This window comes from Zootoca vivipara, chromosome 15 (genome assembly GCF_963506605.1).
Source record: "Zootoca vivipara chromosome 15, rZooViv1.1, whole genome shotgun sequence".
Taxonomy (NCBI): Eukaryota; Metazoa; Chordata; class Lepidosauria; order Squamata; family Lacertidae; genus Zootoca; species Zootoca vivipara.
In genome coordinates, this window is record NC_083290.1 from 5031927 (window position 1) to 5156729 (window position 124803).

Sequence of the window (124803 nt, forward strand, 5' to 3'; positions counted from 1 at the left end):
GTTTATAGGTTCAATGCCAGGAAGGGGAGTTTAGGGCAGAGGAAAGGAGTAAAGTATTCACATATAATGCTGGTCGCTCAGAAAAGGAGGCTTTAAGCAATCACTGATCACTCTCATAGGCCCCATTTTGCAGTAGGGTGGGTGGGTGTGTTTATGTTGCCACCTGTTGTATTATTTCTTTATGGCTGCATCTTTCAGTATGGTTCCTTTAAATATGTATATGCTGCTCTTGAGTAGCTGAACTGATCTGCAGCCATAGAAGTTCTGCAGGATGATACATATATGTGAGATGCTATTTTAGATGCCAGAATTGGTTGCAATGTCTGTACAGTCATACCTCAGGATATGTCCACTTCATGTTGCATCTTTTCAGGTTACGGACGCGCCGAACCCGGAAGTCCCGGAATGGGTTACTTCCAGGTTCGGAGAGTCCGTGACCTGCGCGCATGCGCAGAAGTGCTAAATTGTGCTTTGCACATGCGCAGAAGTGCCGCATTGCATCACGCGCGTGCGCAGATGCAGCAAGCATTTCATGTTGCAGCCTTTTCATGTTGTGAACAGGCCGCCGGAACGGATCCCGTTCGCGACATGAGGTACCACTGTAATCCTACAGGTACATCTGTTCATAGAATACAATAAAATAGGATTTGTTGTGTGCTGAAAAGGCATTTTAGATGTGAAGAACTGAAGCACAGTTGACATTTTTGCACAGCCACATCCCCTCCAAGGTTATACAATAATCTAATTCTTCTTGTTGTTGTTGGCATCTGTCTGTTTCAAGAGACAATGGAGTGTGCCTCTGGGGGTGAAGTCAAACTGCTCCATTAGCAGCACAAAACAGTAATAATAATTAGGGGTGCTTTCTGTGAATTCCCATTCTACGTAACAGAACTTGCATTATTCTCTTGAAAGTGAAGCAACTTGTGTTTTTTCAGTCTTCCTAAATGGTAAGCTTTGGAGCATACAGTAGCTTAAAAGCTTCCCTTTCGTGGTGATTGGACAGCTCTAGGACACGGGGGACAGAGACCCTGCTGCAGAAATAGTATCAGGTCTTAGACCAGGCACCCCCAACTTGCGGCCCTCCAGATGTTTTGGCCTACAACTCCCAGGATCCCTAGCTAACAGGACCAGTGGTCAGGGATGATGGGAATTGTAATCCAAAACATCTGGAGGGCTGAAGGTTGGAGATGCCTGTCTTAGACCCTCTGCAATGCTGAACCACTACACAAATGGACTACAACTCCCATCAGATGCAGCCATGCTGACTGCACAAGATCAACATCGGATAAAATGGCGAAACACAGGAAACCAGAACTCAGGTGAACCATGATTACCTAGAGTGATGAAGCCTATGGTCCTTCAGATATTTGTTGGGCTTCCACTCCCATCATCCTTGGCCAACCAGTGGTGAGAGTTGTAGTAATACAACAACATCTGGAAGGCCACAAGTTCTCCATCCTAGGTGAATATTGCCCCCCCTTTCAACCTTTTAATAAATCATTTAAAATTATGCATTTAGGAACAGGTTGCTACCATCCTGGCCATGATTATCGGGGAGCAAATCCCATTGGACACACTAGGACTTACTTCCAGGTAAACTTGCCTAGGCTCATGCTGTCAAGCAAGTAGAAGGGGGATGCCGTTACATTTTAACTGAAGCAGATTTCATGCTAAACATCGCTCGTTAAGGCTTCCAGTGTGGGGTTTTGATCCACTTCTACCGCACAACCTCCTGACCTGTTTTCAGGGCAAATCTGGATGTTTAATTTGGATTTATTAAATGTAAACTGTAGAATGTTTACATTGTACTCCTTTGATTTCATGCCCCCCCCCCCTTTATCACTGCTGTATGCAAACTCACTTGACCAAACAGCAGCCGCTTAAACTGTTGACAGTTGTTGGCCTGTTGGAGGATTTCTCCCCCACAACCCCCTGATATAAATCTCGGTCCTACCATCTTGAGAGCCTCAGCTGGCAACCTTTTCTGTTTGTTTTAAAGCACAGGGATAAAATAAGAGTATTTTCTGCAATGCTGAAAGATGAGTGAGGGGTTGGGAAGAGTTCATTCAAAGCCTTGTGAATATTTGTTCCGAATTTTGCAAGTCATTTCAGATAATGTGTCTTTTGACTTGGAAAACAAAAGGGGATCAAAAAAACAATGTGCCTGAAGAGTAGAAAAGGTTTATTCTAGACAATCAGCCAATGTGCTCTCCAACCTCATTTTAGTTTTTATAGGAATAAGCTCTTGATCAAAGACTGAGAAAGGAGGGAAGGTGGTTATATAGATGTTTGATCCTTTTGAAGGAAATCTAATTCTCCACAACTTTCAAAACCTTGTTGAAATGGCCAAGAATTTCAGCTAGGAGAAGTGTAGCCTTGCTGGGATTCTCTTTACTAAAGCTGTCTGTGATTCCAATGAGTCAATACTCCTTTAAAACAAATCTCTGTTTTACTCTCCATGTGAGCTAACTAGGGGCCATCAGACAGAAAGATGAGTGTACAACTAGATGGTAGAAAGGGGACCATAGTTCAATGGTACATGGTTCTATCCATGCAGAAGGTCCCAAAGTTCAATCCCAGACATCTCCAGATAAAAAGGGAAACGAGTAGCAGCTGGTGAGAGAGATTGCTGCCTGAGACCCTATAGAGCAGGCATGTCAAACCTGCAGCCCTCCAGATGTTTTGGACTACAATTCCCATCTTCCCCAACCGCTGGTCCTGCTAGCTAGGGATCATGGGAGTTGTAGGCCAAAACATCTGGAGGGCCGCAGGTTTGACATGCCTGCTATAGAGCACTGCGAGCCAGAGTAGCTAGAACTGGGCTAAATGGATAAATAGTCTCACCTGGTACATGGCAGCCTGTTGCCTTCCCCTCCCTTTCCATGAAGGCTACAGTACATGAAGAGAAGAGGATGAACCCCTTTCTCCTCTTCTATGGTCCCACCCACCAGAACTTTGCAGCTGCTGTTAGCCCCAGAAGGCGGCTTCCATTTGCAAGCTTCTCTCCCAGGGCAAACGATGCTGTTGTGGGATAGGGATTCTGGAGAATTCCAATGAAAATAGAAATAGGAATTGCTGGTGTTTTTAATCGTCCCACATCCTGAATGGAACTCTTATCAAGCAAATACAGTTGGCATGCACTTTTGCTGTTGCTTTCAGCCTGCAAATGGCACATAATTGATTTCATTTCTGTCACCTCCCTTTCACATTTGCATTGTGTTTCCTTTGCACTGGAAGGAACAGGGTGGAATAACACGAAGGCAAAGTGATGAATTACAGTATGTGAATTACATAAGTTATGTCATTTTGCCACAGCAGACAGCAAGGTGAATAATGTAGATTTTGGAGGAAGGCAAACTAAACAGTACATGCTGCAATCTCAAATATTGTTGGGGTTGGGGGCTGCACCTGCTTCTAAAAATCTGATGTGGTTACTAAAGACTTATTTAGCTTCCTATTCAGTTTGGCCGTCATCCACAGCCTGAGTGTCTAGTAATATTGAAATATTGAAACAGTAGCACCCAGTGCTACTAACAGTGGGGTGAGCAGTTCAGTGTTAGATCAGAAGTGCCCAAATGGAATGCAGCGGAGCTCATTTTCTTTTCGCTGACAAGCTCATCTTGTCAGTAAGCACAACAAATCAAACAATGGCAGGATTTTTTTACGCAACTGTAGGTGGCAGCAAAGCACTAATTTTTCTCCGTCTGATGGCTTTCCTTGAATATTGGCTGGCAGCTCTTGGGCTGAAAAGGGTTCCCTGCCCCTTCTTTACAGGGATACGGTGAGGCTGGAACACCTGCCTAAGCTCTTCAGAGGGAGGGTGGGATCCAAATGGGATAAACAAATAAGCTTCATCTCCAAGGTTGGCAGAAGGAAGCTTAGAGCTGTCAGACTCCAAATCTGTTTTTCTGTGCTTAACAGAGTTCCTGGCTTTGTTCTTCCATCCTAACACTGAATTTACTGGGGGGTGGGGGTGGGCAGGGCAGTGATAACCAGTAGTTTCCAGATCAACAATCCCCTGGAACACTGAAAAAATTCAAATGTGTTTCCCCCTGGTTTTTTCAAATATATATATATATATATATATCAGTGGCTCAGTGGGGGAGAGTGTTTGTTTTGTGTAGGAAAAGTTCCAGATCCAATCCATGGCATCTCTAGGAAGGGCTGGGAATGAACTCTGTCTGAAAGCCTGGGGAGCTGGTTCCAGTCAATATAGATAAAATCAAGCTGAATTGACAATTGGTCTAAGAACCTCAAAAGAGCCCTGGTGGATTGGACTGAAGGATCTGTTCCAGTATCCTGTTCTTCTATTGGCAAACCAGCTGCCTCTGAGAGGCCCGCAAGCAGAACCTGAGGACAACACTCTGCTCTCCTGCAATTTCTAGCAACAAGTAGTCAGAAGCATACCGGTACTTCCTCTAACAATGGAGGCAGCCAATTTGGTGACTATCACTTCCCCTAGTAGGGACAAATAGTTGAACTATGTGCTATGTGAAAAAGTCCTTCCTTTAGTCTGTGCTGAATCTTCCAACACTAAGCTTCATAGGACGACCCCTTGGCTTCTAGTATCATGTGGGAAGGAGAAAAACTACTTGCACACACTTTCTCCATAATCTTATGCACCTCTGTTGTCATGGCCACAGTTCATTTTGCCTTTTCCCCCTTCTAAACTCAAAAGCCCCAAATGCTATAACCATTCATCATAGCAGAGTTCTCCTGCCCTTCGATCATTTTGGTAGATGAGACCTCCGTTCAGAGCACTAGTTCAAAACTGGAACCGCAGTGAGCTTCCTGGATTACTTGCTAGGCTGGTACCAATCGTGAAAGATGACTGCAGGTGGCAACATTAGAAAATGGGTTTTCGGTGCCGCCTTTTAGACACAGATCCCAATGTGTTTTATATCTGCTTTTCTGTTAATGAAAAAGGGGAACACTGAAGTAGGAAAGAACTCTAAACCCAACATTTTACCCCCTTAAGTCCACTGTGTGCTCTCTTTCTCTCCCATTGCTTCCGCTCAGTGTCCTTCAGAACTTTGTTGCTGTTCTGTTGCCTCCTGGAGTTTTAACGGAATGTGTTTTTATCATTGTGTTGGAGCAGACTGACAGGGAACCCAGGTGTTGTTACGGCTGTTGTTAAAAACACTGCATCTACCCCTTTGAAGACATTTTTAAGAGAATGAGCAACTATTGTGTTTTAATGGTGATGGATAAACCTTTTGTGCCTCCCTCCCCTCAAAAAGGCAGTTCATTCCTCCGAGCCAAGGATGTTTTTTGAAGTAGCAAATACATTAGTGTTATGCATCCGGGTTAGTACTTTAGTTTTCTTTTTTGACACATGTTAAGATTGAAAAATCAGCAGCAAGAGAGATGCATGGCATGGAATGATACCCATCTGACACTGTATTTTAGCCATGGTGACTTTACCTTGCTCTAAGACAGGGGTGGCCAACTTCCAAGAGACTGCGATCTACTCACAGAGTTAACAATTGGCAGTGATCTACCCCCTTTTTGGGGGTTCAGGTCAAAGTTGTTGAGCTTTTTCTAGGAAGGAAAGCCCTGTTTTGGGGGCTTCACATCGAAGTTATTGAACTTCTTTAGGGAAGAGGAAAGCGGCGTTGAGCTTTTTCTTAGGAAGGAAAACCCTGTTTTTGGTGGTTCAGGTCATTTTAGGGGTGCAGGGCAAAGATGTTGAGCTTTTTTTAGGGGAGCCAAAGATTTTTAGCTTCTTAGGGGGGAGCCACTGATCTACCGGTGATCTACCACAGAAGTCCACTGATCTACCGGTAGATCACGATCTACCTGTTGGACATGCCTGCTCTAAGAGTAAGATCTGGGTTATCTTTAGGAAAAGCCGTGACCGTGAGAAAAGCAGCCATGGTTGTTTTCTTAATTTGTCTTTCCTGTTTGCCAGGAGGCTGAATGTGACCCGTTCTGCCTGGTCCCTGGGACTTATCCCAGGTTGAGATGGGTAAATATGTCAATTTTGGTTTCTCTCAGTTTATATTTTTCCAACCTTAAATTCTGCTTTTCACATTTCCACATTAGTTTGCATTTTAAAAAACACATAATCGGGAAAATTAATTATTTGAGCATAATTTTTTCCTGTTATACACATTTTTGCAAAGCAATTTTTGTTTTTGTTTTTGCATGTTATCTTCACAAATACGTTCATTTATGTGTACGTTTTACCCTGGTATATGCATTTTTGTGCACATTGTTTGGTTGACAAACTGCATTACAAAATTTGGATAAGTGCAAATTTTGAAGAATAGCCTGTGTTTAGGTTTACCTGCTGTTTTGAAAAATGTGGATTATGTAAATTTGACTTTCAATGCAAACTGAATTTCCCTCCCATTCCTACTCCAAGCCATGCCTTGCCCTCGAGGCCTCACCACAGCTCCATTCCCTTCTCTGAGTGCTTTTGCCTTGCTGCAATTTGCCTTTGAACTGTTATAATGCCTCATTCTCACCTGGATGTAGAGATGAGGGCGGTTATGTTGAACCCTCTGTGTTGCTGGAACGTAGAATACAGTACAAAGGAATTGTAAAGTTGGAAGGGACCCTGAGGATCATCTGGTCCAACCCCCTGCAGCTGTCCCATATGGGAACCGAACCTGCAACCTTGGCATTATCAGCACCATGCTCTAACTAATTGAGCTATCCAAGGCCCAAGTTGCCTCTGTGGCTCCACCTGCTCTTTGTCTCTGGCCCTGCCCATCACTGCCATGCATGCCCTCCCGAAAGGCTGCCCATGAGGAGCCTTAAAAAAACATTGTGTGCACCACTGCAATAAGGATGGAAGGCATTATGCATGGTAGAGAGAGAGCACGTAAGGGAGTACTAGCGTATGTGCACTCTCTCATATTTATAATACTGAGACTCAAATTTCTGCAATGAAACTGACTGGCAGGCAAAAGGAAAGCCTTTCTTCACAACACAGAGTATAATTAACTGATGGCATTTGTTGTCATGCTTTCTAGTGATGTCCACTACTTTAATGGTGGTGAGGGAAAAGGATTAGACAAATTCACAGAGGAAGAAGAGGAGAAGTGGCTACCATCACACAAGCTTATAACAGATTCTTGGCCCATCTCTAACTCTATTGTCAACTCTGACTTGATGATCGCTCAGGCAAAGGCCTCCCGATCCATGTTGCTTGTAACTGCAGATGCCAGAGACTGAACTTGAGTCCAGGGCTGCTACCTGGAAAGCTTAGATCACATGCATAAATAACCCAATGCAGCAGTTTCTCTTGCTTGTTCTCCTCTCCTACCCAACCTTGTAGGGAAGGGCCACAGATCAGTGGTAGAACATCTGTTTTGCATGCTGAAGGTCCCTGGTTCAATCCTTGGGATCTCCATGTTAGGAATGGGGGAGGGGAGAACCTTGTCTGAAATCTTCGGAGAGCTGCTGCCAGGCAGTGTAGACAGTATTGAGCTGGATGGGCCAATGGAGCTGACTTGGTGTCAGGTAGTTCCCTATGTTCTTATTGTAAAATTTCAGACCTGCATGTATGCCTCACAGTGGGGAGGGGTTGACAGAGCCATGGGCAGAATAGGTCAGAGGAGCTGCATTGCCTGATCACCTGCCGCATTAGGATGGGGAGAACCTGTGTCTCTAGAAATATTTGGGTGCCAACTCCCATGGCCAATGGTGAGGGAAGGTGTGAGTGGTAATCCAACAACATCTAGGGCAGATATAGGCAAACTCGGCCCTCCAGATGTTTTGGGAGTACAACTCCCATCATCCCTGGCTAACAGGACCAGTGGTCAGGGATGATGGGAATTATAGTCCCAAAGCATCTGGAGGGCCGAGTTTTCCTATGCCTGATCTAGAGGGACACAGGTTTTTTTTACCACCACTGGAATGTTAGGACAGATAAAATAAAGTACTTCATGTTGTGTAAACTATGGGATTCAGTTCCACAGGAGCCAGTGCACCAACCTGGCTGGCTTTAAAAGAATTGTAGACAAATTTGTGAATGACGAGGCTGTCAGTGGCTGCTAGCCACAATGGCTATGTTCTGCTTCCACTATCGGAAGCAGTATTCCTCGGAACTACTAGCTGCTGGGAATCACAGGTGATCGGAGTGGGTATTACACTCATGTTCAGTTTACAGGCTTCTCATTGTGGCATCTGGTCAGCCAATGTGAGAACAGGATGCTGGACTGCATAGGCCATTGGCCTGACCCAACAGGCTCCGAATATGTCCTTGCATTCAATGCCAACCACCATTTGCTTTCCCTCTGGTCCCTGCGTTACACACCACCCACATTTGTAGCAAGAGGAAGTTCAAAGCCAACCGAGGCGACGTCTTTCAAATGCTCCCGAATGATTCACCACAATCGCAGCGCACTTGGCACTGCACACTTAATGTTGTTCTTCCATTGTCATCACTTCTGCTGAGCAACAAAAGCTTGATCCTCTCTTGGTAAATACCTTGCACATGAAAGAGGCTGCCTAATTTTCCTCCATGCACAGTATAAAAGCTCCGTCCGGTGTTAGCTCAGGCTTTAATGTGGGGAAGTCATAATGCATAAGAGAGTATTCAGCAGCTCGATCTTTGGGGCAACGCCCTTCAGCTGACACAAAAGTTGTAATGTTTTGGGAGCCACTTTCATTCAGTCACCTGCTACGCTGAACTTTTCACAGGTTTTCGAGAACAGTGAATTGCGAATAATAGACTTCATATGTGCCCCTCCAAAGAGGAGACATAAGCAAGATGTTCAAAAGCTACTAATGGTGCTGGTGGGAGGACAAAGGTACCTTTGTACGCTGTTTCCTATAATGTGAAAGCAAAGCAAAGAATCAAATATAAACACTCATAGAAAATATGTTTTGGCAGGTGTGCTAACATTGCTATTGAATATGGAGACCTCTCACCAGTATACAGAGAGCTTCATCTTTCTAAAGGGGAAAGCTTTGTTCCCTACATTTCTGGTGGAGAAAGCATTTTCCTAGAGTGCCAACTCCCATGGCCTTTCTCTCTGGCTGGAGGCCAGAGAGATCTGGGGTTGCCAACATGCTGTCCCCTACATATTGTAGGACTCCCAACTTCTGTCAACCGTAGCTGGCATGGCCAATGTCAGGGTTCATGGAAGTTGCAGTCTGACAGCACGTGGATGCCAACACGGTGCCCTTACCTTAGAAAGATAAGCTTCTGCTGCTGATCTGTGGCCTTCAGAAAATGTGCGTTTACTTTCTATTTGCCATTTTGCTTTTTTCACAAGTGCATTCTGCTTCCACGAAGCGTTAATATTTTGCAGAGTGTAAGGTGTAGAGGTAACCAGGGTGGCTTGGATTCCCAGCCTCCAACAGCCAGTCCCCTGAGACATGAAAAGTCTGGCCTTTCAACAAACCAGGGTGTTTAGGCTCTCTGGATTATGGGCACACTCTAGGCCAGAGGTTACTATACTGTGTCCTTCCAGGTTTGTTTGTTTTTTAATTCCACCACCAACCATCCCTGACCATTGACTGGGGCTGATGGGAATCCAGCAATATTTGTAGAGCCACCAGCTCTCCACCCCTGCTCCACATTGCAGCTCCAGCCTGAATGCTGCCAGCTGACCCCACAAGTTGGTTAGGCTGCACCAGGTCCTATAAAACTGTAAGATTCAAGGTGGCTCTTCACTCTAAACAGCTTGTCATCAGGAGAAGCTGCTAAAGCAGGAGTAGGTATATCATGTTGGTGAACTCCAGCTACCGTCAGCCTCAGCCAGTCAGGTCCAGTGGTCAGGAATGATACCTGTTGCAGTCATCATCAGGAGGGCCACAGGTTCAAGTAGAGCATGCTCATCTTAGAGCTGGGTAGCTTCAAATCCTGACTCAGGCCAAGAATTGATAGGTATGTGACCTCATTCATTTTTTTAAATGCACCTTTAGCAGCCAGTCCTTGCAAAGCACCAGTGTATATAGTCCACAGAGTTATGCCATCTGCCTTCACAGTGGATACAGGGAATCGTAGTCAGGAAACTAGCCGTTCAGACCATGAAGGGAACTGGTAACATGTCCACAGTACAGGGCAGAGAGCTACCTTGCCCAAACAAGGCAGTGAATTCATGGCAGGGCACTCTAGGAAAATGCTTTTGCACTCATGGCCTGCTTGTGGGATTCCCATAGGCATCTTGTTAGCCATTGTGAGAATAGGATGTTGGACTCGATGAGACTTTTGTGAGATCCTGCAGGGCTCTTGTGTGTTATGGTAAGGACAAGTGTTCCCAAACTGTGGTCCACAGGCTTCATTCAAGTGTCTGTAAAGAACACTTGCACTTTGAATTCTAATGAGTTATATGGAATTCAAATGATAATACAATATATAAGAAATAAAGGAAGCAGTAAAAATATAATACAGCACATTACAATTGCTACAACAGGCAGAAAGAACAATCATTAAATGCTCCACCAAGATGCTCAGCAATTTTCAATTTCAGAAACAGACTGGTAAGAGAAGTTGCTGAATTGGAACTCATTACCAAGCTTAAAACCATGGAGCCACCTGGGATGAACAAAGACATAGGATTCTTATCTCATTATACATGATCAAGCTTTCTTTAGCGCCTCAGCCCTTGCTTTTCCCCCCGCAGGACCAATTGCAGTCATCATCAGTCGTTAACAGCCATCAACACCTTTACCACTCCTATCAGCCCACCACCCATTCCCACCCCCCACCCTCTGTATATATATATATATATATATATATATATATAAGGGTCTGGCTCTTCTGTTTCAAGTGTATCTGAAGAAGTGTGCATGCACACGAAAGCTCATACCAAAATAAAAACTTAGTTGGTCTTTAAGGTGCTACTGAAGGAATTTTTTAATTTTGCTTTGACTCAGACCAACACGGCTACCTACCTGTAACTAGCAATTTTCAAGTTATCCATGGTGGGGTGGGGTGGGGGTGCTAGGAACCACTAAGGCAGGACAATTGTCACAGAAAGAGCCTGAGTGTCTGGGCTGAGCCAGAGGCAGCAATCTGATATGATGTAGTTGTCAGGAACCAGAAGCCAGGACTCGGAGATGAGGAATAAGCAAAAACTGGAACTAAGGAGGGAAATTGTCATGGTTGATGGTCAAGCAGAGCCAAGGTGTGCAAGCCAAAAGTCAGCCAGGGAACGAAGATGAGTTGGGACCAAAGGGGCATGCTTAAGCACATCAGAGCCAGGAAGACCCTCTTGCTTAGCAAGGTCACACCCAAACAGGAAACCTTTTCTAGCCATCCCTGTGCAGGAGGCATCAAGCTTCCATCTTGACCATCAGCTGCAAAACTCAAGACTTCCATCTCCTTCACTGGCAACATTCCCACTGTTTCGTTCCATCCTACCCCCCAGCTCCATAGCAGTAGTTTATAGCCACCTGCCATCTAGATCCAAATGGAAGGACCTTAGCTAGAATGGGAGTGGGGGACCTTTGGCCCTCCAGATGTTGCTGAACTACAATTCCCATCATCCTTGGTCATTTGCCAGTGCTTGCTGGGACTGATGTTGTTCAGCAACTTCTGGAGGATCAAAGGTCCCCCACACTTGCTATAAAAGACACTCATCTTCCCCCTTGATGGTTGCTACATGTCTGTATAAAAATGTTTCCCTTAAATTTTATACTCGGAGCACCACATACTAAATGTACACGTTCAAAGTTTTCAAATGCCAATCATTGTGTTCATACTGTATGGACACAGCCTGATAATGGCTTCTGCATATCAAATTAGCCTTTTGGTTGGGGGGGAGGACGAGGGATTGGAGATTTCCTTCCTTCTACTGTTATTGCGAGCTTCAGATTCAGTGTAGCGGTAGCTGCTTCCTGAGGGGCTAGATCAGGAACCCCCAAACCAGCTGCATTTGTAGGGGCTTGGGCTTGAGTTCTTAAAATGGAATTTAAAGTGTGTTCCTAGGAGATCTGTGAAAGTAATTCTGAGCAGCCAGAGTATAAAAGCTAAGGAAGGGAGGGATAATGACCCGCTTTGTGAAGCTCTCTCCACCCTACCAAAGTGCTTTTGGCAATACACGAAAGAACAAATACTTAAATAATACAATGAAAACAACGGCTGCTTGAAAACACAACACTGTAACAGCTTTAGAGGAATCCCCCCCCCCTTTTTATCCGCATGTCTTTAAGCTTGTAAACTGTTGTGCTGTTCCACAGGTTCCCCCTTTGTTTAAAGGTAGCATGACCTACGAGGCACCCAGGAAATGAAGAGTTCTCCATGCCACCCAGAACAAAAAAAACCCACCCAGTCAAAACCTTGGGCACAATCCAGCTGAAGTTTGCACTTTTTAAGCCTCATTGATTTTAGCAGAAGGGATCTAGGCGTGTGCTTAACTTTCCCACTGAAATCAATGAAACTTTAAAGTGCTTTGTTCTGAGTGTTTTGCTCCTCTCACCCCAAATCAGGTGGCACTCAGGCCATAGAGGCAGATCAGGTAGACAAGGAAAGGATAACATAATCTGTGATGCTTCTAGAGCAACTCTCATCATCATAGCTGCCAAGTTCTCCCTTTTTTTAAGGGAAATTTCCTCACGAGAAAAGGGAAAACTTGGCAGCTATGCTCATCATCCCTACCATTGGCCATGCTAGCTGCAGCTGATGGGAGCTGGAGTCCCCACCCGCTGTTCTAGACGGGTGGCAGGAACAAGGGCAAGTGACATGGTCATTGGTCACGTGCCCAAGCGGACATACAAGGATCCAAAAGAGCGGAGGCAGATGCCATGGTATAATACAGACTTGGTGGTCAAGTTTTAGAGCAGACCTTTCAAGGATGAGTTGCTTGGACTGATGAACCAAACCTGGAGAAGTGGGTTTATAGAGCTAGCCTGACCTGATTTGGGTCTTCCAAGTCACCTTGTCCAGCTGAACTGATGAGGCGAAGAGCGATTTCTGGGGTGATTGTCACACTCCACCTGGGCCTGCACCCTGGTAAGGAACTGGTTTTGCCAACCCCTAGGTACCACTCTGTTCCGACCTGTGTTCATCCCGTACAGCACTGTTCCCTTCTGCTGCCGTGCTGACGTTTGATGAGGACACTGTGACTTGGGTGAGGACACTACCCAAGCCCCTGCTGCCTAGAATCTTGGTGCCTGCCTGGTTTTGACTATTTACCTTTTTCCAGCCCAACGGCATTTACAGCCAGTACATGCTCTCTCCCTCTCACTGAGATCCGATGGCATCCACATAAAAAGAACACATTGCAGTTGTGTTCTAGTTCAGTCTTTTGGCGGCTCTTCCTTTCTGTTTGGCTGGGTATGCAATGAATACAGCATACATGCAAGATACTGTCCTTGATTTAATGTCGTTCCTCACTCTCTGCTACTTGAGGCCAGCTTGGGCCTGGGAACACTCTGCCACAAAACTACCCAGACCATGTGGGGGAAGATGGAGTGCTTTGCAAAGCGCTCCTTTGACTGATAAAGAAAAGGTGCCGACAGCTTCTAAAATGAATTGTCCGCAGGTCATTTTGAGTAGATGCTTGGCTGTCGGAGGAGAGCAGAAAGAAAAAGGAGGAGCACAGGTCATGCCTTCGGAATTCTTCAGGGTGTGCCTTATTTGAGCCTCTAAGGCCATTTACTACTGCGTCACCGTAACAATTTCAGTGGAACAGCTTTGGAGTTGGCGGATTGTGGGGTATAATCAAGGAATGATGTGGGATGTTGAGGGAGAAGTGTTGAATGTCTTTGATACTGAAGGCCAACCCGGCACACGAAGTAATTAAATGTTAGCAGGGATTATTTTTCACCTTGTGGTGTCTCCACAGAACTGGGCTATATGAAGGCAGGGTGGCTTGTCAACCCCGAGGCTCTTTGGGGCCCAAGTTTTTAAAATACAGTTTGAGTACTTTCAGTTTAAGTACTCCGCGGACCCGTCTGGAACGGATTATTCCACTTTCCATTACTTTCAATGGGAAAGTTCGCTTCAAGTTAAGTACGCTTCAGGTTAAGTATGGACTTCCGGAACCAATTGTGTACTTAAACCGGGGTACCACTGTACAGCAAAGCAGGCCGGGCCTTTCTCTATAGCCATTGCAGCCATGAGGGTTGCTCAAGTTGTAAAATAGAAAGATGCCACAGAAGCCATGCCTGCAACAAAGCTTTATTGAAAATGGAGACTTGGAGCTGTTCACATGAAAACAGCTCTCCCCCCCGGGGGGGGCAAGCTCTCCTTAACTTCTGTTCCATTAATCATGTTGCAAGAGTTACTGCTGAAAACACATTGCTGTGAAAAAAGAACAAGGCTTGTTTGTGTGATGAAGGACAAGTTCCCACCATGTGTCATATGGTGTGATGCAAGATGTGTGAATCCAAAGTCAGATAAATGGCACAAGCATAGGATGACTGGTCGTGTTGATGACCAGTGTTGTCCATTTTGTTTCCCCAAGTATTTGGGAACATGTATTTTTTTTCCCTTTACATTTTTATGTATATACTGTAGAAAACATTCGTCAACCTGATGCCATATTAAATGTGAAACCATTCTTGAGTCTTCACATATTACTTTGCTAAATTCTCTGTTAAAATCATCATTATTATTTCTGATCACAAAATAGGCATAACAGCACCCTCAGTAAAACAAAAATGAGAGCAAATGTGTTATGCTCAGAGAAGAGTGGAGTTCTCTAAATTAAAGAGCAGGAAACTACAAAGTTTGTCTATCCAATGCACCATAAATATTTTTAAAGGAAATAATTATAGAAGTAAATTATTGTATCATAGTAGGCCTGTTGAAATTAATGGACCTACGTTAGTCATGCCCATCCATTTAAATGGGTCTACTGTAGGTATATCTTGCTAACAATTCAATTGTAGTGATGTATATACTTGAAGCGGGTGGCGCTGTGGTCGAATCCCCGTGATAGGATGAGCTCCCATTGCTCAGTCCCTGCTCCTGCCCACCTAGCAGTTTGAAAGCACGTCAAAGTGCAAGTAGATAAATAGGTACCGCTCCAGTGGGAAGGTAAACAGCATTTCCGTGCGCTGCTCTGGTTTGCCAGAAGCGGCTTATTCATGCTGACCACATGACTCGGAAGCAGGGTCGGCCCTACAGCCAGGCTGGGTGCGGCAGGGCGCCACGGCGCCAGCCCACCAGGGGGGTGCATTGCAGCTGCGCCCGGCCGCTCTTCCGCGCAGCAGCACCCTCAGCAGTAGCGGTGCGCGCTGAACCCGCCCGTCCATCACGCTGGGAAATGGGACGGGGGGCGCCGGAGGGATCCGTCGCACCAGGGCGCCAAAGGTGCTGCTTGGAAGCTGTCTGCGGACAAACGCCGGCTCCCTCTGCCTATAGAGTGAGATGAGCGTGCAACCCCAGAGCCGTCCGCAACTGGTCAGGGGTTCCTTTACCTTTATATACTTGATAGTATTAAATTTCAATCTCTCTTTAACTTATTTGCTCAGGGGTGTTTTTGTGTTCTTGCCATCCATTTAAGATATCTCTGAAGCGTTGTTGTATATGTAGTCAGGCATATTCTTTTTTACAGAAATTGATAAAGTGTATTCAATGAGCCATAAATTTACAGTGGTACCTCAGTTTACAAACACAATTGGTTCCGGAAGTCTGTACTTAACCTGAAGCGAACTTTCCCATTGAAAGTAATGGAAAGTGGATTAATCCGTTCCAGACAGGTCCGCGGAGTACTTAAACTGAAAATACTCAAACCGAGGCGTACTTAAACCGAGGTATGACTGTATTCCAACTTTTCTTTCTTCCCTTCATTCTGACATGATGTGTTAAGCTTGCTATTGAGGCCAAGTCCCAGTTTGTATAACAACCTTTAGTTGTGGGTGTTCTTCATAATTATTCCTGGGTTTTCTCCTGCCCTTGTAATTGCTACTGTTTTGTCTACAAGATTCTGGCTGTAGTAATCATATATGCTGTTAATTACCTACACTGTTGATGGACTCCATCTTTTCATGTGTGTATGTGCATATGTCTAAAATAGTTTTTTAAGGGAACATCTAAGAATGCAATGCAGCAGGCATATGTTTTGGAAGTATAGGCATCACAGGTATAGGGATGGGCAAATATGTCAGTTTTGGTTTCTAATCCTAACTTCAGTTCTGCACATTTCCACATCATAGAATTGTAGAGCCAGTCTTGCAATGAAAAAAAGCCAAGCCCTCGGGAAAATTCATCAGCATTTTGGTGAGAGTTTCTCATAATATACACATTTTTGCAAGGCAATTTACTGTAATATAATGTGTTTTTATGTGTTATTTCCATCAATTATGCCTTTATATGTCCCCATGGCTGGAGAACTGCATTGCAAAATTCAGAGGAATGCAGATCTCAAAGGACAACTTTGTTGCTGTTGCTGTTCTGTTTTGGAAAGTGTGAATTAGGTAGCTTCACCTTTAAATAAAAACTGAATCCAATTTCTCCCCCATCCTTATATATAGGTACACCTGTTAAGTACCTGCCGTTGGATGCAGCTCCCTGCTGAGTGTCCACTGGCAGCAAACCAGCTCTTGAGCTATGTAATATATGACCGGGCCCTTAGACTGGCAGTCTCAATAGAAGATACCTTTGCTCATTGTCAGGTCTCCTGTTTGACACCTAAAATGCACAACTGGTAACTATCTTCCATTTGTCACCCAAGCAGATAAGATTTCTCCCTGACTTGCTAAGTCACACCCACTAGGTACTTTGTCCGGGTCCCAGTTTAGATTAAGTACAAGGTCAGTCAGTGAGCTGTACATGTTTGAAGCACTCCCATCTCCCACAGCAAAGACATTGGCTTGAACTTTGAGACACCACCGTCTTAATATTCCTAATTAAAATATCTGATCTTGACTTTTTCACTCCTCATAAAAATGTTGTCTAATTTATGCCATTTTGGGGGAGAGGTGTGTGTGAAAAAATAATAGTCCTTATCTGGCTCCCCTGAAAAGGGGTTTATTTCCACCTCTCCCTTTGCTTGGTTCCCAGGCGATTGCTTACACTCTTCCTGTGTTAGAAAAGCTCCATAAACCTTTTTTATAATTTAATGAATGTCTCGCAATGGGCTCTGATTTTTTCGTTAAATGAATCCAAGGTTCGTGAGACGAGATCTTTTCTCGTGATTTAAGATTACCCAAATCAGATTGAGGCTTTCCAGACTCCAGAGCGGTCACATTTCTGTTAGCTTAACTGTAAATCATCTTTCACTTAGAAGATTTAGAGACAGACTTGAGGAACTAAATCTTTGTGTTTGCCTTCCTAATGGGCTGCAAGTAAGGAGATGAGCCTTATTATGGTGTTTCCTAAAGGATTAGACAAACAGTTTGGTAACATTTAAAGTAGGGCACAAATGTCATTACAAGTGTAAAAGCTGTATCTTTGCTTGTGCTTTAAATGCAACAGGGTGTGTGGTTAAACACACATGCTTGTTTCTGGTTTACTTGCAATTGATTTCCCCCACACACACCCCTTCTCTTTAAGGCTTCGGCTGTGTAATACATAGGATCACTCCTAGTTGCTTAAGGAACTTGTTGGAGGCAAGGTGAATTCTTGCATTATACATCAGGTTGAGTAACCGTAGAAGGTTAAATGCATCCTTTTACTCTAAGATCCTGGGTTCCATTCAGAATTCCCACCCAGCTATTTTGAAACTTCCACAAGCAAGCGTTTTCAGCTATATTTTTACATAAATTTTGGATAAAAGGTGTTGACAGCATTGTAACAGAATAGTTGAGGCAAAACGCCATGTTACAAAGGAAGGACAATCTGCCGAAACTCGTATTTGCCTTATAATTCTAATGGAACATAGAGAGCTCACTTATGCTGAGTGAGACTGTTGGTCCATCTAGCTTTGTATTGTCTACACTCTACAGGGACTGGCAGTGGATCTCCAGGGTTTTAGCCAAGGTTCTTGCTGAGCCCTACCTGGAGATGCCAGTGATTGAACCAGGGACCTTTCATATGCAAAGCAGATGCTCTCACCCTGAGCCTTTCCCTCATACATAGTCCAGAGGGACTGCCGCTGCTCAGGTTTCCAGTCACCTAACTCTGTCCTCCTCCAGGATACTCCATTCCACCACAACCCCAGTTTTCCACTATTCTTTTCCAACTGACACCATCCTGTCCTTTATCCGTAGATCTCAGAGCAGTTCACAACTTAAAATACAAAATGTGAGCTCAAAATATATAATAAACCAAAACCAAAACAATATCCCCCTCTCACAAACACATTTAAAAGCCATAGATGTTAATTAGCCAAAAACCTGCTTGAAGAGAAACGTTTTCACCTAGTGCCTAAAAGTGTATAATGAAGGTGCCACGTAAGCCTCCGTGGGGAGAGCATTCCACAAACAGGGAGCCACTGCAGAAAAGGCCCATTCTCATGTTGCCACCCTCCAGACCTATCGTGGAGGAAGCACATGAAGAAGGGCCTCAGAAGATGATCTCAGGGTCTGGGTAGGTTCACATGGAGGGGGTGTTCCTTGAGGCATTGCAGTCTCGAGCTGTTTATTAATACCCCCCTCTAATTCCTCAGTGCCTCCTTTTTGTCTGGCATCTTACTGGCCCTCGCCACCTGAATTTACCACTGGAGGGATCCTATTTCATGGTTATTTCAATCAAGTTTATCAAACTTCCATTTTTCAAATTAAAACACACATGCAACAAGACTGATGCAGGAGAAAAGAAAAATGAACTTTACAAAAAAAAATTAACTCATGGCGCTCTCTCTCTCTCTCTCTCTCTCTCTCTCTCTCTCTCTCTCTCTCTCTTGGGACTGCAACGGCCCTTATGAAAATAAATAATCCTTCCCTTTGTTATAAGAAGCAGAAAGAAAAATGGAGTTGGATGAACCTCCGAGACGTTCCTTAAAAATAATGCTTCCTATATTAAATTTATAATGCGGGGAAATAAAGAGGACCCATTGGTCACGTTGCATTAGAATCACATTATGGGAGTGCGGAGCGGAGGCAGAGATAAAGTAACTAGCCTATACCCCTGGTGCTATCTTAATGTAGTTAAGGGGCATTAGCAATTTAGCTCTGACAGGCTCATGTCTTTAGAAAGAGGCATTAGGCCTGTTTCCATACTATGTGCTGGCTTAGACGGAGACATTTGAGCCAGTGACTTCTTTCTGTGCAGTGCGTAAGGAGAGCTGGCACAGTGTACATACATGACGGCTATGCTCTGCCTCCTCTCCTGAATACCAGTTTCTGGAAACTCCAGGAGGAGAGAGTACTCTTGCGCTCGAATCCTGCTTGTGGGTTTCCTACAGGCATTTGGTTGGCCCTTGTGAGAACAGGATGCTGGACTAGATGGGCCATTGGCCTGATCCAGCAGGCTCCTCTTAGGCTCATTCTTACTGTTAAAAAATAATATCATGTCTTTCCACACAACATTGGCCAAACTATCATTGAACAATACAAAGTACTGTACTGTTGCCGTCTGATCAAAACAAGGCCAGGCGTTTTACATAATGTCCTGTAAGCTCAAGTAAAGGTGGTCCTCATCTCTGATCAAGCCCATTCACAGAACAAGCCTGCAGATTCACATTGGCCTTACTGTCCTTTGTTCTCTAGTGCTCATCCCTGAACCCTGAGGACTCAAGGATGAAGTTGGAGAAAGAAGCATATACAGTGGTACTTCGCTTTTCGAATGTCTCCGTTGTTGAACATTTCGGTTTTTGAACGCCGTAAACCTGGAAGTAAACACGCCTTGGAAGTCGAACAGGAAACAGGACTTCCCCTGAGCGCAAGATCCAATAGCCTAGCTGTTGGCTACTGAGTGTTTGGTTTTCAAACATTTTGGAACTCGAATGGTCTTCCGGAACGGATTATGTTCAAAAACCGAGGTACCACTATAATCGTACAAACCTCTTTTGTGGTGGGATCTTTAATGTGTGTTTTTTTAAAGCAGAAATAAGCAATTATTTGGGTCAAGTCTTCAAGTAGCTCACACAGTAAACGTCCACATCAATTTTAACAAGGCCACAACAAAAATTAGACAATATTATCAAATAATACCTCCAAAAATGTACTAGGAAGTTGGGGGGGGGGTGCGTTTCTTTATGACAGTATGCGTGGGACAAAAGAAACAACAAGATTTATCCTGCTATATTTCTCCCTTTCCAATTTTTTCAAGCTGCATGTCAGCTTCCCATCTAATGCTGTTTCATACAGCTCACTTTCATACAAACACATGGAAATGCCTTATACCAAGCCAGAATACCGTCCATCCAGCTCAGTATTGTCTCCTCTGACTGGCTGTGGTTCTCCGGGGCTTCAGGTAAGACAGGAGTCTCCCCTGATCTCCCTGAAGATGCCAGGTCCTGAACATGGGACCTTCTGCTGGTCACTCTGCCACAGAGCTACAGCCCTCTCCCTCAAGTTTGAGATTATTGTAGCCTGGTGGGCCTTGCTAATGCCCAGACAGCAGGCTTCAAAATGGTAGCAATGGCAGTGGATGACAAGCTGCAGCAACTCCAAATCCCTTAATATCAGAATATTATCATTACTACTTGCACATATATCCCACCTTTCTTCCAAGGAGCTTAAGGCAGTATACATGGCTCCCACCCACCTCTATTTTATCCTCACAAGAATCCTGTGAGGTAGGTTAGCCTGAGAGAGTAACTGCCTCTATATCACCCAATGAGCTTCATGACTGAGTGGTGATTTGAACCTGGTTCCTCCCCCAATCTTAGGCCAACATCCTAACCCCAGAGGGAGGAGCTGTTGGCCAGTAACCATGGCCAAATGGCCAGGGATGATAGGAATTGTAGTTCAGCAACATCTGGTGGGCCAAAGTTTCCATTACCAGCTCTAACCACTACCCCTGCACTGTTCCAATATCAACCCGAGCCCCTGCTTATAGCATTCAGAATGTAATTACCTCTTGGCAGAATTGCTGCCAAAAGGTAATTTAGCGGTGAACTTCCCCTCTCCCCCCCTAGCAAAATGGCAGCATAATTTATTTAAAAGCGGCTTTTGTTTTATTTTCGATAACACAGAGAAGCTCTTAGCATTATGAGCTTTGTTCTGATTAAGTGCACAAACTGACAAACAAGGTTGTCCTTGGGGCCTCATCTTCTTCCTCCTTTAGGCAGATAATCACCTTTCGGAGCCTGGATCCTATTGAGCTAACTCTGTCAGCCAGCGAGGCCGGGGATCCCGGTAAGCTGCATTTATCAAACATAAACGCTTGATCAGTATCGGCATATCAGCTGGCTGCGAGGCCTCTAAGACGTGAGATGAAAGTTGCAATTAGGATTTAGGGCGTTTTATCATCTGAGATTTGAAATGGGTTTTCTCGGCTAATCCAAACATCTTTTCCACTCTGATATGTCGACGCAGCTCTTCTGTATGTGAGCTTACTGCAGCTTAAGTGGGAAGAAGAAGGGAGGCTGCCAAGTCCTAATGCCTCCAAATGAACTCCAAGGCCTGGTCAAGGACAGGGTCCCTGAAACGGGGTTAGCGCCGAACTTAGACGGGCAAATGTCGCCACAAATGATCTGGGTGAAGACAGAGCGGGATAAGAACTCCCTGCCCACCGTTCCAACACATTTCCCAGCAGGGTGTTCTTGGGAGGATGTTTTCTCTAGGAGTGGTGGGGAAACTCATGTCACATTTAAAAATTCACGCTTTCCAGAGCAATACGTGAAGCAAAACACATCTCTTGAAATTCACATTTCTGCGAATTCTGAAACAGGAACATCAAAAAAGCCCTTGCTGGATGAGGCCAGTGGCCCATCTAGTCCAGCATCCTGTTCTCACAGTGACCAGCCAGATACCTATGGCAAGCCCACAGGCTGAACCTAAGATCACTACTTGATATTGCCAGCAACTGGGCATACTGCCTCCGACAGTGGAGGGGGAGCATAGCCATCATGACCAGTAGCCATTAATAGCCACATCCTTCATGAATCTGTCCAGTCCTCTTTTAAAGCCAGCCAAGTTGGTGGCCGTCACTGCCTCCTGTGGGAGGGAGTTCCATAGTTTAACTATGCGCTGCGTGAAGAAGGACTTTCATCCCTATTTCTAAACATTGTAGGTATCCATCCAAGAAACATGGGCAAAGATGCATATGCTGGCGTAAAAAAAATGCAGGAAAAATACGTTGTATTATGGAAAGCCACTTTGCAAAACATGTATTCGGTGACTTTTCATACAAAAATGTGTATATTAAGGAAAAATCTGCTCTCAAATGCTTATGAATTTTCACGAGAACCTCATTTTTTATTTTTTAAAAAACCCCACAAAATGCTGTGGAAATATGAAGGATTGAATTTAAGATTGGAAAAACAAGACACTGAAATGAAAAGACCCATCCCTCTTGTTCTCTCTTCTGGCTAGAATTACTCTCACTGTAGCTGTTTTATTTTTTATTTTTGTTATCCTTTCCTTCTTTTAAATTGTGGCAATGAAATGCCTGAAAGGGTCGCTTTCTGGGGAAAGGAAAGTAGGATATAAATATTTCATTGTTTACCCACGTATATACAGCTTAGTGGAAAAAATAGCCTTAATGCTATCTGAAGGACTATCTCTCTATAATGTGAGCCTGCCTGAACTTGTGAGGTCTTCTGGGAAGGCCTTTATCTCAGTCCTGCTACCATCACAGGCACATTGGTGGGGGACGCAGGAAAGGGCCTTCTCAGTGGCTGCTCTCAGATTGCAGAACTCCCTTCCATGGGAGTTTAGCTGGCCCCGCATCAATTTTTCTTTCACCAGCATGAAAATCCTTCTCTACTACCTGTCAGTAAAATATACTGTTGCTAACCTTACTATGCTGTCTCAGACCCTCCAAGTGTCCCTATTTTCCAGGGACATCCCTGGTTTAGAAGATTTCTTATTTGATCCCGGAATGTCCCGCTTTTGCTTAGGTTGTCCCTATTTTCATCGGAGAAATGTTGGAGGGTATGTGTCTGACGTGTTTTCTCCTACAAGCCATGTCCTGGGTTCAGTTACACAATCCACTGTTGAGCTAGCTGCACTCTACACATGCCATAACAAAATAGGCTTCTAAACTTTAGTTTTATAAATAAAGGCTCTCCCAGTCATGCAATTCCTCCCCACTTTGCAGTGGACACCTTAAGAAGTGTGTGCCAGAAAACTGCTTTGGAAGTGCAGCAACACTTATGAGATTTGAGCTTTAGGCTGAAACGTGGAGGGTGTGCTTGCTTTATGATGCAAGGCTGAATATACACCATACACTTAAAGCACACACCCCTTGCCCCCAAGAATCTGGGACACTGGTTTTTTTTTCATCGGAATGCTGGGAAGTGTAGCTCCATGAGGGGTAAACTATTGTTCCCATGATTCTTGCAGGGGTGTGTGTGTGCGTTAAATGTATTGGGCATTGTTGTTGTTTAGTCGTTTAGTCGTGTCCGACTCTTCGTGACCCCATGGACCATAGCATGCCAGGCACTCCTGTCTTCCACTGCCTCCCGCAGTTTGGTCAAACTCATGTTCGTAGCTTCGAGAACACTGTTCTGCTGTGTATTGGGCATACACAGCAGAAATCCTACAATCTCTCTTATCCCCCCCCCCCCCGGTGCTGGTTTATTCTGGCTGTGAAATTAGGGCGATAATGCTTTCGTCCCCAGCACAGAGGGTTACAAAGAGCTATATGTCAATATCCGTTGAGCGCTTAGAGTCCTATATGGTGATGATGGGGGGACGACGACTATTTTCGTACCTAGATTAGCGTTAATGCTTCAGTGGCAACCTTCCTGGAGTCAGTCCATTCCTTGCCCTCCTTCCAGAAGCAAGAGTGTCTTAAGCCTTCGGTCGTGGCAGGAAAGGGCGTGGCCATGTGGTGTCTTTCCACGCGGGTTGTCAGATGGTTAGAGAATCATGTGTAGTCATCTTTTGTTTGGTTTTTAATTGTAGCTAGTCCTCCCTTTACACATCCCCTTCCGGAAACGGCTACAGCTGAACCTGCGGTTGCTCCCATCCTAATCCTAGGCATGTTGTAGCACTTCCACCTATGTTGTCTGTCCTGAAGCTGAGCTGGTCAATACATGCAGCAGAAGGAGCTGCTACAGAAACTGTACCATAGCTGAAGGCAGAATACACCTTTTAAATGGTCCGTGTGTGTGTGTGTGTGTGTGTGTGTGTGTGTGTGTGTTTATTTATTTATGTTTATAAAGATATAAACTCCGTGCACTTAAAACAAATAGCTTATCAGAGAGAAGATTCTGCTCCCTTCTACACTAGGTTTCTATGAGCAGTGAGGCTTAGTTTGAATGTATTTACAGAAACTGTGCCTGTTCATAAGTGCAATGCCCTCTGCATCATCAAAAGCAGAGTTCACCAACCTTCTTAGGCCCCGTGGGCACATTTCCAAACCTGACAAAATTTGTGGGCATTTTTTTTTTTAGTTAACAAATAATATTCAGATTACTTGGCACAAAAAGCTCTTTGCATATGCAAAGAACAATTATCGTGTTTGCTACAACCCTATATTTGTATTAGGAACTGATACATTAAATAAATCATAATAGAATATATTAGGAGATGGGCACTCTAAAATGCTGATTAATTTTCATGAGAACTTTTCTTTTTTTTTAAAAAAAAAAAAAGGCAGACAGATGCAGGAAAAGGGGGAAACGGAAGACTGGGAAAATGTGAAACTGAAAGGAACCTGGAATTGACATCCCCATCCACCCATCCCTTTCTGCGTACCACACAAGAGGCAAACTAAGTGAACTACTCAGGCAAACTGGTGTCAGAGCAGCCACAAAGACAGTGGCACCTGTGCCAGTAAAAATGCCACAGTATACCCAAGGCTGCAATCCAAAGCAAACTTAGCATACTACCAAGTAAATAGGGTTAGGACTGCATAGCAACTATCGCTGGAAGGGGTGGGGATTGATTTGGGCTGAGACAGCCAGATGACTGAGTCAGTCATTGAAACAACCCAGCCCTATCACTTCTCCTGTACAAACACCATTGGAACAAGCAAGATCTTCTTAGGAACAGGATTTGAGAATTATTTATTGCATTTATATGCCACTTTTTCACCAGGGAGCTCAACACAGTGTACATGGTTCTCCCCACAACAACCCTGTGAGGTAGGTTAGTATGAGTGGCAGTGAGTTGCCCAAGGTCACCAGGTGAGTGGAGATTCGATCAATGGTCTTCCGGGGCCTAGGCTGACATGCTAACCACAACACCACACTGACAAACCCTGGAGAGCAGCTGCCTGTCAGTGTAGACAGTACCGAGCTAGATGAACCAAAAGTCTGACTCGGTACCTGGCAGCTTCCCGTGTTACTATGTTGACCACAGAGCGCACTCTGATACAACTCTCAATGCACTGTGTGAAACTCCCTCGCATTAAGACCAAACTCAAGGCACTCATCAGAGCCGTATTGTTGTAAACAACAAAATCAATTGCCTCTTCAAGATAAATAATTTGAGTCTGGGTGATAAAAAGAATTCTTGAGCAGCATCCCTGGCGTTGTTCTGGCCAGTGTGGTTTGTGGACGATGAGCGCGAAATGAATGTGCCTGATGACTTTGGAAGGCAGAGGAGGAAAGATGTTAGCGTGGCGTAGGCTTGGTACAGTACATTATCTGAACAGTAGAGGTCGTCAAGGCATTAACTCTCCAACAAAGATCCCAGCAGAACTTGTGTCGCTGGCTTGCAGGTCCGCCTCCCCCACAAACACACAAACACAGCTACTGCAGCATGTGCCTGTATGAGCAGCATTTTATGGAGGGATAATGCAGAGATGAGTTTGCTTGAAATGGAACAATCTTATCTACACTTTTAACAAAGATCTGGAGTGCTTCCCTTATGAACAGACTTTTTTCTCCCAAGATAAATGCAGGAACCTAAGAGAAATGTTACACCTGGTACCTGAGAAGAGCCCTGCCGGATCACACCAAAGGCCTGTGTTGTCCAGCATCCTATTCTCCCAGCTCTTTCTCTGCTTCCCCGCCATGTTGCTTACAGAAGAGCAAAAGGATGGGCACAGCCGGGTCTCTGAGGCCTCAGCCCAGCTTTCTCCAAACTGGTGCCTTGCAGATGTTGTTTGACTCCAGCTCTCATCAGCCCCAGCCAGAATGGCCAATGGTCAGGGAGCTGTAGTCTCACGAAGCTCTGGAGGGCACCAAGTTGGGGAAGGGTCCCAGAACTCTTTGGTCTGCCACCAAAGGCCTTTTCACCGTCATGCTAACGGTGCTGGTTCCTGCAGGGCAGAAAGCCCTGAAGGATGTTGTGTCTCTGACCACAGCACTCACTGCTGATGTCTCCCAGGATCACAACATCCCTGACTGGTCCCACCCATTAAACAGCACTGAACTGTGAATCTGAAACCAAGGCTTTACTTACAGGGGTGTTCTGTGGGGGTGGGGGTGAGGGCTGGGGGTGTGTGATTCCTCACTCTTTACGTGCTATACCCCAGAACTCCTGCCCCCTCTGCTCTTTTAAAAAAAACTTTTAATTATTTAACTTTGGTTATAAGGCAACTGGGCATGCTACAAAGCATGAGACCCCAGCCCACCCATCTTCATTTGCCCAGAGGCACTTGTTCAGCTTTCATATGTACATATGCAGCAGTTCTTGCTAACAGATTGTGGGTGAGGCAGAGGGCCCAATCCACACAGTGTACTGGGCCCAGAAAATCCTGTTGGCACCCTCTATAGCTCAGAGTTAAGTCCTAACAGCCAGAGTTTGTTTTTCTCCTCTCTGAAAGTCAGCCTAAATTTGTATGAATGAATGTAAATTAGCATATGCAAACATGTGTCATATGGGACAGTGTGCCAAGTCTTCTAAGTAGCCAGTAACGCACCAAGTGGAGACCCATCCTATTTGGGGAAGAGAGAATACCAGTAGCTCAGTTCCCTAAGAAATCCTTACTGACATCAGTGCAGGCATCTGTGATCTTACAGATCCCAGATAATATCGTGTAAAATTCAGATGTAATCAGGATTTTCATTCTGTACAGCAGCACCTTGTTTTGCGACCGGGATCCGTTCCAGAGCCCTGGTCGCTAGCCAGAAAGGACGCAGGGCAAAATGACGCATCTGTGCACGCGCACGGAGCGGTTTGCGCTTCTGCACATGCACAAAGCGTGATTTAGCGCTTCTGCGCATGCGCAAGCGGCAAACCTGGAAGTAACCCCTTCTGGTACTTCTGGGTTTGCCGCAGATGTTTGCCGGAACGGATGCTAGACGAGGCGGACATTTGAGGAGGTATTACTGTATAGGTGGCACCAGGGGAGGAGGCAAACGTTCTCCCTCCTCCTGGTGTTGGAAGCCTGTGGTTATTTGAAAGAAAACTAGTTTTCAGATATGAATTATAACTGGATCATATTCAAAAATCCTCCCTGCTTATGGAAATCTAGCATCTCAGAGAGAATAATTTTGCCATCTCCCTGGGTTATCTTTTATATGTGCAGGGGGAGATTTATTTCATAAAGAGAGCATACACACACGCCAGTTCATGCGGACACACACTGATCATGCGGACTGGCACTAAGTGCTCCAGACACACTGGACCATGCATAAACTCTTCAGAAATCAATTCACTGACTGTAACCATTGCTTATTTTGCATTGAACACCACCATTTTTATATATATATAAACACTTGCAGGAGTGTCTTTCCCTAGGTTTTTATTCTTTGGATTTCATTTCTTTTCTACATTGGCTGGAATTTTAGTTAACTGAAGACAACTTCTTTTTAAAGAAATGCAGGGTTTTTTGGAAAAAACCTCTTGGTCGTCCCAATATATATTAAGGGAGGTGGGGGTAGAAGAGTTTCTGAAGGGCAGATTAAAGTCTGCCCTGGGTTTTACGTGGATTAAGTTCCCAAATTAACATAAAAGAATAACAAAGCAAATCAATTTGATCAAAGAAAGAGTGTCACTAATTATTTAAACAGGACACTTACTAGAGAGGTTTAAAGGCAGAGGAGCGGATTTCCCTTGCATGTGGATCAAATCAGAAGTATCCCATAATTGACTCTTTACAAGACCTTGCTCCAGTGTAATGGACTAGATATTAAAGCCGTGACCGTTTAAAGCCAGTTTCCGTCTTACTCTAAATGGAGGTCTACCGCTAAGAGCTATTTTACAAGTTCTGACACATTAGCCGCATCATTGTGAAATGCACCAGCTCTGGCTTCTAAGACCCAGAATCTCAAGAGCTTTCGGCAGTTAAATCGTGTGAAATGGGGAACGTTGAAAACTATGTAGAAGTGAGGATTAACTCCCTCCCTCCCCCTCCAAAAGAAAAAAAAATTAAATCCAGATTTTGGGGGGTATCTTTCTTTCCTTATCTTTTAAGTAGGCATTCTTTGTAGGAGTGGGGGCTCTGGCTTTTGACAGTAACGTTCCCTTGGGCAAAACGAATGGCCTCCACCATTGCTTCTGTAAGGTTCTCCTTCTGGTTTCTCCTCCTGGCGCTGCTATTATTCAGTGTTTATTTGTCACTGACAGGGTGTCAGGCACTGTACAGAGTAGCAGGGCCAGCTCAATATATTTTGCTGCCTAAGGCAGTGAAGATGGTGCCTCTGTTGCCTGGAACGTGCAGGTTCCAGCGGGACTGGCTGGTGAAACTTACTTTAACTATGGTGACGGGGCAGGATGCTAGCTTAAGGGGTGTAGTGCAGGCTCACTTAGGGGTCTTGGGGGAAATAGACTCATAGCAGCTGAGAGGGACTCTGGGTCATCACCAGGGCATAAGAAGAGCCTGGCTGCGGGATCCAGCCGTGGCCCACCTAGTCCATCCATTCTCACAGCGGCCACCAGATGCCTCTGGGAAGCCCCCAGTTTCCAGCAGTTGGTATTCAGAAGCACACTTCCTCCAACAGTGGAAGCAGAACATCAACATTGTGGCTGGTAGCCATTCTTATCCTCCAAGAGTTTATGTAACCCTGTTTTAAATCCATCCAAGTCAGTGGCCATCATCACTGCCTCCAGCAGGGCCGAATTCATTGCTTTATCTATGCGCTGTGTGAAGAAGTGCTTTCTTTTTTGTCTGTCCAACAGTCAGCCTTATCGGTATCCACATGTTCTAGTGTTACATGAGAGAGCAAAGAACATTTCTCCATCCGCTTTCATCCAACACAACACCCTGATAGTGTAGGAAAGCCATTGGTGTTACATCCCTTATGAGTAGCCATCCAGCCTCTGGATGCTCATTTTACCTAACAATAGGGCCAGCACTACAGAATACTAGAGCATTTTCTGGGGGCAAAGATGGACTCTGTGCATGAGATAGTCAAGGCATGGTATGAGATTGTGTTTAGAGATCAGGGCAATCATGATTCCTTTCACAATTGAGTCAAGCTGATGGCCTAGTTTGGATTGAAGATGGCTTCTATTATGCTAACGTCCTACATGATACTTAATTTGTCACCCAGCTTTATGGGGTGAATTCTCGGGTAACAGAGGCACCCGGGCAAAGACAGTACATGCTAAAGAGAGGATCTGATAGACTGGGTTGACAATCCAGTAGGCTCTTAGTTAATGTATAGCATTATACCCTATCAAGGTTCTGGAGCTTGAACCAAGAAACATTCTGAGAGAAGGTTATGATTTCAGAAGTGAAGGTCAACCTATATCTGATCTACATCACTTCCGGTGGAGGCTCACAGGTTTAATGCTCCTCTGTAGAAAGAACAAAAATCCTTGCCCATAGAAAGCTAACATATCAGGGAAGTGGCTTGGATACAGCCCAACATGTTCATTTTCTGTATGGGTGGAATATGAAGGGACTATACCTGAGGAGAGTGCGTGGCTGGCATGCAGAAAGGCTTCATATTCATTCTCTGGTGTCTCCCATTAGAAGGATCAAGTAGCAGCAGGTGATGGGAAAGACTGAGAGGAAACAGTACTGAGCTAGATGGGCAAAGAGACTGACCTGCTATAAGGCAGCTTCTTGTCATACTGTCAGGGGACAGACAGAAGCAGGTCTATGGCTGGGCTTCATGAAGAAATAGTCTGGTCTAATTCAAGGCAGCTCTCTGTGTTCCCTTGACTACATGGAGAAAGGCCAATGTACGTTGGGTTGTATGCACCTGCCATAAATGGACTGTAGCTGTAGTGCCTCAGGTGGCTCAGGTGAACCCAGCAGAAAACAAAGAAACAAAACCTGCCCACTCCTGATTAATCTGTTGGGTCAGTAAAGGTAAAGGGACCCCTGACCATTAGGTCCAGTCATGACCGACTGGGGTGTGGCGCTCATCTCGTGTTATTGGCCGAGGGAGCCAGCGTACAGCTTCCAGGTCATGTGGCCAGCATGACAAAGCCACTTCTAGCGAACCAGAGCAGCACACGGAAATGCCATTTACCTTCCCGCCTGAGCGGTACCTATTTATCTCCTTGCACTTTGACGTGCTTTCGAACTGCTAGGTTGGCAGGAGGTGGGACCGAGCAATGGGAGCTCACCCCATCGCGGGGATTCGAACCGCCGACCTTCTGATCGGCAAGCCCTAGGTTCTGTGATTTAACCCACAGTGCCACCCGCATCCCATATAGTGCCACCCGTGTTGAGTTAGTACAGGGTACTTTATTTAATTGCCTCCCCCTTTCAGTGTGAAACAGTGGAGCACAAATCTTCCATTATTTCTTACCAATCTTTGAGAGGGGGAAAGGCCTCTCCTCGTGCATTGGTCAGTCAAGTTGAGCTTACAAGGTGCTAACATGACTCTTTTAGTCAGTTCACACTACAGTCCTGTTCCAGTGTTCAGTGAGTTTGGGGTTTTCTCTCCATCCAGCCACAGCTGGCAATGAGTAAAGCTGTCATTATTGTGATGCTTGGCATTTGCCAACCCAGGAGGGTTACCGCAGAAGACTGTTGCCTTCGACGAAGCAACAGCTACCCACATCCCTTTTAGTGTTGACCACTGTGGGAGAGAAGCTTTCATTTATTAGTCTAGACAGGGCTGAAGGTCCCCACTTATCTGTGTCTGCCTGACTCTAAGAACTTGGCTTTTTCTTCCAAGCAGAGTCAATATATCACACCAGCGTTTGGCCGCTAAACCCCCTCCTCATACGCAGCCTGGAGTGGAAACAAAAGTGGCAAGGAATCTTCCCTAGAAGGTGACCTTGCTGCAGTGGCTGAACTGGAATAGCACCTTTGCAGCTGCCCAGATTACCTTTAAAAAAAAAAAAACTAAACAGCAGCATACTTGAGCCTTTCAAAATGCCACAGCCAGCCATCCTCAATAAAGACTGTTTAGGGTTGCCTGCTACCAGCCCAGAGGTCCTGTCTGTCCCTTTAAAAATGCCAGCAAAGCGAGAGATGATGCAGCCCAGAGGAAATCATCCCCGCCCCCACAAGAAAAGGAAGATGGTGGGCACAGAAGCCTATGGAGGGAGATATGACCTGAGTCTACCCTAAAACATCTTCTGAAGCCCTTGCCTGGGTTCCACCTCTGAGAGATGCTTGGGCAGCATTATTCCATGGTGCATTATTCTATTTTATTCTCACAACAACCCAGTGAGGTAGGTTTGACTGAGAGTGGGTGGTTGCCCAAGGCTAACTAGTGAGTTTCATAGCCAAGCAGAGACTTGAGCTCTGTTCCCCACACTCCAAGTCCTTATCTACTGCCCCACTCCTCAGCCCTGCACCCACACTGCTATTAAAGGGCACAACCCCTAACTCCTGCTGCCCCTTCTCCAAGCTCTCCCCCAGGAGAGCCACCCAAAAAAGGCTTAAATCTATAGTGACCACTTGGCTAAAGGCTGCATACTTGCTGCACACAGAAACAGACTATGTAGCACCATTGATATAAGAGACTGGCTCAGCCTGTCAAAGAAAAAAAGAAAAAGAAAAGCACTGCTTATTCCCGCTATTAATATCAAGAATGTGTCAGAATTTCCATTCTCAACCACTAATTTTGTGGGTTTATGACTTTGCCATAAAAACACACCTCTTGGCTGAATTTTGGCATGCTAGCCTGTAGCTGGTCTTTAAAGCCATGTTAACGCAAAACATCCATCCAGACACTGGTGAAATTCCTGCATTTCGAATACACTCGTTCCTTTTCTTTTTCATTTCTTTTTTAAAGTTCTTAAATCTGTAAGCGGCATCAGGGCCCAACAGCCACCATGGGACTGTGGAAACGATTTTGCTCAGAATGCACCACTGTGCTCCTAACGGTTGTTCTCTTAAACACAAGCGCGCGCGCACACACACACACACACACACACACACACACACGTCTTTCCATTCCCCCCCCCCCAATCGGTTTGAAACTACCTTAATTATTATGTCATCCCCCCAAGGATCATGCAAATGATACTTTTGTACTGTAGACATTTCCACATTTAAACCAGATTGAAATCATTTTCTTTGTCATGGCTCCCTCCTCATAGGAACTGTCGTTTTGTGAAGGTGCTGATAAGGAATTATGAATTGTCTTGCTCAGTGTAACTCCAGTTCCCAGGTTTTGATCCCTGATGATTATGCCAGCTTGAAACTGGTTTAGGTCTGTAGTCTGGGCGTGATTATAGATGGCGGTCTTCTCCCTTGGAATTGCAGGTTTTTAAAGCTTTGTCCGTTCTGCACTAAGAGATTACAATGTTGCTTTGATTTATGTCTTAATGGAGTTCCCCAGGAACACATGGCACATTGTCACCAAAACTTAGAAAGTCAATGTGCTACATTCTTATATTGACAAAAAGTAACGCTGCTTTGTCACTTGATTGAGCCTCCTTGCTTATTTTAAAATTTTAATGCCGCTTTTCCGTATAAAGATACTCAAAGTGGCTTACCACAAAACAACAAAAATGCAAATCAAGACATCATCACAATAGCAATTAAATAGGAGATCGTTTCAAAACACAACACGACAGTCCAGTCTAAGCATATATTGTAATGAGACTTGACCTTAGTCCCGCTCGAGGTGAAGGGTGGCCTCATCCTTGACCATTAGCCACGCTGACTGGGGCCGAGCTGGAGTCCAGCAACATCCAAAGAGCACCAGGTTGTCAAAGGCCGGCGTAGAACTGTTTCAGTGGTGGCACCCTTGTTAGGGAACTCTTTTCCCCATATAGTTTGGAGAACCCTTTTCTGTGTTGTTGGGTTTTTAGGAAATCAGGAAGACCCTTTTATAACAGTGTATATTGGAATTTTGGAATCACTCTAATTTTTCTAAGATGGAGGTATTTTGGAATCGCTCTAATTTTTCTAAGATGCGATGAAGATGGCTTAGTTATTTTGTAACTTTAGTTGCTGTTGGTCTTGGCATTGCTACAATGTTTTGCTGGCTTTATTGATGGGCTTTATTTGATGTTTTATTGATGGGATTATTTCTTTTATGTTATTGGTTGTATTAAGTGTTGTTGGCCGCAGTTTCTATTCTTGGGAATGATACAGATCTCAAATAAATAAACACGACTACTGCTTCTTCTAATTATTAGTATGTTGAAGAAGAGTCAGTTTCTGTTTTCACTGATAGTCCACAGACATCTTAATACAAACCCTTTCGAGTAATAGTTTCATGGAATCCAGTGCTATTTTTCTAGAAAAAGAGGTGCCGGAACTCACCATGAACGCCTCCCTTCTCTTATAATGGCAATGGCACGCACCTGAGAGGGGCAAGAACTGACTTCTGGCAAGTTCCAGTGAAATAAAGCCCTGATAGCAACACAGTATAAATTTTCTTATCATCAGGGGGCAGCAAACTTTTTCAGCAGGGGGCCAGTCCACTGTCCCTCAGACCTTGTGGGGGGCCGGACTATATTTTGAAAAAAATAATAAAAATAAAAACAAATAACCCAGAGATGCATTTTAAATAAAAGGACATTCTACTCATGTAAAAACACCCTGATTCCCAGAATGCCCACGAGCCGGATTTAGAAGGTGATTGGGCCAGATCGGGGCCCCAGGCCTTAGTTTGCCTACCCATGAATTAAATTCATAGAATCATAGAATCATAGAGTTGGAGGAGACCACAAGGGCCATCCAGTCCAACCCCCTGCCAAGCAGGAAACACCATCAAAGCATTCCCGACAGATGGCTGTCAAGCCTCTGCTTAAAGACCTCCAAAGAAGGAGACTCCACCACACTCCTTGGTAGCAAATTCCACTGCCGAACAGCTCTTACTGTCAGGAAGTTCTTCCTAAAGTTTAGGTGGAATCTTCTTTCTTGTAGTTTGAATCCATTGCTCCGTGTACGCTTCTCTGGAGCAGCAGAAAACAACCTTTCACCCTCCTCTATATGACATCCTTTTATATATTTGAACATGCCTATCATATCACCCCTTAACCTTCTCTTCTCCAGGCTAAACATACCCAGCTCCCTAAGCTGTTCCTCATAAGGCATCGTTTCCAGGCCTTTGACCATTTTGGTTGCCCTCTTCTGGACACGTTCCAGCTGGACACGTTCCAAATTAATAGATCTAATTTTCAGTATTACTTACTTACCACCCCCCAGCCTCCAACAACATTTCTTTACGGTAAAACATTGTTCCAAGGCATCAGGTGTGAGTTCAGTGGGTGCCATTGTGAATGGTGGTCCATTGAATGTGTAATAATTGTGTCACCATAAATTTATCATCTCCTTTTCCTTGACTTCCTCAGTTATTTTTTCGGAGAGCACCAGTGTCCATACTTTCTGTTTCCACTGTGACAATTCCAAATGTTCTGGGGACTTCCAATTTTGAGCAATCAGTTGCCTAGTGGCTACTAAATGGATCTTGAGATAATTTCTTAATTCATAGCAACAAGATAGATAAATGGGTAAATGATGGATGCTTTATCCTTTTTGTGGTATCCCAGGTAGATTTTTTTTTCCTTTTCATTTTGGGAAGGGACTGTATCCACAACAAGTAGAAAGGTCAGGACTTTTTTTTTTTTAAAGGTTGTCAAAATCAGTTATTGGACTTTTAAATGCCAGAATCGCAAGGTTTACATTTCAGCTATTTTTACTTATCAGCTTAATATCCTTTTAAAAGATTATGGTATTTGCACTTCAGCATTTTCTTCAGTTGCATTCGCTGTATTTAATGCAATACTACTTATGTCCAAGGTACTGCAAGGACATATTTTAAAACTAGCAGGTCCTTCAGACTTTCTACTTATTAAATTAGTTTAAGTATGTGAAATTTTGAAAAGAGATTCAGAGACAAGGGGAAATCTCTTTTTCAGCTAGCCTGAAACGTAAAATTCTGCAGCCCCAAGTTCAGACCTGGGCAGAAAGAGCAAAACAGACATACTGCTGTAAAAAAGCCATTTAATAATGTATTAAAATGCCATTGACTCAAACACTCTTTTTAAAAAAATGCACACTGTGAAAACAAATGGCTTTCAAATAATTAGGATCTTATGCCCAAGTTCAGAGCTGATCTCTGTGCAGAGATTTTCCTGCTACAATCAGGCCAAGTCCAAATCTGATCGTCTCGGGGGAATTAGCAGCACATAAATCAACGGGTGATGAATTTTTCTTCTCCTCTTTTGGCCATGTCAATGTACATCTTGGGATTTCCAAAATGCTGCCAACAGTCTTTGACATACTTTTGCATCACTCGTAGATGCACTTGTTAGGATCCTCCTTTTCCTTTAAAGCAAAAAAGTAAGTTTCCAGCCCTCATTGATGCAGAGAGCAAAGGTATCAAAAACAAGGAGGCAAGTACAAATCTGACTTTGTTCTACATCTTCTGTGTTTTCTGAGGACTGCTGCCAGCATTCCTTTAAATCTGTTTGGATCTTAATATACTGCTTACCTCCTTTATTAATATAATGTTCACTTGATTGGGCTCAGAAGTAACAGCCTGTCTTAGCCAGACAATAAGTATTGTGGCAAAAACGCAGAAGTTCATGTTTACCCAGCTGTTTGCCCTGGCTATGGCTGTTGCTATTCGTTATTTAGTACTTGCACTTCATTTTTTAAAAAGGTGGAGTTTTTAAAAAGAATAAATAAACAAGTTGGTATGTAAATTCATGAGCATGGCCAAGTGTTGTTGTTCTTAACCAAACATACGGTACCCTTAATGCATTCTTGTAACAGTGATTCCAAATCTCAGTTTGTCATCAAAAGTGATGTTTGTGTGTTCCAGAATTTTGCACATCCTTTGGAAATCCCAAGGCTGCTGGTCAGTGTATAGATCATAATAATGAGCCAATGCTGTGAAGTGCTTCCCTCAGACATTCCTTTTGCCACCCACCAAGGCCCTTTTTTATTTATTTTTAACTGTTCTCAGTTAAAATTGTTGTCAGTGTTTTGGAGGGTGTTGCATTCAGAGGGGGTCCTGTGTTTTTCCTCATTTTGATGTGGGTAGAGGGCTTTTGCCGGGGCAAGGTGTTGGGATATCTAGTTTTTCTTATGTCAAATGAGTATTTTGTGCTGCCTGCAGCAACTTATTAGATTTTCATATGTGCCCCCAGGCCCAGTACAGTTGGGGACACCTAGTGTCCTGTATTCCAAATTTGAAGTTATTTTCAGTCAACCAAACTCTAAAATGACCACACTAAACTACATTGCAGAGGAATGTTGGCAGTGACAACTCTATTCTCTTGGCTGACAGTTCTGTTCCTTCCACCCATTGTGGCCAGTCCATCGACATCCGTTCAGTCAGCTGAGTTCCACCAAGTCAGCCGATTCTGTGCTAGTCAGGAACAGTATAGGAATCTGCCTTATACCAAGTCAGTTGGTTGGTCCTTCCAGCTCAGTACTGTCTGCACTGACTGGCAGCAGCTTTCCAGGCAGGAATACCTAAAAATGCCAGGGCTTGAACCTGGAACCATCTGCAGGCAAAGCAGATGCTCTGCAACTGGGCTACAGCCCTCATCCCGTCCCATCTCCACCCAGTTCTGAACAGGTTTGCAAAATATTGCTGCCAGCTAGCACTGGTGGTTAGATTAATCGAATTGTAGAGTTAGGAGGGTTGCACCAACTGATGCCACAGCGCCATTGTAGACACTGCCACAGATGAGGTTTCCTCCCCTAAATTGCTGTTGCTTTCATAGTGGCTCATTTGTTTGGTCCACAAGGTAGATTTTTTTAAAGTGATCCAGCATCTCAGCTCTTAAAAACTGCCTAGCAGTTCATCCAAATTAGTACCTTTTCTGGCCAAATTGGTAACAATATGTGGAATGATTTCTTTTCTTTTTTTTCACTTCGCCTGCCACAAACGATTAGTGCAAAGGCGCAGCATAAAAAGTGGGCCCTTGTTTGCCTTCAGGAACTGGGTGGAGGAAATTAAAGGATCAACATCTTAAGAGGGGCACTGAGGATGGATTGTTCCATGTGACGGCCACAGGCCTCCAGGAAATTGACTTCATGAAAAGGCTTGAGGATGCCGGGATGAAGATGAGGAAGGCAGGTGATGATCCTAAAACACATTACAGGCACTCTGAGGTTTGGAACTTTCTTTGCTGTTGTTGTTGTTGTTGTTGTTGTTGATCAAGGGGAGAAATAGCAGATTTACTCTAGAATGGAGTCCCGTCCTTGTGCAATTAACCATCAGTGCAGCTGCCAGCACTCAAATTTTCAAATAATAAAAAGAGACTTTTGTTACAAATGCTGCAAGAAAAAGTCAGTGTGTCCAGCATATTCCCAGTCTCTTGAATGTTAGGGTTTGTAGTGTACAGTAGTTTGAATTTCTGTAAGGGAGGGCGGAGACGTATTTTTTTTATAAAAAAAAAAAAATCAACACCCTCAATGAATTGTAAGTCCTAGCTTTGTAAGTCCTAGAACGTTCTTTCCTACTTTCTGATGCTCAAATGCTCTGACCAAAGTGGACACTGATGCCAGCAGAGAACCAGAAAACTTCATTTGTTTCTCCCATCCAGGCACTGAGCAGACCCAGTCCTGCTTAGCTTGGTACAAAATGAACACAAACATGGATAACGTGGGGTATTGCAAGTATCAGAACTGAGTGACAAAGATGAGTCAGGTACCAAGAACCCAGGAGCTGTGCCAAGGGGTCAGAACCAAGCAACAAGGCCAGCAGTCAGTTTTGCATCATCATCCATTTGCCAAATTTGTCTGTGTGTAACTTCTTCACACAGCACATAGCTAAGGTGGGAATTTGCTCCTGAAAGAGGCAGTGATGGCCATGAACTTAAATGGTTTAGACAAACTGAGAAGGCGGCTATTCACGGCTGCAAGCCACCATGTTTGACCTCCATTATTGGAGGCAGTCTGCTGGGAATCACAAGTGGGGAGAGTGCTGATGCACTGAGGTCTTGCTTATGGGCTTCCCATTGGGGCATCTGGTTGGTCCCTGTGAGAACTGGGTGGGCCCCCCTTGGCCTGATCCAGCTGCAGGCTTCTTCCAACATTCTTAGGCTCACCCTTCCCTTGCATCTCCAGCAGCCTGCTTCCGCCTTCCTAGTTATACCATAAGAATCTGGCTGCATTTGCAGCCTTTTGTTCCCATGAGGGGCCTAACAGGAGAGTCCCCAGAGACTAAATGGACTCCATCAGAAATTATCTCTCTCTCCCCTCCTCACAGAAGATTAAAGGTGCCTCCACTGATTCAACTGTTTATGGATTCCATTTTGCTCTGCTTACGCAGCTGATCCTTTAAGGAGCCTCAGATTACCCATAAGCGCTATGACTTCTGGGGGGGAGAGCAGTTGCAGGATAACAGAACCCTTTTTATGATAATCCTAGCAAGCATCAGAGGCTAATTTATAGAGATCTGGTTGCCAATGTGGAATCCGTCTAGAATTTCATTAGTGAAACCTCAGTACGTTCATTGAGTTCTTCCGCTGAGACAGATATCAAAAGGGCGATTGCATTTTTTTCTTTATATGCAGCCACGTACTGGAATTATCTAGTTAAAGAGAGTTTAAAAGCCTGAGAAGGGGGATCTAGGAAGCATTTTAAAATGCAATAATCTCCATATGAGGAACTGTAGAGCCATATTGCATAAAACTTTTTTTAAAAAAAATCATTGATTTTGATCAACTAATATTATGGATTCCCAATTAAAGAGCAGAGGATGGTGTACAGTTGCACAGAGGGAACCCAGAGGTTTTGTTCAAAGACACCACCAATCATTGTGCAGTATAACAGGTTTGTCCTTTGGGTTTGGAGGAAGTATCAGTTGATTAATCATTGGGTCCAATGATTTAATATTAGGGGCTTGATTAAGGGCACATTTTAAAATATAATACCAATATACAGAAAATGAGATTCCACAAGGATTCCAGAGCAATTGCCTGCAGTTTGAAACTGAGTGCCCTTTAGAACGTTGCATCATTCTTTAAAGAGCATAGTCTTTTTAAAGCTATTTTTGGTTTTAGTGTTTTTCTACAGTAGGAGGTTAGTATTGTCAGTTTTCATTAAATGGATAAATATAAATCTGACCACATTTGCGGGAAGGAGCTTCACCATAAGAGAATGAGAGGAGAAATTCCACATAGGGATGACCTTTATGTGCTGTAATGACTGTATGAACTTGACATTAAAATGCTTGGGAATAAAGCTCTGGCCAGGATGCAGTGCTGCTTGCCCTTTCCTGCAAGTGAGTCACAGCTCAAAACGGGGCTGTTCCTCTGCACCCGTAAATTGAGCATTGGGAAGCGTGTCCAGACGAGCATTCCAACTGCACACAGTCAAGGTGGACCGGAATACTTGCATGGAAAGTTTCCATACCTCTTCCCCACCCTGTGGAAAGGAAGGAATGTAGGGAAGCAGCTGTCTTCCCCTCACCCACCCACATTTTTTTCTTTGGGGAGGAGAGTAAGGTTCATGTGTGTGCAGTTGTAAAATCTTGTCTGAATGATACTGTACAGAATTCCCCATCAAGGTTTTCTTCCAGCTTCCAAGCTGTCTTCTCCCCTTCATAATGATAAATGCCTAGGAAAGAAAGCTATCTAATCTTCAAATTGGCTGCTTTTCTTTAAAGGACAGGAAGAGAGGCTGTGCATTGCATTCTGAGCTGAGATCCCTGCTAAACGTGCGGCTTCCTTGACTCCTTAACTTTCTCTCTTTCTGCCTGACCTTTGATGCCTCATCTTGGAGAATGATGTTTTAATCGCCGAAGACAAGGGGCCTACGGTGCCTTCAGTCACCTGTTCAAATTGAATAGATTACCTGTCCCATTGTCTATTTTGTCCTGCCTGCCATCTCTTGGTAACTCTCACCTTTGCTTTCTCTCTGGCTGAGCTAGCCCATTGCTGGTTCCCATTATTTCCTGATGCACACAGCGAGTTCATCACCTTCCCAAGATACCTCTTGATTGATTCCTTATGGCTTGCGGAGAACCACTTAAGTATTTCCTAGCTGAAATGAAGCAACGTTCGGGAGCTTGGTCTTTCTTTAAAAAAAAGAAAAGAAAAGCCTGAGATTTGTGGTTGTCGTTGTTTGTGTAAACATTACTTGAGGCAAGTTGTTAGAGCAGTGGGCTCTATGTGTTTCTTTTTATATGTGTTCAAACAATTCCTCTATAAAAGAACTTGGGATGTTGTAAAACACTTCTGCCGTGTGTGTACAAACCCCTTCAGCAACAAGTCGGATGCAATGAAAATGAGCTAATTGGATATTAGTACAGTCCTTTGCTTTTCATCAAAGACAGTGTGACCTTCCCTTCCACACAGGTCGTGAGTCCAAACCACTGCTAACCACTTGATTTCTTAAAATAATGCCTTTTATCTGTTTTACAACTTTGGCTCCTCCCCAGTAAGTGTCAGCATGCTTCTGAGCAAAATTCAAGGCACTGAATATGGATTTTCAAAGCTCTAAGCCTGGTGCCAGCATGTGGCATCCTAGGGTAGGTGCCAGGGAACCCTTTTGACCAGTGCTGGGTCTGGAGTCACCATTTACATTTCCCACAATGCACCCCATGTAGCCTCACTCCAGTGCATTGTGGGAAACGTGAGTTATGGTTCAGTTGGGGAGCTGGTACTGGTGCTATCAAATGTGCCTCTGGTGCCCATTTCTGCCCCCTCAAAAAAAAACCAACCTGAAGCTGGCTCGTGGTTAGATGCTACACTCAAACCATTGTTAAGGGCTGACCACAAACCACATAGTTAAGGGGCAGTTTCTCCATCCCTCCAGCCTTTTTGTTTGAGAGAGGACAAGCAGATTTTAGGGCTTAGCTCAGGACTGAGTCACCATCCATACCACATTCTTATTTGAATGTGTTTTGGCTCTTTTTAAAAAGTGTGCTCCACTGAGTGGGTTCCACCTCAGGGCTTAGACTGACTTGGGGAGTGTCATAAATATGACCCATCCCAACCATCTGCTGCTGCAATCCATAGAACTACTCTGAGCCCTAAAGGAGCAACGCGGTCTCTTACCTTTGGCTTTTGCTGAACTTCATAATTCAGTTCCTGAATGTGATTGTGTGTTTTTAGACCAAAGCATGTCCTTTATTGCATAGTTCCCTTTGTATTTTTGTAGGGATGGCTGAATCTGTCGATTTTGGTTTCTCATTTTTTCCAATCTTAAGAACAGTTCACCCCGTTTCCACATTCATTTGCAAATACAGTGGAACCTTGGTTTACGAACACCTTGGTTTACGAATTTTCAGGTTATGAACGCCGCGGACCCATCTGGAACGGATTAATTCACTTTCCATTACTTTCAATGGGAAAGTTCGCTTCAGTTTATGAATGCTTCAGTTTATGAACAGACTTCCGGAACCAATTACACCCATGCTTCGGGTTAAGTACGCTTCAGGTTGAGTACTCCGCGGACCCGTCTGGAACGGATTAATCCACTTTCCATTACTTTCAATGGGAAAGTTCGCTTCTGTTTATGAACAGACTTCCGGAACCAATTGTGTTCATAAACCGAGGTACCACTGTATAAAGTCCACATGAACAGTTGCACACATTTTCACGTGGCTCTCCTCCTAATATACACATGTATATGTGTGTATATCTTGTGTATATATGTATATGCAGATTTGCCTAGTGCACACATTTTTGCAGGCAATTTTGCATTGTTGGGAAAGTGCAAATTTGGAAGGAGAGACTTATTTCAGCTGGCTAGTAGAAGTTGTAGTCCAAAACATCTGGAAGCCACCAGGTTGTGAAAAGGTTCTTCTTTTCAAAGAGGGCAACGTACTTGCTTGTGTTACCACATAATGTAGCCTTTACCTTGATGGTCACCCATACTTAAAATGGTGCTGGCCATAATTCAGTTTGGACATTTGGCTGTAATTGTTATTTGGCAGGTATTGGGTATTTTTCACATAGGTACTTTACAGCTGTGTACAATGGTTATTCTCAGCAATCCTAGGCAATTAGCAGGTCCTTTCATAATTTGTAATAATCCTGGATGGTTGCAATTTTGTATCAGTTTTTTCTCACGCTGTTGTTTCACCTTTTGCACTGTGCAAACAATTACTATAAATGCCCCCTACTAACAATTTCTGTGGCTTTGTGGCAAGGCTTAGAATTCGGCTACCTCCCAGTCTACTCATCTGGCCCAGGCAATGCTGGGGAACCCTGACTGCCCAATAGAAGTGATAGCTTCTTCTCAGCCTTACAGAGTGTTCCACCCTCCTCCTCTCCTTGGGGAGTTTCTCCTCTTCAAAAGAAACATTCTTTTTCTACAAGCTGCAATAAGAATTATTTAATGACATACTAAAAGTAATGTGGAGCAGCCCATATTTTCCAGAATGTGGAGAGGACCCCCGCCTCCTTCATAAGAAAATAGCCTTGCCAAAAAGCGCCCTTTTTATTCCAGATGTTGGCTTTTCTCAAACGCATGAAATGGCCAATGCTAGCAAATTTATTCTTTAACCCATGGATTTAGTTTCTTTAATTTCTGGCATATTTGAGCATGACGTATAGGCCCTCAGCAATCTGCTATAATATTTGTCCTACACAGAGTGAGGGCCAAATCCAATATTGGTAGAAGTGCTGTTAAGGCCAAGGAATATGGGGGAAACAGACCAATAAGGAAAAGTTCGCTGCTGGAAATATAAATCCATATAAGACCTGAGAAGAAAAAGCCTGGGGCTTTAAAAAATTAATATTGCTTTTACTCACTCTGAGTCTTTCAATGAAGCAAGGTTACTGATAAATAAATGTGTATATGTATAATTAAGATATACTCAAAGGAGCCCCTTCATAATGGTGGCAGCAACTTGCAGATAGGGTGTGAGGTAAGGGACACTGAACACATAACCTTCTGGGTTGCAGAGCTGTTCCTGCATGGTACTAACTTATGCAAGGTGGGATAAGGGGGGTTGACTATTGTAACGAAATATCCATCCCCTTTAAAAAAAATGCTGTCAAGGACAAGAAGAGCATACCCTTCTCCTTTTCGATGCAAGAGAATTTTATTCTCCATGGCAGTATTGTGGACCAAGAACAGTTTTACCTTATAGGCTGGGGCTGATGGCAGCTGCTATATAAAACATCTGGAGGACAGCAGGTTGTCCAAAGGGCTATTATAAATGATGGACAAGCAACATACCCAGGAATGTGGATGCTAGTTATTGAAAGCCACCCAGAGACAGTTTATAGTAGTAAAATGTTTTTTATGTTCTGATATGTAAAATAAAATGTCCATACTATTGTAACAAAGCTTTAAAGAAACAAACAACAATGCCACACTGCTTTTTATCTAAAGTGGATTCTAATAGAGATTTATCTGTAGCATATATGTTTCATCTAACCAAAACTTAGTTTTTACATCACAAACGGGTGTAAAAAAATTTTTTAACTTAAATAGCTGTCTTTTTTTCCTTAAAAAATGTCCCTTGCAACATTCATTATTTTATTACGTATTTCATTGTTTAAAAAAAAAAAGCAAAGCTGAATGGAACATGTGGGCCTGCATTTGTGAGATATATATATTTATATTTTATATATATAGATATATATATAGATATAAATAATTATTCAGCATGCAACACTTGTAGTGATTTCCCAGTTCTGATTATAGAATCCCACACCAGCCGCACACAGGCTAACTGAATCACCATACAGGATGTTCTGAGTGAAAAATAACCTTCTTCTTAGTGGCCCTGCCATCATGAAAACCATCTCTTCCTTTTCATTATCCCAATTTGTTGGTGTAGAAGCCCAGCAGACTGGAGATGTCACCGTGTTGTGGAGAGAACAAGTTTGGGTGAATAGGAATTGGTCAGCAGTGTATGCCCCTGTTGAAGTGTGTGTTTGCATGTGAATTCTTAAGAGCTGCAGGAATTAATTGGGTTTGGTTTTCTGGGTTTTCCTTCTGCTCCTTACTTTCCCTTTAAGGACCAGGAATAGGCATTGGCTCTGTGCTCGTTCCAGTAAGGAAAACCTGTCTTCTTTTGCCTATGATATTGTTGCCACTGATGTTTTAGCAGATGTGTAGCCAACATGGTGCCCTCTGGAGGTTTCTGGCCTCCAATCCCAGAAACCCTAGCTAGTTTCAGATAGTACATGGGTAGACGAGATCAGGAGGCTTAGTTTGGGCCGAATTAAGTATACACTTCCAGAGTTAACACTAAATAAACTACATTAATAGCAACCACCATAGCTGCTAGAGGGCCGTGAAAATTTGTGTCCTGGGCTTTTTAGACTTGTCCACCCATGTATACTATCTGAAACAAATGGAGTGCATTGGTTGCCTGATGTGAAATATATTGGCATTGTTTTCAGCTCTCCTACCCCGCTATGGGGCAAACAGGACAAGTACTGTATAAAGCACATTTTAACTTGTAAAAAAGCAGAGCACGGCTGAGGGCAGAACTGCACATTATCAGTTTCATAGAAAGGACAATTCTGTGCCAAGCCTACCTCAAGTGGTGCAGTCAGGTCCTGCTTGCAGGCTTCTGGTTGGCTGCTATGAGAACAAGATGAAGGCTAAGATAGACCTTTGGCCTGAGCCAGCAGGGCCCTTTTTATATTCTTATGTTACATGGTTACTTCAACTGCATATTCTGTAGGGGCAGATTCTGGTGCAAGACTGCCAATTTCAGTGAGTTTTATGACCATCTGTCATTTTTGCACTGAAGCTAAGTGGAAATAATACTTTTTTGGTTGTGAATTACTAAATCCATTATGTTTAAATTTACCTTTGATTATTCTGTGGTATGGGTCTCTGAGCAGGGTCAACCCAGCCAGATCCCACCCACCCACCTCCAAGCAGGATTTCCACTGGAATTATGGGAGTTATGTGAGAGAGCACAACTCCTGTTCATTGCAGTGGTATTCCTGCCAGAGAAACTCAGAGGGTTGCATTCCTGGTTTGTATTCTTAACTCAGAAGCTGACTTGTCTGGGTCTTTCCTGTATCTGATTTACTAACTGCAAACTATTTTTGGGACTACCCTGAACCATTACAGAGTTGTGGTGGATGGGCTATCATTTAATGCCTTCCTTCTTTTCCCGCAGAGTTTAAAAAGTGCTGTCTCCCCCTAGCTGTACTTGGAGGGCAACAGTATGAATCTTGGGTTGGCCAGTGGCCACCCATCATAAATTTCCTCCCAGAAGGCACTGCTGGGACAGCACCATGTCTTAGCACAGGATGTAAAGGTAAAGGGACCCCCGACCATCAGGTCCAGTCGTGACCGACTCTGGGGTTGCGGTGCTCATCTCGCGTTATTGGCCAAGGGAGCCAGCGTACACACACAGGATGTAGTGTGATACAAACCTACCTAATTCACACATTTTGAAACAAATGTGCGAACCAAAACACAGCCCATCCTTCTAAAGCTGCAGTTCTCCTAATTTTGCAATGCGGTGCCCCAGCAAAGTGCAATGTAGCATGCATATATTAGTAGGAATTGCTTTGCAAATATGTGTATATGATAAAAAAGTTGCATACAAAATGTGTATAAATTTTGGTTAGAATGTTGAAGAATTTTCATAAGGTCCTTTTTTAAAAAAATGTGAAATTGATGTGGAAATATGGAGAACTGAATTTAAGATTGGAAAACAGACAATGAAGAAACCAAAATAAGCAGATCCCCCAGTGCCTTTGGGAGGAAAATGATGTTCTTTAGAAGCGCTTTCTCTGCAAAAAAATAAAATTCCCCTGATCAGTGCTGATTTCAGCTTCCAAGACTGCACCAGCTTGGCCAAGCCCTACTGCAGCTGAATACAGTGGCATACACATTTAATCTGCTTAAGTGGCTTTCTGGGTCACACACTCAATTTTCTTTGTGCTTGCTCTCTGCACTGGTTTTTGTAAAGTATCCAAAATGCCTGGAAATGGAGGAGGCATTCAGTGAACAATCTGGTGTATATTTTGTGTGAGTGCATGTGCTTGAAAAGGGAGAATAAGTGTTTCATGATTTCATGGAGGGAACCACATCTCTCTTTGAGGCAAATACTCTCAGTGGGCAATACGACTGGTGGTCCAGGCCACTGAGCCGAGTGCTTTTTTTTTGGTATAGAACTGGATTTTTACCCCCTCCCCCACCCCCAAGACTGAGCTGCTTTTGTGTCTAACAGAAAACAAGCTCTTCAGCTACACAAACACCGATGTTTTTTTGTCGGTGTCATGGAAGTGCAAGTTACCCACAGGTATTAACACTGAATTAACATTGTCCTGGAGCACTGACTCTTAACCGTAATGTTTAGGTTCATTGCCCAGCTGCTGGAATCATCCATCAGGCCAGTTGTCCACAGTCCCCATTCCTGAATGATACGGTAAAGATGATTCCCTGGACAGTGAGAAGGTCTGAGAGTAGAGGAATTCATTGGCTGCGCCTAAGTGGGGAGAGGGGGGCTTCCTCTCGCACACGGAGGGGTGCACCCGCTCCCTTGGGAAGGAGGGTGCAGGGACTCTCTCCCGGGCCTGAGATTGTGAAAGCTGATTGTAGACCGTGAAGGGGCTGTTGCCCGGCGGCTGGGAACTCTGGTTCGTGATGGTGGGTAGACGCGGCATCATGGTTGTAGCTGTGAAGTGAGCAGGGAACGGCTGGTAGGGGACAGTTTCCATTGTCTGAACACTGTAGCTGGTGTAAGGTGCAACTGAGGTCCACATATTGCAGCTCAAAGGTGGAGGAGGAGGCGGAGGAGGCAAGTCTTCTACCGATGAGACACCTGCAATTTCAGCACCGGAGCTGGAGTACATGCACGCCTCCCGCGGTGTCACGTCGCTGCAGTAGGAGGGGCTCAGCATTTGCTGGTCATACGGAGGTGGTGACCGAAAATAGTGCTCTTCTCCGACAGACGAGGAGGCATCCAGATAAGAGCGCTTGCAGGGTAAATCCAAATGCCGGGCACCCTCTGCATGCATAGCAAGGAACAAGCAAAGCAAGAATTGCTTAGTTAAAAGGTTTTGGGCACAGACTACTGCATTGCTAGTTTCCTCTACATGCAGTTCTTATAATCACTTCCAGCCCTGGTACAGAAAGTGCCCTATTGCTGACCATACCGCTGGATCGTTGGATATATGGTCACTATCTGTGTTTCATAGGGTGACAGGAATCCCCTCAAAGGTTTGGCAACTGAGTGGATTCACATTCTGCAATATGCAGTAAAAATCAATTAGGAAAAGGGCACGTTAAAGGTAGAAAGTTTGAAAGCCAAAGCTCCAGGTGAAACTCACCGCTTTGCCTTTTCTCCACAGCAGGTGTGGCAGGTGCCCCCTGTCATCTTCCTTGTGATCATTTGAACTATTCTAAATACTGTAGGAATAGCCCCTTGTTCCTCTGCCCAGTTAACCTTATCCTGGTTCTTCAGTCTGCCTTCATACAACCTGCTTTTTAATCCCTCGCATTATGCACTTTACAGCCTGATCCTATGCAGAGGTAAGCATGCCTAAGGTGAACCTATCTCTGAGCAGAAACAGGCCGTTGATCTGGGAAGCTACACCGTTGCCTTCGTAATAATCCAATAGCCCTGTTTATTCTTCGAAAGACATTCCTCATTCTCGAAAAGGCAGGGCGTTGCCAATGTTCATCTATTCCAATCAATCTTAATTTAAGGGGCTTTCTCTATCAGTTGAAAGTTTAAATGACTTTGGCTACTGCTTTCTTACACCCAGCAATTACTTTTCATTCATCTCAATAACAGGCTGGCCACAATGCTTTTGTAGTGTTGCTTTTGACAAGTTCAAGGAGCCCTCTAATGCCTTATCAAGAGCGCTGTCCAAAAAAAGAGAAGTGGTCTACATTTGCCAGGACTTCACGTCAAAATGCTGCAAAAAACTTGCCAGATAAATGCTAAGGGCTGGTAAATGTTTTTGCTATGTGCTGGGGGGGGATCTCTCTTCATGCTTGTTTGCTGTAGAACAGCATTCTGAGGTTGGGAAGCCCCAATTATTGTTGCGAGGAACCCCGAGAATTTTTACAATGAATAAGCTAGTTAATAAATGCATTTTTCCAAAAGAACCAATTTGCAGAGTGGTGTAATTAACAACTTTCTTTGCTCTTCTGCTTGTTAGCTATACTGCTTATGGCTTTGATAAACTTTTAGATCAGGTGTTTCAAAGTCACATGTAGCTGAGCTCTGAACATCAGAATTAAATCTCAGGGAGTTCAATGGCACCTACTCCCTCATAAGTGTGCTTAAGATTGCAGTGTGCTATACCAACTCTCTCTCTCTCTCTCTCTGTGTGTGTGTGTGTGAGAGAGAGAGAGAGAGGGGGGGGGGAGAGATGGAATTCCATGTGTGTGCATATTTGAATTCATTGAACTAGTGTTGCAAGAAATGCAACCATATTGGATCCAGAATAACTAAGATTGCTATTAATCAGAATTGCATTGTATGAGACATTTTTTTCCCCTTAGAGAATCCGCTGGAAATCCCCCACTGCTCTGTTAGGTAAGGTTTCCTAGCCTAACATTTTTTGGCCTACAGATCTCTGTTACCTCGCCGCTTCAGGCAGTGATAGAAGAGCCCCGATTCTCTTTGTGCCGTGAAGGTGTTGAGGGGCAGGTCTTGGGCATCTGATGCTGCAAACTGCATGTGAGCTCCATTCTCATACTGGTAATGCTGGAGACCCTGGTGGCTCCCGTGGAGCGAGCTAATGTCAGATTTAGTAGAAAGCTGACCGTGAGTTGACACCAACCTCTGCCTCATTATGCTTTTGGAGATCACTGGATACTCTTTGCTGCAAAATGCAATAGGAAAAGAACCAGTTTTACACACATTTAGACAACACAGATGGTTTCCAAACTGTGTTCCTTGGAAGTTTCCTTCTGGAACACTGGACTAGTTTTCCTAAAAGAAGCTTGACCAAAGACCATCTCTGCTCTTATTCCTCTGCAATGGGCCTGTTGCAGGAGAGTGATGGGTGTAATTTAGGAGGTCATGATATAGAAAGGCACACTCTCCTTCCATGTGGGATAACAATGAACCCAATGGCTCTCAGGCTAGCACTATGCATGACCTGGACTGTGCCCCCTAGGGCATGTCCCCAGAATCTCCTGCAACAGACACAACTACTTTGGATAGTTGGATGTGGAAGGAGTTCCTCAGAAGAACTGCCCTGGCATGCTGGGCATACGAAAGTCACCTTAAGACACTATGGGTACTGTAGCAGCTCCTTGGGATCTCAGACCAGTTCTCCTCACCTGCTACATGATGACCTATTAACTGAAGATGCTGGGAATTTGCCCTCACACCTTCTGCACACAAAGCTTATGCTCCTTTCCCCAGCCTACAAGATCTGTATTTAAGATCACAGTTCAGCCACAGAGCTGAGTGGGTGGCCTTGGGGAAAGCACCCTTGCTCCATGTCTGTTTCCCATCTGTAATGCACATTTAATTTATTTATAGCCCACTTCTGCCAAGCACACATGGGCTCCTGCCAAAGCAGCAAAATGTGCAAGTCAAAGCATCTGATAGCTGTGAAGATCAAGATCTGCCACTGCTTGCACAGAACCCCAAGGGGACACGATCCAGCAAAAGCAAGAGCCAAAAACAGAAAAGCAGAAGCCCTGTGTGCTGTGTCTGCTGCTAGGCAATAGTAGGCCTCAAGTCTGAAAGAACTCTCCTCTGAGGTTACTGTTGAGAAGCACTCTGACCATTTTTAAAATTAATAAATTATGCAGCACACTTCAGGGATGACAAATATATAGTGTTTTCCCCACCTACAGAGAAAACACTGCCCATGAAGTAGCTGTATTAGACAGAGAGGCACCCGCACTTATTCTGGGCCTTTCCTAATTTTATCTGTCTCGGTTTAGTTGTCCCACCTCTGTAATCTTGCCACGCGTAGATCGCTGTCATCACTGCCTCTAAAGCCCTTGGCAAACGGGTTGTTTTCTATCTTCAGTTGAGTTATCTATTAAGGAAATAAATGAGGTGAGTTATTAATTGGAAAGGAGACTGCAGACTTCGTGCTTCTCCAGAGGACCTATTCATTGAGTATTTAGCATTCATCCTGAATTGCTTGAACAAAGTTATGTAGTAGTTAGATTATATCCAGTCTTTATTAGTATTCATTCTTTTTTGTTTGCAGGGTTAGATTAAAATGAGCATTTCTCCTGATTGGCTTGTAGGGGTGTTTATATCTCTTCTCAGTAGCTAGTCATTCAACTCACACATCTCCCTGTCACTTTGCAAGCTGCTATGGCTGCAGAGTGCTTTATTTTATTTATGTATTGCATTTATATCCCACCTTTTCTCCCAAGAAGCTCAAGGTGGTGTACCTGGTTCTCCCCCTCCACATTATCCCCACAACAACTTGGTGAGGTAGGTAGATCTGAGAGATAATGACTGGCCCAAGATCACCCAGTGAACTTCATGGCTGTTGAACCCTGGTCCAACACACTTACCAACCTATAGCTACGTTTTGTGCTTGAGTACCTCCTGGTAATATAAAACCAGTCCATGTTTACAGTGTAGATATGACCTGCATATCGGTTCAGATCAATCCTTGGCTCTGGGACCTTTGGCTGGGAGACATGTCAAAATGAGGTGCAATCACAACCTTTGAAAACCTCCTCCTAATGACAAAGGGACACAGCAAAGGGATGGTATCTGCAATATATAAAATACTACTCAAAAATCCCAAGCATTCCCTAGACACAATCAAAAGACAATGGGAAGACGACATAGGCTATGAGATTAACCCCACTCAATGGACCAGAATGTGGTCTAAACCCCCCTTTAAATCCATATCAACAAAAAGGAAAGAACTCACTCTGAAACTCACCTACAGGTGGTACCTAACACCAAGAAAACTAACGCTGATACGCCCAGGAACCTCACCAAAATGCTGGAGAGGGTGCACCTCAAGAGGCACATATTTCCACATGTGGTCGGAGTGCCCCAAAATCCAACTATTCTGGACAACAACCATAAGAGAAATATGTAAAATATGTAAAATATGTAAAATAACCAAGCAAACATTAGAAATAACCCCAGAATTGGCCCTACTAAACATCTTCCAAGACAATAATGCCCACCTACATCACGAAGAACTCATAACCCACTTACACTCAGCAGCCAGAAACACCATAACCAGACACTGGAGAGACCTGTCAGGAGTAAGCATGGACCAACGGTACCAAATAGTATGGGAAACAGCCTTACTAGAAAAATTAACCAAGCTGAAACTGACACTGGGACAAATAGAAGAAGACGGCTTCACCCCGGTATAGTTCCCCTTTATCACATACACAGCCCAACAAGACAATGACAAAAATCCACCAACAGCATACAAATCAATATGGCTAACCTGATCCAAAACACCCACCCATCCCACTCAAAACAAAGACCACCACAGCCAACCACAAATGAACAACCATACCTTAGGCCAACCCCAACATCTCACACCACTAAAGGAACACAAGCGAATAGCAGAGAACCTACACAAGCAACACTGACAAAAAACCCCACATATATTAAGTAAAATAGAAACATAGTCACCCTACCCCCACCCCTATCCATCTTTCCCCCATTTCCCCTTTTCTTCCCAGTGTCTCAACAAATGAAACTGATTTGTAAAAATGTTATGAGAGACATTGCACATATCTTTGTAAATCAAGAAAATATTTAATAAAATAATAATAATAATAATAATAATAAACAAATTGTTGAGGTGCAATCCACATTGAAGCCCTTTCATTTCAGTTTCTCATTCTTCCAGTCTTCAGCTCTCCACATCCATTAGCAACTCTTTAAAAGTCCTCATGGAAATTCATCAGCATTTCAGTGCAAATTTATTCTAATATGCACATGTTTGCGTATGCATTTTGCCCAATATACAACTTTTTACAAAGCAATCATGCCTCATATAAACATATTTTGTGTGTTATTTTACTGATATGTGTATTTTAGGCACACTGTACCTTAGTATATGTACTTTTGTACATATTAATATTACTTGGCTGCAAAATTCAGAGAATTGTGAATTTTGGACGATGGCCCTATTTCAGTTTGCATAGTTTTGGAAAGTGTGAATTAGGTAGGTTCTTCTTTATATGCAAAACAAATACCTATCAATATGAGCCATCATTGTACTTGTACTTCTCAGAAAAATACAATTGCCACTGAAGGGACACAATGTGTAGGGCTCATCTACACTTCTGCTTGTCTGCCACTTTCCCCCAAGAAAGCCTGCTGTTTACTGCTGATTCAGAAGGAACATCAAACAGGTTTTCTGCAGATTGACATTTGTTCCAATTTAGCGGTAAACAGTGCGTTTGCCTGGAGAAAGTGTAGGGCAAGCAAAATACCTTTCAGACCCGTGCCTAGAAAGCACGGGACAAGCTCTAAAACACAGTTTCTGATGATGATGATGATGATGATGATGATGATGATGATGATAATGATTATTTATTTATTTATTTATTTATACACCACCCATCTGGTTGGGTTTCCCCAGTCACTCTGATTTTACATTCCATGTGATGTGTTTCCATTCCACAATAAAAACAGGGAAGGTATTAAATTACATGGGGAATAATTTATTATTATTATTATTATTATTATTATTATTATTATTATTATATTATTATTATATTATTATTATTATTATTATTATTATTATTATTATTATTTATACCCTGCCCATCTGGCTGGGTTTCCCCAGCCACTCTGGGCAGCTTCCAACAGAAAAATGAAATGAAATAATATATCAAAAATTAAAAGCCTCCCTAAACAGGGCTGCCTTCAGATGTCTTCTAAAAATCTGGTGGCTGTTTTTCTCTTTGACATCTGATGGAAGGGCGTTCCACAGGGCAGGCGCCACCACCGAGAAGGCCCTCTGCCTGGTTCCCTGCAACTTGGCTTCTCGCAATGAGGGAACCGCCAGAAGGCCCTCAGTACTGGACCTCAGTGTCCGGGCAGAACGATGGTGGAGACGCTTAAATAGTCACTTTGGGAGATACTTAAATAGTCACTTTTCAAAATCACATACACATACACACATTAAAGCCTCTGCACTCACACAGACAGTTGATGGAGAGAGTTATCTCCATGAACTGGCATAAGCGGCAGAGAAAGAAGCGCTTTGGCAAGGAAGGGGGAACTCACCACCCCAACAAGGGCCCAATAAACACTTGGTGAAGTGGGGAGCCATTTCTGGCAACGTAGCCACTACTTTACCCTTCACCATGTGCAGGTTAACAGAGGGGTCACTCTTCTATCACCAGTTAATGGAGGGAGAGGCTGGATCCTCAGCAATGCCTGGAGTGGACAGAAGTCTGCCCACCGCTACCCTGCTGTCAAAGACTCGGAATAAAATATTCCTTACTAAGTGATCCCGCCCCACACCTGTTTCTGGAAATGCATGCTACCACCAGTCACATTTGTCCTATAATCACTAATGTGACTCTCCACCCCCGGTTAAAAGTGAAGTTGGGGAAGGTTTTCAACTTAAGCACAGCCTCACAACTGCATTGAGAAGTAGGCAGGGGAATTAGGATCACTGCCAAGTTGTTAAGAGTAAAATGGAGGGTAGAATTTCATAGCCAAAGATGCCTTTCCCTCATCCCTTTAAATATGTGAAGGTTGCCAAGTCAGTTCAGCAAGGCTGAAACCACCCTCACCAACAACAGATAATAGAAACAATAACACTTAGTTCGCTCTCATGGCAATCCACAGCGAGGGAAGAAATCAGTTGTTAAAAATTTGTCATAAAAGGAGTGTGAAAAATGATGGCATAGAGCAGCAGAAGCGGTGATATTAGTACAGGCTGGGTCATGCCTTGTCTACTTCACAAGCCAGCCCAAATGAGCATTACCGGGGTGGGGGGAGAACAGAAACAAATGTGGATTGGACCCCAATAGAAAACTGCCCCTGCTAAAACACGACGTAGCAGCCAAGCAATGCTTATTGGGAAAGTGGGTGAGCAAAGCAAGTCCCTCTTAAATGTGGCTTTTTATTATATTTCTAGCCTCTCTTTGCAACGCTACTTTCCACGCCCTGTGCCATTCTTATCCGAAATGGGATGTATCCCCATGCACTGCATCATTGAACAGCACTCACAAGACTGATGGCAGGCACAGCTCCAGGCAAGTGACTAAATGATACCTGGAAAGTGATGCTACTGGCTCTGTAATTGAGGGAATCAGGATGCCCCTCACGGTTAGCCTTTCCCTAGGGCTGGCTACTTAGGAACAGGTGGATCTGTCAATTTCAGTGTCTCATTTGGTCAACATAAAGTTCAGTTATCCACATTTCCAAATCAATTTGCAATTTTTTTAAGTACTCGTAAAAATTCAGCAGTATTTTTAGTATGACTTTCTATTATTGTGCACATTTCCCGCCAAAGCAATTTCCCCTATTATAACACATTTTGTATGTTATTTTCACCAATGTATTAATTTTACATGTATGCACACTTTATCCTAGTATATCCATTTTTGTACACTTTACTTAGCCAAGAGAATTGCATTGCAAAATTCAGAGAAGTGCAAATTTGGAAATATGGCTGTGTTTTGGTTCACATATAGTTCCAGAAAGTGCTGCTAATTAGTTGGGGTCACATTTAAATGGATCAGATTTCATTCCCATCCCTTGCTGGCTTACCACATTTTGAAGTTAGTAAAGTAACATACATTGCCAACCACCCCTGCCACCCCCCCAAAAAAAACATTAAGTCCAGAGTCTAAATTTAGTTAACTGCACCAACTCTAGTCTATGTTCTGCCCATTCTTTAATTGATGCATCTGAGTGGTACTGTTGAAGATAGAACTGGATGTGGGGCAACATTGTTGAAGATAAATCAAATACTGGTATATCACTTTTACCCCACTTTTCAGCCCTTACAAGAGTTCCTAAGCTGGCTGGCATTCATATCACAATAAAAAACAACATTTTTTATAAAGACTATCAGCACATTGCATAGAATGATGCCATTCTTGCCTATAAAGTATCTCACCACCATTGTCTCCAAAGTTAAACCATTCTTGCAGTTTTTAATCTCATGTCTTTCTTATTTTTAACCATTTTCAGCTGTCTTGAACATTTTAATGGCACATTAATGTTTGAAATAAATAGGAAAGCATGAGGCAGAGTTTGAAGTGGCTACCAAACAGCCTCAGATTTGAATTAAATAGCTGCTAATGTCAGCCCTATGATGCATATTTGTGCCTTGTTCTGAATCAGTTTCAGCAATCTGCTGCAGTTTCAACAATCTGTATTCTCCATCTCCCGCCTCACAGAGTCCACCGTTTAGTTTGGGAAATGGAATAAACTCCTGAAGTTACAAAACCAGAGTGCTGTGAAACTGCTCTCCCCGATTCGTTTGGTTAGCTCATGAGGCTCACAGTACCCAAATGGTATACAGTTCACTGTGAATTGGAATAAGGTATCCTCAGCTGCTTGAAGTTACCAAAGCCAGCAACTGTTCCTGTTTGTGAATGGAGTTGTGAGGAAAAGAGCTTTTAAACTGGGTGTCAAGAAACCAGTACATCTCTCTGGGTCATTTATGCAGAAATACGACCCTCTCCCTAATACTGACATTTTAAGTGAGACCTTAAGGTGATCTCTCTCCATAAAGCCTCTCCAGACAAAACTGTTTCTGGAGAGCTTCACTTTACAACTGACAACTTTGCTATGGGTTAAGCAAGTCAAAGACTATGTCAGGAGGAGGACGAGTGCTCTTGAATGCCTTCCTTGATCAGGGATTTCTCCCCCTGCCCAACAATCTGGGACAGATTTCATGAAATTCGCACTGTGCTGTAAAGTTTGCGATTGTCAACATTTTTGGTTGAATCCTGTGACAAGCAGTTTGGGATAAATTGCTTTGGATTACATCAAAAGTTAGTCCTACTCAGAATAAGGATGCAAGAAGGCATTGATTTATGTTCTAATTCAGGGGTGTCAAACTCAAATTCATCGGGGGCCGCATCAGCAGTTTGGTCACCCTCAAAGGGCCGGTTGTGTCTGTAGGACTATGTGTCCACTCTTTATTATCATAAATTATTGTCACTGCATTCAATTATTACTATTTTTTGTAATAATGTAAGCTCATTCCCGCCCCCACGCGGATCACATTCCTGCGCCGTGGCGCGTGTGTGGGAGGGGATGTAAACGAGGGGAATTTGAACAAAAGGTGGGGATCGGCGGCTTCGGGGGGGGGGGCTCAACTAAACCTTCGGCAGGAAGGAGAAAGCCACTGCTGGGATTAAAAACCTGCAGATGGAAAGAGGGCTTCCCTCTCCCGCCCTGCACACACCCAAACCCCGCTAGGCAGGATGCCACACGCTGCAACCCACCCCATGCTTTGGAGAGGGGCAGGAACATGCGGTGCAGCGCCAACTCCCTGCTTTGCTTTTGCATCCTCCCTCCTCAGCGCCAGAGTCCCTAACCCTCGCGCTGAGGGAGGGCAGCGGATTTCCCGAGGAGGAAGGCGGCGGCAGCCCCAGCGGACGTGCATCTTCGCCTCAGAGCTGCTCTTCCCCCCACCCGCGCTGTTGTCGTCTTCGCCGCCGTCTCTCCCTACCGGGACTGCAGGCAGAGGAGGCTTGAAAACCTCCCCCCCCCCAAAAAAAAACCCCTCCCACCTACTCAAACCGCAAAGCGACTCCATCTGGAGCCCTACATCACGAGGGGCTGAGAGGAGGCGGCGGCAGAGCGGGAAGAGCAGGAACCCCCGCCGCCGCCTCCCTCCCGGCCGCCCCCCGGGGAGCAGCTCCGCCGGAACTGAGAAGCCAAAGGGCGGCTCGGGGGTGGGGGGCAGAGCAAAAGCCAGGCACCCTCCCGAGTGTCTATGAGGAGAAAACGGGGGAAGAGGGAAGAGAAACCCGGCTCCATCAAGAGAGCGGCTGTTGCGCTTCGCCTACTTCCCCCTCAGGCTCACTCCGCGTCCCTTTCGCCCGCTCGCTCGCCCACCTCCCGGATGCAGCTGAGGAGAGGAAGGGAAGCGGCGGGCGGCGGCTCCCCAGTGCCGCCTCACTCGCTCTCAGAGACAACAGCAAAGCCCGTCAAAAAAAAAAATCCAGCGCTGCTCCGTCCCGGCACCAACTTTGCCGGCGGCGCCTGTAGGGCTTTCCTACCTCCTCAGCGGGCTTCCTCCTCCTCCTCCTGCATCTCACTTCCCCGTCTGGACGCTGCTGCGCCACCGCCTCCCTCAGCCTCATTCGAAATTGAAATTCCCTGGCCAAGGCCGTCAGCGCGGCTCCAGCGCCCCGGCCTCCGCCTGCAGCCCCGCCCCCGGTTTTGACCCTCGGCCAATCGCAGGCTCCAGAACTACTGTCAGCGGCTACTGTCAGCGGCAGCTACGCGGGCCACATGACGAGGTCTGGCGGGCCGGATTAGGCCCCCGGGCCTTGTGTTTGACACCCGTGTTCTAATTCATGTTTGTTACATGCATTACTGTTTTCATTCGACTGCAGTTCAGCTTCTAACAAAAACTGTGTTACTCATCTCGCTGTCAGCTGTGGCAGAATTCTATGTAACTCGTTACCTTATTGTTGTGTTATTCCAACCTATTCATTTCAATGCAAAGGAAATGCCAGTCAGTTTTAGGGGAGTGTGACAAGTGCCATTGCACTGGCCGCCACATCTATACTGTAGAACAGTGTGAGAGGCAAGGGTCCCTGAATTTTCACATCACACAGGGTGCCACTGAAATCTGAGAGCCCAAAGTTTGACACTGGAAATGCAATGCAAATGGAGGCAGGAAACATCAATTATGCATCATTAGCAGACTGAAAACAGCAGTAGCAGCAAATACCAATTTTCTTTGCTGGATAGATTTCCGTTCCTGAAGAATAAGCAAACTCCAGCAATTTCTGCTCCCATTTCTGTCAGAATTCTCTGACATCCCTAACTCAGAGTAGAGGCATTGAAATCAATGGAAACATCTAACTTTATGCCCATAAATTTAAGTGGGTCTAGTCTGAATAGAACTTAGTTTGTTACAATCCCCTGTGCCTTTCTATGTTTTCCACCCTTAATTAAACAGCTGCTCAAACCTGTGGCTTTGTTGGGCACCTTCTCCCAAGATACAAGCTGGGAACCCTTCATTCATTTTGCAGCTGGATGCAGGCAGAATATAGACTGGGAATCTACTGATAGATGCCTGGGTGATTTCCAATAGATCAGCAAACTTCCCCCCCCCCCGTGTTTAACAGTAGCAACTAAAAGGCTTCCCCTCTCCTTTAAATTAAGACTGTTGAAACCAATAATACTTCGAGGAAAACCAGAGCTGGAGGCAGGATTGGGATGATGGCGCCAAGCTCAGTTTTGGTATCAAAAGCTAAACATGTGCTTAAACACCTCTTTCTTAATTCTAGGTCTATGTTCAGTCACACACCCCATGCCATTTTTTCTCACTTGGCTCCAATTGGTGGATCTTGAGGTTAACACACACCTCCCCCCCCAAAAAAAAAGACGTAGATCCCGCAAGTCTGAAGTTTGTTCTCCTTCCTGCTCTACAGGTTGTGGAGCAATAGATAGCGCACACACATACTCCACACATACACAGATAGTGTGTGGTTTGGAGCAACAATTCTCAATCAGTACAGATCTTGACTCAGACTCCAGTTGGATCACATGCATCCAATCAGACCAAACGTTCACAAAATGCATGTAAAACAAGAAAAAGAGCTGAAATCCATTTTGTGTTTTCCCCTTCCAGTTCTCTCAATCTCACGCCCACTCAAAAAAGGAAAAAAAAAATCCTTCTTTTCCTTCATGTTCTGACCGCAAGGCAGGCTCTTAACTGCTTTTATAGTAACATTCCTTGTATGTCTCCCTAAATACATATACCGTAATTACTTTTCACTGTAGATTTATGGCTGGGCTTTACCAGTCATTATTAGGTTTGCTTGCTGTTTTGAATGACATCCGAGAGTTTATGGCCTCTGATTCATTAGTTACTGGGCTCACTGTGACTGCCAAGATACCTGTTTTAAACACACATGCACACACTCAGTACACTTTCCTTCCTTTCCTGAATGGCATCCTCTGGGTTTTGGTAAAACCAAGCATAGGGCAAGTGGGTGGGTGCTTTCTATTCAGAGCCTGTCTTCTGATACAACCTTTAAGAACCAAAAAGACTGCTTTCCTGGATGGAGGCCCACCTTGGCCTGGCATAATGCCTGGCATAATGCCAACATCCTTCCCGTGTGATGTGGCCCTGCCCAGCCTCTATTCCCCATAGGCACAGTTCCCGTGAACACAGATGTTCTATTTAGCAAATAGTGGCATCTGCTCTGAATGTTTCACCGCCTCTGTTCATTTGTCTAATTTTTTTTTAAAGCCATATAACTTCATAGCCAATTACTCCATAAGTTAATTACTCTATGTGAGAAGTAGTCCTTACTTTTGTCTGCCCTTGGCTCACTGCCAGCTGGCCCAACATTCTTGGATTACAGTTTGGCCATGCAATTTTTTCACTGGGTCGCTCAACAAGCATTCCAAAGGCAATAGCTTGATTTCTGAGCATGGGCCCCAGGAGTTGGGAACCTGCCACACTCCAGAAGTTATTGGACTCTCAACTCCTAGCATGGCCAAAGTCTGAAGATGGTGTGTAGCACCACCTGGAAGGCCACAAAATGCCCATCCCTGACCTTTACACTCTTACAGGAAATCAGCTATTAATGAGAACCTGCCTGCAAGACAGGGTATCATCCGTAATGACTACAATGGTGCACATATTCCATTTAGTGCAGAGGTTTGGAGCTACCCCAATGCACCACAATCCCATGAACCCAATACCTTAGCAATGCTGCTCCTTTTTTTACAATTTAAATAAAGAACTTCACGAAGCTCTCTTCATTTCAAATCCGGGGGGCAGGGGGCGGACACCTGGGTGACCCAAATGAAACATTGGGTGGTATTCAACTAATTTTTATTCAAAGTAGACCCACTGAAATTAATGAATGTGACCAAATTAGGTTCCTTCATTTCAGTAGGCCTACACTGAATAAAACTGAGTTGGATATTAACCACCTAATAATGTCCCAAAGTTTTCTAGAACCTATAAAACCTGAAGACAAACAATATGAGGAGAAGACTGGAACCCTTGAGCAATGAGGTTATTACAGGCACACCAGAAGAATAGAAAGAAGGAATCGATATAATTAAAGTATAAGTGTGAACTACCAACCATTAGGTAGGAATGATCCAGTCACAGTGTGAAGAAAGTGACGAGAGAAGGTTACTTGTATCATAGTACTGAAACTTCTCTGTCTGAGCAGTAAAGTTCTCATCAGGACAAGCAATGGAAAAATGCTACTTTGGTGGAGTTTCTTTTACAAAGGTTTAAGTTGCACCTGCCGCTGCCACCACCCCAAACATATCACCAAATTCACAAAACAAAGTTAGATTTTGGGCCACGGTGGCACAAACCTTGTGGTTCTGATAGGATGTCACGGATATAAAGGATGTTTCTGGAAACACGTGAGTGCAGAAAGCCGTGTTCTTGGAGCCAAACGCATTGTTCTCATCTGCTTTCACAATGTGCAGCCTTGGCTGGTATTTGTGCATAGAATTAAGAATGATCTGAGGAAAGGAAAACAAGAAGGGAACTCATTAGGAATACTGTACAACAAAGTGTATTCAACTGGAGTGCATTATAGGAGCAGGGAAAAGCATTTAAAACATTGTGATGAATTTTGGCTTTGATTTCAAGTAGGAAGGAGTCTGCATTCCTGTGTGTGAGTAAAAAATATATGATTTAACACTAGAGACCTGAAGCCAAACAAACATATCTGGTTGCTTGCAATTTATTTATTTCATCAATAGCATATTTTTAAACCATGCCTTTAAAACAAATTCTGATTGATAAAACCCAATAAACCAATTAAGACAAACATAAAAATAAGAGGAACAAACTCTAAAAGCAGCATAAACCCCTTCAGACTACAGAACCCAGAGAAGAGCACCGGTTGAAAATCTTTGTGTATGGACAAGGGCATGTGGAAAAGTCATTTCTTAAAGCACTGAGCTCCCAAGTCATTAAGAGTTTTTTTCAAAAATCAAAATTAACACTTTGAATTAGGCCCAGGAATGGACCAAGGAATTATGGGAATTGATGGAGCAGTCAAGCAATGCAAACAGTTCCAATCACAAATCGGCGTATTAATTTTAGCTTAGCCACTCCTCATCCCAGTGCTTTTTTCCTGGGGGGGATCCAGGGGTACGCATGTCCCTAAACATTTTGTGAAACTTTGTACTTTTGTACTTATTTTTCCCAATTTGAATTATAAAACGGTGATTTTCTTAAGTCAAAATGAGAGTACCCCTAAACATTTTTTAGAAAAAAAGCAGTGCCTCATCCTATGCCTATCCATTCTCTTGCTCATTTTTCTTTCCCTTCACAGAAACCTTCCTCACCTTTCCCCCCTAATTTCTTAGCCAGCAGCAAGCAGAGAGGCTGGGGGACATCCCACCCTTTTGCAGTATTAAGGCAGTTTGCAAGAGGTTCCCCCATCACTTGACGCTATAGCAATATCAGCTGCTCTGTTCCCACTTTCACTGAATGATGGAAGGCCAAAGGCATCCTCTGCATGGGTCTGTTTTCATCAGAGGGAGAGAGTTGTTAGTATTGGCCAATGTAGCTTTTTACTCATGTTAGAAGTGAAAGAGTTGGGTGGAATAGGGTTGCTGAATCTCCTACTTGGGTCCTGAGACGCAGGGTGGCAAGCTAAGCTTGCAGGGCTGTCAGGTTTCCTCAAATTGCATATAAATATTGTAAGAAATAAATACAAAAGTAAAGTACACAAGAAATAGAATCATTTGCCCATCACCTTATAGTATATTTAAAGATAGACAGGCAGATATATATCACACACACATACATATGTACGTACAAGATACAGTCGCCTATATTCATAAGGACCCCATAGCCATGGGCATCCACAGGAATTTCTGCCGGGGGGGGGGGGGGACACGACAAAGTAAAATAGGGCAGTTTTTCACCCCCAAAATTGAAAATATTAGTGCCTGTAAATTATGCCTCATATCTCAGGTTCTGCAAATGCTAGAAATTTACTCTCTTTTTTTTTAAGTAAAGCTGGGGATCTGGAGATTATGGTTCATATGGGAAGAGGGGGGCTGCCCCCTTCTCTCCCTGACTCCGACTTGCAGAGGCCCATATCCCCCAGTGTGTTCTGGGGAGAGGAAAGGGGGAGAATCATTGCACATTAATGGTATCTAGGCAGAAAGAGCACCCAGCAACCTGATCGGGGGCCCTCCACTTCCGTTTAGCCATGTTCACAATTTTGATGCTGATGGAAAGTGGGGCTGGGGCTGGAAAACAGAAGCCTATTCTTTTCTAGATGGGTCAAGCTGCACCATTATGGCAGGATCGGTTCTTTTAAGGCCCTTTTGGTCTGACTGCATATAATTCTGCCCACAGTAGCCAGCTGCATGATATACCATTTGAATGTAGTTTTTATTGATGACATTTTCCAGATCAGCCTTCCCCTCTCCTCCCTGAGGAGGAATGAGAAAGCAGCGTGGCATTTTATCAGCTTTGCATGGGGTTCTCTTTTAACTATTTGGCTGCTGTCTGGGCTATAGAACTTTGACCAGGGAAGAGGGGAAGGCTGTTTTATTAAGGCTGTTATTAAAATATATTTCACTTGGCTTGCCCTGTGATATCTAACCACCGGAGGACAGCTCCAGAAGTTACACTGAGGAGATTTTTAAATTAACTCCAAAAACAGTACAGTAATCACTGTAGTTAATTTGGGAAGTTAGTTAATTATACTTCTATTGTTCATGAGAATTTAAAAAATATTTAATGAGATTTTCAAGTTGTAATGGCATTATTTACTAACAGCAAATAGTGGGACCTGCTGCAGCAAAATGTTGCAGTATATTCTTATCTCCTAACTCCTAAGTCAGGGGTAGCCAAACTTATGTTGTCCATGGTATGGTAACCTCTAGGATATGGAGATTCCATCAATCTCTTGTCGCTTAAAAAGAAAGACGAAAAACAGAGATCAAAGTAAAGCACTTTCCCGTCACCAAACGCTCTATTAAAACAGGCCATAATTTTGCACCCCCCCTCACTTGCTCCACTGTTTTTCGTAACATGTAGATGTTCCAGGAGCTCCAAAGCATACCAAGAGAGTTGAGGCGCCCAGATCCCATTCGGGTTTAATGCTTTAATCCACTTTCAAGATCTCCCATTGAATCTCATCAGCTGGACTGCACTACTTTCTTTAACACAAAGAAAGGGTTTTAGAAGCAAATAGGGAGGGGGGACATATGAAACAGCAGCCCAGGATGCCTGCCTAGTCAGTATTGCTGAGATGGAGTTCAAGCTCAAAGGGGTATTTTACAGAGACTACAAAAGGTACAACTGTGACCCGTAAAACCTACCTAAAGTTTTGGGTTGGAGCCAGTTGGTGGGAGCTTTGCAAAGGCATAGCTGCCAAGTTTTCCCTTTTCTCGCGAGGAAGCCTATTCAGCATAAGGGAAAATCCCTTAATAAAAGGGATAACTTGGCAGCTATGTGCAAAGGGCGCACACTTCATTAGTCGTTAAGCTGCCCCAGCATGCCTCTGGAGTCCTGCATCTCTGCCCTGCCTGCAGCACTTTCAGGAATTTCATGGCTGACAAGAGATGGAATATCTGGTGCACTAGGGGAGTTGACTGCACAGAATGACGGGAATAAAAGGCAGCGGCTTTGCATGCAGCTTGCTGACCATGAAAACTTATACATTTAATATATAAAGTGAATCAAACTTGGGGAAGAGCCGTGGCTCAGTGGTAGAACACATGCTTTTCATTCAGGAGGCCCCAGGTTCAATCCCTAGCATCTCCAGGTGGGGCCAGAATCTACCTATCTGGAATCCTGGAGAACCACTGCCAGTCAGAGCAGACAGTACTGAGCTAGATGGGGAAATGGTCTGACTCAGTATAAGGAGCTTCCTATGTAGCCTCTTAAAACTAAATGTGGTAGGATATGCCACAGAAAAAACAGAAACAAATAAACATGGCATTGAAATAAACTTTGTTCTGCACGGGCCACTTTTCACATTCATTCTAATAAATACTGTTTGCTACAAGCACCTCTCCTAATACTGCCCCCTGCCCGTCAAAATTTAGGGCATGAGCCTGAAAAAGATACACTGGTTAGATTTCAGTCCGAGTATTATGAACACACCTGGAGCTCAAGCAGCTTCCCCTCCCACTGATCATTTGTCACCTGCAGCATTTTCATACTCAGGTGGGGAATGCATTTAGTTTTGAGTTTGAATTCTGAACTGCAGTTAAAACAGCAACCACAAAGTTGCTTTGGCAATGGGGGACTGGCCAATACAGTAACAATGATGTCACTGGAGGACATCTGAAAATCTATCTTCAGTGACTTTGATACCACAACAAACATCCTGGTATTGAGCACACAAAACATCTCCTATTTAGCTCAGGTGTAATGCAGCCAATATTTCTGCAGGCACCAGTGGTAGATGCAATATGAGCCCGCAAATATGCGAATGCTCGCATTTAGGGATGAGAGAGAAATCTATTTCTGTTCACATTTAAAAGACAAACTAGCTAAACCCAGACTTCCTAAAGCAAGAAACTGAAACAAAGCCTTCTTTCAAAAATCACTTTTCAAAATTTTGCAGTACAGTTTTCCAGCCAAATAATGTGTAAAAAAATGCACATGCTGTGGCAGAGTGTGTATGAAAGCATATATTGGTGGCAATATCAAACCAAAATGTGTTTACTAGGAGACTTACATACCAAAAATCTGATGAGTTTTCATTAGGACTTTTTAGAAAAATGCAAACTGAACCAGCCATCTAGGAAACTGAAATTACTGGAAAAATTAGAAACAGGAACCAAAACTGACAGATTTGCCCATCCCTACCCCCATGGCCTAACCCCATAGAAGGGGAAGAAATGGAGGCAGTGAGAGATTTTGCTTTCTTGGGCTCCATGATCACTGCAGATGGTGAAAGCAGTCATGAAATTAAAAGACGCCTGCTTCTTGGGAGAAAAGCAATGACAAACCTAGACAGCATCTTAAAAAGCAGAGACATCACCTTGCCTACAAAGGTCCGTATAGTTAAAGCTATGGTTTTCCCAGTAGTGATATATGGAAGTGAGAGCTGGACCATAAAGAAGGCTGATCGCCGAAGAATGGATGCTTTTGAATTATGGTGCTGGAGGAGACTCTTGAGAGTCCCATGGACTGCAAGAAGATCAAACCTATCCATTCTTAAAGAAATCAGCCCTGAGTGCTCACTGGAAGGACAGATCCTAAAGCTGAGGCTCCAATACTTTGGCCACCTCATGAGAAGAGAAGACTCCCTGGAAAAGACCCTGATGTTGGGAAAGATAGAGGGCACAAGGAGAAGGGGACGACAGAGGACAAGATGGTTGGACAGTGTTCTCGAAGCTACGAACATGAGTTTGACCACTGAGGCAGTGGAAGACAGGAGTGCCTGGCGTGCTCTGGTCCATGGGGTCACAAAGAGTCGGACACGACTAAACAACAACAACAACCCCCATGGCCCATTTCCCAGCCTGGTTGTACAATTTTGCATTCGCTTCCCCTTTAAGCTGGTGGGATCCTCTGGGCAGAGAGTTCCAGCCTTGCATTTGGGATTCAAACCCCCAATTAGCTATGCTCCGATTTGAAAATTAAAGGTTTAGCTCTGAAAAAGGGAATACTTCCATACGTCGTGAGAGGAGCTCATCGTTTGGTGTAAATAATACTCATATGAACAGAAGCTTTGTTTCAGCAAGTGAAGTGCACACCATTTGGTTATTAGAAACTGTCAGGTTGAGTATAAGTTTGCCTCATGACAGGCACTCAGAAGCCTGTGCAGAATGAATGTTCAGATTTTTTCCTGCAGATTCCACAGTGATTCTGGGCTCATCCATATTTCCATTTGCCCCATTATTTCTAGTCCAATAAGATATTCCTTTGTCTCGCCGCTTTCTCTGGGGAAACCTGCTGTTTACTGCTGAATTGGAACGAACGTCAACTGAGTTTACTGTGGGTCGATGTTCGTTGGATTCAGCAGTGAACTGTGGGTTTTCCCGGGGGAAGTGGCAGGGCGAAAGAAAAACCTCTCAAACTCATGCCTAGAAATCATGGGGCAAACGGAAATGTGGATGAGCTTTATTTAAGGATTTATAAGCTGCTTCCCAACAAATGCTTCTGAAATATGCTATAAGCTGCCCAGAGTGGCTGGGAAAACCCAGCCAGGTGGGCTACCTATAAATAATAAAATTAGTAGTAGTAATAATAGTAGTAGTAAGAATATCAACAACACAACATATTTTGAGCACATTTGCAAACTGGAAAAGCAACCGTGGGTGCTGCTACACACAAGCCACAACCAAGCACACACTCCCACCCTAGTCACTTATTTCAAGCCTAATTTCAGTCATGGGGAGAGACAAGGGAGGGGGCTGTGCCAGGTTGCTGGCCCCTGGACTAAGTTCCTGTTCCAATTATAAGGCCCTTAGTGGGCAAAAGTGACTCTTGGAACTCTTCATTTGTAAGAAAAAGCTTGAATCATATATACTATCAATGAAACGAACTCAATTCAAATTCCACTGGTGATGCTAGTGCTAAGTAACACCCATCAAAGGGCCTTGCATTACTTGGGATGTAGTGCCAAACAGCATTTTTATTCTTTCTTTCTTTCCCACCCATCACCCTAGGGTCCCGATGCAATCCTTCAGACTGTAGTATTTTAGAGAGCAAATTGTTCCAGCGTTCCCCCAGATTAACATTTGCACCTGGAAAGTTAGCAAGTCATGAAAGTTTGGTTAAAACCCTGATATACAGCTTTCCATCTGCAGGGAGGTAGAGATTTGTTTTTGTTAAGCACATGAACCCTAAAATGGGCATTCCCTCGACAGCAGTTTTACATGATCAGAAAACATCGAATTAGGAGTTATTCCAATACATGAGAATTAGCCCTTGACTCTAAACCAGGCACCCCCAAACTGCGGCCCTCCAGATGTTTTGGCCTACAACTCCCATGATCCCTAGCTAACAGGACCAGTGGTCGGGGAAGATGGGAATTGTAGCCCAAAACATCTGGAGGGCCGAAGTTTGGGGATGCCTGCCCTAAACATTTGTCCATTTTCTCTTTTTTAAGGCACTTTTTTGTTACTTGAGCTCCTTCTACAAACTAAAGCAGTTTAAAGTTAACCGTTAACTTCAAAATGTACTGCCACTTATAAAACACCTTCACCCCCTCCCTCCCCGCAACGTATCCCCTCTCCAAACATATATTTAGCTAATATCGATCTATATATATTTTTCAGGGTTATATATCAGTTCAGCTCCCTAGCACTAGATATGTACCTTTGGGAACACTGTCTTGCTTACATTTATAGCACCATATGGACTACTAACTTGATAAGGCAGGATAGAAGGCAGGATAGAAGAAAGGCAGGATAGAAGTCCATATAGTAATTGTTTTGTTTTCTAAAAGCATTGCTTTGGATTTCTTAAGAATGATAAATGTTTTTGAATTTGAAAGAGATGTGGCTTTATATGGGTAGGTCTGACTGATTCTTAAGTTAACGTTAAAGATTCATAATGTTTGATCAGGCCACTCTGCTCTGTCTACAGTGGTACCTTGGTTTACAAACACAATTGGTTCTGGAAGTCTGTACTTAACCTGAAGCGTACTTAACCTGAAGCAAACTTTCCCATTGAAAGTAATGGAAAGTGGATTAATCCGTTCCAGATGGTCCGTGGAGTACTTAAACTGAAGCGTACTTAACCTGAAGTGAACTTTCCCATTGAAAGTAATGGAAAGTGGATTAATCTGTTCCAGACGGGTCCGCGGAGTACTCAACCTGAAGAGTACTTAACCCGAGGTATGAGTGTAATTGGTTCCGGAAGTCCGTACTTAACCTGAAGCGTACTTAACCTGAAGTGAACTTTCCCATTGAAAGTAATGGAAAGTGGATTGATCCGTTCCAGACAGGTCCGCAGAGTACTTAAACTGAAAATACTCAAACCGAGGCGTACTTAAACCGAGGTATGACTGTAATGTGAACTTTCTCTGAAATCAATGCATAATACGTTGACCCGTGAGCAAATAAATAAATAAATTGGGAACTGTTTTAAGAGAGTTCCCTGGTTCTCCAAAGGAGATCAGGTGACACACACTGCAAAAGTTGCCATGACAATCACCCATTTAATACAAAACAACAGACAGTGGTGTGCCAGCCCCACAATTTTAATAGCTTCTCCCAAGGAATCATATAACTGAAGTATAATCCCTCTTGAACATGCTCTCTGTCTTTTACTTTCTTTTCAAACATTTGGTCTAATGAGTCAACTGAATTACTCCATTTCCTCATTTTGAGCACTGGAAGGAAATACGAGCTGTACATTTTGTTTTATATTTATCAAGTACATCAACTGGGAGAAGAACTGCTTCTTTGTAGACAGATAAATATGGGGCCCAGAAGCCAACTGTTCCAATTTTGACCAAATGCCCAAGGGATGGGGAAAAGCACCATCATACCTTGGATCAAGAATCTTCCTTTCCAGAGAGCAAAATGTTCTTGCTGGCTTGTTAATCAGTCACTGAAACTTGTTGTTTAGTCGTGTCCGACTCTTCGTGACCCCATGGACCAGAGCTATTTTGCTTTAAAGGAATTGTCACTGTGATGAAAGGTATGGTCCACAAAAGCTTATGCCATAATAAATAAGTTGCCACAAAGTTCTTTGTCATTTTCCTGAAAACAGTGTATTGCCCACTAGCTAGCTGTGAGACTTAACTAAAGAAAACAATAATCTGGCATACATCACCAGCCTCCTGCACGCTTTCCTCTACCCCAGATCAGTTCCTTCCCTTGCATGCTGCTTTTAAAGATTTCCTCTTCCTGTGGATAAATTTGACCATGCAGTGACTCACTTCCTGTGTGACACGACTCCAAGCCATAGCTGTCAAGCCTCCCTTTTTTTGCAGGAAACTCCCTTATTCCAGCGCCGTTTCCTGCTGCTATCCTGGATTGTTAGATATACCAGACTGTCCCCGGGACAGGTGAGGCTGCTGCTGATCCCTTATTTTCAAATCCAAAAGTTGACAGCTATGCTCCAAGCCCACTCTCCTTCTTGCCTTGCTTCCTGGCTCTGCCACATTTTGGTAAGAGCTGTAGCATGCATACTATACTTTGCATGCTGAAGGTCCTTGATTCAATCCCTGGTATCTTCAGATAGGCCTGGGAATGCCCCCATCTGAAACCCTAGAGAACTGATTACCGACCAATGTAGACAATACTGAACTAGATGAACAGATTGGCTGGACTAAGGCAGCTTTCTATGTTCCTTCAGCTCCACTATTGTTGCTGTCTCTTCCTTTTTGCCTAAACTGATCCAATTTCATTCCTGGAATTGACATTGGCTTGGTTTCTCCACTAGGGATACTTTGCATTCCCTCTAATTAAGCACCTTGGCTTGGACTCTTGCTTTTATAAGATGCCTGCTAGCATTGCCTCATTCCCCAAAGACCTTGATTCTGCAAGGAGGCACTGAGTCACTCCAAAGCATGACAGCAGTTGATATTGGGGGTTCCTCCTTTCTCTGTGGAATGGACACACCCAGAGACAGGGCATTAGATATCCTGCAGTTCGACACAGGGGGAATGAGTTCCTAAATTGTGGTCTGCAAACCAACAGCGGTCCACGAGCTACGTTCACATGATCTGCAGCGTGTGTGAATTTGTAGCTGAAGACAGGAGATGGCATATCCATCATACTAAACATTCAGATTGAAACATTTTTTGTATCTTTGTTGCTTCTTTTGTTTCTTGTGTTTTATTGCAATGAAATTTGAATTCTATGGAAATCAGATTGTAATAGAATATACAGGTATAACAACTATTTTTATATGTAGTATTTTATTGTGTGACAATTTGAATTTCATTGATTTCAAATTGTAACACAGTACAATAAAATACAACATAAAAAATAAAAGCAGCAATAAAGATACAAGTAAAAATCATAAAGCACAGTGCATTAGAGTTGTTACAAGAAGTGGAAAAATCAATATGTGATCTGCCTGGAAGGGGGGGTCAGAACTGCTAACAGGGCATTGGGCTGGTGTTGGGGTCTACTTCAGATTTTTACTAGAACTCCAAAGCCCACCATCTAGAAACCCTTGCCAATCTACTGCGAATGATGCAACAATTTACTAGCTGATAGGAATTTACCTTCTGCCAGCCCTCAACAAGTTTGTGCCCATCCCCCTGCAGGTTATTATCTGGCCCACTTGCTTGAGTGATCTAGAAATTCATTGCTCCAGAAGTGCTTTACGAACTGCAGCTGGCCTCTCCAGGATTGTGCTGGTTGGCAAGTCCTGCCTTTTGATTGGCCAAGGCATCTCCCAACCTCTCTGCTCTATACATCTACAGTTTCCTGACATTGGAATTCATTTCATGAATGAGTACCCCTATGAAAACATATCACACTTCTGATAGATGACATCATTAATGCCCTCCCCGGCCTACTGCATGTACAAACTTATTCTGCACATTTTGAAGACATTATATTCATAGATGGGTCTTTCTTGACGGGCAATGTATGTGAAATAGTATTAACTGAATTTCCCTTCCAATGGCATTGTGAAGGATCGAGTATCATTTTCCAGCAGTAGTTGGATCCACAGCAGCTTAAATAAATCTGACATTATTAATGAATACATTTTGGTTGTGTCAGCATTTTTGACTTGTGTATGTTTCGAAAAGGCTTCCCCTTTTTCCCCTTCCAAAGAAAGAAAAGAAGAGAATCATTCGAAGCCCAAATATCTGTCAAAATAGTTAAGCTTGTTATATCCCTAGCCACCCTCAGGACACACACATAAATCAGGTTTTTTTGTCAGGCTGATTATCTCCACGCATGTAAAGATTTTGAAATACATAAATTAATGTCTTACCCCAAGAGGAGGGATTTTGCTTTTAAGTAGATGTGGCTTAAGAGGATGTCTAACATTTAGAGGCTGATAAATGCCTCTTCAACCATCTGCCACTGAAGAGTGTTGGCTTCTCCTACTGTAGTGCTTTTTCTTTTCCTTTTTTAAGGCACACGCAAAAATTGTTTTAGCTTCTTGAGAATCTCAGTTATTCCAAGAAAAAGACCAAGGTCAGCATGAATAAAGCCTACGAGGTGTTCACATCAGATGGAAAAAACCACACTCTTCTCATCAAGGGGAGGCATAATGAAGTCATCCGCAGATTAACGGAGCATTCCAAACTCCCAATCTGCCATGCTGGGACAGGTGGAGGGAGGGGGCAGAAGTCTCTCTCCACCCGGCAACAGAGAGAAGCTCCACCATCAGAAAAGAAGCACCTCAGTCTGCCCAAATGGCAAAATATTACCAGTGGTAATAATTGTGTTCTGCTGCAGTCACAAATAATAATAAAATAATTGTCCAATGGCACATTAGAGACCAACTAAGTTTGTTCTGGGTATAAGCCTTCATGCGCATGCACACTTCTTCAGATACCTGCTGCAGTTTCTTTTCTGCCAAAAACTACTTTATTCGTTTCAGTTTTGAAATTACGTAACTTTCATAATTTATGTGATTAATGACATAAATTATGTTGTTGTTATATTATTCCAGCCCATTAATTTCAATGAAAATGAAACACAATGTAAACGGGGATGGGCAGGTGTAATCATGTATCACTTGCAGGCTGAAAGCAACAGAAGCAATGAATACCAATCGTATTCGCTGAATTGATTTCTGTTCTAGGCATGGGACAAATTAAGCAAGCATCAGCATGGAGAGTGTCTCACCCAAGAATCCTCCAAAACCTGGCCCTGGCTATAATGCATTTTAACAAAGGTTTGCCAGACTAGTATAATATGGCTTATTCATGTATGTATCATGTACAAAGCACAGCTTTAAACACATTCCTTCTCTAAGGAGGAATGGCAGCTACGGTATGTTGGAAACTGTTCATGCATGCAAATTTGATTCTATTATTTATTAGACTTATGAGTTGCCCTTCCTCCAGAAGGTGCTCAATGTGATGTACAGCAAAGATAAAACAATAAAATATAACCATAAAGACACATAATTGCCCACTGCTGTTAGGTATTAGACAACACAGTATCAAACCGTATAGAGTTGGATAGACAGAAACAAACAAGGAGGACAGACATCACTCCAGGGGGAGGGCATTCCATAGCCAGTTTGTCTACTGGCATTGGAGGAGGCAGCTCTGCAGCTACTTGGACCCTCAGCCACTCAGAGCTTTAAAAACCATGTTTGACTTGTGAATTTTCAAGGGGAAAGCTACAGGTAAGATCACTCCATCGCAGACCTTTTTGTCAATAAGGCAAGAGTCAGAGCAGTTTGCAAAATGCAACTCTGAATCAGTTGTGCTTGAGTGGAAAATGGGAATGCCTGTGTCCAAAACTTTATATCCCACACAACAAAATACCAGGAAGCTCAAGCCATCCAGGTTCCAATGCCAACAAAAAAAATGTCCTGTTTGGTTATGGCCAAAATGAACATTCACATTGAACCAACATAAACAGTGGTATATTAGCAGCCCAGGTAATAATAGGTAAAGAGGAAGGAAGAAAATAACTCTTAAAAATGTAAATATAGGGAAAGCAATTAAGTTAGTAGCCTGCTGCTAAGAATTGCATAGGCCCCTTTATACTCTTATGCTCCCATATGCACTTTAACACTACAGTTAGATGTACCCTTTGCATTGACATACCAGTAAGTAAGCAACGTATTGGCCCACTGCTGCGCCATGGAGAAGGTTCTACACTTATAAAAACCACCAGTCACATCCTTTTCCAGTCTCAGCACATGAAGATTTTCCAAATAAAAAATACCCTATAGATTTTGTGTAAATCTTCTGAACACCGGGGGGGGGGGAGTGATTGACTTACACCATAAGTTCTGAACACACTACCAAGTTTTATGCAAATATGAATGGATAAACAGACAACACAATGTCAGCAACCAATGAAAAATGTTGAAATACTTAAGAAAGAGTATCTGATGCTCACATATGGCCATGCTTGAATCCCCTGCTGCCGGAAGTCAAAGACAACACTCACAAAAAAATGTCTGGCACGAATATCAAAACTAGAAGGCTATGCAGATTCTGGGTGCCAGTGACAAGAGTGCATAGAGTTACGCTGGAAGCTCAACCTGGAGTTAGAGATTCTGCACAAGGACCATTGGCATGAGTGTGACCTGCAGCTGGCTGGGGTTGATAGGAGTTGTAGTCCTAAAACATCAAAGGGTCTTGAGGCACCTTGAAAACTAACCAGTTTATTATGGCATAAGAACTGGACTCCAGTCCATACAAAATTCATGCAAAAATGAATTTGTTAATCTTCATGGTTCCAAAACACCCTTTGCTATTTTTGCTACAACATGCTTCCCAGATGGAATCTTTTGACAGCCTAAACATCATCGGTAATAATATATAGTCATTTCTCTTACATGTCCAAAGGGATCCAGGTGGTTGTTGGTGAGCTTTAGCTTCTGAAATGACACCAGCTGGCGCATCCAGTGGGCTCCCGTGGCAGGTGAATCTGGGTGGACATACAATCGCCCAGGCATCGCAGGCTCAGCCTTACCTGCCACCATCCTGTGAGGGCAGCAAACGCAGAAAGGTTAGTTTTATGGTGTTCATTTGTATATTTAATTCAGTACGATATGTTTTGCCCAACGTCTCCAGCCATTCAAGGACAGCTACAAAATCACAACCATAAAAGGTTTCTAAATGAGTGAAGAAGAACCGAGCAGAAATCTGATGGATTATGAAGTAAATACAGCAGATAAAAGACCAAAAAAAAACACACTTTGTTTTTCAACTACCAATCACCAGTCACGAAATGAGAGTCTTATATTTTTACTGTGTGCTTTATTTTTAGAGAGAGCAACATCAACAAATTTAACCTAAAGATTTTTAAACAGCCTTGGGGGTAGTACGAAAAGGTCTCTGCTCTTTACTTCCATAGTTCACCCAACTAATACTCTGAACTGGATTTCTTTACTTTAAATTTAAAGGTAAAGGTAAAGGGGCCCCTGACCATCAGGTCCAATCGTGTCCGACTCTGCGGTTGCGGCACTCATCTCGCTCTATAGGCCGACGGAGCCAGTGTTTGTCCGCAGACAGCTGGTCATGTGGCCAGCATGACAAAGTTGCTTCTGCCGAACCAGAGCAGCGCACGGAAACGCTGTTTACCTTCCCGCCAGAGCGGTCCCTATTTATCTACTTGCACTTTGATGTGCTTTCGAACTGCTAGGTGGGCAGGAGCTGGGACCGAGCAAAGGGAGCTCACCCCATTGCAGGGATTCGAACCACCAACCTTCTGATCAGCAAGCCCTGGACTCTGTGGTTTAACCCACAGTGCCACCTGGGTCCCACTTTAAATTTACCACCCTTCAAATAAGTTTGCAGACACACACATACACGGTGGTATTCAACAAAGTTTTTCTCAGACATATTGAAATTAATGGACCCAATTTAGATATGTTCATTAATTTAAATGAGTCTACCCTGAGTGAAACTTCGTTGAATACCCCCCCCCCCCAGTGCTTTTTGATAGCTTGACAAGCTTTGCATACAAGGTGGGAGGTGGAATTGTGTTTTTCCATTTTTACTTCACGACTTCCGAAGCTCTGCTTTGGCACTGGAAATTATAGTCCAGAGCTGGACCACAGATTAAGCCCCGAGCACGTTCGCCTTTCCTTCTGCCATCTCTTAAGCTTCCTTAGTACTGTTGATCTGGTCCAGTGAAACAGATTGTACTCCCACAATTCATTTAGGGAGCAAGAATTCCAGCTTAGTTGAAAACCCAGGTCGCTACAAAAGACTTTCCCTCCCTTTCTGTGCCCTAGTTTTCTCACTAAACCAACAAGATGAGCATTCACTCATCTTGTCTGCATGCAAACAACCCCAGGTTCAATCCCTGGCATTTTGAGGTACGGTTGAGGAAGTACCTCCTACCCAAAATGCCTGAAGAGCTACTGTAAGCCAGTGTAGGCAATAATGAGGCAGACTGACCAATGGTCTAATGCAGTATAAGACAGTTTCCTATGTTGCTATTTAAATCAGCCCTTAATTCAGAACCTTGACAAATGAGATCTTTATTTTTAGAGGAAGCACCTGCTTTGCATACAGAAGGGCCTGGGTTCAATCCACAGTCTCTAGGTAGAATTGGGAAAAACTATTCACTGTCCTAGCAGCTGCCATCCACAGTTCACAGTAAGAAGCAATGGCTACAAACACAGACACAGACACACCTTGGGTCATAAGAAGTATTCAGTGGGCACCTTCCCAATACTAAGGAGACTGTGGAAGGAGAATGCGGGTTAAGAATTAAACACTCAAAGCTCCCACAATTAAGAGATGTAGCCTGGAGATATACATCTCATGCACACACCCCTCACCTTCCTTCATATCCTCTCCCAAAACTTTTTGGTGACATCCTTGACTTAACGCCTTAATCCTTGTCCCAAATTGTAACCCCAGCTGAAACAAAAACTGTCACTCCCATTTCCTCCCATTTGTCATTTTGCTCTTCCATCTGTTGTTTTTCCTCACTGTCAACACTGAGATTGTAAGGATTTCAAGGGCAGGGAGCTTGGGTCACACCCACACCAATACATTTAAAGCACAGGGCTTTCCTCCAAAGAATCCCCAAAGAGCTGCAATTCCCAGCACCCTTAGCAAACCTACGGTTCCCAGGATTCTTTTGGTAAAGGAAATGTGCTTTAAATTGTATGTTGTAGACTTAACTTTTTTTTAACCTTTGAAAGTGCAAAATCCTAAGTACACCAATGAATAATAGTGAATAGCATCTACTTGATTATTATAAACATTTTTGCACAAGGCCACTTTGCAGCAACCAAGTCTGCGAGCCTCAAGAATAAGCAGCTACCGTTGTTTACAAGTTGTTCACAGTATATGGGATATCTGAAGCAGCTTCCCAATCAGTGTTATTGAACTGAAAGCCGTCATTGTTTACACAGGTAGGGCATCCCTGAGCATTTAAACCAGACACCCCCAAACTTCAGCCCTTCAGATGTTTTCAACTACAATTCCCATCTTCCCTGACCACTGGTCCTGTTAGCTAGAGATCATGGGAATTGTAGGCCAAAAGATCTGGACGGCTGCAGTTTGGGGATTCCTGATTTAAACCAACACACTTTTGCTTGCTCCACTTAAAAAACATTTATTTAGAAAAAAATATACCGGTAAATGCCGCTATTTCATTTTAAAAAATCAAAACAGTTTACAGCAAACCTTTATAAAACCAAACAATAAAAGCCATATAAAAAGTTAAAATCAGACATTTATTAACAACTATGGGAAGAGATAGTCTTAATTGCTTGCATAGGCATGGTTTTCAGTGGGTGTGTAAAGTTTGGCACAGAACAACAGATAATGCATTAATGGTGTCCAGAATACAGCCACAATGCTCAAATTCAAAGTATAAGGAGCAGTGTTTTGATGTTTCCAATACTTGCTCCATATACGTATAGGGGAAGTCTGCCTCAAACCTGCCCCCATCTGCAAAACCAAGTAGAGGCTGGCAGGTTACAAGTTCCCAAAAATGAGAGTGTGGAGGTGCTTTGGGATAAAGAGGTAAGTAAAGATTGCTTTGCCAAAGACATTTCCTGCTCTTCCCGTTGCAAGCTACACCACCAAAACTGAACTACAATCCGGATGAGGCCGCAACTCTAGATCTGCTGGGGTGATTTTAATTGTGTCATTTCAACACGTACCATTTGTTGTCGCAGAATTTGTACCGGTGGTCGTCTGCAGGAACAATATCAATCAACAAGATGTACTTGGTCTTGGGGTTCATCCCAGTGACTTTCACTTTGTAACTTGGAAACATCCTCCTTACAGAAAGGACACAAAGCAAACAAACAAAAATAAACATTAGGACAGAAGGCAGGGGCCAAATTGAGAAGCAAACAAGCATACCCTATAAGCCTACTCCAGGCAGTACTGAGGAATACATACATATTTTCAATGTGTGTGTGTATGTGTGAATCATAATCCCTAGATTCCCAGTTTTAACACACACACACACACACACACACACACACACACACACACACACCCAAAAAGTCAGTTTATACCATTTGTAGAACCTGAAATACAAGGCAAAATGCACAGGCAGTATTCTTTTCATTTTGCCTATGTGAGAAACTAGCCTGCTCCCCACACTCCTTCAGTGTTTCATTTTTTTCACCCAACAAGAAAATTCCCTGCAAACCAGTCCAAGAGAATTTGTTCACAATCAATCAACTGACTGGTTTATGTTGCTGTTTGGTACAGGACAGCAAGATGACACCTGGTTAATGTGCACAGAGTACCTACAGATAGCCAAGCTATTTTGGCACCTGAGACAAGAGAATTTTCTCTGGGAGTAAAATAATAATAAATAACAATAATAAAGTGAGCCACTAACAGTTTGCTGCCATCTTATGAAACCCCCAAGTCATTAGCCTGAGGCAGCCATTCCACTCTGCCTAGTGGCAGTACACCGGCCCTGGTTATATAAAAGCTGGGTAGCTACTGTTATTACATAGTGCTTTGCAGTCATATATATCTCTTCAATAACTTCCCATGAAGCACTCTAGGAGCATTTTGAAAACATTTCTATGTGAGATTCAGAGACTTGCGGAAATGTGGTGTTATCAAATACACCTTTCTCTCCCCCACCCCACCCAGTGCTCTCTAAACCAGAAACTGGTTGACAGAAACAGTGTCAAATTCTCCCTCAACATATCCCTTTTCCCTCAGTTCTCCACCTAAGAAAAATAAAACATTTCCCTCAGCTTCTTCTCAAATTCCTCCTCAAAAAAGATGGCAGTGGGGCTACCTGTGTCACAACACCATTGGGCTTGATAATCTTATCCTCCTCATAAATAGAGATTTGTATTAGTAAATGAACAAGAGAGAAAGACAAGTCCCGGTGACAGAAGAACAGTCTCTGTCTGTCTGTGGGGGGAACGATGCTTGTCGTCGTAGCAGCCATTTTGTAACCGCTTGGGCAAAAATCCACAAAATGGGTTCCTTTTAGAAGACCTTTGAATCAGCTCTTTCTAACACCCTTGCATAAATTCCAGGTGTTTACCATGTAATTAGTTTGAGCTCAAAAGGGGGCGGTTTACCAAAAAATCCCAGCCATCTTTGATTTCTGTTCATAAACTGTGCCCTTCTCTTAACCTTGGAACACAGGTAAGCACCTGTATAAATAGCTACAGTAGCATATTTCAGTTTGCAAATACAGTATACACTTTTTAGAGGGAGATGAGAGAAACGCTACAGAAAGAATCTAATTTTAAAGTCAATGTTTATTTTATTTTTGTTTTGTTTTAGATTATACCCAAAAATGAACAGGGGTTAAAAAGGAAAAAAAAACAGTTGGGTATTTAGAAGTTTGTTCAGTATAATTTTAAACACAGCACTGGAAGATTCTACTAGGATATTATTTATGAGCCCGACTTCTAAAGGGCTCTTTTTTGTCTTTTGCCTACCGAACATTTTCCAAACTGTAGCACATCCAAGCTGCTAAAGGAGCAGAGATCTGATATACTGTAAATGTTAAGTGCTTTTTAATGGCATTTAAAATTAAGCTTTAGCATATGGAATTCATATAGAGTAGACAAGTCAGAGTTTATAATGTTCTTTAGAATAGCCCTCTAAAATAAATAGAGTGCAGTGAAGCCCCTACCGTAATATATACAGCCGAAATTCTTTGAAAGGATAACAAATTAGAACTCGCATCTGATCTTAGGTGTTGCTTAAGTTGCAACCTACTCTGTAACTGCCTTTGGTAGCATTTGGCTTCACAAATCAAGCTGGGTCAACGAGCCACTGGATCTTGCCAATTTTCAGCACCCTTTTCCAGGAAAAAGCCCTGGGTATGAAGTTTTGCTGTTGTTGTTTTTAAAAAAGGAAAATTTCTGGCTGTGCATTGACATTTCATCATGATTATTAGCTGTTGCATTTTTGGTGTCTGCAAGCACCATGCCAGCAACTTGTCAGTTAAATTTTCTTAATGAAAATGTATTTCTCAACCTCTTGGCAACTGCTGGGGGTTTTCAATCAAAAGCTTGGGCAATACAGTGTGTGTGTGTGTGTGTGTGTGTGTGTGTGTGTGTGTGTGTTTTATATATATTTGTTTGTGAAGAGACACTATGGATCAAAAGCCCTGCCTATCCCACCTCCCCGGTAGGTTGTAGCAATGTAGTCATCGAAATTGGATAGAAACTGAATTTGTGAGATGTTTCTCTTTTTTGATTGAAACATACAAAGGAAAGCACAGGCGGAATGAAATAACTGGGCAACTATCCGACCCAATTGTGGTTGGCAGCATCCAAAACTTACACACCCAGGCCAAACCGGTGTCTCTCCTTTGAAGCAGCGGACTATAATAATAGAAGTCATTCTCCAGTTTTCTCAGCTAGCAAGTCATGTGGTTAACTGGCTTCTTGGATGGCACAGAGACAGTGAATAGAAAAGGCAGGGGGCAGCTCTACATACCCTCCAACATTTCCCCAATGAAAATAGGGATGTCCCATCCCATAATCATAATTTTATTATTTATACCCCACACATCTTACTGGGTTGCCCCAACCACTCTGGGCAGCTTCCAACATATATAAAAACATAAAAAGCATTTTTTTAAAAAAAACACTTCCCTATACAGAATTGCTTTCAGACAGCTCAGGGATCAGATAACTCCATACCCTCCAACATTTCTCCAACGAAAATAGGGACATACAGTACTAAAGGAAAGTGGGACATTCCAGAATCAAATCAGAAACTGGGACAGCTTCTCTAAATCAGGGATGTCCCTGGGAAATAGGGACACTTGCAGGGTCTGGCTCTACCTTTAGGCAAATTATGCTGGAGGGAGGGCTAGCAACACCCCAGCCCCCGGGCCCATTCCCATATTTCCTGAACAGGGATAAAGAGGCTTGTTGGTTGCTGGGCTGGATAGGCCTGCCTTGTTTTGGTCTGGCTGCTTTCTCCCAATGTGCCACAGAGCCTGGGATATTGGGAAAGGCCCTGGAGACAGAGTGGCAGCCAACTCAGGATCCCACAGCCTGGCAGGCATCACATGTGCATGTCCACCCCATTGCTACACTGACACAGTGCATGCTGGGACTGCTGATGCTCCATGGCAGCATTTGTTTGAGAGTGAAGTGAGCAGGTGTCAGGCAAAGTAGTGAGCGGGTAGCAGCAAGGAATTAAAAGGAATTATACCAGCTGGATGTAGAGCACCAGCCTTGGCTGCAGACTCAATTCCATGGCATCTCCAGGTAGGGCTGGGAGAGAGACTCCCTTCCTGAAATCCTGGAGAGCTGTTGCCAGTCAGTGGTAGACAAAACTGACCTAATGGACCAATTCTCTGACTTGCTATATGGCAGCTTCCTGGGTCACTGGTATTTTTATATTCTAGTACTACTTCTATCGGGTAACTGGGGGGATGTTGTCCTGTTATCAGCATTTGTTTTGGTTCAGGAAGTGTGGATATGGTAAAGGTAAAGGGACCCCTGACAGTTAAGTCCAGTCGCGGTTGACTCTGGGGTTGCGGCGCTCATCTTGCTTTACTGGCTGAGGGAGCCAGCGTTTGTCCACAGACAGCTTCTGGGTCATGTGGTCAGGATGACTAAGCTGCAGTTTCACATTAAAAGAGGGATCAAACAAATTTCTCCCCCCGTTCCATACAAACCACACTTTGGCCAAAGGAAGGGAAAAGCAGATTGAGCTCACTCAGCAATAACTGGCAAGTTTTGTGGTAGTTGCTCCCTCCCAGGTTGACACCACAACTTAAATCTTTCACCCTAGCTTATGAGCGGGGGGGACCGAACACCTCCAAAAGTTTGCAGGTGAGTTTTCAGTCAAACTATAGCACTGGCAGCCCCAGCCCCCCAAAAAATCTATATAGATATCTCTCTATATCAGAAACTACACATCTGGGCTTCATGGAGCTAGACTATGTTGAGATGCACTTCTTCCTTTATTAGTTGGGGAAGGTGACAGGTGTTACACACCAACCCCATGAAATGTCAGCAGAGAGGAACTGTCACATCCAAAGCTTTCCAGCTGGCCTTGACATTCTAAAGAAGGGATACAGAAAAACCCACCACCCCACTAACTATGTTCTCTTCCATCGGTATACAGAGAAATGGGAGTTTTGTAAACAGAGGAAACAAATAGATTACCAAGTCAAATTATTGACTTACTTTCTACAGGTATGTTGATTTGCTCAGTGGGGAACCCCTGTGAGCTGCAAAGTATTCTGGATAAATTCTAGGGCAGGAGAAGGGCTGACTGGTCTTACATGGCCTTTGTTTGGAGGGTGGGCGTTTCACATGAAAACATTATACTAGAAATGGGTAATAAGGGCAATGTTCCTCAGAAAAAATGGTGGCCACCTTCCAATATCTGAAGGGCTGTCTCATAGCCACCAGCATAGATGGCTTTAAAAGAAGATTTGACGAAATTAATGGAGGAGAGGGCTATTGATGTCTACTAGATATGATGACTATGCTCTGCCTCCATAGCTAATCCAGCAGTCTTTTCTTATTTTCTTAAGGCTGTGATGGGTTGATGGGAGATGGCATCTAGCAACATCTGGAGAGCTGCAGATTCTCCACCCCTGAAACATCAAATAGAGGACTATCTATTCTGCTTTGGAAGAAAAGGCTGAATCCATGCCACACAACTACTGCTCTTCAAATAGCTCCCAATAAGCCTATTGCATGATGTAGATCAACCACCCCCAACTTGGCACCTCATAGATGTTCTTGGACTACAGCTCCCATCATCCCTGACTGTTGGCCATGCTGGCTGCTGGGAGTTGTAGTCTAACAGCATCTGGAGGGCACATAGCTGTCAACCCTCCCCTTTTTTTGCATGAAACTCCCTTATTCCAAGCCACAGCTGTCAACCTTCCCCTTTTTTGCTGGAAATTCCCTTATTACAGCGGTGTTTCCTGCTGCTATCCTGGATTGTTAGATATACCGTAGACTGTCCCCAGGACAGGTGAGGCTGCTGACCCCTTATTTTCAAATCCGAAAGTTGACAGCTATGGGAGGGCGCTGGTTTGGAGAAGGCTGCTCTAGATGTTTCTGGACTGTCCTCCTATGCAATCAGATCACGTTGTCAGCCCTGTGTAGAACATGGCACTGCTGGTGGCCAAGTACAAAGAAAATTAAGAAAAAGGCCAGGGCTAAAATAGCTAAGCGATGAAGTGAGAGTGACTTATTAGGTCTGATAATGAAGTGATCCCTCCTCAGTTCAGTTTGTCCTGGGCACATTTGGATAGTCACAAATGGCTTTTAAATTAACTGTTAGAGGAGAAACCACTTAGGGGATTTGTATTTATTTAAAAATCAACTTCTTTTTCTTTTTCTTTTAATTCTTTCTAGCAGTCCCACAGTTCCTGGCTGTGTTTGGCGGTTATTGACATAAAGCCAAAAAGTCCATCCAGAGATTGATCAGCCTTTGAATCACAGAGTTTATCTGGTAGGGGAGGTAGGAATGTGTTTTAGACTTTTTGGCTAGAGATTTCTGGCTTGTTTTGGACAACATCCCCAACCAGTGAGTCAGCAGCAGTGCCAATGACGGAAGTGGCAGAATCCCTCATCCCAACCGACAGACATATACTTGTATTGGCAGAAAGAGCACCAGCGACTTAGAAAGCAGGTGTGCTTGTATGTGCTTAATACTGTTCTCCAGATCTAGCACCAATGGTGAAATCGTAGAATTGTAGAGTTGGAAGAGACCCTACCAGTCACCAAACCAATCCCCTGCAAAACAGGAATCGTAACTAAATAATTCTCATTGCAACATGTCTTTTCGGAGGGGGGACGTGGCTGAATGAATAACTTTTCCAATGCTTTAAATGCAAGGAAGATGCACACTCCCATGTTGTAAGGGGGAGCCTACAAACTTAAACAAAAAGAAGCTGCTTCAAATTGCAGAAGAGGAAAAATAGAAGTTTTGAAAGGATACAAGAGTGTGTCACTATTTATTTCATCCATCAAATAACTGGAGAGGATATGGATTCAAAATCTAGCATTTTGTTGGCAACATGACTTCTTGAAAATTTTATTGGAGAGGGAGAGGGGTAGACAGATGAAGAGACAGAGCCATTTCACCTTATTACACCAAGACCAAAGTCCTATATTCACCAGATAAGTAATGTGTGAACTTCTTAAGCTGTTACCTATAATTCTATAATTGCGGGACATCAGTACTGAGGGCACAATTCAACATTCTCCCATTTGCATTGAAACAAAAAAACAAACTATCAAGTTTCTAGTCCTTACAGCTGGGCTGGAAATAGTATGGACAAAATCGATGCAATCCAGTGGGGCAAGGCTTTCGGTGTCTCTTTGTCCTGCAATCCCAATTCCCCACCTTGCAGAAGAAGCAAAGCCTCAGCAACGTTGTCTAAAAATTGCTGTAATTTGCATTCTACAAGCTTTCCTTGGTGGAAAATTTAGGTTGCCTCCTTTTTTTTAATATCCCCACTCCCTTTAAAAGCACAGATTGTACTAAGCCTTTAGTGTATGAGACAAAGAGTCAGCAGAGGCCTTTTGGAAGAAGAAAAAGAGGCAGATGACCCTACAGAAAATACTTTAGAAAAGATCAAAGCACTTCCCACTAAGGTCCCGTTTTCCCAGGGCATCAAAACCGTCCCATCCCCAATTCCTCTTATCAACCACGCCACTCTCTGCCATGACGTTCTATATACAAAGTGAGGGCCGTCCTCTTTGAAGTGCTGGATTAGCCTGGGCCAGATCCTTACTCCAGAATAACAAACAAGGCAAGTTCAGCAGGAGTTCTCCTTGCTAGTTCATTTTTCAGCCCCAAATCCACTTTTCACCAAACACAGGAAACCCTGAACCTGTGGCCTTGCGGACAGATCGAAGAGATTTATCTGGTGGCAGTGCCATGGAGGTTATGTGGAAAGGGGGGAGTTTTTATATTTGGGTACATGTTTTTATAACAACTCATCTAATTCTTCTTTTAATATTTAGAACATTCTCTCACACATCCCACTGGAAGGACAGTTAACAATCGCATGAGAGATTTAAACAAAGATTTCATTTCCATTACCATAGGAGGGAAACAGAGTTTGGTCGCTTTACAGGCTGGTTTTAGACTCTCCCAGTGCACCACCCACACCTCAAAAATTGACAAAAAACCCCAAAATAAAAACCCATAATAGAGCTAAAATTAGATTCCCATTTTATTCAAATGTAAATCTTGAAAAGGGCCCTATAAATATCACAGAAGTGGGATTGCGGTTAACGACCCTGCTCTGTTTCATAACCACTTTAATTGCTCCCATAAAAGACAGAACCAGTGTTCTCCTAAGGGCCAAGGGATGGTCTCTTAAAATCAATAAGCATTAAAGGATGTTGTTCAGAGAGGACCCAGCCATCGAGGGTAAGTAGTCCCACCAGCTTCAGCCCACCAACAGAGCAGGGGGTGTGGAACAGAAACACTGCACTGCAGCAGAGAACAGCCTCCATCACACATAGCATTTTGATTTATTTTTGCATGCCATTCCTGACTTGCAAAAATCTTGCTCCTGCAATTGTGAGCCTCACCACTCCAAGCATAATAATCTGTGAGCAAGCAAATTCTGGGATGGGCTCACTACTTAGCAGTAGAGCACCTACTTCCCATGCAAAGGCTCCTAAAATTCATTCCATGCCATCGGCATCTCCTGTTTTTTTAAAAGGAGGAGCAGCAACACAGTAACTACCTTATACTGAGCCAGACTATTGGTCCATTTTTCTCTGTTTTGTCTTTATGAACCTGCCGGGGATTGAACCCAGGACTTCCTTCTGCATGCAAAGCAGATGCTCGACAGCCAGGCTGCAGCCCTTTCCCTAGCAGGAGCAGTGGCGGACCTATGTTTTTGAAGCCCTGAAGCTTGAAATGTTGTGGGGGGCCATTGGCAACCAGCAATGAGGTCTGGATAACCCGTTACCTTATTCACATCCAGCTTCGTTAACAGAGAGCTGCTCTGCAATGTCATTTTCTGGAGACAATATGTAGAAATAATTTAAACACTCTTCAGCAGAACAGTCAGTTTGCTTGTGATGCTCCGCCTTTGCAACACCTGCGCCACTGTCTCTCAAACTTAAGGATTGTCTAAAGAGATACCACCATAAATTAATGATTTGAGTCGTGGAACTCAAATTGCATCTACTGGACCCAATTCTTTTAAGCAATGTGGATGAATATTGATTTCAGGGGCCCTCTGGGATTCGGGGCCCTGAATAGCCTTGCCATGTCCGATGATTCTCAGGGAAGGAAGGGCAAAACCACTCAGAAAGGTGTTTTAAATGCAAGTTCATTGTTTAACTTTGATAAGATCAGCACAAGAGAAATTGCCAGCAAATTCTGCTGAATGGAGTTTGCATCTAATGCATAATTTCCAATTACAGTAACTCTTTTTTTTAAAGAAGAAGAAGAAGAAGAAGAAGAAGAAGAAAGAAGAAGAAGAAGAAGAAGAAGAAGAAGAAGAAGAAGAAGAAGAAGAAGAAGAAGAAGAAGAAGAAGAAGAAGAAGATATTCTGCATGCCAAAATAAAGTCATAATAAAACTCTGGAACTGGAAAAACACACAGATTTATGCACTGCGATGTTCAAAGCCTTGTATACTTCTACACACCATATTTTATCCACAAAGGAGTCAACCCATTTTATGCAAAGTTCAGGGAACTTGGTTAACATAAACTTCTTTTTGTTTAATCTTTTGATGATTCCCCTTATAATATGAAATAATCGCTCTAAGTTTCCCCGCCCCACCTTCTGTAACAAAAACAGTCCAACGTTGAAAAGATAGCGAGTGCATTTTAAAGATGTTTCCACTTTATAAATCACAGGCTCTTGGCAACAACGCCGTGCCCATTTGCAGCATGGAGGTTGCTCTGCTTTTTCAACATCCCCCCACAGATCAGGCCTACAAGGGAGTAATGAACCTAGTAAGTAGACGCTAGCAATAAATTGTTGGTAATTTATAGGGCTGGCCTCATTCTAATGCATTCAAAGGGGAGGGAAAGAATAACGTTTCCAAAGCCGATTGTAGCTGCTGGAACACAAGTCCTCCCTTGCATCACACCCCCAATCTTTAAAAAATCAACCACGATCACTTGTCTTTTCCACGTTATCAGTTCACCAAACAAGTTGGAGAAGAGAGGTAGGGGAGGGCAACCACCATGCTCATAAGCCCTGATTATAAGCCCTGGACACTCCTTGGTGTTATTTGAACAAGTAAAATCAAACAAGGAGTGTCCATAGTGAATAATAATAATAATAATAATAATAATAATAATAATAATAATAATAAATTTATACTCTGCCCATCTGGCTGGGTTTCCCCAGCCACTCTGGGCAGCTTACAACAGATATTAAAATATAATAATCTATTAAACATTAAAAGCTTCCCTAAACAGGGCTGCCTTCAGATGTCTATATAGATAATCAAGGCTTGTGACCACCAGGGGCAAGAATTAGGATACTATTATATTTGGTACCAAGTTAATATATTGCCCCTGGTTGCATGGATATTGGGAGAATCCTGATGAAAATGGAAACAGGAGTGAAAATTGTCAATGTTCACTTATACGTCCCATGTCTGGAATGGAAATGAATCCAGTGAATAGGGTTGATGCAGAAATAGCAATGGATTTTCAACCCACTATAGCCCCAGACCACCAAACCACTGCCTCTCCCCCACAAGTTATCTGGGCTTTCTCCAGTGATTAGTCATACTCAGTCAACCCATTGAGATTAATGAACCCAAGTTAGGTCAGGTTCACTCATTTCAATTGATCTATTCTGAGCAGGACTAACATTGAATCGAATCCTCTATCCGCAATTATAGTGGAGAATTTCAAAGAGGTCATTGGTGCAAGGATCCAGAGCTCAACTAAACAGAACACAGACAGACAGACACAAGGGCACACACACATTTAAAAGCAACATTTAAAAATGACAGGATTTTAGAAACCTACCTTCCAGCTTTAGTAATGATCATTTCTGTGCCAGCTTCATGAAATTTCTTCCATAGTTCTTTCTCATGCAGGTACACCTTGATGTTCTCAATGGTCTTCAACAAGTCAATCAAACAAAAGAAGAAGAAGTGAGAAAGCCACACAAACGTAAACTGAGAAATGTCAAAACAAAACACAGCTACTGAGGAAAGTCAGTTAGGCCAGACCAAGCAATAAAAAGAAACAAAATTGGAACTTGTTGTGAACTAAAGGCCAGGCTACCTGGCTGACTGCTCTGGAATTACTCCCAAATCATGCAGGCTCAGCTGTTCCTTGAGTCTAGCAAAGCCCTGTGGAGGAGCCACACATCAGCTGATCAGTGATGCCTGCAAAGCCCTTTAGGCTGAGCCAGGTCTTAACCCGCCCCACACCTGGTTCCTATATGTAGGGTTGGTGGGTGTGGCTTCGCTGAAATAGCCAAATGGGGAGGCCTAGGAGGACCTAATTACACCCGCAGACCAGAGGTTCCCCACCCCTGAGGTAGAGGGTGCGGGGCTGTGCATAGAAACGCCAGCTCGACACATGCAGTCCCACCCACTCCACCCCTGACCTTTCTGCTCATGGGACAGTTTGAAGTGGCAGTGGGGGGGGGTTAAGTGCATCAACTCAATGCGAGAAGCGCTCTGGTGTGAAGACAGAGGCTGGAGGATAGGTTTGCACACCTGGCCCCACAGTCATCATCGTAAGTTCACAGCAAATGTCCTTGTGTCACATCAAGATGTGACCATCAGACTTTTTCAACCACTGCAAGCTCATGGCAATGAGATGATCCCACAGCACCTCATCCATCCCAGTCCACTGCTTCTACAAGCTCCCCTATGTCTATAATTTCGCCTGCCATCAGTGCCATTTTAAGCACTGCATACAGAAGTTCCCTGGTTCGGTTCCTATCGCCCCGTTTTCATTTATTGTTATTTATTTACTTTAAGCATCAGGTAGCAGCTGATGGAACAGACTTCTGAATGAGAAACCCTGGAGAGCTTCTTCCAATCAGGGTAGACAAAACTGAGTTAGATGGACAAAATAGTCTGGCCTGGGGTAAAGGAGGTGTCTATGGTCCTTTCTAATAATTTTTTAAAAAATTCACACCCTTAAGAATTTCTCTTGGAATTAAAAGCAAGTGCCTGTACAGTTTACACATGTGTACTGAAAAGTCCAACTACATTAAGTGACGCTTAAGTTACCTTTTCAGGTAGGTAGGAAAGAGGTTGTGAGGATAGAGGCTCAACCTATAGAGTCTATAGCTCACTAACCAGATCTAATCAGCTGACTAGATGGACCAAAGACCAAAAGAAGCCTCTTGTTGGTTGACTTCACTGAAATCTGCATTTCCCTCCATTTAATGGCTGGTGACTTGTATTTTACTTTAAGATCAATTTTCTTAGACTTTTCATGATCTGCTGGTAATTTGTCTTTGCTTTTCCTCCCCCTGCCTCCCCAAATAATCAGCTATCAATCATCAGAGCAAACGAGTTAAAACTGAGCTTCAGGGCTTGAGGCATAATTGTTATTACTTAAATGCATGTTGAATTTATAACACAACTGGTTTAGGTTTTTTTAAATATAATTTCAGGAGCAAATGCAGGCTCCCTCTCAGTTTCACCTCTCAGCTTTATTATTATACGACTGGTTATAATTCTGATACAGGAAAGTTGTCAACACTTTATAAAAACACACTTACTAAACAGATTTAGCCAATCAGGAGCCAGGGTGGATTTGCAAGGAAATTTACAATCTTTCTCCCCCTTTTGGCAGAAAGGTACACAATTACATTTAATTATTGCATAAAAATGGCAGGATCTATAACTCTTTTTAAAAGAAAAAACCAAAAAAATTGATTACAATAAATAATTTGGCACATAATACTACTGTGTGGTCAGAACTGCTTTTTTCTTGCAAGGTTAGCAAACAAACCATATGGTTAAAACCAAACAAAAACAGGGAAGATGGCACAGGTTTTTAAGCCAGGGTTCCCCCCCTCCCCGCCAAAAAAAGTGAATTAAAAATACTTCATTCTTGTAAACACTGGGAGCCATTGCAGTGAGTTAAGTGTGTCAAACCTGGAGGGGTGAAGGGGGACCTGTGTTCAAAATCCCTCTCAGCCATGCAGCATACTTGGGGACCTTGTCCCCATATATCTCAGACTATAACCTGACTACAGTGGTACCTCTGGTTATGAACTTAATTCGTTCCAGAGGTCCATTCTTAGGCTGCAAGCGTTCTTCTCCCGACGCACGTTTTCACTAATGGGGCCTCCGGCGCATGATTTCCGTTCGCATCCTGGGGCAAACTTTGCAACCAGGAGCAGCTACTTGCGGGTTAGCGGAGTTCGTAACCAGAAGCATTCGTAACCAGAGGTACCACTGTATTAGGGTTGTTGTGATGATAAAATGAATGGGGGATAATGGTGTATGGCAGTGTCAGCTCCTTGGAGGAAAGGTGGGACATAAACACAATAAATAAATAAAAATATTATGAACGCTAAGAATTGTCCATAGAGGGGATTTTAATACCCAGTGTTTCTGTCCAGGTCTCTGTTATGGGTGTGCCTTCTCATTCAAAAGATCTAAGCCCAGAACATGCAGAGAAGCAACAGGCAGCCTCCTCTGAGGACAAAGTGTTCTGCCACATCTCTACACTGGGAGTGATGGAGTGATCCACACCCAACGAAACGAAACGGCCTGCCACCAACAGAGGCTCACTGGAGGAAAGAAGCAAGCACAAAGCCATCACTTGTGTAGAGAACCAACATGTAACCATCTCTGAAGGAGAACCATTCTTTGGAGCCTCTGCAAAGGAACGACCCAATGAGCTAATCACACTTGAAACAGACACCGAGGAATTCCTTACCTCCAACAGAGGCTGAGCAGAAGCACCCAGAGCATTAAATTAAGCAGAGATACGACAGGGCAGCCTCCTCCGTTGGGAAGGCGATTTTGGTGCACAGGAGACTTTAATAACTACGTTTGTGTTCCGGGACGACTGCTTTAAGCAGACAAAACCAAATCAGGAGCTTATTATATCAGGGAAGGGTGTCAAGCATGATCTTTAAGAGCATAAGAGCCCTGCTGGATCAGGCCAAAGGCCTGTCTAGTCCAACACTTTTCTTCTCACAGTGCCCAGCCACATGCCCATGAGAAGCCTGCAGACAGGACCTGGGTGCCACAGCACTCTTTCCCTTCCTGTGTTTTCCAGCAACGGGTATTCAGAGGCATATTTCCTCCCAACCACGGAAGGAGAATACAGACACATTGGCTAGTAGCCACTGATAGCTTTATCCTCCGAGAATTAGTCTAATATTCTTTTGAAGCCATACAAGTTGGTGGCTATAATTTCCTCCTATGGGAGAGTTCCATAGTTTAATTGCGCCCGGTGTAAAGTACTCTCCTTTTGCCTGTCCTGAATCTGTCAGAAATCATTGTGTGGCTCTGAATTCTAGTACAGTGGTACTTTGGTTGTCGAACGTAATCTGTTCCGGGAGTCCGTTCAACTCCTGGAACCGTTCGAAAACCAAGGCGCACCTTCCGATGGGCTGCAAGAGCTTCCTGCACTCAATTGTAAGCAGTTGAAGCCGTGTCGGACGTCCGGCTTCCAAAAAACATTCGCAAACCAGAACACATACTTCCAGGTTTGTGGCGTTCGGACCGATTTGTTCGGGAGCCAAGCCATTCGACAACCAAGGTACCAGTGTATTATGAGAGGAGGGGGGAAACCTCTCTCTATCCACTTTCTCCAAACCATGCCTAACCAGACTCATTTAAACATGCTGCATACCTGCTCTGGATCTGGACCCTGGGGACTGTTCAGAGGTGTACTGCTGACTCCCGCTACACCCAGAACAGGGGAACCTGTTGTGGTTTCAGAATGGCCAGGGGCCTGGGGCGCAGCAAATCCATCCTCCGACTCAGACAAACTTTTCTCCTGGAGCATTTCCTAAAAAAGAGAGAGAGAAGCAAACAAGGGTTTTTTAGTCAGTTGGGTAATTTCCTCTCAAATTCCACAAGTGAATAGTCCATATAGCTCCAAAGATTTGTTCCCTACAGTCAGGATGGGGAATCTCCATTTGTGGAACTTGAATGAAATACCTCCCCCACTTAGGCTCATAATTAGAAGGAGAAAACAGAACAATTTCCCCATAAAAACAGTTCAGTTAATTCCAAGCCCAGTTTTGAGCCAGATCAGACCCTGTTGTATCTCCTGAATGTCATCAGGAGCACAACTGAGTCTCAACTGCCCACATTCTCCCACCTTGTTGCTGTAACTCCACCAGCAGCAGAGGAAGGAAAGTCTCCCACTCCTCCTGGCACCTGGCTGCTGCAGCTGCAAACCACATGCAAACAGCATACTGGGAAATGTAATTTTCCCAGGGCTCCCAACATCTGCAAGGAGAGAAGAGCTGACCTTCCTTATATATTAAAAATCTCACCTAGATAAGAACTCACGGGGTCATAATTCTCATGTCCTATTTGAGGTGACCATTGCAATAATCAAAACCCACTTTTCTGAGACGTTGATTCCTGTATCATCAATAATTAAGCCTTATTTTAGATTAACTTTATTGCATCTGTCAAAGTCAGCTCTCTATCCTATAAAAGATTTGCCCATGGACAGATCTTTTATATATATATTTTAAAAAATCTGACCCTGGATTTTAAACAAGGAATCCACATATGAAGCTGGTGTAGGATCTCAAATGAAGAAATGCAGAGCTTGGTGGGCTATTTGGTAGAAACCATAACATCTGAATTGGTTCACAATTAATGCAACTTTGTTCTGCCGCTGAGTTCGTTTCCTTCTGCCCTCTCTTAGCTTGTCCCATCGCTAAACGCTTCAGCAGTATGAAGAATATTCCATTCCCACGCTAGTCTTGCCAGCATCACATTTTCCTCAACATGAAAAACATGGTGGTCTTTTCCGGTGTTACAGGAGCAGTCACTCTATCCTGAGTCGAGAATAATTTTTACACGGGGAAAATTCCACAGAACGAAACCATAGATGTGGCTGCAGTGAAACTGGAGCCCTAATCCATAGAATGAATTAGAATCAGCATTAATCTGGCCTTATTTATGAGATTGTGCCCAACTTTACTCCACGAGGAACCCAGGCTGAGGGCTAATGAAGTGGAGGAAGAGAGGGAAAGTGGGAACACCAGCACTCAGTCCCAAAGAATGGTGGGATTGGGGGGAGGTCCCATTCCCAAAGTCTATAGTTTAGGCCTTAAATCTAAATAGGTGAACACAGCCCTGATACTGATAAAGAGTTTGTGAACAAACATCTTCACTTCAAAAGCCACAGTTCAGCCACATCCACCACACAACCTAGTATAAGGGCTGGTCTCTGCAATATGTAACTCCACAAACTAGACATGTTTTATAGCCAGTTAGGCATTTGTCAACCACCACTCATCCACTCCTGTTCATACAAGCCCAGACTCAAACTCAAAATACCTAGTGGGCATGGGTTTCTCAAAAACAACTCATGCCAGATGAATCTCAATTCTTTTTTTGATAGTGTTAAAAGCTTGATGGATCAGGGGAATGCTGTTGGCATAATATATCTTGATTTCAGTAAGACCTTTGACAAAGTCCCTCATGGTACTCTTGTGAAGAAGCTGGTAAAATGTGGGCTGGACAAGGTAACTGTTAGGTGGATTTGTAGCTGGTTGACTGACCCAACCCAAAGAGTGCTCACCAACAGTTCCTCGTCATGCTAAAAAGGGTGACAAGTTGGGTGCCACAGGGTTCTGTCCTGGCCCGCTATTGTTCAACATCTTTACAAAGGACTTGGATGAAGGTATTGAGGAAACCCAGCCAGATGGGTGGAGTATAAATAAAATTATTATTATTATTATTATTATTATTATTATTATTAGGATGTTCATCAAATCTGCAGATGATGCCAAACTGGGAGGAGTGGCCATTGCTGCTGAAGACAGAATCAGGATTCAAGATGACCTTAACAGACTGGAGAACTGGGCTAAAACTAACAAAATGAATTTCAATAGAGACAAATGCAAGGTTCTACACTTAGGCAGGAATAACCAGCTATACAAATATAAGATGGGGAACACCTGGCTTTCCAGTGGTCCATGTGAAAAGGTTGTAGGGGTCTTAATAGACCACAAGCATATTATTAGTCAACAGTGTGATGCAGCAGCAGCAAAAAAACCCTAATGCAGGGATCCCCAAACTGCCCCTCCAGATGTTTTGTCCTACAATTCCCATGATCCCTAGCTAAGAGGACCAGTGGTCAGGGATGATGGGGATTGTAGTCCAAAACATCTGGAGGGCCGGAGTTTGGGGATGCCTGCCCTAATGCTATTCTAGGCTGCATCAACATATTAATTTCCAGATCAAGGGAAGTAATAATCCCACTATATTCTGCCTTGGTCAGACCCCACGTGGAGTCCTGGGCACCATAATTTAAAAAGGATATTGACAAGCTGGAACTTGTCAATGCAGAGGAGGACAACCAAGATGATCAAGATGAAGCCAAGCCTTATGAGGAACGGCTATGAAAATTTGATATGTTTAGATTGTTGAAGAGGAGACTTAGAGGAGATATGAGAGGGGCTGCCACCTGGAAGAAGAAGAGAAGAAGAGTTTGGATTTGATATCCCGCTTTATCACTATCCGAAGGAGTCTCAAAGCGGCTAACATTCTCCTTTCCCTTCTTCCACCACAACAAACACTCTGTGAGGTGAGTGGGGCTGAGCGACTTCAGAGAAGTGTGACTAGCCCAAGGTCACCCAGAAGCTGCATGTGGAGGAGCGGGGAAGCGAACCCAATTCACCAGATTACAAGTCCACCACTCTTAACCACTACACCACACTAGCTCTCAACGGAGCAAGCTTGTTTTCTCCTACTCCACAGAGTAGGACCCAAACCATTGGCTTAAAGTTACAAGGAAGGAGGTTTGACTGAAAACCAGGAAAAACCTTCTTACAGTAAGAGCTGTTCGACAGTGGAATAGACTCCCTCAGAAGGAGGGGGGCTCTTCTTCATTGCAGGTCTTTAAGCAGAGGTTGGATGGCCATCTGTCATGGATGCTTTAGTGAAGATTACTGCATTGCAGGACTAGAGGACCTTTGTGGTCCCTACCAACTCTATGATTCTATGATTCTATCTAAACCATACATGGCTGATGGCCTTTGCCAAGCATGGTGGATTGCTTGCGAGTCAGGTCAGACTCTGAGAGGGAAAAGTTTCCTAGACATGACCACTGACAACTTGAGGATCCCATTTGGCATAAATTAATCTTCACTCCATCCAAGAAGGCTTGAGGTTTGGCACCTCTTTTTAAACCACAAATTCCCAAGGTCCAGTTCTAGCTAGGATCCATCAATTTTGGTTTCTCATTTTTCCAATCTTAAAATCAGTTTGTCCCAATCCCACATCAGCTTGCCAGCGTGCTTTTTTAAAATAAAAAAATTCTGCATGAAAATTGATGTGCATTTTGCAAAGGCATTTCTCCTAATGCACATTTTTCTGCAAGCAATTTCCCACGGCAGTAATGCATTTTTGTACATTATTTTTACTGATATATACAGTTTTGTGCACAGTCTTCCCCAACATGTGCTTTTTCTGTAAAGGGAAAAAATGATTGGAGGACTGCATCAAAAAATAGGGAGAAGTGCAACTTTCTAAGTATAGCTGCATTTTGGTATGTGCATTGGTTCAAGAAGCACAAATGAGAAGCGTTTGCATTAAAAAGTGAACTGAATGAATTTCTCCCCAATCCCTCATTCTAACCCAAGCAAAACCAAAAGCTGATTGCTTGCCTTACTGTTGCTGTTTGCTGCATTGTTTTTAATGTGATATTTTGGGGGTTGTTGCATAATACATTTATTAATTAAGCTGCTCCAGGCCCTGGATGAGCAGAATATGAGAAGAGATGTAGATCAGTGGCAAAGCAGATGCCTTGTGTGTAGAAGGTCCTGGGTTCAATCCTCAGTATCTTTGGGTAGGGGTGGCAACGTCCCCTATCAGGAACCCAGGAGAGACACTGCCAGTCAGTGTAGTGACAATACTAAGCCAGACCAGTGGCATAGGGAAACTTTGTTTGTAGAGCCTGGCTGGCCAGTTTTGTAGCGGCAAGATTCCTGCACAGACCAAGAGGATTGGACTAAATAGTCTTCAATACCTCCTTCCAACTCTGAAATTCGAAAATTCAATGTCTTGATCCATTGCCATTCATTCATAGGACCATAAAGACCTGCCTTATACTGAGATAGACTATTGGTCCATCTTGCTCAACATTGTTTACACTGACTGGCAGCAGCTCTCACTAGGGTTCCAGACCAGGGGTCTTGCCCTACCTAGAGATTCCTGGGGTTGAACCCGAGGCCTGTCACTGAGTTGCAGCCCTTCACACAAGATTCATTGCTTGGTGCTACAAATGAAGAAGGGATGGGCTATAGTATAGCTAAAGTATATTTAAGAAGGCAGCTTTCAACAATGATCCTAACCACATGGTGTTAAAAGTGAGGCAGGAACAAACAGCACAGGAGACTCCCCAATCATCATAAGTGAGCAAATGTGTTCAGCCATGAGAACATCAGAAACGTCTGACCCAAAGGCCCATCTAGCCCAGCATTTTCTTCTTACAGCGGCCCTCATAGGAAACCCACAAGCTGGACAGGAGCACTTTCTAACTTGTGATTCCCAGCAGCTAACATGGTATACAGGTACATAAACACACTAGAAATTGCCTTATATGCAAGTCAGACCACTGGTCACTCAACACTGTCTACACTGATCAGCAGCCGCAGCTCTCCAAGATTTCAGACACAAATATTCCTAACTCTACCTGGGGGGACCAGGGATTGAACCTAGGATATCCAGGATGCAAAGCAGATACTCTACATAAGAGCTACATACTGCAGCTTGATCAGGCCAAGAAGCAAGAGCTGGACCTATACTGTATAGCTGCTGCTTCTAGCTTGGGTTCCCCTGATCTGAAGAACTCCTCTGTGCGGGATAGAGCAGCGGTGGTGAATCCATGGCCCACGGGTCACATTTGGCCCACGCATCTGTTTCTGGTGGCCTGGCAAAGTGCTTGGCTGCTAAACAGACTCGTCCTTCCTTGCCTTGCACCACCTTTGTGACCATGGGTCCTTGTCTGTCTGCTCTGAATCCCACCCCCTAGCTTATTTGGTCCACACTAGCTAGGAGGAGTCTGTTTAGCAGCCAAATACTCTATACCCCCACTAGGTTATGACAAGGAAAAAAGGGGGGGTATGGATGAAGAGAGAAAGGAAGAGAGAAAGAGAGAAAGAAAGAGAGAAAGAAAGAGAGAAAGAAAGAGAGAAAGAAAGAAAGAGGCAAACCCATTGCATGTCTACTTGACTACTGCATGCCACAAAGGCCAGGTGGGCATCTCCAGTAGGACACATCCAACATCCCTGATGATGAACTGTGTTGAATGGGACTGATGGGAGCTGCAAACCATCTTGGAGGAGCCACAGGTTCCTTATTCCTGGAGCAGGCAATTCTGAGTTGGATTGGAAGAGTGTCTGACTTAGTCTGCGGCAGCTTCCTACGTCCCTGTGCTCCTGACGTGTCCCCCACACCATAATTGTGGCAGAGGATTTGGGGGCATATTCTAATTTTACCCACTACTCCAACCACTGCTATCAGACCTCACTGTTGTACTAGAGATGTTGGGAAGCCTGGTCTTCTCACTGAGGAACCCTTGCTGAGCTGCTGAAGAACCTCAGTTTTATCCCAGAAGGAAAACAGTTGGAAGAACATTGCCCTAGATATTTTTGGGGGGTCACCTTCTCACATAGAGATACATGAGTAAAGTCCCATAGAAATCAATGGGGCTTCCATCTAATACAGAATAACATTATGAGACTCTTAGGTAAACACTAGGGAAGAGAAAATGAAGGTTTGTGGGATGGGGGCCGAGGTATTAAAGACTAGGATAGGCTTCCAAAGAAAATGACATCATTTACCCATGCATCCTCAACACACAGACACACGCACACACACAGAGAGAGGGAGAGTTTGGTTCACATTGTATCCAAATTCATTTTGGTTCAAAGCCAGTTGGGAACTCACTCAGTCTAATCTCATGGAACAGAAGTGGCTAGACTCCCTAATGGATATAAGCCGTAGGCCCCAGAGTGAGCCAACACATAGCTTTTTATCTTTGTGTGTTTTACTAAGTTCTTGCAACTTCTTTCATAACGGCCCTTGAGATCCCCCCCCCCATCCCCTTTCAAATTCTTCGGAAGTTCAAGAGTCCAAAATTCTAACAAACAATGCCAATTTTTTTCTCCCCCAAAATCAAATTTAGATAGCATAAAATGTGGTGGTGGTGGTTTTTAAAGAAAAGCTGTTAGAGTTACAGAAATGCATCATTGCCCACCCATTGGCGATACCGATATCCCCTTAAAATTTCATAATTCCAGAACTCTTCCTCCGTTTTCTGTATCAATGCACGCCGGCTGAACATGAGCTGTTTTTCAAGACTTTGGTGAAAAACATCAGTGGCAATATTATATGGTAGGGAGAGATGTTCTTTGGTTTGAGGAAAGCAGAAGACCTGGTGTGTGCTGTTGAGCCTCTAACATCTCCTTGGAAATACCTTTCTCCCCTCTCCCTTTAAATACATGAACTATGTTGATTATATTATTGCACTTACTGTACAATATAATATCTCTTTTCAGTCTGGGAATTATTTATTTTTAACAGCTTCAGGAGGTGACCAATATGAACTGAATACCAGTGGCTGTTCTTGGGAATGTAAAGAAATGGACCCCATTTTTTTACCTCTCTCCACTTAGGTTTGCCAACTAACCAGGGAAAAAATGCCTTGGCCTGCTCCTGCACTTTTAACAGCAAGTACAAGGTGAAGGTTTCCACAGCCGTGGAGACGCACGGGATTACCTGGTTATGCTTTTAGATCATACTACAGCAGACTGAGCCAATAAAAAAGAAGAAGCTGGCAACCCTCCCAAGTTTTACCAAGTCTATTGTTTTTCTACAGATCTCCCTGCCTCTTCCCAAATCTGGAGACACATTAAGAGTTGCCAGCCAGCTAAGGCTGGTCATAATTACTAAAGCCCACTGAAGGAAGCAACCAGGCTTTAGTTACTCTTAACTTGTTCTATTGGTTTCAGAGAGACTTCAACCACAATCCTAAGCACACTTACTAGGGGGTCCCACTGAGTAGTGTGCACAGGATAAGGCTGTTAACATCATGCAGAAAATAACAATTACCACAAATTCAAAAGCCACAGTAAGGCAATGTGGTTATTAGGGGTGTTATTAGAATGCCACAAAATAGTGAGCAAGTTGAAGAAGGGTCCTGGATAGCTCAACAGCTTGTTTTATTCCAGGTTTTGTTTTGTTTTGTTGCAGCATTTTAGTTGGTCCTCAAAATAAGATACTACCTGACTGTAACTTCTGGATTTTTCCTAACAGATGAGCATACCTACTTCTGATTTTGTATGGTCACTGGGATTTAAGTTTAGCTCGACTGGAGCCAACCATTTTAAAGAGAGTTTCAAGTAGCTTGAGTGACTCGGGTTATTTTGTCCCATTGTTATCTCTGGGCAAATTGAGTTTGGGAATGACATCAGACTTGCGAGACCTGCATTGCGAGATGCAAAAGCACCACGTACATGCAAAAGAGGTCCTCCTTTCACATCACCCTTCAACTTTATAGCTACATATTCTCCTAATTTTGTCCTGCGTTATGACAGTTTAAAAAATTCCCTTTCCCCCTGATTTCCAAGAGGGTACCCAAATTGTTCCTTGGCTTTGAAGGATATTTTTAAAAGCATCTCCCCCATCCCCAGTTGCCAGTGAACTGGGTCACAGACATAGAGGTCTTCTAAGCTAAGGAACATAAACTTCAGAAATGATACACCTCTCCTGCATGATTTTTTTTTCTTGGGGAATAAACAGCAAATACAAGAGGGCATTCAGATAGGCTTGATTTGAATTAACATATGAGGGCAATATTCAAGCTAGGGGCAGCAGCAGAGAGGCAGGAAGACTCCTTCTCCCCCCAAAAAAACCCCACAGCTAGCCCAAAAAGACTACTTAAGCTGGGCTGCAGCTGTTCCCACTGAAAAGAGGGGAGGGGGTCTCAAACTGGAGCCTGCTAGAAATTCTGGCTTAAGTATGCTGGATGCAACTAGATTCCTATGCATGCTTACTTAGGAGTAACAAAGCAGGGTGTGTTAGGACTGCAGCGTCACTTTCAGAAACTTTTAGAAACTTGAGCGTCACTTTTCTCACGCGTGCAATAGAATCCTCTGTAAGTTTTTACTTACAAGTCTTTTTTCTCATAGTTGATCAGACTTACTCCCCTTAGCACGTTTAGAGCCTGAGCCTATGAATGTTTACTCAAAATTTAAGTCCAAAAGAGGCTGCAAATCTATGTACATTGATTTAGAAGTCCCATTGAATTCAGCAAAATTTTCAGTGATGCTGATTGAAACCTGTAAACTTGCAAGTCCCATTGAACTCAGTGGCACTTTCTTCTGCGTAAACACGCAAGGGATTGTTTAGGCTTCCAGGCTTACTTAGAAGTAAACTGCATTGAAATCAAAGGAATTTACTCCTAAGTAAATTTACTTTTTGAATGGCAAGAGACTGCCTGGTAGTTTCCTCTACATTTACCAGCATATTCAGATTCTTATCTTTTTCTCTTGGTTATGAAAAAATGTGATTATTTTCTGCCACTGCAAGATTTAATATTGATGGGGAAGGGTTCCCATAATGGATAAATAGTGATATTGTGGGCATCAATCAGATCTCTTTAGACACGCCTTTTCCCATCTCAATCTGGCAACTGAGACTTCATCCTTCCAAACCTAAACTCATTTTCCTGCAGGTTAAAGTTGCACAGCTATGTACAAATTTCCTCGGAGGTCTCATTGAACTTAAGGGCGGTTTACCTTAGAGTAAGCATGTGCAGGATTGGGTTGCATTCCTCACATTCTATTTCTGATCAAGTGGGTTTGAAGCCCCTTACTCCTGATTCTACCCTGGGATCAATGGAACTTACAATCCATGTGAAAAATTCCCTTAATTCCCCACCAGATGAAAATGCCTCCTCAGGGGCTAGCGTTGTTCACTTTAAATATCTTTAAAGAGTCCCACAAAAATACAGGCAATCCACAATCTGACTTAATTCTAATTTTAACCGTAATTTTACATATTGTTCCTTCTATCTGTTGGGATACCAAGGCAACACATATGTGATACATTTTTTTAAAAATCCTACAAGTGTATTTCTATAGCATGCTTACTTGGAAGCAAACCCAGTTAAACTCAGTGATACTTACATCTGAGTATAACATGCAAAAATCTAGCCCTATTAGTCAACCCCATTGCGCCTAAAGATATAGAAAGGCCTGCAAATGTTCTCATTCATAACATTACTTAAATTAGATTCAGCCTGGTCCTGAAAGGGGAAGGGGAGGCTGCAATATTGCTTCCTACCCCCAACTCCTTATCTGGAGTCCATTTTAAAACTTTGGTAATAATACTAAAAACAGACGAAAAGATGTTCTGTGTAAACATCCTAACGGTGAGCCTTAGTTAAGATAAAAGGGCCTGCCTTCTCCTAACTCTGACAGTCACTGGGAAAAAAGCAATAAAGATAATACAGTGAGGGCAGGCAGACAGCTTTTCTCCCAAGTTTTACTAAGCAGATTAGAGGCAGGGTGGGGGGGGGGAGGTGGGGACACCCAAAAACCTAACAATGAAATGTGCAATATAAACGTTAAGCCTGAAAAAAAAGATCAGATCAATTTCACTCCCAAGTATATTTCAGTGAGGTTGGAATCCTATCCCCATTTACCTGAAAGCAAGCCCCATTTGGATTCAATAGGCCTTGCATCTGAATGGACAATCTGCAATCCTTAGCCATGTCTACTCAGAAGCAAGTTCTATTGAATTCAGTGGGGCTTAGTAGCCTCAGGATCGCAGCTTTATTTATTACTGTTATTTAGTGTTTTGATTGATTTTAAGCCTTTCTAACAAAAATCTCTTGCCTTTCTAACAAAATATCTCTTGCCTTTCTAACAAAAATCCAAGGTTGCTCACAAGTCACCCTTATTCTAAAACTGACCCAAGGTGATGATAATAAGCTTGATTGCCAATGCTGATTAAGGATGCTTAGGGACTATTGACCACATATCAAAATGTGAACAATGCAAAACAAGAAGTATATTGTAAAAGGTGGAATAAAATGATTGCAATGTGACTTGCTCCTAAGCAAGCGTACAACCCTGATCCTCCTCAAAATGCAATCCTGGGCATGTTTTACTCAGAAGCAAATCGCATCATCTTCAGTGGAGCAGACTCCAGTAGCATGCTAAAAATACTTAGAAGCTTAGCCTACCCGATGTTGAAATGTAACTACTTTATTACAAGGAACCCACTGCATTTGCATGCGAGTCGTGTGTGTGATCTCACTTTGAAGGATGTCCTCAGACTCCAGCCCCACTAAAATAAAACTTGCACGCAATATCCTATGTGGAAATTAACTGTGCATAGATTTCAATGGGATTTGATTTTGCACCTCACACAGTTCCAATGGGACCTCTCCTTATACAAAACTAGAAAATTAAGGTGGTAAATTTAGGGTTAAAAAGTTGCTGAAATGAACGGACTTGAAGTTCAGTGCTTTCAGTGGAATGTGACTTAGTTGGATACCACCCTTAGGATCCGATCCCGGTGTGCGTCTGCTCAAATCAGACACCCTTCCAGATTTGTTTTTATTTGTGAGGAGGAAATCCTGCTTTTCTTGAAGCAAAGTGTGTTCATTTCATTTGGGGAGCCTGCTTAGAATCAATTTTGTACACACACCCTGGAATAACCTTTGTTAACACACCAAGACTGCACACTTTTTTGGCCTCTGAACACGGGAGGTTTTACTTATGAGTAAACAACCACGGAATTTTATTTGCTTGGAAGGAAGTCACGTTGAACTTTCAACAGGACTTCCTTCAGGGCTCTAAAATCTTCTTAGACTGAGTAACCTGGGACGATGCATAGCACACAGAGGATTCAATTTGCTTGAGACTTTGCACGGCCGCTTGAATCGCATATCTAACATCTTTGTTATCTTACATGCAACCCCTCGGTCCGTTTTACCTTAAACTAAGTCCCACCGAATTAAGAGAGATTTACGTACTTCAGAATAAACTTGAATAGGGTCCTGCAGATTCCAGGACGGAATCCTACGCACGTTTACCTCTGAATAAGTCCCTCTGATCTCAGCGGGGATTACTTCTGAGTCGGTATGCATAGGAATGCACAACACGTCGCCTCCGCTGCCCCCCACAAAAAGTAGCCTCGGATTTCAATCTGATGCACAATTTCCTGCAAATCCCATTGAGTTCAACGGGGATCAAGTCCGAGTAAGTATGCACAAAGGCTGCGTCACTTGGATCTGCCCTAAGGAGCTATTTATTTAAAGGAGTCTAGACGGTTTTACTTCTTTTAATTAAAATGGGCTAACCATGTCTTCTTTTCAAGACGTCGCCTTGGTCGTGAGAAGGTGAGTTCACCGGCTTACAGTGAACTCGGTAGGCTTTTCTCATAAGAAAGTCCAATTGAAATCAAGGTGACTCTTACTTTCAAGTAAATGTAGCCCTCAGGGTTGGGGGGGGCTGTCACGTGTCAGTCATGGGGGTACAATCCAGAAGCTACCTAAAGTGTCTGATGGGCCACTGATTCACGCCTCCTGTCTAAACACAAGACACCAAAGCCCTGTTGATTGTAGAACAATTTATTCCAGAGTAAATAAGGAAGCTCCCCTTTTAAAAACACGTTATTGAACGCCTTTCATGTCGCGCTCTCGCTCCCTGTTGTTCTCACGACCACAAAATCTGCTGTGTTTCCCCACCAATTTAAATCACATGCAAATATAAACGGGGCGGGGGGGGGCGTTTCCTCTGGAGTAAAAATCTTACCAAACTGGAGGGAGCGTCCTTCTGAGTAAAACACGCTTTAAGGTGGCTTGTGTGTTTGTTTGGATCATTCAAGAGTGTGAAGTTCTTAAACAAAACCTCGGGCAGAGGGTTGCCCCATATTTAGCAGTCGGCGGGATTTAGTCTGAGTAAACATGCCTGCTATGATCAGGCAGCGTAATCCGATGCTCTGCCTGTTTATTTCGGAAGTAACTGCGCATAGGGATTGCAGCCTGAATTGAGAGTTAGTTAAAAAGCAATGCAACCGTTTAATTGAGCTATAATTCAACACACACACACACACACAGAGTTTAGTAAGCATTCCCGAGTCTTTGAGATGTGGGGGAGACACAAGACTAAGCACTCAGAATAAACAAACTAAGCGAGTGTAACTGACCAGGGTGATTCATACTGGTAGGAGTTGACAGCAGTATAAAATCGCTCTAAAATGCATTGATTAAGGCGACCGCCGACGCCCAGCCTCTGTTCACGCGTTGCCTCGCAGTTGTGTTTTCTACCGAACACGACCAAATTTGGGTTCTAGTTCTGCCCCAGCCATTTCCTCGCAGCGATATTTCTGCAGGATCCAAGAGCTCGATGGGGTTGTTTGGACTATTCCCCCCCCCCATGCCCCATCTAGAAGGACTGCGACGCGGCTTTCCCTCCCTCCCTCCGACAAGCCTTTTCGCCTTTGCCCCCCAGTGAAATAAATCCCACTTTTGCCTGCCACATGCCTTACGTGTTGTTTTCTGGCGTTACAACTTCACCCTCACCTCAGTCTTCTGTCTTTTTCTAAAACCCCATTTCTCCTTCCAAATTTACAAACATTGAACAAAGTCAGCTACGCACCCACCCCACCCCGTTTCAACAGATTTAAGGCGCGGGGTGCGGACCCCCCCCCAAAAAAGAAGCAGCATCCCGCAGTACAAAGCCATGGAAATTTAAAATAGATTTTGTTGTCTATGCCCCCAAATCCCTCCTTTAAGTTTTACGCACCATTTACTTGTAAAGAAGCCCCATTTGAACACAGCAATGAATGTTGCGAATCAGCATCCATAGGCTTGTGTGGCATGTCAAATTGCAGGTAAACTACCCTGCAGCTTTATTTCTTAGGAGGCAGTTTGTTTACTTAATTGTATACACCTGAATTTTGGAAACGAAAAAGTCTCACTGCCTGAGATCTACTTCACACAACAGAGCAGCTGTAAAGTGAATGAGGCCTAGTCAGAAACCAGGCTGCATTTGCCTCGCTGCAGCGACCTGCGTTGGCTCCGGAAACTGTAAAACGCTGCCTGGACGCTGAGGGCGCTACAATAATCATTTCACTACAGTATTCAGGTGCTCTTAGGAGGAACGCAAAAGTACCTACCGGTATAGTAAGTATATATGCATTAGGAGGAGGCAGCGAGAACGTCTGGGCCCTATGGACAGAAGGCACTGGTGCGCGAATGGAAACTACCAGGAATTACTGAGCCTTAAATGAGATCGTTCCCCTTCCCCACACACACTTCCCCGCATACAATATCCCTTGCAATCCTATCCGCTACTCTATGCCCGACTTCCCTAGGTCTATTGGGACTTACTTCCAGGTCAACTTGCTCAGAACGGCGCTGCAAACGGAAGCCTTCCTTCCATGCCTGCTCCCAGTGTTAAAGTCACCGGATTCAATGGGGCTCGTTTCCAAGTATCGCCCTCCATGGGGAAAGGCGCGTCTAGGAGCGCGCCTACCTGCAGCTGAGCATATAGCATTTCACGTCCGCGGAAAGGGGGGGGGCAGGCGGATGCTTTACTTCCAAGTAAGCCTGCTTGGGATCGGGCCTCCCTAGATGTCTAGCTTGTCCAAAGGGCCTTGGGCTTAAAAAGGGGCGCTCTGGTGACGTCTGAGCGCCGCGATCACCAGCATGTTTAAAAACACACACGCACTTTCCTTTTCGTTTTCCTTTTCTTAAAGGAAAGGAACCATTTATCTACACACCATCCTGAACTTTTTTTAAAGCCAGCTTTTAAAAAAACGGCGGCACAGCCCTTTGCCCAACCCCCACTTTTAAAAAGTAGGTGCGTTGGAGTTTTATATAATGCATGCCCTGACATTTTACACAAACAGGGAGAATTCTGGCTTTGTTTGTTTAAAAAAACCGATTTAGCCAAGCAATTTTAAGAGATTATTTTGAGAGAAAACTAACATGCTGCTCAAACGGCACCCAGAGAGGTCGCTTTTATTGGGATACTTGCAATGCAACCCTACAAAGGTCTACTCGGAAATAAACCCTTTTGAGTTCAGTGGGATTTACTCTCAGGCATGAAAGTGCATATAGGCTATAACTACAAACCTGCTTTTCTGGGAGTAGGCCCCACTGACGCCAGTAGGACTTACTTCTGAGTTGACATGAGTGGGGTCGTTCTGTTAAACTGCAACCCAACACGCACTTAGCCTGGAAGAAACTCAGTCCAGCTCTGCTGAGCCGTGCATATTTCTAAACCCACATACCTACCAGGGACATTTAGGTAGGGTGCAAGGTTCCCTTATTTTAAAGGATGCTCTATATAAGGTGCTGAGGTGTGTGATACTTGTAGTTAAAATACACTGCTCGTATTTTTTTAAAAAAACAAAAACACATAGGAAGATTATTTGTGGGTGGGTATGTCTCATCATCGTTATTATAAACGAAAATGTTCAACTTGGTTCCTCATACCTGGTGAAGGCTACCTAGAATTAGGAAGCGATTTGTTGTCATTCCACCCCAAAACGTATGCCTGTTTAATTCTCAAATAAGTTACATAGTTCATGCAAGTTTGGGACCAAAAACAGGAGTGAATGAAACATTCCGCCATAACTGTGTAACGCGAAGCACATTTATTTACAGGCAAATGCCGGAGATTTACGTCTTCTAAATAACTTACTCCAGAGTAAGTTCACGTAGTGTGGTTGGCTTCAGAAATCCGACTCATAAAACAAATGCTAGCTGACCACCATTGACTTGGCCAGATTCCTCTCGGCCTCAGTTTCCCTGTCTGTAACATAGCAGTGGCCTTGTTCTCTCACACACAAGCTGCTTCAAGGGCAAAACGTGGCCAGGGAAAATTATCATTGATTTTAAGAACAGCGCCGTTTATATTATTACAGCTAATCATCCTATGAGGGCAACAAAAACAATGCATTTGTGTTGCTACTGTTAATATTATCAAGTTAGATCTTGATTGAATTAATGATCAAGTTGGATGGGGAACCGGTTGGTTGGTTGGTTGGCAGGCCCCCGTCTGTCTCCGGACACAGTGGAAGAGCGTGACTTTGGAGGTGAAGTCAAACCATTGGAGAGTTAGAGCCACAACATAATCAAGCATGGCCTACCCATTTAAAAAAGGGGGGGTCTAGATTTCCCCTCAGTGCCACCACTTGCAGGATCGATTCCCACCCTCACCCCCACCCGGAATATTAGATATCTAAGGTGAGTTCCCCTGTTGTACTTGGAGCGCTGCCAGTTTCTTTTAAGTTGATTTTTACTGTAGGCTCTGCAGCAGTCAAAGGGTCTAAACTTTCCAAATTTAAAGCGTAGTTTAATATCGGAGGTTGACGCATCTCCCCCGCCCCAACACACACAGACACTTTTAAATTCCCGGGGAAACTTCTACTTCGTCTTCCCCTTCCTTCCTACCGTACTTACTACTCCTGTACTATAGACCTGGCCACATTGGTTCAAAAAGACTTCTCAAAGAAGCGCTCTCCAAAGCGTGGGCGCTTTTGTTTACATCCAGTTTCCCCAACTCCACCACGCCGCCCCGAAAGTAACGCGGGTTCAGATGAGTTGCCTGAAGTTCAAAGGCGAGGGCGAGGAAGGAACACCGTTTCTACGCAGGCGCCACTCCCCAGAACTTTTATTTATTAGTGGCATTAATGTTTAAGGTGTTATTCTTTCGAATCCACCTCCGTCGGGAGTCTGTGACGTTCCCGAAGTAAAGGCAGAGATGTTAGCAAACGCGCATTCGTCATAGAAGTACAGAGGGAGTTACAAAGTCCTCCTGAAGGATTAAAAAAAAAACACGCCCCTAATTTCCGACTACTATACAGTATTGGCAAATCGATCTGGTCGCCTTTTTTGTCTTTTTTTTTTAAGAACCGTTTTCAAAATACTTTCTCTTTCTGCTTCTAAATGGGTTTTTATTCCCATCTCCCAAGATCTCCATCTACTGCAGAAAGTTGCAGGTCTTTGAACTCTCTTTGATTAGAACATGCCTGGTTAGAAAAAAGGGCTTTCAAATTGATAATTTACTTTTTTGAAATGTGATATATAGCAACATTAGCTCTGTACTTTTTGTTTTCTGTTACACAAAGCTGTGCGGTCTAATTATCAAATGAATGAGTGATCTAGTGCTGTGAATCCTGCTAGTCAGGAAGTCCTATTGAACTCAAGGGGCCTTACTTTTGAGCAAAGATGCTTAAAGATTACGCTCTGCAAGTCATCAACTCAAAAGGCCCAGAAGGTCAGGTAAAAATAAATAAATCATCAGATTAAAGTGAGAGTATCTAAAGTGTGATAGGAAAAAAATACTTTGAAAAATAAAACTTACACTGGATCTTTAAAAATAATTATTAGGGAGTGTGTGGTTTGGGCAAATCCATTACAAATTCTAGATAGCAGCTTTTTTCAGAATGTTCAACCTAGAATGCTGTAATGCCCACTTATATGTGTATTTAAAAATAAAAATAATTCCCGCCCTCCATTTTCTTTTCCACCCGAACCTTGCCCCAGAGATTCCTGCTCCCTCCCCAAACCTTGGCGATTCCTCTCCTTCCCTAGAAATAACAGCAGTTGAAACGCATTCGCCATCACATAGGCCCCTGTGATTAGTTTGGGGGATGGATGATGGAGGAGGGAAGAGATGAAGCATTCCATGTTTTTAGGGAACAGATACACATACATAAGCTCAACACAAATTGGAGGGGACGCGCGTGCACGTACATATAAGAAAGGGGAGGTTGGCTGAAGCGCAACCCAACAACTGCACATAATGTTGATCTGGACACAACCTGGCAGGTCTCCCCTCCCTCTTTTTCTACTGGTGGTGGTGAATTCATTCCTGTAGATTCGAGCTTGGTCCTTCCTCTTCTCCCTCCACCCACCCCCTCTGTGCCTGGCAAAAAGCTGGCGAGGTGGCAAACACTTCTTTTGGCCCGCTCCCCCCCTCTCCATCCACCACCCCTTTTTAACCTAGCTGGGGGTCTTTACTTTGCGATGTGTGCGTGTGTCGCGGGGGGGGGGGGGGTTGGAGAGAGAAACTCTTGACTCACAGTAATCGCTCGAGGCTTGACGCTGCTGGAACGAGAAGTCTGGCGAAGTTTCGCTGCTGTTGTTTCATCAAAAGCATCCAAGAGGGATCAGCATCCTTGTTAAAAAGAGGGGGGTGAAATCACCCTTCCTTTCCCAAATCCTTTGAAGAAGAAGGGGGGGAAACTCGCACAAACATACAAAATCACCACCACCAAATGATAATTTAAAAAGAGTCCATTTCTGGTTCTAGGTCCTTAAAAAATGAATCTGCTTTTTTGATTATTTTTTCCCCCGGGGGGGGAAAGAACACGCAGAGAGAGGGGATCCCAAATGAAGAGAGATGGTTCCTTCTAAGCTGGTCTATTCCCATAGATCTCGTTTTGTACCTTTAAGATCTCCTCTTAAAACGTTCCATTAAATAAAAGAGAGAGAGAGAGAGAGAGAAGAGGGGAAGAGAGAGCGCCAGTTTGGAGTCTTGACTGCCCACCCTTCTTGCCGTCCCTCCCTCCCTCTCCTCTGCTGACGTTGCTGCTGTCAGTCTTCGGGAGTTCCAACTAGTTTCTTACTTAGGATCTTCCAAGCAACCGGGCCCCCCTTCTCCTTCTATTCCCCATCACCACCACACTCTCCCTCAACCTGCAGTCCCCTTTCCCAAAACTGGCCCTGCCTCCTCACCCGCTTTCTCCCCCCCTTTTTGCTCAGAGTACCATGGAGCAGCCAAGCTGGGACAGCACCATCTCCTCCCTCCACCCTGAACTCCCTTCTCAGTGTTTGGATGCTGCTTTCGGAAAGGGAGGGGGGGTCAGAGAGGCACATCATGGTTTAAATTATAGTACATCTGGAGAGCACAGTCAGGCAAATAACGTGCTCGGGGCATCAACTAATAATACTGGCTGAACGGCTAAAGAGATAGCAGGCCTTTGGCTTTTGAGCATAAAAGCCCACATCTATATCAAGGGCCAGATATCTGGGGTGGGGGTGGGGGTGGGGTGGGGAACAGGCAGCGCACACCCTGCCTCAAGAGATGAGCCCCAAAGCACAAGCAAGAGAGAAGGGATGTAGCTCAGTAGCAGAGCATCTGCTTTGCATGCAGAAGGCCCTAGGTCCAACCCCAACATCTCCAGAAAGGGCTGAAAAAGATTCCCTGCCTGAAACATTGGAGAGGTGCTGCCAGTCAGTGTAGACAATACTGGAGCGAATGATCTGACTCAAGATTATCTTTCTGTGTCCCCACTGCTCTCCAGAGCTCCTGCTGCAACAGACAAGGAGGTCTGTGCCTTTAAAACAGCAGACCAGCTATCCAACAGGTGCTGCTTCTCCTTCCTGCTGCAGAGTGTCTGTCTGTGGCAGGCAGCCTTGAAAGAGGCTGAAACCATGAAGAACTGGCTCCACCATACTAAATGCCCATGTACAGTGTCCTGTTTTTCCTAACAGCTGCCGGCCAGTTGTTTTTGGGACGCTCACAAGTCAGGCGTGAAAACAGTGCCCCCACCTTCAGCCCCAGAGATAGACTGCCTTTAAACCTGGAAGTTCAGTTCAGCTTTCACAATTCTCTACCCCCATTCATTAACCTGCCTAATCCAAAATTTGAAAACTGTCCCCTCGGTTTGTGGCCGCCTCCACAGCTTGTGAGTGTGAATCCCATCCATTAATTATTATGAGTTGAGTGAACAAATACACCCCTGTTTGTCAATCTTGAACTGTCTGCTAATTATTTCCACTGGGTGAGTCCTATGGGAGAGAGAGGGAAGGAAAAAAGTTTGCCTGTCTGTCTTACAAGACGGTGCATAATTAAATTTTATACAATTCTATCCTGATCTCCTCCCAGTAGTTGTCTTGTCACCAAGAGGCTCCAGCTTCTTATTTTCTGTCTCCAGAAAGATGCTCCAACTTGGGTCATGTCACTTGCCCCTTTTCTGTATGTTTATCAGCTCTGTGGTTTGTTGCATTTGTATACTGCCTTTCCACCAGGGCATTCAAAGTGGTTTGCAATTTTAATAATGGAGATAAAATTTACTGCGGCGGAGTCCTTTCTGGCTGGGCAGGAAGCTGATGGCACAAGCACACTCTGACCTGGGTTACCTCGCTTCTGCCTTCCCCTGAGTCACACAGATCTCTACAGCATCATACTCATAACCTCTTCATGAATTTTAAAAAGTGGCACCTTTCCCCCCAGAGAGCCAATAAACTGTCTGTTTGTTAATTATTTACCTGCCCTTCATCAAACAACCCTAAGGCAGATTACAATATTACAAGAAGCCAGCAAAAGTGACTGCATGTAAAATAGAATTAAAAATTCCGACATAAAAACTCCATCAGTTACAGCAACGCACTAGCATCCTGCAGCATCTGGGACAAACAGACTGGTTTTAACAGGGCACTGGAATGTCAACAATGCTGGCATCCACTGTAGTTCCAGAGGGGAGTGCATTCCACTCTCAGGGTGCCATGAAGATGAAACCCATATCCTATGTCACCACCCAACATATACCCCCTAGTGATGGGGCAATGAGAAAGACCTCCTCTCGAGATCCAAGGACCTGGGCAAGCTGATGCACAACATAAAAGAGCCCTGCTGGATCAGACCAGAACCTCCTCTACGCCAGCATCCTGTTCTCACAGTTGACAAGCAAATGCTTCTGGGAAACCAAAAAGCAGAACAGCATACATATGTATGCACAACCCTCATAATGAAACATGTTTTGCATTGGGCGAGCAGCTGCCAGCCTCAACGCCTCCATCCATATAACAGGGATAATCACAACCTGGGTCCTTATAGCTCCTGTTAGGGGACAGATAACTGTTTGCTCCCATTTTACAGGTTGGAGGACTGAGGTCGAGAGAGAGGGATTTGCCCAGGGCCACACAATGGTGTCTGCAGCAGAGTGGGACTTCCCCAAGGCAGCATCTCTGCTTTCCTTAGCCACTGGACCACATTGGGTAATGTGAAGATGAATATACTATGCAAAGGTTTGGGAATGATTTGCACATTTACAGAGTACTGTTCAAAAATAATTAATATAATATAGATATTTGGGCGCATTGAAATATGAGAAATGACTCACCGTATCAGACTGAAGGTCTGTCTGGTCCTGTATTCCACCCCAAAGATGGCCACCCCTCCCTCAGCTGAAATTTAGCGGTACACTGCCTCCAGGGTTCAATATAGATATCGTGGCCTAATAGCTATGGATAGATATCTCTGTGAAATGGCCTTACAGCAGCAATTGTATACACACTCATCTGGGAGTAACTCCCGTTGAATTCCATGGGATTTATTTCTGCATAGGATGGCTCTGTAATCCTTATTATTCTATATTTAAAAAGCCATTTGTGGCCTTCACAACATCATGCTGGTGGGTTCCATAATTAGGTGTTGGAAGAAACACAGAAAAAGACCAACTCTCTTCTGGTCCAAACCCATCCATCACAATCACTCAACTGAGTGGGCAAACAAAACCACACAGAAAGCAAACAGACAAACAAAAAACATTTTGAAATGTCAGCTACCAGCAAATGACCCTAAACTCAGTGAAGTTAAGCACTGGGTAGCCTGAATTAAATGCATTTATACTACGATCAGCCTGAGGGGGCTTAACTTCCTCAAGTTTAGAAGGTGAACACACACATGCCAATTTCTAGCTGAAATTTTATTTGTATTCAGAAGGACACAGATTCTAGAAAGTTTGCAACCCAACAAAACAAAACAAAATCAAAACAAAAGCCTAGTAAATTTTATATTTCACACACACACACACACACACACACACACACACACACACACACACGAGAAGTGTTCTCATTGTGAGTCAGCCCATTGGTCCATCTATTCTAGCTCAATACTGTTGACACCAACTGGCAGCAGCTCTCAAGGATTTCAGACAGGGAGTCTCTCTCTCTCTCTCTCTCTCTCTCTCTCTCTCTCTCTCTCTCTCTCTCTCTCTCTCTCTCTCTCTCCTTACCTGGATATGTTTGGGATTGAACCTGGGAGGTTCTCTGGGCAGAGCTGAGGCCTTTTGCCACATACTTGGGACTTGCAGCACCATCATATACCATATGCTATGGCACTGAAGGACTAAAGTCCACAATACAGACTCCTACAACAGCCATCCTGGTATTTGACAGACCAAATCCATCCAGCTCCTAAGAGGTCCTCAGCCAATAGTGGATTTCCGCTACCTTGCTTAGGAAACTCCTAAGAGTAACAATCCTTAAAAAGTATGGCAACTTATGTTAAGAGTCATGGGACAGGGGGCTGTCTTCATCATCAACATTAGTGATGGTGATTTTTAAAGTTATTGTTACGACCCCTCTTTCTTACCTGCACCAAATCCATTCTCACAAGCCCACCTTTTACATGAACCCTTCGGTACAGCCTTCTAATCCCCAATGCCCTCCTGTAATGGAGCCTGTTACCAGAACTAAGTATGTGCAACTGAAATAAATCATATGGTGTTCCCCCTGTTTATGCCCCCCCCAAGTCTTTCTTATGTTGACAAATTTTAGGTTGTAAGCTCTTTGGGGAAAGGGACCTTCATGCTCCTGTATTCTGCAAAGATTTACACCCCTACAGTATAAGAATCAACAACAGCAGTACCGTACTAACAATTGTCTGACTATCCACCACCACTTCCTAACTCCTGCCTTGTATCCAGTACTGGTGATACTCACGAGTAGACCCGTTGAAAATCAATGGATATGACAAACATAGGCTCATTCACTTCAATGAGTCTACTCCAAGTAGGTATTGGCTATAACCCCTCCCCCCCAAACCAAGATTGTGCTGCCTGGAGACTGAGAGTACCCTTTTGGCAGGGAGAAAGGTGTCCTCACTTCCCCCCCCACACACACACACCCCGTCGCGAAAATATCCAACAAACAATAGAATTCCTGAAGCAGAGCTCTGTGGGACTCAAAAAGCTTGCATCTCTCTCTCTGTCTAAGCAAGCGGACAGAATTTGTTTAAGACAGACAGACAGACAGGACAAGGCAAGACAATTTACCAGTTTTGCAGCTCCGAAAACAATATTCTGCAGCTCTCCTAGCTTCAGAGCAGAGGAGGGGAGAGGAGCTTCTCCCAACGCGTTTTCGGGCTGCAATCCAATCCACGCTTACCTGGGAGTAAGCCTCCCTAAACTCACTGGCGTTTATTTCCGAGTAGCCATGCATGGCACAGACCTGAGCTGTTAAAAACTCAACTCCCAGACGAAGTTTCAGCGTGGCTCCTTCTGAGGCGAAGAGGACGAAAGGAGAGAGGAAGCTTTTCGCTTTTTTTTTTCTGTCACCCCCCTCCCCGATTTTGGGGGCAATCTCTACATCTATCTTTTAGGTGGAGTTCAAAGCGACAAAGCACTTAAACAGTCACAGTCTTATTCCCCTCCCGGCCAAGATACAGGGCCGGGTGGGGGTGGGGGGTTAAGAACCTCATCTCACCTTCCTCATAACTATTTGGTATTTTAAAACACTCACCGGAGCGAGATTCGATCATTTAGTTTTAAAATGATTTTTTGATTGATTGGGGGGATCGATTAGGCTTGAGAGGAAGGAAAAAGGATATTCGGGGAACCAATTTAGCATTTGGAGAAGAGGGGGGATGAATAAGTCAAATATTATTGGGCCCAGACTGTTCAAGCAGCGACACAAAGCAGAAAGGGGACTTGAAGAAAATCGAAGTCCCTGTAGCATTTAAAATGCCTCAAAAACAAACAAACGAACGCCATTTCATTTTAAGACAAATCGAACTTACATTTGATGGCATTTTACTTTCCTGGGGGAGGAGAATTTTGTGGCGTTAAAGACTGAAATATTAAAGATACGCGGGCAAACACATCTATTATATATATATATATATATATATATATATATATATATATATATATATATATATATAATGCACACACACACACATCAGTTAGTCCGGTGGATTAAAAACAAATATACATCTATGCTATTAATATTCCCACCATGTTCCAAAATAGCATGTTTACCTGGAAAATAAGGGCTACTTACTCATACGCGGGACTCACTTGGAAGTAAATAAGGCAGCCGGCTCGTTTTCTTAGCGCAAATGAAAACTGATCCATTAGCTGTTCTGAAAAATGTGCTATTTATGATATATATGGCGGCCAAAACTGTACAGTTACAAATATTATTGACTGGGCCTTTTGAATTGCTTCCTCCGAGGGAACTTGTAAATTCATTTTTTTTTTTAGGTGGGGGAATCAGGGCCATCGTCACTCCCCCTAACTGTCCATGAACCCTGTAGCAATGTAGTTTGGGGGGGGGGGTGTAGAAAATTGAAAGAGCCCCCGATTGAATGAAGGAGGGGAGAAAAACACGTTTGCAGGAGAGGTTACGCCTCCCCCCCCCCCCCTATAGCGGGTGTGATGGGGTGGGTGGGTCAGGAACCGATTCATTTTGAAGTTTAGGAAGGGTGGATTTGGAGGGTGCGGTGAGGGAATTGCAGCGGTCTGAAGAAATGGGGATGTGGAGATTTGATGGATCCGAGGGCAAAACTTGCAAAAAGTTGATTATATATTTCCTGCACCAAAACAACAGTCTGGAGTTTGCTTTTCTCTCTCCCTTTTTTTCTCCACTCCCTCGAAAAGAGGATGGTTACGATCCCAAACCTAATTACTCCGCAGCGATTCCTTTTCTTTCGAATGGGGATTGACACCGGATTTAAAAAGCGGAGTAAATATATCACACGCCTATTGTACATACATGCAACCTCCCTACCTGCAACAAGCAAATGTCTAGAGCAGTGTCAGTTTTAATGGGGTATGGAAGAGGAAGGTGGGGGGTGTCTTACTTTTGAGTAAAGAGGCCGAGCCTTAATAAACACCCCCCAAATTACTGCGGGAGAGGGAGAGAGAAGGCTGCGTCGCTCGTCTCCACAACCTCAGTTCTGCTGGGATGGAAAGAGTCAAAGAAATTGACCCCCAAGGAAAGAATTTTTTTAACATATACTATACAGTACTCACACATAGATAAATATGAGAGAACACAAAATTGAGAGGATCCACAAGTACGAAAACACAGCTGAAGGTGAACAATTGGCGCGGTTTCCTCGGTACCGATTTCAGAACACAATGGATAGTATTCAGTCGGTCCCCGCCCCCCGCTCCGCTAAAAAATAAAGCCTCCAACATTTCAGCCTGTAATAAATAAACGATTTGAAAAAGCCTGCGAAATGTCACAGGCCGGTGGACTTTACCAGCGCTTGGGACACAGGAGGCTGGAATCCTACCTACAGTACAACTTACCTGGGAATAAGCCCCCGTTGAACACAGTGGGGCTTACTTCCAAGTAAACAGGGTTCACATGGCAGGGTTGTCTGCCTTCTCTGGCCAAGCCTTGCTTCGAGTGAAACAGGCTCAGAGAATCGTGGGGTTACCTCGGGTTAGGGACAAATTCTTGTGTGAACTCCTTATCGTCTGAAAGGCCCGTATATAAAAAATCTTACAGAATCCGAGTTCTTTTTCAATGTATCATTTCGTGCAAACCATAAGCGCGGTTATTCGGAAGTTAAAGATGCAGTCCTCATGCGTTTACTTCCGGGGCTGCTCCGTTGAACACAGCGGCACAGGCCAGGGCTTCGAATTCCACTGGATTTAGCTACTCCCAAACTAAGTGTGCATAAGATTGCAACTTTACTCCACACACACACATACGCACGCAGATCTAAATACAGTATGTTTAAATTTCAAAAATAAAAAACGAGCATTTTGCTCTATAAAATGGGTTTTCTACATTTAACATTGATTCAAAATATCCTGATGCTAAAATATCCTATATTAAAACATCCAGAGAAATAGACAAAAATCCACAGTCATGCAAATGTCCTTCTGAGAACCAACCAGAATATCATAAAAATAACCAGCAAACTGTTGGTTTTATTCAGAAATTAAGATCCTCCCTACGAAACTTTGTAGCTTTCAACCCCCTATTTTTAAAAATACATAAATAATTAAAATAACCAAACGAGACGCAAACAGATGCTCTCAGGCGACTTCCTTTAGGAAACAAGTCCGTTCGCTCTCCTAAAATGCCTACGTGGCATTAAATATCGAGCGGGATTGACTCCGGAGTGAACTCAGCGGTTCCACGTACATTCAACCCGCTCCGAAGCATGTTTACTCAGAAGTAACCTCCACTGGTTTCAATGGGACTTATTTCCCAGTAGAGAGAGATTAGAATCCCATCCTGATCCTTGGGCATTTCTGGCCGACCTTAATGGCAGTTTCATATGCATACATATAAAAATGCGTCATGTTTCCCCCGAAGTAAACCCCTCAAGAGGATATACTACTCCTATGGAAGTGTGAATAGGATGGCAGCCTGGAAATTATTTACTCGGAATAAAGCCCAACTCAGTTCCACGGACCTTGCGCCTTAAATCCAGGCGCCCCATTCACCCGGACTGCAGGGCGAATGGGTCTTAGGTGTCAGCCTGTGGGCACAAACCGATCTTGTGCGTAAAAGCGCCCCAAAAAGCGAGGTTGGACGGCTGGAGGAATCAATACCTTGTAGGCACCAACTGTGTAACAGGGCCGGAGAATGTATCTAGTTTTACATATCCACGTTGAACGAGGAATTAAGTTCTCATGAGCTGCAACAGGGCGCAGAGTACAATCTAGTTGGATACAAACCATAGTTTTGATTTTTTTAAATTAAAAAAAATGCTCGCACAGACTGATTAGTGGTCATTAATTCGGATTTATGCGTTTAATTTCAAAGCTTGCTTTAACTTTAAAAAACCCCAACTAAAGTAGGGTGTTTTTTTCTTCCTTTCCAGGTTCTCTTTTCAGGCTTTCTTGCAGAAAATGGAGAGAAATTAGAACGGGAGAGATGGCTGGGAATCAACGAGCCAATCGCTTCTACTGTCTGTTGCCTCTGCATCTAGAAAGTAATATAGCCACAACTTCCGTTGGGATGGGTAGCGAATTAGCGATGGCTTCCGAAGGAGGCGTTTAAGACCCTATTGTCCTGCAATATCCCCGTCCATCCTATAATCTGCAGTCCGAGATTTTACTTGGAAGTAAACTCCTCCTAGCCAGTGAGCTTTTACTCTTCCAGGCAAGCACCCATAGCTGGCAGCCTCGTGGTTGTAACCAGCTCAAATCTACTCAGAGTAGATCCACTGAACTGGAAGATTAGTCATGCCCATTCATTTCAAAGGATCTTCTCTGAGCATGACTGACGTTGGCTAGAACTTCCGATCCCCCGCCCAAAATATACCGGTGTGAAGGCAGCTAAATCAGGAGATATCTATTAATTTTCTTTCCCTCCCCTGTAACTATATCAATAATTTCACGATTTTAGATTATTATCTAGGATGAGAATTGGATTCTGGAAATTTAACATATTATAGAGATCAATAAACCCTTTTACTTTGCGCGATTAAGGGCACCGCCACCCTTCCAAAATGAAAAAAAAAAAAAACATTTGTCAAGGGGAAATTCTGAGCGCCCTGACTAGGGCAAGGAATTCTATGGAGCCAGCCCATTGATATTTTACTTCTGAGCAGAGATCTATAGGATCGCTCTGCCGGCATAAATGTCAAGGGCAAGGATTAGGAGTGAAAGCCCATGCATGTTTACTCAGAAGTCCTATTTAATTCAATGGGACTAGGGAGTGTGTTGATTTAGGAACTAAACCCCATCGAATGCAATCTGATTTTACCTCTGAGTAGACATTACTGTATGTTAAGCAGGTGCTCAAATTGTCTCCCATCGGGACACCAAGAGTGCTTACCTTGCGATTGTTTAAATGTGGTGTTTGTTAAGGGGTGGCGGTCCACAGCTAGTATTGATAAACCAATAAGGGGGGGGATGCATATATATAAAATGGAGGAAACGCGAAGAAATGGGGAAAAGAGGATAGGGAAGTGGGGAGGAAAGAAAGAAAAATAGCAAAGAAAAAACTCCACAAAATAGGGGAAGGGGGGGGGAGAGGGAAGAAAATTTGATAATAAAAAGTTGAGTTTTAAACTAACAGCACCTGAGAGTGAACTATCGAAAGAGACTTTTTAAAAAACTCTCCTCTTCAGCTACTTCAGAATAAGAATAAAAATAATTAAAATGCAATACATGGTCTCTGTAGCATAGAAGATTATTTTTTTAGAAGCGGGTGTGGCGGGGGTAGGGGGAGAGAATTACAGTCTGAGATTTTAAATGCCTGACCTCTTCAGCTAAATCCACAATGATTAGTTTTCAAAGCTTAACCTCCGCCAACTTTGTATTGTATCCATATGGATAATGGGAACCCTCCAGAGAGCATTTACACGTGTGCAAAAGCACGTGTGCATACTTGTCTAGCGAGGCATGCAAAAGGAAGATGTTAGATAAACGTCCGCGAGTACAATCCCACCCGCAAAATCTGAATTTTGCCACCGACATTAATAGGTTGTCTATCCGTATGTGCTAGTATACCAGTGAGACGTCATAGATCTATAAAAATAAAATTATATAAGATAACTGGATATATAAGATATAAGAGTTACCAAAAGAAATCTACAGTATTTCAGCGCGATCCTAACATTTTCGGGAAACCCCTGGGACTTAAAAGTGTGCATAGGATTGCAGCATTATCTTTCTAGCGCCCTCCAACAGGCTACATCTGGGCTATCCCATTTTAAATTATTCATACACAGGTCTACTCATGCGCCGCTGAGTTAAATGGGATTTCCTCCAAGGTAAATTGCATAGATAGGATTGCAAGCTAGAAATTACATTAAAAAGGTTTGTGGTGCCCAGATATTAGAACCAATTGTATTCCGATTGCAATTTTAATAATAATAATAATAACAATAACAACAACAATAACAACAACAACACGAATTTATCTGCAATCCTAGAGACACACAAGGTAATTCAGCGGGGCTTGCTTTTGAGTAGACCTATACTGTATATAATGCACTGTTATTCACTTTTATTTGCAATATTATAGTATATACACACATTTACTGCATAACATAACAAGGGAAGATTTATCTTACCTCAGCTTAACTCGACTCCAAATATTGCCTTTCCTTCCCCCCCCAAAAAAAAATAAGTTTTGGGAGGATTTTTTTTTACAAGGACTCTTGTTTTCCGTGGACCTTCCACGAAACACAATGACATTTAGGAAACAAACAACCCAAAACACTACTGGTTCTTTTTGGGACAAGATTATCCCCCTCTTAAAAAAAATTAAAGACTTCTGTCCCCCCTTTTTTCTATCCTTGAAAGTGAATTTAAACCCCCTAAACTCACTCCCACCGTCACGTGGTGCTGAAATTGGGAACAGAAGCAGATTCGGAAGGCGGGGGAGGGGGGGGAAGTAAACTGGGGTCAGCCTTTTAATGAACCATTTTCCCCCAGACCTTAAATATATTTATGTATATAATCCGGGGCTGTCTAGAAGTTTGATACTGAAGGAGAAGGCGGGAACAGGGAAGAGAAGGCTTTTGTGGCGGTGGAAAAAAAAGCAACCCAGAGCAAACCTCCTATTTAAAAAAGGTGGGTTGTTGTTACCTGTTTCTTATATCAGAGGAGCAGAGGGAAGATAAACAGGTGCTGCGTGCGATTATTTGGCTCTGAAATGTAACATCCTCCCCCCTTTCCTTCAACAGGGGCAGCTTTTATCGTGAGGAAAGAGCCAAACGCGTGTTCTAAATGTAATAACCCTTTTGCTTGTGTGTTGTTTGTTTCTTTGTTTAGGGGCGACCCAAACAAAAGGCGGTGGAGAAGCTGCCCAAAGCTTGACTTAGGAGAAAGTTCTCTCTAACTCAGTGGGAGGCTTACTTCTGAGTAGACGTGCTTAGGATGGCGCAGTTACCCAACCCTGCCAAATTAAGCCCTCTTTGGGCACACCGTGGGGCTTCTTCCTCTTGAGAAACTGGTCCCCGCATAGGGAGTGAATGGCTAGGCTGGATTTCTGGAGGGCTTGTGGCGACCTTCCCCTTTTCTTTTTAAAGGAGTTTGGTCTCATGTCATCGAATGATGTCATTAAATATTTGGATTTAGTTTTCCAGGTTAGATTTTTAGATGCTTGTGCGTGGGTTTGTTTGTTTAATTAACCCTCCCTCACTACATTTTAAAAACTGAAGCCATAGAATTAATTATCCATTTCTTGAGAACACCGTGTTGAAATCAAGACAGGATCCAGGGAGGTAAGGTTTCCCCCCGCCCCCCAAAAATCTCTGCCTGGTTTTGTGAACGCAAAGATAACCCATTTTGTTTGTTTGTTTGCGCCCCCCCCACTTTGTCCAAATCGACTTCCAATTTTGCCTTGCGCTTTCTCTCTTCCGCCCCTCCACCTCTGACAAAACTTTATCGTCGTCCCCCTCCCTAATTTAAAGATCTGGTGGTTTTCAACACGATCTTTTAAACACTTAAAATGGAGAAAGAAATTCAGTTCAAATTCGAAAGATAATGGATTTATGTAGCACGATCAAAGCCCCGAGGCGCTTACAATGCAAGCCATTGGGACGCATTAAATTGTAATACTGAGAGAGACTTGCGTAGGGAGTGGGGGGGGGGGGTGGCGGTGCTGTTTTTAAACAACCCTGGTGTTCCTTGGTGAGTCTTCTCTCAGCCGATTTGCGTTCAAGGAAGCGCTCGGGGAACGTTTATTTTAGACAGTCAAGCTATAAACACTATCCCTTTTTTTTAATGCTGCTAAAGGGTTTCTTGCTTCGTTTCAGCGTTCATTTTGTTAGCATAACCTGAGAACGACAAGTGAATAAAAGGCGAACGACTGGCACAAAATAGCTAGTGGAGTTGTGAAAGGTGGCAGGAGTGAAGCCGGACAGACATCACGCCCTGGGGGCTATCTCAGTCCCCGACGCGCGTGTGTTTCGTTGGGATTGGCCCATGGCGACGCACAGATACTCTGCACACGCTCGAGGCACTATTGTTATTGCCTGGCATTTATGCCCCGCATCAAATTAGACTCTGGCAAGGAATCCACTTCACATATAACACCCCAAGGAGCGGTGGTGGTGGTGGAACTAGGGAGGGGTCTCCTATTAGCTTCTCTTCCTACTTACTTCCAAGGAAGGGGTTCAGATCCTGCTGTTGGAATGTTGCATGTTGTTGTTTTTAACTGCTTAAATCCATGCCTGCTTACAAAACAATATGATGCTTGCTCTGAGTAATTTTGTGAGTGGACTCAATCATTCAGTAGCACGTAGGATTTACTTCCATGCAAAGTAACCTGGGAGCAAGTCCCATGGCACCTACTTCTGTGTAGACATGAGTAGCTTTGCTCACTTGTCCCATGGAGCTTACTGTTGAGTGAGTCCTGCTGAAGAGTGAGCTAGTAAAATAGGCACAGAATTCTTGGAAAGAGCATGAAATAAACTCACTGCAGAAAGCTGGTTGTGGGGCTAAAAAAGTGGGAGGTGACCTATGCAGAATAAGAGGCCCATATTACACAATTACACTGGAGGTAGGCCCCACTGGGGCCTACTGGTCTTGCTCCCAGTAAGCAGAGTTAAAAGTGTGCAGGTTTGCTTCAATTTAAACCGCTGCAAATTTCATTTTAATTTAAAGTCAGTCTGCCTAAGGCTGCTTCAAGCTTCAAACTATAGCCAGTTTCCTAGAGGCACAGAATTCTTCTTCAAAATGTGACCTTTTTAAAAAGCCATATTCTCCTTCCATAAATGGTCAAAATTTAGGAAAGGGGTACTTAGTCTACATATCCCTGAAGATCTGGAAATGCCCTCTATGTCCTCTTCTCCACTGCCCCCCACCCCAGAAAGATTCCCCAAAGGTACCCTACACTCTCTTTTTGAGGTGTGTGGATGTGTGTAACTTTTCCAGATCTCACACCTTTAGGAGCCAAGTAAACCAGCTTTTTCTTGCAGACCCAAAATCTTAGTAATGGGAGCAGTCCAGTCCGGAAACAAGGAATGACCGGACAAAGTTAAGGTGAAACAATTAATTAAATTTCTAGTGATTTATTTCCACAAACATCTGAAAAGGATTTATCACTATTATTTGTTTTGAGTGGCCAACAGAAGAGAAAGAGAAGCTTTCAACTAAGAGCTGGGTAGCTGTTTCCCAAAATGTTTGGGGGTGGAGTGTTTTAAAAGAGAAATAGCAAGCAAGCAAAATGAGTCCTTCCCTCTCTTCCTTAAGAGAAAGGTCTTGGACAGAATAGGGGAACAAAATTGTTTATGGTAAGTGGGGGACACCAATGTAAAAATGTCTGTTCTTGCCTTTCCCATTCATATGTTGCAAAACCTTGCCATCCATATAAATGGCCTTTTCAAACATTCCTTTTTGGGATGGGGATTTGCATGAACTAGTCGAAGTACATTTAAATCTCAGAAATTTCCCATTGAAACGCAACATTAAAAAGTGGCCAGGTTTGGTTGAGTTGCACACTTAAGCATTCTACCCCACTCTCACTTTTCTCCCTTAATAGCTGAACAGTTTGTATTTCTAGGGGGAGGTATTATTCATTAGGTCATTATTTTCTTTTGCCATTTCTTTAAATGGAAATTTTTACTGGGCAAACATCTTACAGAGGCCAAGGAATGGGAGACCATTTTGATGCAATCCAAAAAGACTGTTCTTGCCAGTAATCCCTGCGTGTTTACTCAAAAGCAAGCCCTACTAAGTTTAATGAAGCTTTCTCCTTTGTAAAGTGTGTTCAAGATTGATCCAATCCAATGCATATTTGCTGGGGAGTAAACCCTTGCTTTGCTCCGTGGAACTTATGACCAAGTAACTTACAGGCTAACCCTATGTTTACTCAGAAGTAAATTTTAGCAGATTCAATAATAGTGTTTAGAGTTGATGTCTTAGAAAATCCCATTCTTTTGCTTTTTTTTGTTGTAAACTTACATTTTAGTTAACCCCTAAAACATAACATTCAATGTACAAAACAGAGCATCCAGCCATTTTCATCTGCTCAGACGAGACCTTCAGTCCTGGAACTCTACTAATAAAGTTTAATAATTTTAGTACTGAATTAATAACTTGGCTTAGATTTCCTTAAACCCAAATATAGGAAGGACAGGATTTTCCCATCCATCTTGGAGGTTTGTTTGTTTGTTTGTTTAGCACAAAGCAAAACAATAAGGTACTCATTTTGTGATTATTTAAAAGAGCAAATTAAGGTGTTTTTTAAAAAAACAGTTTTAAAAATTCTCAATCTCCCATCCCCCTTGTCATTGACAGTCACAAAAGATATACAATCATATTGGAGCAATTAACATCGCTTAGCCTTCGGAGAGCATTACTAGTCCTTTGAACATGGCCTGCTGTACACTGGTTTTTGTAAGGTATACATTTGAGCTTTATATAATAAATCTCCAAAAGAGGAGCTGTTATGAATGTGCATTTCCTCCTCAAAATTTCCTCCTCCTTCCAGCCACCAACTATGAATTCAGATTCAATCAAAGTGCCCTGCTACACTTTCTGATTGCATTTTAAGACCCAGCTTTTGTGAGAGTTCATTGAAACAGAAGAAGAGTAATGGGAGCAATGTTTTCACAATGGATTTAAAACAGAGGTAAATAACCTGTAGCCCTTCCAGATGTTGCTGGACTACATCTCCCATCATTCATGGCCATTGGCCGCAGGAGTTGGGGCTGATGGGAGTTGGAGTCTAATAATGACAGGAGGGCCACAGGTTTCCCTAGCCAGGCTGCCCTACCAGAGACTATGCATCAGGACTCAAGATATGCATGAGATAGATTCACAGTGCCATTGCCAGAAGAAAATGTATTGGACAGGCAGCAAGGCATCTATACTGTAAAGTAAAACCCACTTCGTTCAACAGGCTTTTCTCAAGTAAGAGTTCACAGGATTGCAGCCTTAAATGCTTAGCTTGGGGTTAGGATTCTGCCCTTAACCTTTTGTAACAACACAATAAGGGGCTTGAAGGATCAGACCAAGAAAGGCATCTAGGATCTCTCTCATTTGTCCTCTGTATCTATTCCTCAGAGGTGTACTGGCTTGGAGTGTGGAGGTTCCCTTACGCTAGCATGGCTACTAGTAGACCCCTGTTTCCCCCCATTAAATTAGTTCGTTCCATTTATCCAAGACAGTGGCCACAGCCACATCTTGTGGCTATGAGTTCCACAAAACTAAATGAAGCACTTCTCTTTGTCACTCCAAAGGACATCAGAAGATCCCTGCTGGATCAATCAAAGGCCCATCTGGTCCACTTAATTGGATGTCCCTGAGTTCTAGTATCATGAGAGAGGAAGATTTTTTAAAAAAATCTCTATCCACTTTCTCTACACCATGGAAACTCTTGAAGCTATGGCCAATCAGCTTGGGTGACCCACTAGTTCAGGCACAGGCAAACTTGGCCCTCCAGATGTTTTGGGACTAAAATTCCCATCATCCCTAACCACTGGTCCTGTTAGCTAGGGATGGGAGTTGTAGTCCCAAAACATCTGGAGGGCTGTGTTTGCCTATGCCTGCACTAATTA

General features: G+C 43.6%; 1 protein-coding gene across 5 annotated transcripts; it reads right to left on the minus strand.

Annotated features, from left to right (window-relative positions):
• Positions 1 to 45799: 45799 nt before the first annotated feature.
• On the minus strand, positions 45800 to 119566 carry TBX4 (T-box transcription factor 4). Of its 5 annotated transcripts, none has more exons than XM_035139416.2 (9): positions 119368 to 119566; positions 90936 to 91094; positions 87123 to 87217; positions 76840 to 76959; positions 73546 to 73693; positions 60480 to 60632; positions 49925 to 50013; positions 48596 to 48837; positions 45800 to 47009 (listed from the first exon to the last, which is right to left on the minus strand). In XM_035139416.2, the coding sequence occupies exons 2-9, from the start codon at positions 91089 to 91091 to the stop codon at positions 46381 to 46383; spliced, it is 1632 nt and encodes a 543-aa protein (XP_034995307.1). In that variant the 5' UTR covers positions 91092 to 91094; positions 119368 to 119566; the 3' UTR covers positions 45800 to 46380. The 5 variants fall into 5 exon arrangements, with proteins under 5 accessions (XP_034995307.1, XP_034995304.1, XP_060139081.1 ...); XM_035139413.2 differs by lacking the exon at positions 119368 to 119566 and adding an exon at positions 113372 to 113506; XM_060283098.1 differs by lacking the exon at positions 119368 to 119566 and adding an exon at positions 108389 to 108929 and having other exon boundaries at positions 76840 to 76956.
• Between the last annotated feature and the right edge of the window lie 5237 nt (positions 119567 to 124803).

Excerpts from the sequence above, each read along its gene's own strand:
- TBX4 (XM_035139416.2), bottom strand. The coding sequence starts at position 91,091 with ATGCTCCAGGAGAAAAGTTTGTCTGAGTCGGAGGATGGATTTGCTGCG. Across the intron at positions 87,218-90,935 it reads AGGGTCCAGATCCAGAGCAG|ACCATTGAGAACATCAAGGT; the intron begins GTATGCAGCATG and ends GACTTGTTGAAG. Across the intron at positions 76,960-87,122 it reads ATCATTACTAAAGCTGGAAG|GAGGATGTTTCCAAGTTACA; the intron begins GTAGGTTTCTAA and ends CCTTTCTGTAAG.